Raw genomic sequence first — 130,330 nt, 5'->3', positions numbered from 1 at the left:
TAGAGGTAGAGGTAGAGGGAGAGGTAGGGGTAGAGGGCGTGGAGGAATGAATCCTGAAGAAAATCAAAAGCTTGTTGGTCCCAGTGCTTGTGGCCGGGGTTGCAATGGAATAAACTTGCCAGTGAGACAGGTCGTTGAAAACAGTGCGGAAAAACCGGTTGCTGTCAAGGAAGAAGGAAGCACTAGTTCACTACCTGAAAGGGTATTAATTTTCCTTCTTGGTTCATTACTTTGCTGTTTGTATAATGGAATGATAATTGTTAAGTGTCTCGTTTTTGTGGGTTAGCATGTCAAATTGTTCAATGTAATTACTTCAACTATACCGACTAGGCACTCTCTTTTGGGCTGTTTGACTTCATCAGTGTTATATATGGCCAAATTTGACCAATTATAGTCAAGGGCGAAGCCAGAATTGTTTTTTAGAGGGGGCTGAGATTAAGTTATATATTTTTGAGAGCTAAATGCAATTTCACAGTTGTATTGGTTTATATCTTTATGGTTTTCAAAAAGACTAAATTGAAATTCTAGCACTTTTTGGGAGCCAAACTATAAATTTACCATATATTATCTTAAGATTTTATAAACTTTTGGGGTCTAAAGAAGCAATTTCCCATTTTAGGGGTGGCCAAGCCCCTGCCAGCCTCCCCCCTTCCATTTGCCCCTGCTTATACTTAATTTTCATCTGCAAATTTAGCGCACTAAGCCTTTTCAAGTGATTTGTACTAAGGTTTCCATTTCCTTCTCCTTTTGCAGGTACAACTTGGTAACTCTCCTGTGTACAAGTTAGACAGAAAACTCGGTAAAGGGGGTTTCGGGCAGGTTTTTGTTGGAAGAAGAATATCTGGTGGGACGGGGTGCAGTGGACCAGATGCTTTCGAGGTTCCGTTTCACTTTAACACTTTAGTGAAACCTGAACAAAATTCAGCGCACATATTGACTATGGTGTTGTTAATGCCATTATCGTGCTTCGTTTTGCAGGTCGCGTTGAAGTTTGAGCATCAAAATGGTAAAGGATGTAGTTCGGGTCCTCCTTATGAGTGGCAAGTATATAGGTATGGCACTTTTCTTGCAAAAGTATTATGGAGGTACTTATACTAGGAGTCAGATTACATTTTGCCTTCTCTACTACAAAAATGGGCAAATTATTTCCTATATGTTATAGCAAATAATAAATTAGTCCTTGTTGTTAAAAATATAATCTATTTGTATTATTAAAAATTGGTGTGGCTGATGGAGTAATTGGACAGTGACATGTGGTGTGCCACGTGTACCTCATGCTGACGTATGGGGACCAATTTTTAACTGCAGAAATGAATGGAATTTCTAATATACATGGACTAATTTGCTTATTTTTTAGTATAGGGGCAAACTGCAATCCGATTCCTAGTATAGGGGGCTTTAGGGTACTATTGTCCAGATTTCTCTCTTACTGTTGTCCGAACTTAAAATTTTATGATCTAATTTGTTTCATTTCTGAAAATTACTGTCAGCACTCTTAATGGTTGTTATGGACTTCCCTTGGTTCATTACAAAGGTCAACTCGGAGGCTACTACATTCTTGTGGGTTCCTCAGTAAAGAATTTCAAATGCAGTGTTATATTTTACGAAAGAAAAAAAATTGAGTCCTTATTGATGTTTCTTTTGAATCTTGTGAATCTAGGTCATGGATATGCTAGGTCCGAGTTTATGGGATGTTTGGAACTCAAACAACCAGATGTAAGAAACTATATATTCTTCTTTTAACATTATTCTCATGTGCTTTGAAGTTTCGTATATGATCTTCTATTTTATCGTGTTGTGTTTGCTCTTGGTATAGGCTGACAGAAGAGATGGTTGCTTGTATAGCTGTGGAGGCAATATCGATTCTCGAGCAGCTTCATTTGAAAGGGTACTTTCAAAATTGTTGCATTCCATTCTTTTTTACCTCACTTCTTTTACTGCTTTTGTATATTGTTCGTATTTCTAATCTCTACTTCAGTTTTGTACATGGAGATGTTAAGCCCGAGAACTTTTTGCTTGGCCAGCCTGGGACCTCAAAGGAGAAGACCCTGTATCTGGTTGATCTTGGTCTGGGTATGGCTGCTTTCATATCCTTATATCTAGAGGTGCTTTACGATTTTAAGCATTTATTTTTGAACAACCTAATAATTCTTGAACATTTTCAGCTTCGAGATGGAAAGAGGCAGCTTCTGCACGTCATGTTGATTATGACCAAAAACCTGATGTGTTTAGGTAATGAACTGTAAGCGAATAAGACTGCTTCTTTTAGGTCACGAACACAAACATGTCTGCAAATTTTGATTATTTGCCAATTTGAATTTTATTATTGTTTTTTTCATTTTAGGGGAACTGTACGTTATGCAAGTGTACATGCACATTTGGGTAGGACTGGGAGTCGAAGGGATGACCTCGAGTCATTGGCTTATACACTCATATTTCTACTAAGAGGAAAGCTTCCCTGGCAAGGTTACATCGTAAGTTTATTCAACTGCTCCACCGTCTTTTTTTTTTTTCAGAAATTTGTAGCTTAATTGCTGTCTTTTGCCGTTACCGTGTTCATTTTTGTGTATACACTGGCTGCAGGGTGAGAACAAAGGATTTCTTGTTTGTAAGAAGAAGATGGGAACTTCTCCAGCGGCGCTGTGTTCCTTGTGTCCTCCACCGTTTCAACAGTTTCTTGAAATTGTAACCAATATGAAATTTGATGAAGAACCCAATTACTCAAAGCTTATTTCCCTTTTTCATAACAGCATAGATTTCAATTCATCAATACATCCTATCCAAATCGATGGAGCTATTAAGGTTCTTACCCGGCATTTTATCTTGTGTTGGCCAATTCCTTCCATTGTATATATATAGATTGATGAATCCTTAATACGTCAGGTGGGTCAAAAACGGGAAAGATCACTCACCGAGTTGGAAGATGGTGAGCAGCTTAAAAAGAAAGTTCGGCTTGGGTCTCCTGCTTCTCAATGGATCTCAATCTATAATTCCCGAACCTCAATGAAACAGAGGTAGAACTACCCTTCGAAACCAAATCTCTCATATTTGGTATAATCTGCCATTCTCTTTTGACCGTGTCTACGAGTGCATGTATCTTTTGGCGGCTTTATATGCTTTACCAATCATTTAAATAGGGGCAATGCCCTTACGGAAATGTAACTTTAGACCATCTCGATGAAATCCATTTAACGATAAGATACCAATGCTAGAATTTCCAATTGCCTAAACTGAACCCCTTGCATGAGCCAATTTTCTCGAATTTGATTCTTCTTTGTTATAATCCATGGTTCGTATCACAGGTATCACTTTAACGTTATTGATTCAAGACTCAACCAGCACGTGGAGAAAGGAAAAGAAGATGGGTTGTATGTTAGCTGTGTAGCGTCGTCATCGAATCTATGGGCCATTGTTATGGATGCAGGCACGGGGTTTACATCTCAGGTTTACGAGTTATCACCAATCTTTTTGCATAAGGTAAAGACATGACAGTTCGGTTTTCTGCTTTTTTAGTTTCGTAATTTTAATCAGTGAAGTTTATATTTCTTACGGTTTATGTAATCAGGAGTGGATAATGGAACAATGGGAGAAGAATTACTACATCACTTCCGTTGCCGGAGCGTGCAACGGCAGTGCACTGGTCATTATGTCGAAAGGTAATTGAAACCTTTTTAAGATACATGTTTGCCTTAATCTTTTTGAGTTATTATTTTCACCGTAGTAAATTGTCTGTAAGGGTGAGCTTTGTCGTTATTACTGTGTCGACTGTAAAAGTATCATAGAGACCCCTCTACTTGGAGCCGGCTTGCATTTTGTCCCCTTTACTAAAAAATGATCAAATTAGTCCCTATATTTTATATCAAAGAGCAAATTGGTCATTTTGTAAAAAATCCATCTATTTTTACGGTTAAAAACTAATCCCTGTATTTTAGCATGATTCTATCTTACACAATTTTTAACTTTACAAATAGATAGATTTTTAAATAGAAAGGATTAATATGCTCATTGATCTAACATATAGGAATTAATTTGCCTAATTTTTTAGTAGAAGGGGCACAATGCATGACTAGGGCCTTCATGGTACTTTTACCGTTAGATTGATCAACTCTCGATGGCTATATCTTATGATTATGTTGTAATAAAGCTCGATGCCGGTAATGCTGATATTTCTTTTCTCCTTACGGCTACTAAAGGTACCCCCTATACGCAGCAATCCTACAAAGTTACTGATGTATTTCCCTTCAAATGGATTAATAAGAAATGGAAAGAAGGCTTCTCCGTGACCTCGATGACCGCTGCGGGCAACAAATGGGGCATCGTTATGTCTCGAAATGCAGGCTATCGTCTTCAGGTTTGTCCAATTTCCAGTCTATAATACTATTTTACGTAATAACTGCATCAATCACTTGCGTCTTTTTTTACTTGTCAATTAGGTTGTTGAACTTGATTTCCTTTACCCGAGCGAGGGGATTCATCGAAGATGGGAAAAAGGGTTTCGGATTACATCGGCAGCGGCTACGGAGGATCAAGCTGCATTCATACTTAGTGCACCCAAGAGAAAATCACAAGATGTGATGCAAGAAACTTTGCGTACATCTGCTTTTCCTAGTACCCAAGTAAAGGTAAATATATATATTTTTTGCATGATTTTTATTGTGTGTAATTAATTTTGATCCGAGCCCGAGAATCCAATCCGGTTAACCCAAACTCTAACCCTGATTGATCATAAAAACTTACTAACCCGAACTTGAAAATAATCCAAACTAAAAACGATTTGAAATTGGATTGACCGAAGTGACCTGAACTCAACTCGATAAAATGTCAATAACCCGAACCTGAAAAATGATCCAAACCAGAAATGACTTGAATTTGGATTGACCAAACTGACCTTAACTCAAGGATCCAATCCGATTAACCCGAACTCAAACCTGATTGAAAATAAAAAGCCAGCAACCCGAACCCGAAAATGATCCAAATCAGAAATGATTCGAACTTGGATTGACCAAACGGACCCGAACCCGAGAATCCAATGTTAACTAGAACTCAAACTTGATTCATCATAAAAAGTTAATAACTCAGAACCTGAATGATCCAAACCGGAAACCGGAAATGATTTGAACTTGGATTGACTGAGTCCGAGATGTATTGGCTAATGATTTATTTCATTTATATATTTTGTAGGATAAATGGCTGAAAAATCTGTATATTTCATCCATTTGCTATGGAAGGACAGTTTCTTGAAGTTTATTATTTGGAAGAAGGTAACCTCCAGTTACAAGTAAAACTCGAAACATATTGGTATCTTAAATCGAGCTTGAACTTTAAAAATCGAACTTATCTGAGTTGTATTTTTGAGCTTCGAATTTCGATTCAATATCAAAGCTTTTTATAGTCTATATTTTTAGTGTTAAATGAAATTTAATGGCTAAGTTTGTCGCTTTTTTCATTTAATACGGTATTTGTATTATTTTTTATCAAATGTGATACTTGTATTTGATAAAAATTATACATTTTGATACTCAAAGATAACAATATCTAACATTTTAATGTTTACAATTGATTCTTATCAACTCAATTTTAAAACCGAAATCAATTTACATTTTTTGAGATGTATTTGATAAATTAAATACAAAATTAAATAAATTCACGGCTAACATTATTTATTTATTAATGAAAAAAATTAAATTAAATAATATTAATAATTGATTTTCATGAAATCAAACTCGGATTAAACATTATAAAATTAATTTTTTTTGTCCTAGCTTTCCGAGAAATAAATGAAAATTCTCCAGTTATTAAGAAAAAAGCATATCATTTGAATAACGTATCCCGTTCGTGTACGCTAATTGGGTAACAGACCAATCAATAAATCCTGAATCTGCGGCAAATTCTTTATCATAAACTATCTAAATTTCATCTCGTTTCCATCCTTGAGCATTAGTAGCAAAAACTTTATAATCTAAAAAATATATATATAGCCAACATTGGTTTCATTTTATCCTCATTGGCCTTAGTGCTCTTGCAGGAGATGTCGCCAACGAACTTTCTGTTGAGCAGAAAGAAAAGATTGCCGTTGAGTTTAAAGTGGTGTAGACACCGAGCAGGGATAAAAATTACTGACAATATCAAAGACTTCTTAGAGCCCGAGTTCAATGGAATTATGTTATGAAACTTCGACCCTACTCTGTATATTAACCAAACAATTTAAACCTTTAAATATATAACTAATTTTACAATTTGATGATGCAAACTCATCGAGGCCAAAGATGCAGGATAATTATAGATGAAAAAGAACAGAATAACTTATATTAAGATAATTTTAAAATATATAGTTTTTATATACTAGTAAAATAATGCAACATTATCAATTTTTAAAGAAGTATAAATATTATTCTACACGATATCATCTTTAATTTAATTTTATTTTAATTAAAATAATTAAAATTTTGGAGGGGAAATGTTGAAACTATATGCCCGAAAAAAAATATAACCAAAAGTAAATAAAATTTGAAAATATTTAAAAAATTAAAAAGAATTGATAAAAATCATAAGCACAAATTGAAAAAAAATAAAATCAACTATTAAAAATCTAAAAAAGAACACTAGTAAAAAATCAAAATTTGAAAAATTATTACTACCATTTTTAACAAATCCTAAAATTTGATTAAAAAATTAAAAAATAGAAATTAAAAAAAATTACATGCTTAAGAATTAAAAGAATTAAAAAAATTTGACTGCATAAATATATAACTTGGTTTAAAATAAAAAAAATGAAAAGACGATTATATTTTAAAAGGATTAAAATGATTCAAAAATTATAAAAGAAGAAAATATGTTTATTTATTAAAATTTTTAATTTATTAAGTCATGTAATTAAAGTTAAATTAAGTTTAGATATAAATGAATGTATAATAAAATTTTTACATTTTTAAAAGTTAATGATGTGGTATTTTATTATTAAAGCCTAAAAGTTATATATTTTAAGATTATCTTAATATAATTTATTTTTTAAGGGAAAAAAATCAATTAAACCATATATTGGAGCATACATGATTACATTGTAAAGACATGATATTTGCAGGGTTTATTCACTGCATTCTCTCTACAAAAAAAAAAGGTTAAAAACATTTTGATAAATAACTTATTAAATTATTATATTTTTGTTACACTTTATGATTTATCCATTTTACTGAAATTTTATAAAGTAATTTAATTTTAATTAACTCTTTTGATTCACTTAAAACTCGTATTATTTTTATTTGCAATGCAAATTAGGTTTAAAATGTCATGTAGTGCACAAGAAATGCAAACTCTTCAAATAATAATTTCAATATTACATTATAGAAGTCACAAAATAATATTCACTCAACTAAAAGGAAACCTTAATTCCTCTAAACACCATAAGATTACATGATATACAAACTATAATATCGAACTATATAACACAAATTATTAACGTGTCAAAATTTACACCTAATTTGATAAAAATACGACTAACACAAGATGCATGAACACGGAATATCAATTCAAACTATAACCGAAACTTTCCAATCATCAATTAAACAGGTAGCAACGGTACGATACTTAACCGAAAATGACCTTTGGGGTGCCTTTGTTCTTTTATGTTCAGCCAAATGGGTTGCCCCCACCGACAGAAGAGAAAGGCTGTGGGGTAGCCGGTGCTGAGAATCTACCGGCCACGTGTTGGTCAGTATTTATGAAACCGTAGGATGATTCACTGCCAATGCCTCCAGCTTGATGGCTGCAAATCAGAGAATGGTAAAAAGAGTAATGTTTGGGACGCCGGAGTTTAACTCGGTTGGTTCACACAAAATAAAAGAGAATTAATTCTATGAGAAATGATAAACGATTTACCTCGACGACAGCAAGTTACCGGGTAATTGAGCTCCCAAGTATGGCCCTGTAAAGTTTGTAGAGTTCAGAACATTAAAGGGAACGAAAAAAATATAAGTAAAAGTACCATTGCATTTTATCTCCTTTACTTAAAAAAATGGACAAATTAATCTCTGTATGTTAGATCAAACAGCAAATTGATCCCTTTTGTTAAAAATTTCATCAATTTTTGCTGTTAAAAATTGATTCTTGTATGTCATCATGAAAAACACATGACACGTCAGATGTCACTCTCTGATTATTCCATCAACCACATTAGTTTTAACACTACAAATGGTTGAAAGGAAAGGCCAATTTGCTCTTTAATCTAACGTGCAAGAACTAGTTTGCCCATTTTTTGAGTAGAGACAAAATGCAACCCGACTCCTAGTACAAGGGCTTCTATGGTACTTTTACCAAAAGGAGGAATGAAAATGGCTTACTTTGTGGCAATGCTGAAGCATAGGGCAGTGACTGCGATGGAATTCCCGACGCGTAAGGTAAAGATTGAGGTGGCATCCATGCTGATGATGGTGTACCGAGGCTTGAAGTGCGTAATAGGCCAGAAGGAGGTGGCAAATTTGGTAGGGCACCTTGTAAGGAAGCCATGGAAAGGGGCTGCACCACAAGCAATAAGTTCGAGGGAAAATTATTGGGATTTCGACAAGGGAGAGTAGGTTTGGAAGTGTAGTTATTTGATAAGTTGATCGCATATATTCTAAATAATCAACCAGAAAATCCAGTTTTGTAAACTATGATTTACAGATTCAAACACACAAAACAAGCATGGCAGCATTATAAACTGCCATACAACAGTCCTTAAACCTAAGCAGGATCAAATCAGTCTGGCACAAGCAGTAAAATAGTTCGAAAAGAAGTGAATAACGTACTGTTTGCGTTTGAGCCCGAGGTGCTTCACCACCGAGATCAAATGGGTTTACCGACCTTAATGACTGTGGAAAAGCAGACGGTGGCTGTAACACCAAAATGCATGGACAACTATAAGTGATTCATAAGTCAACTAGACATGCGGTTTAGTAAAGAAAGAATGATCTTGTGAATCTAGTTTTTCTAGGAACGTAATAGTACCGCTGCAGTATGATATTGCATGGTGAACCCCATGCCACGAGGAGGGGCCATTTGCCATCCTGGTGTAGGTGCAGGATAGGTAGGATAGGTTGCAGTAAATAGATCCTGCAAAGATGAAGAGGCTAATACAATTATCTCACGGCAGAAAGCTAAAAACCTACAATGTTCTCGGTCTAAAAAGAAATTACCGCAGGTAGTTCTTGTCTTCCACTTGCTTTTGTTTCTGTAGGTGGTTGCTGTGATGCAACGGCAGAAGTGACATCCTGGAAAGGTTTTGAGACAGCTTGAGGCCCCTGCATATGCGGGGAAGGAGCAAAATTCCATGGCTGCCAAAAAGATATGATGTCAAATTAGGTGAACAAAGAGTCGATTATTCATAAAATATTGCAAATATAAGAACACTAGAAGACACACACCTGACTTGGCGAGGCTCCGTTAAGTTGTTGGCTAGTCTGACCGCCAGCTGTGGAGAAAAAATGAGTCTGTTGGTGCTGCATATTAGGCCATTGCCCAGCATTATTAACACCAATCTGGGAACTGCCACTGCTGCCAGGCACTGTATGCGTTAGTCCAGAAGCAGCTACCAGAGGACCTGTAGGAGGCAATGTTGAGAAATTGCCAACTGGTGCAAATGCAGGAGCACCAGCACCAAAAGGCATTGTTTGGATCTGCCCCGTGAATGCAGCAGTGGAAGGTGCCACATTCATATTGGCCGCATGAGCAGGCAATTGACCACCAACACCACTAGGTACTCCTGATAAATGACCAGTTACAGATACTGGAACTGACAATTGAGAAAGAACAGAGTCCAGAGTGTTCACATTAGAAGAAGTCTCAGAAACATTTGTCTGGGGGGAAACATCGAAAGAGGCCCAGTTCTCGTTGGTAGAAGAAGTTGGCTGCACAATGGATTGAGTCGCGGTAGCTTGTTGCGTCTGAGTAACCATAGGAGCTACTGGAGGTTCAGGATCGGCATCAAAATCAATTAAGCTACCAGTTGTCTCCAACTTGGCTTCTACTGGATTACCGCTGGAATGTCCTAAGCTGCTAGAAGACACGGTTCTCTGCTAATAGAAATCCTTCAGTAAGTTCATTTCCTTTATGTAACTTCAAGGTATAAATAATCATACAACAAACATAGCAAAAGTGTTGAAGCAGCAGAGTACCATGGAATCATAATCAAGTCATTATAACTCAGAAAATTATCATCATTGGCAACATGGAATATCAATTACTATAGCTAGCATAGAGTCATGTCCAGCACAAGCTACCAAGTAGTTCTAATAAAAGGTTATCAACTACTATCGTATAGATGGGAATTATAAGGTCCAATTAAAAGTAGGATAAAAACTCTGAATAGATCACCAAAAGAAAGGAGAAAAAGCAAATTCAAAAGGAATGAGAACTGTGCCAAGTGGTAATTGTGGCAAAAGGTATCATGTTAACACTAAGGCTTTTGAAACAATTTCAGAAAGGCATAATGGTAAGACATAAATAAATCATTTTGATGTAAGTAAGAGGAAAAGCCTATCAGATCAAAAGAAAAAAAAGGATTCGTGAATTAGACCAGAACATTAGAATAGTGTTTCCTAGCACATAGCAGAAACTACCTGCGTCTGAGGGCCATCAACAGTTCTGTCGCTATTTGCTTTTGGAGGTTCACTTACACGAAGGGGTATTACATTCTCACCCAAAATTTCTCTAACAGGACGAACCACTGGAGGACTGGATGACTCTTTTGGCCGCTCAGGTGATCTCCCTTCTAACTTGGGATCTCCATCAGATACTCTATTATCATCAGGTTTCCTCCCATTACCAAATCTATCTTCTCGGCGCCAGTCATTGATAACCTCAGGGCGAGCAGGGCTTCTTTTGTAATCACCATATTGTCGACTTTCTTGATCATATCCAGGACTTCGCCTTTCATCATAACCATATCTAGAATTTCTGTCATCATTTCTTCCCCCTGGACTGGACTTGTCACCGTATCGACGATCATAGGTATCTTCATATGGTGGACTTCTAGACCCTCCCCGATATCCATCAGCCCTCCTATTCTCATAAACATCTTCCTTATCACCCTGCACAATGTACAATTCAGAACATTAAACAGCACTCTTCAGTTGCAGATTCGACAATATCAAGATATCTAAAACTCCCTCCTTAAGAAGCAGGGACATAACCTATAATGTCACCATATGCCATATCCTATCTCACAACTTTATAACTGATTGACATGCAATGCAAATTAGGTACAGGGAAGTTCATCTTTACCATCTTTCCTCGTGGAGGCTTGTCATAGTTTCTCTCTCCACTGTATCTTCTATCCTCGTAGACATGCTTAATGAAGTCCCGGAGCCTCTCAACATTACTGGCAACAAAAATTTTGACTCAAGACACAAAGAAACTAATAAAAGTACAAAATAAAGATTGGATATTCGAGTGATAACCTGCTGTCAGGACCAGAATTACGCTGAGGATCCCATTCTTTCATATAGATTTCTCTTGCGCGCTGAATGTAAGTGAAAGGAATGAGGGAAAAAATGAGAGCTGGAACATCATAGTGAGAGGAAAATTACAAGTATAAAAAGAAGGGAGAGGAATTTATCTCTACCTGATTTCCACCTTCTTGAAGAGCAGTAACTTCTTGAGAAGTAAATTTAGCCATCGATACTGATTTAACTCTGTGTGTGAATTCCCGACTGGAAAAAATTAAAACCAGGAGCCAGTTTTAGTAAATCGACTACCATTACAAAGGCAATGAAGTCTTGGATATAAGTTAATCAGCAGCCAAAAAGTAAATAAATCTTCATGTGCCAGAAAACTCTGAATACTTACTGTATTCCACCACAGGTGGTGCAAACAAATGTCCAGAAGTTTGTGCAAACATATTGAGGTCCCTGCTCAACTGACAAGTTAGCAAATAGCAAAACTGTAATAGAGAAAGTAAATGCACTCCATATTTACACATAAGGGATATCACACTCAATTTCATACAAGGAAAATGTTGCAAGAAAAACATATTTCAATTTCGAAAATTCGGAAGCAACATTATATGAAGGATATTCGAACAATATTTTATCAAACAATCAACACTCCCCCAAAAGTTCAAGAGTGGAGATTCAAGCAACCATCATAACATTAACCAGGCTTTCTAATTGTAAAAAAATTAAAATACAGTATTCAAAATATACAACCTAATGTAGTTTTATTTCATCAATCTAATGCAGGAGACAACAGTGTAATCATCAAATATCCAATGCAGTTCTCCGACTACAATCCTAGGATAAAACATAAACAAGAAAATCATACCAAACTATTGCAGTTAATACATCTTCGATTCTCCGGTTGTTTTAGAAGACCTCGAATTATCCGTTCATTTCTCTCGTCTTGCTTCACTCGACTCGCCATGACTTACTTCCTATATCAGGATAATAAAGGCCAAAATAGAAATTATTTTTTTAAATGAAAAAATAGTTAAAAATTTAGTAAGTCGACATGAAATTTCTCCAAATTATCATTTACACACACAAAAAAATTAATTAATTTCAGATTTCAAATCAAATTAACTCCAAATTTGCGTCTTCTACGTTATTATCATTACACTGATTAAGCAAAAGTATACAATCAAAAAGTTTCCAGCTAATCAAACAAATTAGAGAAAAATACAACACAATAGTAATTCAACTAACCAAAAGCCACGGATCTGAACAAGCAAAGCAACTTAAAACCACAAAACATCAGAAAAACATCAAATAAGGACGTGTTTGGAACCCTAGAAAAGTTTACACCAAGAAAAAGGAAAAAAACGGACTTACCTCGAATCAAAGAGAATAAAGCAAAAGCTTGTCTTAAACTTTAAACGAGGCTTTTAAATGAATCAATTCCGATCCAACGCCAAGAATATTTTGTAAAAACAATTAATAGAGAAATTATTTAAGAAAACACACGAAATTAAATATAAAGAATCATATGAAAAAATAGATATATATATATATATAAATTTGTAGATCTTTGAAATGGTGTGTTCGTAAGAAGCTACGGTACAGCTAAGAACTAAAGAAAAAAAGAAGAAGAAGAAGAAAATTAGGAGAAAAAAATGGCTGCTGTAATTTTTTATTGATTTAATGAGTATATTTAAGAGAGAATTTAGAAAGAGAGAAATTCGGGATTTAATTAATTAATGTTAATTAATTATTACTTTTTCGGAACAAAAGTGAGAAAAGAGGAAAGGCTTTGTCGCCGTGCAGTTGCCCTTTTTGACGGTATTATGGATTTTTTTTTGGGTTTTATTTTACGGGTAAACTACATTATGGTCCCTTAATTATTAGTAAATATACATTTTTGTCATCTAATTATGAAAAATTACAATTTAATCTTTCAGTTATTTGAAATTTATCATTGAAGTCACTACTCTGCTAATTTGTTAATGGCTGTCAATGTGAGATGTTAAGTCACTACTCACTATTATGCAAATATATTTTGGTAAACTACACTGTTATTTAATCGATTATTAGTGGCATAACTGCCAACGATGGCATAACTGCCAACAAGGGTACGATGTAACTTACCCAAATATATTTGAGGAATAGCAACTTAACTGCCATGTTGATGCCCGTTAGCAAATTACCAGATGAGCAATTTAAATAATTAAATGATCAATTTCAAATAATTAAGTGATCAAATTATAATATTTCATAATTAAGTGACTAAAGTGTATATTTCCTAATACTTGAGTGACTATGAGTGTAGTTTACCCTACTTTATATTTTTACCATTAAAATCTTTTTTTAGTATTTGTTTTAGGAAAAGAAGATATACAATAATTCTTTTATAAATTAAATTTTCCACTGTTAACACATTAAAAATTAGGAGTTAATTGCAAAGGACGCTCTCAAGCTATAATTGAAATTCAAAATTAGTTCTCAATTTTTAACATATTTTAATTGAAACCTCAAGTGTCATGGTCATAACAAAAAAAAAATAGCCCCTACAAATTTTAAAAACACTATGTTTGACATAATAGATTTAAGTTATTTATGCTACCAGATCCACGAGTTTTAAATGTAATTTAGCATTCAAGTTGATGGAAAATTTTGATTGATATGATACTGATTCTTTAAATAGTCATTTAGAATATTTTTTAAAGTTTGGAGATTAATTTAGAATTTGGATATAGTTTGGATACCTCTAATGAAATTAACCCAAAAACACGAGGTCAAAGTCTACTGCCAATCACTATATTTGAATAAAAATTAAAATCTAGTCATTATACGGCAAAAATAAAAAATTAAACATTCTTAGTTTTCAATTTTGAAATCCTAGTCCATTTGTTAACCTTTTTCTTACCTAAATTTATCATTAATATGATTATACAATTATAAAAACTTCACAACAACTTTCCAATACTTAAACTTTGATTCTGTAAAAAGTATTAATTACATAATATTTGAAATTGTAATTCAAATAATAACATGACACAAATTTTCACGCATATCTTAACAGAATCCAAATTAAAAAATTACCGCGTGAAAGTTTAGAAACCAAAAAAAAAAAAAACTATAAACAGGGGATAATTTTTTTTTTCTCTTCAGCTTTGCTCTTGTTTTTGGCTTTGTACTTTAAAAAGGGATTTCATTTAGTTGTGTTGGTTTCTTTGTTCTTAAGAAAGCCCTTTGGCAAAAAAAAGAGAAGAAAACCCAACTCCATACAGATTTATTTATAACTAGATTTAATTGTTTTTAAATATTTATTTATTCTGTTTATAAAAATTTAAATAGTAATAAAAGATAATTACTATTAATTAAACATAAAGTTTATGGTGATATGAATTAAACCCGGATTCCGAACCTACTAATGCCTGCCATCCCTGGAAAGTAACCGGTTAGTTCTCGAGCCCATGCTTCATTTGGTCACAAACCATGTCAAGAAAACTGCAGAAGAAATGAACAATGAATGCAGGGTATAACAGTTCAAAGGATGAATAATAATAATTCATGTTATATGAATCTTGTAACACGTTCATGTATTCATATGTCGTATCTAGAATTGCTCGTGCCTCTTTCTTATGGTTGTTTTTACTTGCAGGTATTTCAGATATGATCAAGCAGCTCGGAGATCGCTGGCTCGCCAATCTTTCGCCTTTTATTGCTTATATGTAAGTCTACAACAATCTATTTACAATATTATTATTACAGTAATGATTATATATATATGATGGATACATTGGTTATATATATATCAAATATAATCGAGCTACTCGAGTTCGATTTGAAAAAAACTCCAACTCAATTTGGTAATTATCGAACCAAGCTCATCCTCGAGCAGCTCGAGCTATCAATTGAGTTGAATTCAAGCTTTGTAATAACACTCGCCCCGAACAGCTCGCGAGCTTTATCGAGTATTTCATTTTTAATATATATTTTATATATCTTATTATCATATTACATTATTACCCTTGATACGTATTATTAACCCTAAACTTAATTATCAAGCCAACCTCGAGCTTGAGTACAAAATTTATAAAGAATTTAATTGAGCTCAAGTAACTTGAGTATATTTCAAGCTAAGTATCCAACTCCAAATTGCAAGTCAAGCTCAAGCTTGCCAATATTCGGGCTCGGTTCGGCTCAATTACACCTTATTCATATAAATATGTAATTGATGGAAGACATGTCTGTCATAAAATTACAGGGAAGTGAAGTATTAACAAGGAAATCGAGAATAACTCTGTGTTTAATCTAGTACGTTCATCTAATTATGACATTAAGTTCGAGTTTTCAGATCTTAAAACTTCTTTTGTAATTAATCTATATAACCAAAAAATTAAGAGGTAAACTAAACAAATTGAGCTTGAAACATCCAAATATTAATAAAGAAGAATATGGCTATCATTTTTATATACCTTTTTAAGTATATTTACGAGCAATCTCCTCTCTTCAAACTTTGAAGAAGATCCAAATATCCAAAACATTCGGGAGTTATGTACCTGCAATAAACATTAGAGACAAGAAAACATAAATGTGTAGGAACACAAAGCAAGGAGCACTGTTTTTTGCTCGAGTGTGCGTACAAATTGTAAATATAATAAAGAAGAAAGTTACCCGTGTCGGAACAGGAAATCGATTATGACGATGTTGCAATTGGTCTTGAAAAAATCTGTCCTTTTTATGATATTAGCAACATGTTTCACAGGGATCAACTTGAAGCTTTCTACCTCTCCATCTGCCATATATATATGTATGTATGTATTAAGTCATGAAAGTCCCATCAAAGGTGAGATAAGTTCATTCGAAGTATTACTAGTCTGATAAAAATCTCCGAAACAATTTAACATATTAACAAAATTTGAAACTTTTGTCTAGTGTATGTTTCAACAGATGGTAGAATTGTGCTTTGATGTACTTACCTTGATTATTTGGTACAAAACTTTCGGGGAGTTTTAAATCATAAGTAAATAGAACATCTCGCTTGAATCTGTGCCCATCGATATCTGAATATGAAACAGCACCAACCGATATAGCTCTGTATGAGGAACATAATCGGTTAAGAGCCTTTCAATATATGCCGATCAAAATAAACTGCATCAAGCCATAGATATCGACCTAACGAGGTTCGACTTCCAAGCCGATATAGGATATGTAAGATATATTAATATTTATAATAAAACGAAATACGGACCTACTGGATAGGGTTCTTGGTATTCCGGCTTCCTCTTCACATTCCTTGATAAGATTCTCCCCACAAGCAATTCCATGAGGCTATAACCAAAGACCAAAAAATTTCACCGTCAAATAAGTTACAAATTGTCGTAATTGTATTACATGATAAAAAGCGACATAAAGAAAAAAAGAACACTTTCACCACTTTTCTGAAACTATTAGAAACTCCATAGATTGAACCATCTTCTTGACTTTCATTATAAACATAAAGTCGGATACTCGGATTCGTCCTTTAATATGAAAATTTTTCCTTGTTATGCACATTTAGTTTGTTTCATCACAGATAACTCGCGGATGTTAACAGTTCTAGAACTACAACTTGGTAAAGAAGCAAGTTTTTACAAACCAGTCCTCCAGCAACTAGATGATCAAGCATTCCGGGAAAAGTAGACTTCATGAGACTCCTCTTTCCTAGCCATAGAAATTTTTGCTTGTCTTTTTCAACATATCCGTTCATGTGAACACCATAAGCCTATGGATTCAGAAAAGAAACATTTCAGCTTCTAATATTGTGAAAGTTTCAGTAATGGAAGATAGGTGATAGCATCCCGATATGCAAATCCTATAGGGAAAAACACACCTTTATTCCGAAATAAGGTACAGCGGCACGCTCAAGGGAGAAAAAAACCGGGGCACCATACGACGATGTCACAGGGAACAACTGTTTAACATCAATAATAAAACAATCATTCCATAAAATAAAATCCCTATAAGAAAATGTAAACTCCAAGGACCTTTGATCGATTTAATCGGAAAATAGGCATCTAGAGACCCTAAAGAGAAAAGGGCAATTGATTTCCAGCATTTTAAAAGCAAATACACAAAAAAGACGATAACATCGTAATAAATCAACTTCTAATTCCTTACATTCAATTTCAAGCAGTACCTCATTCCTTATACCTGGAATCAATTCATTTTCAGCTAAGCATTTGATCACTTCTCTTACAGCTCTAGTTCGATCATCGGCCGATTTTAATGATTGGTGCAACATTACTTTACCTCCATCACAATTATCTTTAGATAATATAAAAACATCCTCAAAACTCCTTAAATTTTCGGCAAAACTGCACATTAATTACAAAAAATATTATAATTAGCCTAGCTAACACATTCTTTTAATTCACATTAGTCTAATAATTAAGTCTTAGAAATAAAGAAAAGCATAAAAAGATTTCACCCTTTATGTATGTAGCCAACAATTTGGTCTTCGACAACAAAAGGAAGGAACTCAGATTGCAATTCCTGTATTTACAAACGAACAACCCAAATTGAAAATAAATAAATAAATAATTTCTGTTTGGTTGCCAAGAAAAAGTTTTATATAGAATTTGGAATTTAGAAGGTGAGGGAGATGCTCACAGCGCCGCGGTTGCAAGCTTTGGTTTTATCGAAGAGGCCTCTGAGATTGGACGAATCGTTGGGGTTAAACTCGGGTTGAGAGACGCGAACGACGTCGTCCCAAGAGAAAGTGGGAGTGGTAGAGGCGGCGCCGGCAGAAACTGCGGCCGAAGCTGAGACAGAACGGAGATTTGTGGGTTTCATTGGGCGAGAGAAAGGAGAGTGAAAGAGCGGAAATGAAGGCATTAAACTGGCGGGAAACGGCCGAGAGGACCGGGCGGCGCGGCAAGATGAGATTGAGAATCGGAATTTAGCAGTGCAGCAGCTGGCCATTGAAGTGCCGCCGGCGAAGCTTGCAATTGGGGGGCGGGGGGGGGCGCGATGGAAGATGGATGGATTGCCGGGGGAGGGAAACTGTGAAATGAACGTTGCGAACGACACCGTTAAAGAAACTCAAAACATTTTGGTTAAATTTTCTCGTTGGTCCATGGTCAATTGGTCATGTTATCCGACAAAACCCGAAGTTTTGCCCGAAATATGTGAGAAAAAAATTAGATCTAGGTCGAGATTGGGCTTCAACTGTTTAAGCCTATCCTGTTTTATTCATCTTTAATATATTTTTATTTTGTTTTGGGTTGGGTTGGGCTATATGTTAAAGCCCGAAGATCTGTTTGAAATTTAAGGTTTTTGACAAAAATATAAAGCTAAAGTTTAGGTTAAAAATTAAATTCATTTAACATACAATGCCTAACTTCTTTTATATATATATATATATATATATTTTTAGGTCAAGTTATTAGGCAAAGCCCAAATGTCTGCTCAAAATATAAAAGGGTTTGGACAATATTATAAAGTCTTAAACTTAAAAAAAAATAGATCTATTTAAAATATGGGTCAATACTAAATTTCAACGTTTAAAGCGTAGCTTGTTTTTATACTTTTTAATATATTTTTTTTATTTTATTTTTTTATATTATGCAATTTATTTCACACAAAATTAAATATGTAGTAGTACAATACTATGTAAACATAAAGCAAATTTATGTTAAATTTTCTAAATTACAAAATAATAAAAGGAAAGCTATTTAAAATTCTAAATTAAAAGCAATATATTATGTTAGTCATTTACAATTATGAGCGAGTTTGGGTAAAATCATAGGTCTGTATTTTAAATTAATTTGGGCTTGAACAAACATAAAGTATACTAATATCAAAACATGGGCCCGATCCGAACTTGAATAGGCTCAGGCCATGAACGCCTATACATAGACTAGTCAATTAGTTCAAAATTTTGGTCAAGTTGATCTTGGATCAGATCAATTTAGATTAATATTTGTCACGTCGAGTTGTCCAGTTCATAAACACCTTTAGTCTTTATATTACGTGTAAGTTGTAGATTTAGACATAATATTCTAATTTGATCATTTTTAATGTTTGTGTTTTTAGAAATTTAAAATTTCAATGTTGTCTTGAATTATAGTTGTTAAATTCATTAAGTTAAATTATATTATTTCTAAATTTATGTCGCAAACATATTATCATACGTGTAGCGTAACGCCAACTTACTATTTTTCACATAGTACACACCAAAAAAATCATGTCATTTTGATCAATTGATTTAATGACTACAATTTTGAGTTAATACTGAAATTTCAAATTTTGAAAAATTTAGAGACTATAAATAATGATCAAATCGAAAACATAAATTAACCTAATGAATTTAACAACTCTTATTCTGAGACAGGATTGTAATTTTATAAATTAAAAAGTACAATGACTAAACGCATAATATAAAAACTAATAAACATTTGTTGTTCCAATAGGGTCGGAAGCGTGTAAATTATTGTACTAAAAAATCACACAAAGTTCAATTCCCAGGGAAGAGAGGTGGATCACAATGATCTCTTAAATACCAAGTCTTTCCTTAGTCAGAATATCCCTTCTATAGTAATTTAATAGTACAATTAAATACTACTATTATACCCTCAAATATTGAAAGAAAAATAGGACAAAAAAGAACACAAGAGTTTTAACGAGGTTCGGTAAATTATACCTACGTCCTCGGGCACTAACACCAGATGATAACTTTACTATCTCCAAAATATTACAAACAAATAGAATTCCTTAAGAATTCTCAAATGGGAGAAGAGAGAAAACTAAGAGAGAAAGATTGGTTGGGATGGTTGAAATGAAAAATGAAAAGGCCTATTTATAGTTGAGGTTCAGGGACTAACTTGCAAATGGCCTAAAAAATTAGGGACCAAAATTGCAATTATCCCATTCAACTTTTCAACATTCGGTGCAACTTGCTCAACCTTTTTAACAAGTTGCTTCCTACCTTTGTTGACTTTTCAACAATCTCCACCTTGAAGATTTGATTAGGATAATCACATCTTCACATACTTCCTTCAACTCCCCAAATTCGATAAAGCTATCTTTTGTAGTGCCTCCAAATGCGCTCTCGAGCGCCATACACCTAAAGGTGCTCAAATTCTCAGGATGTTAATCAAGTTTAAACAATGATTAAACTTGATTGTTGTTACCACCTTGGTCATCATATCTGCGGGATTATCTGCTGTCGGAATCTTCTGAAGTAGAATTTTTCCTTTTTCAAAGACTTCCCGCACAAAGTGATATCTTACGTCGATATGCTTGGTTCTTGAATGATAGACTTGATTTTTCGCTAAATGAATAGCACTCTGACTGTCACAATATAGACTAATGTGACTTTGAACAACTCCCAAGTCTTTCAATAATCCATTAAGCTAAATAGCCTCCTTAACAGCTTCTGTAACTGCCATATATTCTGCCTCTGTAGTAGACACAGCTACTGTAGACTGTAAGGTAGACTTCCAACTCACTGGGGCTTTCGCAAGAGTAAACAGATACCCCGTAGTTGAACGACGTTTATCTAAATCACCAGCAAAGTCGGAATCAACATATCCAACTACAAACTGACCAAGTGTTTCATCCTGTTCAAAAATTAAACCAACATCTACGGTTTTTCGAAGATACCGTAGAATCTATTTCACAGCTTGCCAATGTCCTTTTCCAGGATCATGCATATACCTGCTCACAACTCCAACAGCTTGTGAAATGTCAGGCCTCGTACACACCATCGCATACATCAAACTCCCAACTGCATTAGCATATGGGACTTTCGCCATATATTCTCTTTCATCTTCAGTCTTCGGAGATAATTGAGCACTAAGTTTCAAATGAGAAGCAAGTGGGGTACTTACATGTTTTGTGTTTTCATTTACACCAAAACATTGTAATACCTTTTTCAGATATTGCTTCTGATTTAAACAGAGCTTGCCTCTCGGTCTATCTCTACTTATCTCCATGCCGAGAATCTTCTTGGCCTCACCTAGATCTTTCATCTCGAACTCTTGATTCAACTGAGCCTTCAGCTTATCTATCTCATTTTGGCTCTTCGAAGCGATTAACATATCATCAACATACAAGAGTAGATAAATGAAAGATCCGTCATGCAGCTTCTGCAAATATACACAATTTTCATATTTGCTTCTTGTGTACTTCTGCCTTCTCATAAAGCTATCAAATCGCTTGTACCACTGCCTCGGGGATTGCTTCAATCCATATAGCGATTTGTTCAGCTTACAAACCCAATTTCTACCACCAGCATCTGTGTATCCTTCGGGCTGAGTCATATAGATCTCCTCTTCTAACTCACCATGCAAGAAAGCCGTCTTAACATCAAGTTGAGCTAGCTCCAAATTCAACTGTGCTACCAAGGCCAACAAAATTCTAATGGAGGAATGCTTCACAACAGGGGAAAATACATCATTGTAGTCAATTCCCTCCTTCTGAGCGTAGCCTTTAGCTACCAATCTTGCCTTGTAGCGAATATCCTTCTTGCTAGGAGATCCATCTTTCTTTGCGAATACCCACTTGCATCCGATTGCCCTTTTACCTTTCGGTAATTGCGCCAACTCCCAAGTATTGTTCTTCAGGAGAGACTGCATTTCTTCATCCATGGCGCTTTTCCATTTATCACTTTCTAAGCTTTGCATTGCTTCTTGATAAGTGATAGGAATATCATCAACAACGGGAAGGGCGTAGGCCACCATATCAGTAAATCGAGCAGGTTTACGAATTTCTCTCTGTGGCCTTGCAACTGCAACTGGTTCTGGTGTACTTAGTGGTTCTTGGGTCAGAACCTCTTCAACCTCTAATTCCTCCATTGTGGCTGGAGAATTAGACTTATTAACTGGGCAAATCCCCATCTGCTCAAACTCCACCTGTTTTGGAGTACACTCCACCTGCTGTGGAGTATTGCTCGTCTGAATATCTTTATCTGCTACCTTTTTCAATGTGGCAGATTCATCAAAGGTAACATCTCTGCTACAGATCATTTTCTTTGTGCTTAAGCACCAAAGACGAAATCCCTTCACTCCAAAAGTGATTCCCATAAAGAGAGCTTTCTTTGCCCTCGGATCTAACTTTGACTCCTTCACATGGTAATATGCAGTGGATCCAAACACATGTAAGGAATCATAATCTGTAGCCGGTTTTCCAGACCATACCTCCATAGGAGTTTTTCTTTCTAATGCAGATGATGGCAAATGATTAACAAGATGGCCAGCGTATGTCACAGCCTCAGCCCAAAATTGCTTGCCCAACCCAGCATTGGACAACATACATCGAACTTTCTCCAGCAATGTTCGATTCATACGCTCTGCCACTCCATTCTGTTGTGGTGTATCCCTAACTGTGAAGTGTCGAACAATACCATACTCTTGGCACACATCGAAGAACGGATCACTTTTATATTCCCCTCCATTGTCCGTCCTAAGCCGCTTGATTTTCTTGCCAGTCTGGTTTTCGATCATAGTTTTCCATTTAAGAAAAACTCCAAGCACTTCATCTTTAGTTTTCATGGTATACACCCAAACTCTTCTGGAAAAGTCATCAACAAAAGTAACAAAGTAGTGTTTTCCTCCCAACGAAGGTGTTTTGGAAGGCCCCCACACATCTGAGTGAATATATTCCAAAATACCTTTTGTATTATGGATAGCAGTGCCGAATTTCACTCTCTTTTGCTTTCCCAGAACACAGTGCTCACAAAATTTTAATTTGCAAGCCTTTGCACCTTTCAACAATCCTTGCTTTGCCAGAATTTGCAAGGATTTTTCGCTGGCATGTCCCAACTTCATATGCCACAACTGCATTGAGTCCAAGTCTTTGTTACCGGAAGCTGCAGCGACTGCTCCAATAACTGTACTACCTTGGTAGTAATACAAGTTATTTTTCCTGATGCCCTTCAATATCACAAGTGCGCCAGATCTCACTTTCAAAATCCCATCTCTCATAGTAACAACTGAACCATTGGCTTCCAAGGCTCCCAATGAGATGAGATTTTTCTTCAAACTGGGCACGTACCGAACATCAGTCAGAACTCTGGTTGATCCATCTTGATTCTTTAATTGGATTGAACCTATCCCAACAGTTTTACAGGCATTGTCATTGCCCATATAAACAACTCCTCCATTTAGTTCTACTAAATCAGAGAACCACTCCCGATTAGGGGACATATGATAGGTACAACCCGAATCCAATATCCATTCATCTGAGTGGAACGACGATGATGATGCAACTAGTGATAGTTCAGAGTCACTGGTATCATGCTTTGCAACACAAGCATCTACAGCAGCTTTTCCCTTACTCTTCAGCTTTGGACAATTTTTCTTCCAGTGGCCTTTCTCATGACAAAAGGCACATTCATCTTTCCCGAGTTTGGACTTTGACTTTGATCTCCCCTTTTGAGTTTTCTTCCGAGTGTATGAACGACCTCGGACTACTAAAGCTTCTGTCTCTCTGATTGAGTTTTTCTGTTTGTCCTTCTTTCTCTGTTCATAACTGTATAAGGCCGCACAGACTTCGCTCAGAGATATATCACTCTTGCCATGAAGTAGAGTAGTTTCTAGGAACTCAAACTCCTCAGGAAGTGACCCCAACAACATCAAAGCCAAATCTTCATCTTTGAATGTCTCATCCATATTCAGCAAATCAGTGACTAGCTGATTAAATTTGGTGATGTGATCATTCATTGTAGTACTTGGGACGTATGTGAAGCGAAACAGTCTTTTCTTCAAGTGGAGCTTATTTTGACTGTTTTTCTTCAAAAATTTTTCTTCAAGTGCCACCCACAACTTATTTGCAGAAGTCTCCTTTGAAAAAGCATACCTCTGCTCTCGAGAAAGGCATGATCGAATTGTGCCACATGCCAACCGATTGATCGCCTTCCAATCTTTCTCCTGTACATCATCTGGTTTCTCTTCATCAATGGCAATGTCTAGACCCTGCTGAAAAAGGGCATCTAGAACCTCACTTTGCCACATACCAAAATGGCCCGTGCCATCAAAGATCTCCACGGCCAATCTTGCATTTGCAATTGTCGGTCTTGTCCACATGGACGATGTTGAAGCTCCTACACCGACCGTTTTCTCCATAATCTTTCAATATATACCTAAGGAAATCTTTTCTGATGTGGAAGATCAGTTTAAACTGCAACCACAGAGCATACTACGATTAACCTTCGGCTCTTGATACCACTTGTTGTTCCAATAGGGTCGGAAGCGTGTAAATTATTGTACTAAAAAATCACACAAAGTTCAATTCCCAGGGAAGAGAGGTGGATCACAATGATCTCTTAAATACCAAGTCTTTCCTTAGTCAGAATATCCCTTCTATAGTAATTTAATAGCACAATTAAATACTACTATTATACCCTCAAATATTGAAAGAAAAATAGGACAAAAAAGAACACAAGAGTTTTAACGAGGTTCGGTAAATTATACCTACGTCCTCGGGCACTAACACCAGATGATAACTTTACTATCTCCAAAATATTACAAACAAATAGAATTCCTTAAGAATTCTCAAATGGGAGAAGAGAGAAAACTAAGAGAGAAAGATTGGTTGGGATGGTTGAAATGAAAAATGAAAAGGCCTATTTATAGTTGAGGTTCAGGGACTAACTTGCAAATGGCCTAAAAAATTAGGGACCAAAATTGCAATTATCCCATTCAACTTTTCAACATTCGGTGCAACTTGCTCAACCTTTTTAACAAGTTGCTTCCTACCTTTGTTGACTTTTCAACAACATTTGACATTAAACGGAAAAACAATATATTTAACTTAATTCTGATACAAGATAAATTGGTTCATATAAAAAAATCATTATAATTTAATTTTTATTAATTTTAAAAATGAACAACTAAATAAAATTAATTACAATGCCAAAATTTTTCCTCAATTATACATACTAATTAAATCTATTTATTTATAATATATTTACTTTTTAAATATATTATTAATTAAAAACAATTAAATTATACTATTAACCCATGCACCGTAGTGAAAGAAAACTAAAATAAATATAAACAGATGTGATAAAGTCAAAACCTTGCCAAAGGATTGAAGTTAAACGTGTCGGACACCATTAATACCAGCACATTTTCATGTAGTTTAACTACTCTTTCAGATTTCAAATCAACTTTTTAATCATACTTTATAATAAAATAAAAACAATGCAAATTCCAATTTGGAATTGGAAAGCTTTGCACAATAGAATTGCAACAAGCAACTTCAAAACAACTTGCCTCAGTTTCCATTTCAGTTGGAAAATGAAATATTAATTTTATAAAGAGATTTAATTGATTAATACTATATTAATTTAAAATATGAAAATGTTATTGAAAATTCGGGATTAGTATTTAATACATTAGTGTTGGAATTTTTATTTCACATTCAGTATGTGTAAATTTTTTTATATTTTATTATACATTTATAGGTATTTGTCAACCCCTAATCTTACCCGTGAAATCTAAAAATTATATTGATAATGTACCAAATATTTTCCCTTAAATTTGATCCAGATTTATATCATATTTACTCCTCAAATATAAAGATTTAAGTTTCGTTTAAGTTACAAGTAGTTAGATGAACATGTCATGCAATGATGAAAGGTGACATTAAATTTTGAGACTTTTTTATTTTATTTTATTCAAAATTTTAAGGATTAATTTAGTGAGATTTTTCAATAATTTAAAGATATAGTTAAAAATTTTTGCAAAAAGATTAAGGAGAAGTTTTGAAAATTTTATAAAGTTTAGTTAAAATTGTTAAAACTTTTATAAGGCTTAATTAGAATTCTCAAAATGCATTTTATAAAGTATAGAATTACAGAAAGAACTATTTAGAGCCTGAATTTAATAATAATCTCGTATTGGGCTTGACTTTTTATTGTTTAAATTAGTCTCTGAATTTGATAATTGTTCTTATATTGGGTTTGAATTTATTTATTTTTCCAAATTAACTTTTGAACTTAGTAACGGTTCTTATATTGAGGATTGAATTTGACAATTATCCATACATTGAAATTTGAACTTTAAGTTTTTCAATGAAATATAATGGACTAAGTTAGACAAAAAAAAAGTTCAAGCTCTAATAAGGGAACAATAGTCTAGTCTAAGGACTAATTTAAATAGAAAAATTTAAATCCCAATTTAAAAATAATTGTCAAATTCAAGTTTCCAAAAGTAATTTAACCTATAATATAATATAACTGTACACATTGTAGAAAAAAACTATACGTAACATCACTCTAAAAGCAAACCACCTATGTAATATCATTAATCCCTGCCGATTTCAAGTAGTTGAACTACTCTTTCAAATTCCAAATCAAATTTTCATCATAATTTTATAATAAAATAAAAACAAATGCAAAATGCTTGACGATTTATCATACGTATTTTCAAAACAATTTGCGTCAATTTTCATTTTAAGTTAGAAACATGAAATTTTGTTCAATTATTCTCCAAAACGTAAGATTAAGGATAAAATATGATATAAATATCTCTACGAATTTATTCCATTTATTTTTTGTAATTCAAAATTTATATTTATTTATTAACACTCATAATATTTTAGTTAAATTCAAATTCATTATAATACTATTTTTTATAATTATATAATTATTAAGCGAGTAATTTTTTTTTATTTTAAAATGTTACACTAATAAATATAATAAAAAAATTAATAGCGTTAACAATTAAACCTAAATTGTAAAGTCTAAAAGTTAAAGAGATTAAATTCTAAAATTTAAAAAATACAGACACTTATAACTATTTTAACCATGGAATAAATAATGGGATAAATAAGGTTTAGAAGTCATTTTACTTTACCTCTTTTTTTTTTAGAATAGTTTAGCGTTTAGGTTCGAATATCATTATATGTAATTGATGCGTGGGTCTTTAATCCTATCATATGTATATGTCATGTATATATTTTGTCTAGATTCCTTAATGTTTTGTTCGGTTTTTCATTCATTGTGTTTTTGTATAATGTTGTTTGAATTGAACTGAACTGATTGGGCAAGTAATCAATTGAGGGATTGGTTTGTAAGGTGACTTTGAATTGATCTGATCGGGAATTGATATGAACCGGTTGAACTGATTAAAAAATTGATTAAACAAATGGTTCAATCGGCTAAAAACAAATTGAATTGACGGTTGAACTACTTATTTTTTTTTGAATTTTTAATAAATCGATTGGACCAATCAATTAATAGTTTAATTGGCTCGACTATCGATTCAGGTTAAAAAAAAAACTTTTGTATTGATTTGATTTTAGAGTGCCGTTTTTACCATAATTGATGATATTAACCTTATCTATTTTTTTAATAAAAAGGTAAAATACAATCTATCTCTATTAAGAGGGGCCTCTCTGTTAGTTTTACCATACTTGATGATATTAACCTTATCTATTTCAAAGACATGTGTACGGAATAAAACGGTGTCGCTGGGCGCCGATTCCCAGCCACGCAGTGAACTCGCTTTTTTATTTTATATAATTTAGTTATCGTTTAGAAAAGTCGAAGCGAAATTTCAGAAAAATTATTTTTTTAAAAAAAGAAGCAGAAGAAACAAAAGGTAGGGGAGCGAACAAAAAAGAGTAAGGAAAAGCAGTACTTTGATCGCCAGCCCTAGAAGGTACGAACACAAGGGTTTTACAGATCCTTAAAACGCAAATTTGCATTTTCTCGAGAAAATTTCTCATCATTTGATTCGGTTTTTTCTTCGTTAAGGTACGGTCGTAGTTTTTCGTTTCTCAGTTTTAGTTTGATCTGAGCTTTTTTGGTTGAAATGATGCTGATCTCTTTAGTTACCGAGAAAATAAATGAGAAGGATGTATTGTTATATTGTTTTTTTTTCTCGAAAGGTTTCGAGTGATTGTGGCGGCCATAGGAGATCTAATGTTTTCTCGCATTTTCTCGGCAATCAAAGGCAGCTTAAATTTATAATTTATATGAAAAAGTTCAGCTTATTGTTTATTTTATCGTATTTTTTTTCTCATGAAACACAGAAAGACCAAAGCTCCATTCTGTATTGTTTGCTATTTTCTCTTTCATTTTTTAAGTTTATTTTCCGGTTTTTCGTCTTGTAAACTTTTTAAGCGTATTACTGTTTTTGTTTTTAGCGATTCTACATCCATTTTGCAACATATGTTCTTCAACGCCGATTTAAGATTCTTTATGCGACGCTCTTTGTTTAAGTACTGTGATTTTTAGTACATAACAATTTGCTTTGAGCTACTGGTTAATCCTATCTTCCTTTTTGTAAATAGATCCCTATAAATCTAGAACTTTGAAATATAAACAAACACGTGTATATTATGTTCTTTAGATTATGGCTGCTTATTAAATAAAGTAGAAAGAAATTATTTACCTATTAGATTGGAACCTGCTTTTAAACATATAGAATATGTAATCTTCTATATAGTCAAAATCTGAAGATTTATGTGATTATATTTATTGTTAGTGCGTCTTTTGGATATGTTCTGATTCTTTAATACATGTGATACTGTTAGCTCATGCACCAGCTGCTTGTATAAAAAGCTTTAGATTTTGCAAAAGAAGGGATTTCAGCACGAAATTGAAGTTGTTTTTAAAAACCATGGTTGCTACTGCTGTGACATCGGCGTTTTTCCCAGTCACTTCTTCACCTGACTCCTCTGACTCGAAAAACAAGAAGCTCGGAAGCATCAAGTCGAAGCCATCGGTTTCTTCTGGAAGTTTGCAAGTCAAGGCAAATGCTCAAGCACCTCCGAAAATAAACGGCACTGTGGCGTCGACGACTCCCGTGGAAGGTTCCAAGAACGATGACGGTGCAAGTTCCCCTCCTCCTAGGACGTTTATCAACCAGTTACCTGATTGGAGCATGCTTCTTGCTGCTATCACAACCATTTTCTTGGCTGCTGAGAAGCAGTGGATGATGCTTGATTGGAAGCCGAGGCGGCCTGACATGGTCATTGATCCGTTTGGCATAGGGAAGATTGTTCAGGATGGTCTTGTTTTCAGTCAGAACTTCTCGATTAGATCATATGAGATAGGCGCTGATCAAACAGCATCCATAGAGACACTAATGAATCATTTACAGGTAGAGTTACAGTTATTTGGCTAGTATGTTTGAACAATGAACATTGGGAAACAGGATTTACATTTATTGGTTTCTTTTGTAGAGATATGGCATAAGCTTGAGTTTTAGTTAATACATCTCACTTTTTGGCAGGAAACAGCTATAAATCATTGTCGAAGTGCTGGACTGCTTGGAGAAGGTTTTGGTGCAACACCTGAGATGTGCAAGAAGAACCTAATATGGGTTGTCACACGGATGCAAGTTGTGGTTGATCGCTATCCTACTTGGTAAGACATGCTTTTTTGCTCATGATTATAGCAACAATTCATGATAAGCCACTTTTGCTCTACAGTATGGCTGTGGCATATCTTTTGATACTAACTAGTTCAGTTCTTGAATTCCAGCAATATTCTGTATTATACAAATGATCTGTATCACATCTGGCGGACTTGTGTTTGTTTCATTAAAACTTGGATTGATGTTATTGTTTAAGCTTTTAAAGGTTAAGATATGAAGTCGAAGACAATTAAGGCTAGCCCCCAGCAATGAATAACATAAGAAAGATAAACCTGATACGCTTCTTTGTTTAATGAGATTCCCTGTTTAATACTAAGAACGGGACCTTAACTTGTCATTTTTGTTAATGTTAATACTTCCCCTCTAATTGTGATTTAGGTACCTATGCACTATATTGTTTTAAGCACTTGGCAAGTTATTGGTGTTGAAAATAACATTCACTTAACTGATATTAGCTTGGCATTAGGGCTTGTTTCAAAAATAATAATAAAAACGAAGAAGTTGGCCTAAAATAGTTACTTTTAGCAAGGTATGTACTTGTTGGAGCACCGTTCTTTTTTGTATGTCACAAAATTAGTAGTTCTGGAGGTATTAAGAGTATATAGAAATATTATTATTATTTTCGTTAGGTGTATGTCTATATTGATGAACATTGAACTTATTTTTGTTGTCTTGCAGGGGTGATGTTGTTCAAGTCGACACTTGGGTCAGTGCATCGGGGAAGAATGGCATGCGAAGAGATTGGCTTGTCAGCAATAGTGAAACTGGTGAAATTTTAACACGAGCCACAAGGTCGGTCATTGTTTATGGAAGGATCATGACCATATGTTTTTTTTCGTGATGTAACCTGTTGAACTCTAAAATATTTCAAAATTTGTTTTGCTAGCATTTAATATGTTTTCAATCGATACACGAATCGATATTTTGGTTTCCCAGGCCACATCTAATGACTTTTTCCTGACCTTGTGTTTGCACTTTAATGAACAGTGTTTCATGAGTGACTAATCCCAGTCTCCTCTGTTTTTGTTTTGTTGATCTGCAGTGTATGGGTGATGATGAATAAACTGACTAGAAGGTTATCTAAAATCCCAGAAGAGGTTCGAGGGGAAATAGAACCTTTTTTTATGAATTCAGATCCTGTTCTGGCTGAGGATAGCCAGAAACTAGTGAAACTCGATGACAGCACAGCTGAACACGTGTGCAAAGGTTTAACTGTAAGTCCCCGCTTCCCCTGTTTCTCTTTCATATACTTACAGCGTCTGTCACTTGTAATTGCTGTTATGTTCATTCGTTGCAATTTGTAATAAAGTTTATATCTAATTTGCAGCCTAAATGGAGCGACTTGGATGTCAACCAGCATGTCAATAATGTGAAGTACATTGGCTGGATCCTTGAGGTAGACTCACTCCGGTTGTATTTCAAGGATTTTCTTTTGAACATTCTCACCATTACCTCTTCGTATCCGAAGATAACAATTAAATGGAAATCATAACTGATTTTTATTTCGTATACCTTAATTTTTACCTATGATGTCAAGCTAATATGAAATTGGAATTTTGGTAGAAGTCTGCTTCAGATCTTCACGAGTTAAGTCATTTATAGTCTGTTGGTTACATGCATTTTAACCGGATGGTAGTACTTGTTGCAGAGTGCTCCATTACCAATCTTGGAGAGTCACGAGCTTTCCGCCTTGACTCTGGAATATAGGAGGGAGTGCGGGAGGGACAGCGTGCTGCAGTCACTGACCACTGTGTCTGATTCCAATACGGAAAATGCAGTAAATGTTGGTGAATTTAATTGCCAACATTTGCTCCGACTCGACGATGGAGCTGAGATTGTGAGAGGCAGGACCCGATGGAGGCCTAAACATGCCAAAAGTTCCGCTAACATGGATCAAATTACCGCAAAAAGGGCATAGAAATCCAAGTAATCTCATTGCTGTGTGTAGTATCTATCGTGCTCTTTTCGGATTTATATACATATATTCCTTATGATTATTAGTCTTCCTTTGAGAAAAAAAAAGGGGGTTGTAATTAGGCTTGTTTAGGAGTCGGGTTTTCGTACATAGCCTTGTAAGGCTCAGCTCGTATGACCCGAGCCTCGGACACGGATTTTGTGAAGTTGGGCCCGTGCCCTAACCAGCATAGGCTCTTTCCATGGAAAGGTGGGTCTGCTTTTGAAAAATTGAATAGCCATGTGAGATGGCTCTCTCCCTACATTATGGGCTTTTAACCAGTTAGAGACCGGGTAGTTTAGGATAAAATTTATCTTTAATTTGGGAGGATTTGTATATTTTTTTTGCCTTTATTTTAACCTAAATTTGCTTATAATTATTTGGTTTTATATTTAGGTATTGAATCAATGAAGTTTTTAAATTTTAAAATGTTTTGATTGGCTTACATTGACAAAGCATTGTATCAACCAATTTTTTTAGATCAAATGTAAGCCCTTGTGTAACTATTGCATGCATGTTAGGAAAAAAAAAACAAAAATTCACTTAAATTTAGGTGAGGTGTTTATTTTTTTAAGGTATATATGCGTTTATAAATTGATTTATGTACGTAAATGTATTTCATGTGATCGGTTGCATTCGAAATCAAATAAAGGGGTTAAATTAATTTTTAAGTTCATCGTTTCGAATTGGTAAAAAAATAGAAAATTGAGATAAAACAGTGATTGAATTTGTTTTTATTATTTTTAACATTTTATTAATATTTTAATTGTTTATTTAATGATTGTTGGATTGATGATCGAACTAATTAAATTAAGAATTAATGGTTTGATAAGTTTGATCACCAATTTAATTTTTAAAATATTGCATTTAATATACCTAAGTAAGCTAATGAAAGAATTTGATTAATGCATAGTGATATTTTGAAATTGATCTCTTTGATTTTTATATTGTTCTTTTTGAAGAAAAAAAAAAGAAAAAAGAGAAGACTTAAGCTAGGCTAACAATATAAAAAACACCACTAGTTTTATCACTATCAAGAGCTTCATATAATTCCACAAGTTGGTTTCCTTAGGGATATGTTTTATTACCCAAAACTCTTTATATTGTAACAGTTTTTAAATTCGCCTAATCAATAAGGAGACTGAACTAGTTGAATAATCTCTTTTTATTGCTTGGACCACCTTGAGATTATCTGTATGGGTCAAAATTCTCTCTAACCCCTGTTCTTTTAATAGAGTTAGGCTATTCAAAACACCCCATAACTCGATATCAAAGACTGAGCATTCTCTAAATGAGTGATTAAATCCCATAATCCATTCCCCTAGGTGGCTTCTCACCACTCACCCAATGGACGCATAGCCTATAATCAAATTAATAGCACTGCCAGTATGCAGGTGAACTCAATTATTTGATAAATGATACATTTGAATGGAAATATTTCGTTGATTTAGATCCTCCTTAAGTGTGGACCAAAACTGCCTCGCCCAAGTAATAGTGACTTTAATAATCTCAGAAGCTTTTCACGTAAGGCCTTGAAAGACAGGAAAATTCCTATTCTTCCAAATGCACCACAAAACAATACCAAATAAACTTGCACAATTAACTTCCATAGAGACCAACAACTCACTAGACTGTAGATTGGATAGCAACCATTTGGCAAGATTAGAAGAAAAGAATATGCCGCTTTAGCTCAAAGGCACCACCTGTCCTCATACATCTTTTGCCGCAGAACTATCTCTAATTTAGAATTTAAATTATAGTTTAGAGGTATTTCATTAAATGATAATTATTTAATACGTTAACAATGAAAACTTTTAACTCCATAAGTAGGATGAAATTTTATCATGTATCTTAAGTTATATTTTAAAAATTAAAAATAACTAAATGTGACATGACAAAATTTCATCCATATATTAAATTACAAATTTTTATCACTTATGTACAAATTAATTACTTTAATTAAATTAATTTTAACTAAAAATTAAACATTAGTTAACTACAATTAAAAAAAATTAAGGATTAGTTAGAATTTTAGTTAATTTGGTCTGGCTCGACTAGGTCACTACTCACTAGGTAATATTATTAAACTAAATCATCATTTTTTTATAAATAAATTAATGCGTAATTTTTTAACCAAAAAAAAAGAGCTTAGAGCCAAGAACTTTAGGATAATCCATCTCTCGAGAAACATGAACGAGTTATATATATTGAAATTAATTATTTAATTGATTTGGAAAATAACTATTTAATAGTTTTTTTTTCTATAATAAAACACTATTTAATTCATAAATTGTTGTTACCATACATGCATGAAATTTCAACAAATGCATGCATGTTCACGTATGGGAAAACGTGTAAGGGATTTAATATCAAATTAAATATTTACATATTTTAATAATCTTTTACACACGATTTTATATTCTTCAATAATAATATATCATTGTACTAAAATCTATATTAATTCGATATTTTTATGATATTAATTAAAAATAATATTTTTTTTTCAATATATACTTAATTGGTTAATTTTTTAAATCAAATCAAATAATTTTAATTTATTCAATATTTTACCTAAATTTATGAAAATGTATAAAAGTGTTAAAAGCAAATTTTAATCAATTTTATTAGGGCTAGAAGTACATTGATACATTGCACATTTTACAACAAAACATATAGAAGTGGATATAATGTAAGACAAGCAAACTAGTATAATAAAGGGACTAGAAACTAAACCAATTTTAATCATTAAACCTCTAAATTTTTAAAATTTTTCAATCAAGTCCCTTAAAAGCTTAATACCTAAATATATATAGCAGACCAAATAATTTTCCTTCTATTATAAATAGTAAGTTAAAGAGACTTATTAACCCAATGAGATAACTCAGGTTCAGATCCTAAAAGAAATATTGTTAAAAAAAATAACCATAAACTTTCAAAAAAAATTACGTGATTCATAACACCAACATAAATAATACCTTAATTTAAAAAAATAATTATTTTAATTATTGATCAACAATCACATGCACATGAAATAAAGAAGGGTTTAATTAATCCACACCATCATGAAATTGGATTCACATGATTTGGCATCAATCCCTAATTATAATAGTAAGTTGAGTGCATGCATGCAATGCACTAATTCACTTTTGTCAATTAATATTATTTTGTTTGCAATTTATGTCTCAATTCAGTCTTCAATCAGGCATGCTTCAATATCATTATTTTATCCAAATCTTGAATCTAAAGTGTCACCATATTTAATTTTAATTAGAATTAAAATTTAAATTAGTCCCTAAACTCTAAAATATTTTATTTATTTAAATCTTTATAATAATAGTATCGTATAAATTAAGTTATTTTATTAATTTAATTGTCAAATTAGAACATGTTTAAAACACGTTGATTAGATTTAAATGCATCAGTACCTTTTACACGGACAATCAGGGATGGTTCTAAGGTTAAGTCCCTTTTAACTTTTTTTGAAATAACAAGTTAATACAATAAAAAAATTACATTTTTGACCCTTAAAAATGTATAATTCAATTTTGATCCCTCTAAAATAAGTTTCTAGCTTCATGGCTATGGACAACTTAACATGACGTGTTGTGTAAACAATCATTAAAATTTAAGAGTAACATTAAATTTTTTAACACATCATATCTAATTTATCCATGTGATAAGTACACGTGTTTAAAATTGAATATACATATCTTAAATGCAATCAACATCATAATTAACAATTAGGCTAACGAACTGACCTGGTTGATTTGATATTTGTACATTACAAAAACTCAATTAAAATGTTTTTTTGAAATTTAAGACCAAATTTGAATCCAAACTATAATTCAAGGACGTATGGTGAGATTGACCCTATTAATAAATTTCATGGTTTCAAAAAAAAAATTAATAATTTAATTTTTTTTTCAAAAATAGAAAAATAAATACTGTTGATTTAAAGCCCAAAACTTTATTCGGCGAAGCCGTGTGCGGCAACCGGTTTTGCGGTTTGACTCCAAAGGCAGCAAAAAAGAGAGGAAAAAGAACCGATGAACAAACAATCGACACGTGCCAGGCATTCCAACATATAGCACGTGCTTGTCGGAGATTTAATTTTTTGTTTCTTGTATTGACTTAATAATACTTGTACATTTAGGTCCCACGTGTTCTTTTGTTTGACCTTCTTACCCTTCATTTATGAGATAAAGCTCTATTTAGTCACTATATTTGACAACATTTCCAGCTTGGTCCTTGAACTTGGATTGCTTAAGATATAGTAATGTGAGACTCTGAGATTGTGATATGTCATTGTTACAGCCCATTTTGCCCGGGCCCAAACCCACCAGCCCAAACCCAAGACCCAAAATAGACCCTCAGCCCAATTACAAACAAACCCTAACCCAAACACTGTAAAAAAAAACCTAACCCCTAACCCTAGCCGCCGCACCTAGGCCACCTGCTCCCTGCCACCGCCGCGCCGCACGTCACGTCTCTGCCATTACCAACTCCACCCACTCACCTGCAAGCACGCAAAGAAAGAGACAACAGAGAGAGCAGCAAATATTTTTTCTTGGATAAAAACCAAACAAATGTAATATCATAAGGGGGGCCATTCAAAACCGAAACGAAACGGGGGGAGAATCGATTGTGTTTTAGGCGGGGATTTTTCTAACAAAATTGTATTGAACACGAAAAAGAAATCAAAAAGAAAATCAGTTTCAAAAGGTGATTTCCGACTTAAATTCTCTGTAGTTTTGAGTTTTCTGGAGTTTTATTTTCCTTTTGGACTTTCGTTTTAGCATTTAAAAGTAGAAAGGACAAGGAGAACGAAGTTTTACCTTGTAAATATGCCGTGAAACCTCTTCTGCTTCGCCGAGATCGAAGTATAAAGAGGATCTCAAGGTTAAAAGAGAAGAACCCCGAGGCTTAGGCATGTTGGTCGCCGTTCACGGTGGCAGATCGGCACTTAAGAGGGAAGCATAGGGTTCGGCTGAGGGAAATGAAATGGGGAGGTTAGGGTTCTATTTTTGGTTCAGCCGAATGAGGCAGGAGAAGGACTTGAGGGTTTTTTTTTCCTTTGATTTGTTCTTAAGTGGTTGAATGTATTTTAGGGTTTTAGGCTTGATTTTGTTCAGCTAATGAAACGGCACCGTTTTGATAGGGTCAGGACAGCCCCAAAACGACGTCGTTTTGGGCTCCTGACCCGAGACCCGACCCGTACCGCCTGGGATCCGCGTGTTTTTGGACCAGAGGGGTTATTTGCACCCTCAGTCCTTCCGCTTTTGAGGCCGTACAATTGGGTCCTATTCCCTTTTATTATTTGTTTTAATTTTGCCCTAAATGTCCATCTTTCTTACGATTTGGTCCATCGACCGTCTGCTCAGGCTTTGTTAGAACGACGTCGTTTGGACCACGTGGGAATATTTTCTGTTTTGACCCTCCATCCTTTCGCGCGAGTCACATTTTGGTCCTTTTCGTCCTTTGTCATTCCAAATTCGCCCAGTATTTTCTTTTTATTTCGATTTAGCCCTTTTTTTTAGCCACTTTATTATTTTTGTTTATTTTATTATTATTATTATTACTTATTTGTTTATGTTTATTTTATTTAGAGTTCCGGCACATATACATATACATGCATATATTTTGTGATATACATACATTGTTTTTATAACATATATACTTATATAGTTTATATATTTTTCAACTTATGTATATATATCTATACATTTATATATTTTCATTTTCCTAAATATATACATATTTATACATAATCTTTATAGTTTAAAATATACCCTTTTTTATAAATCCGTATATACACACATGTTACTATTAATTTATACACATACATATCCTTTTATTTTATAAATATATATATATTTTTATATGTACGTACATACATATTTTTGTATATCTTAATTTACATAAACACATATATACATTTTCAATATATTTTTTAAACATGTATCAAAATTAACGTATTTATTCGTATACATACGTATATTTTCATTATTTTTAAACTTTAATTTGTACATACATACTTTCTTTTATTTTTCAACACATATATGTACTTACTTTTATATGTATTTTATTATTTTCATATTCCATAGTTTTATACACCCATATATATGTACATATTTTTTATATACATATTCATCGCTTCTTTTATATATTAAAATATACTTTATACATTTTGCTAATTTATATATATACATATTTTAGTTTATGTCTATATATATCCTTTTATATTTAATTGTATTTGTTACTTATTTATTTCATTTTCGTTATTATTTTGAATGAATGTTTTAATTTATTTGATTATATATATTGTTATTTTATATGATTGTAGGTATGACTTTTATTTATTTTATATCGTTGCTATTGCTCGTATTATTTTTTATTTTTTATATGTATTATGATTTTACCACGTATAACAACAATGTAATTTGTTTTCACATTTTTTTACTACGATTTTCGTGTTTTATTTTACTCGTATGACAAAATTTGTTTTAAAAAATATTCCGTGTTTAGATTTAAAAGGATCGTACTCTAACTTAATGGGTTTCGATTTTCATAATAAATCTAAAAACACGAATCTTTTCAAACTCAAGTTTTTAAACGATCTCGGGAATTAAGAAAAGATCGTGCCCTAACTTACTGGGCCTGATTTATTTCTAAACTCGAGATAATAAAATATCTTTTAAATAAGTAAAATTCTGGCATTCATTCACGTATTGGGAATTTGAGACATTGTATTCTAACTTACTGGATATGATTCTCTTTCTCGAATAATGTGAAATATGCCCATTTTCCTGAAAATTTTCAACGTTTTAATACAAGGATCGTATTTTTTAATTCTTCTAAGTTTTCAATTTTCGACATTAAGACATTAAGTAATCAACTAAGGTACCAATTTTGGGCGTATCGAGGGTGCTAATCCTTCCTCGTGTGTAACCGACTCCCGAACCCGTTTATTTGAATTTCGCGGACCAAACTTGTTGTTTTAATAAAATCAAACCGTTTATTAAAAACGACCGCTTTTCGAGGTGATCCAATCACACCTTATAAAAAGGATTGGTGGCGACTCCTGTTTCATTTTTTTAAAACCCAAGTCGACCCCGTTTTATCCAAAAAAAATGGTGTCAACAGCTTGGCGACTCCACTGGGGAGACCTTAGAATAAGAGAGTCAAGCCACGAGTTGATTATTTTTTTGTCTTTTTGTCGAAAGTTAAAATTTTGGTTTAAATTTACGATCCTCTCATTGCATTTCATTTGTTTTGAGTTATAGTTTTCATCAGGTTTTGTATTTTAAATTTTTATATTTTTCTGCATTGCATTGCATGACCGTTGGTCACACCCTTTTAAGTGGGAGTGAGAAACTACGCCTTCGTGAGGTTTTCACCTCCGCATGGGATAGTGAATCGCTTCCGGGATACATCCGTACCTATGTCTTCGTGAGATTTTCATCTCCGCATGGCCATAGGGAAATGTATCCCCTGAATCGAACTTGGTCCGTATGAGCCTATAATGGGTGAGGATCGAGGAATCTGCTGGTTCAGGTACCCTACTTTAGAGCCAAACCTCATGTAATGAGCCATAGGAACCGACCTAAGTAGAGCTATTCCAAATTTTTAGTGCTTACCTAAATGAATGTTGTATTTATTGTCGCTTATTTTAAATCTTATTCTGTGTTTAATGCTAATTTACCTTGTTTGTGATTGCATGGCATCTTCATTCTAAAAGAGGTGTCGATTCGCGTTCAGTTTCTTGGTAGAAAGCTTATCATGGAAAAGGGGTTTGTTGATAAAGTAGAGGATAATGCGGCTGTGCGAATATGGGCTGAAACAACACAACGGGAGAAAGGCGATAGTCTTACCGAAGGGTACGTGTCAGAATTGTGGGATTTTACCCGTATTAGTGTAATCCAGAATGACCTTCGAGAAATGAAAGAAGTCTGGGATCAATGGGATGTTGAGGCCAAGCAGCTGTTCTATTGTAACTACGGTGACCTACCTTATCTGCTTAGTGTCAAAGTGGACAAGTATTTATTCCGAGCCCTTGCTCAGTTTTGGAATCCTGCCTACAGTTGTTTCACTTTTGGGAAGGTAGATTTGACGCCTACTGTGGAAGAGTATACGACCTTGCTTCGGTGCCCAAAGATTCAAGTCGACAAGGCTTATTCTAGAGCTGCATGTGTCCCTCCGTTGTTAAAGAAATTAATGAACATCACTGGGATGAGCGAGCAGTGGGTCGCTGCCCGGATCCAACAGAAGGGCGACAGTAAATGTGTTCCTTGGAAAAGTTTGCGAGATTTGGTGCTTGTACATCCGGACTTAAAGAAAAGGGTCGATGTCTTCGCTTTAGGTATCTATGGACTAGTGGTTTTCCCCAAAGCTTTAGGACACATAGACGAGGCCGTATCTGATTTGTTTGATCGGCTTAGTAAAGGGGTGACACCGGTTCCGGCAATACTCGCTGAAACTTTTAGATCCCTGAATGCGTGTCGAAAAGTAGGGGAGGGAAGGTTTATTGGATGCGCGCAGCTCTTATTGGCATGGTTCCATAGCCACTTCTGGAAGGTCGAAAAGGTCTCTTATCGGGTATTCTCCGATAGCTACTCCCCTCTAGGAGAATTGGTGGCCACGCCAAGACGGGATGATATTTCAGAAGAAAAATGGATAGAGATACTCCAGAATCTCCAGGATGAGGATATTGAATGGAGGGCTCCTTGGTTAATTCCTGATGAGATATTATACCGATGCGGAGATTTTGACTGGGTTCCGCTGCTCGGAATATGGGGAGCTATCAGATATGCTCCTCTACTCGTATCAAGACAGTATAGATCACGACAATTCATACCAGCAACGCAGGGGTTGGCTTATAGTGATTTTTCCTATAGGGAGGACAATTACAAAAAGAAGGTTCGAGAAATATCTAGTGCCTGGAACCAGACTCGTCGAATGAAGATCTTAGCCGTGGGTCCGGCAATTACCCCGAGTATGGTCAGTGGCGTGATCAAAGGATCAACGACAACATCCCGGCGTCAAATTCCGAAACTGCTCGATCTTTAGAGGAACACTTACAAGTTTTGCCTTCTGAGATAGAAATCATCAAACAAGAATTCGAAAAAAGGAGTTTAGAATTGGGGAAGAAGATAGAACAACTAGAGGAAGAAAAAATGCAGTTAGGACTGGATGTGGACATTCAAAGATTAGAGGCCAACAAGTTGAGAAAAGGAAAGAACAAAGCAGAAGAAGATTTGGACAGCCTGAAGACAGATTACAAGAAGTTGCGTAGGTCGGTAAGAGCTGCTGGCTTGGGTAAAACGCCAGAACAATGGCGACAAGAAATTCAGAAGGAAAAGACGAAAGCTAATCAATGGGAAAAGAAATTCCAGGATACTCAGGCTCGAGAAGTCGCCTTGGGAAAGAGTCTACTAGATTGCCAAGACGAGAAGACGGAGTTGAAGGTCCGGATAACTGAACTAGAAAGATCGCTTCACCAGTACTGTAATCGTAATGCTACGGTTGAATTAAGGGCGAGCTTAGACAAAATTGAAGAATTGAAAAGACAAATAGGAGGGCTAGAGAATGCATTGCACAATAGTGAAATCCGGATAGAGCTTCTGGAAGAAAGTAATGAGCAGTGGCAAAGACAATTCCGTCGGTCTCAAGAGCAGATTGGAGAAAGAGATTATATTATGGGAGAGGCGGTGACTCAAGTGCGCGAGGTAGCTGATCATCTGCAAACTCTAGCGGTTCAGGCTGATCTATTAAGTTTGAAGTATGAGTTAGAGTCCGACAGGGGCCGAGAGTTAGCTTGGCTTCTTAGAAAGGTTAAGGCTTTGAGTGTAAGGGCAAAGCCATATATGTAGTCTATTTTATGTAAAGAAACTCTTTATCTAGTAAAGTTTTCTAATGAAGTTGAATGAGAATCAGTGCCTCTTTTTCTTTGCATTCTTTTCATGCATTGCATCACATCATATGCATTAATGACCATTAAAAAAACCTAATCGAATAAAATTATTTCAGTTAACCTGGAAAACCAACAAAATTACGGTACCCGAGCTAAGACAAAAATTATGGACCAAAGGTTGGAGAAGCTAGAGCGACTTCAAAGAGAAATGCAGGACCAGTTGCAGGCGCAAATGAAAGAGCAAATAGAAAAGATTCAGCGTGACATGGTGCAAAAGATGGAGGAGTCCCAAAATGATCTGGTGGCTAAGATGACGCAATTATTGAAGGGAGTAGATAAGGGTAAAGGTCCTGTGATTGTTAGTGAAGAAGAAAACAATGGTGAACCACTTTATCCTCCAGGTTTCACGCCTCCTCATGCGCAAGTACAGACTGAGCTGCATCCGCGGAGACCCTCTGTGTCGGTTAGGCCCAGCAGTTCCAAGGCGATGCTTCAATCCCAATGAATTTTCAACCCGGAGCGGGCTTTAATCCCAGTGATAGCCCGAATAATATTGCTGTCCCAGATCTTGACGAGATGGTTGAAAAGGACAAGCCGAAGGAGGAATTTCCAAAACAATTTGAGGAGAAATGGAAATGGATAGAAGAGAAGTTTAGGGCAATAGAAAGCATTGAAAACTATGGAATAGATGCAAAGGATCTGAGCTTGGTTCCTGACTTGGTGCTCCCTTACAAATTTAAGATGCCGGAATTTGAAAAATACAACGGGACTAGTTGCCCAGGATCCCATATTACTATGTTTTGTAGAAGAATGACGGGGCATATTAATAATGATCAATTATTAATACATTGCTTTCAGGAAAGTCTTACGGGAGCAGCGTCAAAGTGGTACAATCAGCTGAGCCGAGCCAAAATTGCTACTTGGAGGGATTTAGCACAGGCTTTCCTGAGACAGTACAATCATGTCTCAGAAATGATGCCTGACAGGATAACTCTGCAAAATCTAGAGAAGAAATCGAACGAAAGCTTCAGACAATATGCGCAGAGGTGGCAGTTCAAGTGCAACCACCGCTTTTGGAAAAGGAGATGACGACGCTTTTTATTAACACTTTGAAAGCCCCGTTCATCACTCACATGTTGGGAAGTGCTTCAAAAAATTTCTCGGATATAATCATGAATGGTGAAATGATTGAGCATGCCATTAAAAGTGGAAAAATAGATGGAGGAGAAAATAATAGGAGGGCACCCCGAGGAAAAGAGAAAATGAAGTGAATAATGTGAATGCTTATGGTAGGTCAATTACTGTGAATCAACCAAAGAAAGTGGTTGCTAATCAACAGGGATCATCAAGACAAGAGTCAGGAGCTAGGCAAACTACTGAAAAGCCCCAATTCACGCCAATCCCGATGTCATACAAGGAGTTGTATCAAACTTTATTCGATGCACATGTTGTTGCTCCTCGTTACTTGAGTCCTCTACAACCCCCGTATCCAAAATGGTATGATACGAACGCGCAATGTGATTATCATGCGGGAATTTCTGGGCACTCGATAGAAAATTGTACTGCCTTCAAGAAGGTAGTAGAAGGACTCATCAATTTAGGTGTTGTCAAACTTGACGACTCACCTAACGCAAAGAATCCGTTACCTAATCACGCAGATAAGGGGGTGAATATGGTTAGCGAAGGTACGGGAGAAGAAGTCAAGACTGACATTGCTGAAGTAAAAACTCCATTGAAACGGGTCTGGAAAGAAATGGCGAAAAGAGGTTTGGTTATTTCAGATTCTGAGGAAGGGCATGAGAGGGGAAATTATTGTGAATTTCACCATAAAACAGGGCACGAAATCCAAGAATGTGAAGGATTTAAGGCTTTGGTTCAAAGCATGATGGATAACAAAGAGATGAGGTTTTACGAAGATGCGAAAGAAATGAGGAGCATATGCGCGACAGAGTTGGGAACAAAGGCTCCAAATCATCCTGTGGTCATTATCTCACGCCCTAAGGGTAATGAGGTTAGGGCCCAGGTAACACCGAAAATTGTAATCCAGAAACCATCAAATTTCTCTTATAGGGATAACAAAATGGTGCCGTGGAATTACGGGTGTAATGTGACCGTTTTGGGAAAAGAAGCAGAAAGAAATCAGGAAACAGTTTTTTACACGCACAAGGGAAAAAGATATGACGCTCAAGCAGAGTCGTCCAGGGAAGAGAATTGGAAGAAAGAACAGAGGAAAGGGAAAGCAGTAGAAGTTGAACCATTGGTAAATGAACCAATAAAAGAAGAGGAGGCAAAGGAGTTTCTGAAGTTTTTGAAACACAGTGAATACAGTGTTGTGGAGCAACTACACAAACAGCCAGCCCGCATTTCTGTATTAGCTTTACTCTTAAACTCGGAAGTACATCGGAATGCACTATTAAAGGTGCTAAACGAAACATATGTGGCTGACGATATTTCGGTAAACAAGCTGGATCGGCTGATCAACAATATTGGTGCTGACATTTTTATCTTCTTCAGTGATGATGAAATACCATCCGGAGGAAGAGGTTCTACTAAAGCCCTACATGTTACTGTCCGATGCAAAGGGTACACACTCCCGGGGGCCTTGGTTGATAATGGATCTGCACTAAATGTATTACCTTTGTCCACTCTTAGTCGATTACCAATAGACAGTTCGCACATGAAAGCATGCCAGAGCATAGTAAGGGCATTTGATGGAACAAAAAAGGAGGTTATGGGGAGAATTGAGGTACCATTAAGGATTGGCCCAGTCACTTATGAGGTGGATTTCTTGGTAATGGATATTAAACCCTCCTACAACTGTCTATTGGGGAGACCGTGGATACACTCAGCAGGGCAGTACCTTCATCATTACATCAGAAGGTGAAGTTGGTATCGGAGGATCGGTTGGTAACAATAGATGCAGAGGAGGATATTATCGCAATGATGACTAGCGATGCACCTTATGTGGACATCAACGATGAGGCACTAGAATGTTCTTTTCGATCGTTAGAATTTGTGAACGCGATGTTTATTGCGGAGGGAAATAGAATCCCAGTACCGAAAATATCCAGGACCACTGAGATGGGATTGCGATTGATGGTAGGAAGAGGAGCCTTACCCGGGAAAGGATTGGGAAAATATCTTCAGGGAAGGATTGAGGCACCAATGCCGAAGGAAAAGTTTGATAGATTTGGTTTAGGGTACAAGCCAGACATGAAGCAGAAGAAGAAAGAAATAGAGAAGAGACAAGAGAGAAGGAGAACGCGTTTGAATGGACATGAAGCTAAGTATGAGCCTTTAACCTTTCCCCACATATCTTCATCTTTTGTGTCGGGAGGATTTATTCATTCTGAATGTGGGGTGTCCGGTAGCGGCATGGGAGGAATGTTGGAAAACGTTTATATTAACGCCATAGAAGCAACGGAAAGGAGGGTTTTGTTGGAGATCTGCCCTTATGAGCCTGGAAGCGAGCTAAACAATTGGACTGCTGAAGAAATCCCTGTAGTCTTTAGGGCTTATTCAGACTAATGCTCAAAACATTCCTGTTGTTTGTTGGCCTAGAAACGATACGAAATTTTTTGTGAAATAGGCATTGGGCCTAAATATCATTATTTTAATGAAATACATGTCAACGTTCATCTTGATCAGTCTTTTTTTTTTTTTTTTTTTTTCTTTTTATATTTTTCATTTGGTTGATTGTCTTACAAATAATTCTTTCATTTGTAATTCTTTTGCACAAACATATTCATAAATTTATATTCTTGGTATATTCTTTGATATGCCTTCATAGGTCTTCAGATATCAATGACATGAGTGACGCTGCCTCAAACACGGAGCCTATTTTTGAGCAAGAGGTGTGTTCAGAAGAATCCCACGACTTTGAAAATGACGAAGATTATGATGCATCTCCGGACTTGTTAAGAATGATGGAACAAGAGGATAAGCATATCCTACCTCATAGGGAATTGTTAGAAATAGTGAGCCTAGAGGATGGAAAGGAGTTGAAAATTGGAACTGAAATCACCGCAAAGACAAGACAAGACCTCATTAATTTGCTCCGAGAGTTCAAGGATGTTTTCACGTGGTCGTACCAAGATATGCCTGGGCTAAGTACTAACATTGTGGTGCATCGTCTGCCCATAAAAGAGGATTGTAAACCCGTTCAACAGAAGCTCAGGAGAATGAGACCTGACATTGTGTTGAAAATAAGAGAAGAAGTCAAAAGACAATTCGATGCTGGATTCTTACAAGAGGTCAAGTATTCGGATTGGGTCGCCAACATCGTCCCTGTTCCCAAAAAAGATGGAAAGGTACGAATGTGTGTGGATTATAGGGATTTGAACAAGGCTAGTCCAAAGGACAACTTTCCACTGCCTCACATTGATACTTTGGTAGATAACACGGCGGGCTATTCATTGTTTTCTTTCATGGACGGTTTCTCTGGATACAATCAAATAAAGATGCATCCTGGAGACATGAGAAAAACCACATTCATTACCTTATGGGGAACATTCTGTTACAATGTAATGCCCTTCGGATTGAAGAATGCAGGAGCAACGTATCAAAGAGCTATGGTGACTTTGTTTCACGACATGATGCACAAGGAGATCGAAGTCTATGTTGACGATATGATCGCGAAGTCTAGAACGGAAGAAGAACATGTTCAGGTCTTGAAAAGGTTATTTTTGAGATTAAAGAAATTTCAGCTCAAGCTTAACCCGGCCAAATGCATGTTCGGAGCCAGATCAGGGAAGTTATTAGGCTTCATAGTTAGCAAAAAGGGGATCGAGGTTGACCCAGACAAAGTAAAGGCAATACGAGATTTACCTCCCCGCGCACTCAGAAGGAGGTTCGAGGTTTCCTAGGGAGGCTGAATTACATTGCTCGGTTCATCTCACAACTGACAGAGAAATGTGATCCAGTATTCCGGCTCTTAAAGAAACATAATCCGGGCGAATGGGATGAAGAGTGTCAGAGGGCTTTCGATAAGATAAAGCAGTACTTGGCTAATACTCCAGTCTTATCACCTCCTAGTCCAGATAGGCCATTGATATTGTATCTGACAGTGTTGGAGAATTCCATGGGGTGCGTATTGGGCCAACATGATGAGACGGGAAAGAAAGAAAGGGCAATATACTATCTCAGTAAGAAATTTACCGATTGCGAAATGAGGTACTCATCAATTGAGAAGTTGTGTTGTGCTCTAATCTGGGCAACCCGAAGACTGAGGCAGTATATGTTGTATCACACGACTTGGTTGATTTCAAAGTTAGATCCTTTAAAATATATGATGGAATCGACTGCTTTGAACGGGAGAATGGCTAGATGGCAGATCTTGCTCTCAGAATTTGATATAGTATATGTCAGTCAGAAGGCCATAAAGGGAAGTGCCATAGCCGATTTCCTAGCTAGTAGAGCCTTGGAGGACTATGAATCTTTGAATTTCGATTTTCCAAACGAGGACTTGATGTATGTGGCGAATACTGAAGAAAATCCTCAAATGGATCACGTATGGAAGTTAAATTTTGATGGAGCTTCAAATGCTACGGGTAATGGAGTTGGGGCAGTCTTGGTATCCCCAAGTGGAGATCATTATCCTGTTGCTAGCAAGTTGGACTTCGATTGTACAAATAACATGGCAGAATATGAAGCATGTATTATGGGCATTCGTGCAGCCATTGAACGGAACATCAAAGTACTGAGAGTATACGGGGATTCAGCGTTGGTGATATACCAACTCAAAGGGGAGTGGGAGACTAGAGATCCTAAGCTAATCGGCTATAGAAAACTAGTTCTTGAATTGGCTGAGGAGTTTGACGATATCACCTTCTATTACCTCCCACGGGAGGAAAACCAAATGGCTGATGCATTAGCTACTCTAGCTTCGATGATTCAGGTGAATAGACTTGAGGCAATGAGGCCTGTTCAGATGAGTATCTCTGAGACCCCGGCTAATTGTTGCAATATTGAGAAGGAGGGAAAAGATGATTGTCCTTGGTATCGGAGTATCTTACAATATGTGAAGAATCGGGAATACCCTGATCAAGTGATAGAGAATGACAAAAGAACTCTGAGAAAGATAGCCATTGAATATGTCTTAGATGGAGAAGTGTTATATAAAAGAAGGAAGGATCAAGTACTGTTAAGATGTGTAGATGCGGTAGAAGCCAAGAAAATTTTGGAAGAAGTCCATGAGGGTATCTGTGGGACGCACGCCAGTGGTTTCACGATGGCCAGACAGATCATGAGATTTGGGTACTACTGGCCCACCATGGAAGGAGATTGCATTGATCATGCCAGAAAGTGCCACAAATGCCAAATTTACGGAGACAAAATACACGCGCCTCCTTCACCTCTTCACGTCATGACCTCTCCTTGGCCGTTTTCCATGTGGGGTATGGATGTTATTGGGCCAATATCACCAAAGACTTCTAATGGGCATCGCTTCATCTTCGTAGTAATTGATTACTTTACCAAGTGGGTGGAGGCTGCTTCATATGCAAATGTCACAAAAGCAGTAGTCAGCAAATTCTTGAAGAAGGAGATCATTTGTCGATATGGAATGCCTGAAAGGATCATATCCGACAATGCGATGAACTTGATTAATAGCACAATAGCTGAAGTTTGTAGCAAATTTAAAATTAAGCATCATAACTCATCGCCGTATCGTCCCAAAATGAATGGTGCAGTGGAGGCGGCCAATAAAAACATTAAAAGGATTGTGGGGAAAATGACTGAAACCTACAAGGATTGGCATGAGAAATTATCATTTGCTCTCCTTGCCTATCGAACATCTGTTAGAACTTCTACTGGGGCAACGCCTTTTTCTCTGGTTTATGGAATGGAGGCAGTATTACCCATTGAAGTTGAAATCCCTTCTCTACGGGTGTTATCTGAGCTACAGTTGGATGAAGCCGATTGGATCCAATCTCGGTACGATCAGTTGAACCTAATAGAAGAAAAGAGGCTAAGAGCTATTCACCATGGGCAAATGTACCAGAAACGAATGATGCGAGCCTATAATAAAAAGGTTCGCCCCGAGAATTTCGTGAAGGGGACTTGGTACTAAAAAAGATTCTTCCTATACAAAAAGATTTTAGAGGAAAATGGATGCCGAATTGGGAAGGCCCTTATGTGGTAAAGAAAGCCTTTTCTGGTGGAGCTTTGATCCTATGTGAAATGGATGGCAAAAGTTTACCAAATCCGGTAAACGCAGACTCCGTCAAGAAATACTTCACATGAAAGAAAGGGGAACCAAAGTGAAAACCCGTAAAGGGCGCTTTACTTCCTAAAAAAAAAAAAAAAAAAAAAAACAAACTTTGGAGAGGCTAAGGTGAAAACCCGTAAAGGGCACTTTGAGACCAAAGAGGGCTTGAATCGAAAACCCGAAAAGGGCGACTCAAGTATTAGGCAGGATTGGAGCATCAGGACTTGAGCGGATCAAATTTTGATCAGGGGCATATGATGATCTTGCTTTACCGATAAGAAAGGATATGCAACGTCTTGGAACATTGACAGAGTATTGCAGATCTCCTGAACACATGTCAAACTTAGAAGGGTCTGCGGAAAGTTTGTACAGAGAAACTCAAGCTGCGATAACTGGGGCACCTAGTTCTTAGGTGTATTCTTGAAAATATATTATTTTATTTTCTTTCTTTCTTCCTTTCCTTTTGTGAAAACGCACATTCTCAATCCACTTCTTTGTTACCTTTCTTTCGCCATCTTTGATGTTTTATTCGAGTTATGATCAGAACTAGCTTTATTCTTATCCATTGTTATGGTCTTTTTTTGCAAACATATTGCATAGGAATAATGATTAACGAACTAATAAAACTTTCAGGAAAAAGGTTTTGCACATTACTCTGGAAAATTTCTAAATAATATAGGGACCTGAAACATGACTAATGTTTAGAACACGCCAATTTTAAAGGTTGGAACTCTAAGAAGGAAGAGTCTAAATTAAAGACTATCCTTTCAGATTTTGTCGTCTAAACATTGATTGAACAAAATGACAAGCTGTCGTGTTAATTACAAAGCTTAAATGAACAAGCAAGCAATGATCATCAGGCAACAGGAAAAGGTTACCTCGGAAAAGAGAGCCTTCACTTGCTCATAAGACTTTGGTACGACACCTTGAGAATGGTGTAGGAAACCAGAACGGTTCAGATCCTATATCCCCGAATTGTGATAAAGGAGGATAGAGGAAAAGCCACACATTTCCACCCTTAGATTGCTGTGAGAGAATGATGGTACAAATTTTGGCGTCCCAGTGGATATAACTTTGAGGTTTACAATAGGGACAGACTGGCTAAATGTTTCTTCAGAAAATCAGTCAAGCGAGAAGGTGTTGTAGCACATCAGTCACAAAACCTTGATAAACTTCGAATAGTGATAACCTAAGCGAGATTATTCTCGAAAAAAATGAAATTCTGCATTCATGCAAACACCATTCACATATGTCTAGTTAGGAGCATTTGTTTCATTTTGATCATGTCATCCTAATCATTAGGCATAATTAGGTTTATTATACAGGTCTTATCTCCCTGAGATTACAGTGGAATAGACCGAAGAATTGCAGATCTTATCTCCCTGAGGTTACAGCGGAGCAGATCGAAGATACAATCCTATCTCCCTGAAGTTACAGTGGAGCGGATTAAAATAAAGGATCTTATCTCTCTGAAGTTACAGTAGAGTAGATCGCATCAGGTCTTATCTCCCTGAGGTTACAGCGGAGTAGACCGAAGAATTGCAGATCTTATCTCCCTGAGGTTACAGCGGAGCAGATCGAAGATATAATCCTATCTCCCTGAAGTTACAGTGGAGCGGATTAAAATAAAGGATCTTATCTCTCTGAAGTTACAGTAGAGTAGATCGCATCAGGTCTTATCTCTCTGAGGTTACAGTGGAGTAGACCGAAGAATTGCAGATCTTATCCCCCTGAGGTTACAGTGGAGCGGATTAAAACAAAGGATCTTATCTCTCTGAAATTATAGTAGAGTAGATCGCATCAGGATTTATCTCCCTGTGGTTACAGTGGAGTACATTGAAGCCAGTAATTCTATCTCCCCGACATTGCGGAGTGGGTCGAAGCGCCAATACCTATACCTCTGAAGTTGCAGTAGAGCAGATCGCATCAAGTCTTATCTCCCTGACGTAGCAGTGGAGCAGACTAAAACCACAAATATCGTCCTCTTAAAGTTGTTGCGAAGAAGATTGAAGCTGCAAGCCAGAACACTCTGAGGTGCAGTGGAGTGGATTGAAGCAACAAGACATAGTGGACTGGAAGGAGGCTATTTGAAGAAAAAGAAGCACTAGAAGAAGTCAAGATTCGGCAAGACCGGGCAAAATTGGCCTTTCTTGGTCTTTGCTCTGTTCTCGTTACACGACAACGAGCAAAGAGGGGCAGCTGTTACAGCCCATTTTGCCCGGGCCCAAACCCACCAGCCCAAACCCAAGACCCAAAATAGACCCTCAGCCCAATTACAAACAAACCCTAACCCAAACACTGTAAAAAAAACCTAACCCCTAACCCTAGCCGCCGCACCTAGGCCACCTGCTCCCTGCCACCGCCGCGCCGCACGTCACGTCTCTGCCATTACCAACTCCACCCACTCACCTGCAAGCACGCAAAGAAAGAGACAACAGAGAGAGCAGCAAATATTTTTTCTTGGATAAAAACCAAACAAATGTAATATCATAAGGGGGGCCATTCAAAACCGAAACGAAACGGGGGGAGAATCGATTGTGTTTTAGGCGGGGATTTTTCTAACAAAATTGTATTGAACACGAAAAAGAAATCAAAAAAGAAAATCAGTTTCAAAAGGTGATTTCCGACTTAAATTCTCTGTAGTTTTGAGTTTTCTGGAGTTTTATTTTCCTTTTGGACTTTCGTTTTAGCATTTAAAAGTAGAAAGGACAAGGAGAACGAAGTTTTACCTTGTAAATATGCCGTGAAACCTCTTCTGCTTCGCCGAGATCGAAGTATAAAGAGGATCTCAAGGTTAAAAGAGAAGAACCCCGAGGCTTAGGCATGTTGGTCGCCGTTCACGGTGGCAGATCGGCACTTAAGAGGGAAGCATAGGGTTCGGCTGAGGGAAATGAAATGGGGAGGTTAGGGTTCTATTTTTGGTTCAGCCGAATGAGGCAGGAGAAGGACTTGAGGGTTTTTTTTTCCTTTGATTTGTTCTTAAGTGGTTGAATGTATTTTAGGGTTTTAGGCTTGATTTTGTTCAGCTAATGAAACGGCACCGTTTTGATAGGGTCAGGACAGCCCCAAAACGACGTCGTTTTGGGCTCCTGACCCGAGACCCGACCCGTACCGCCTGGGATCCGCGTGTTTTTGGACCAGAGGGGTTATTTGCACCCTCAGTCCTTCCGCTTTTTGAGGCCGTACAATTGGGTCCTATTCCCTTTTATTATTTGTTTTAATTTTGCCCTAAATGTCCATCTTTCTTACGATTTGGTCCATCGACCGTCTGCTCAGGCTTTGTTAGAACGACGTCGTTTGGACCACGTGGGAATATTTTCTGTTTTGACCCTCCATCCTTTCGCGCGAGTCACATTTTGGTCCTTTTCGTCCTTTGTCATTCCAAATTCGCCCAGTATTTTCTTTTTTATTTCGATTTAGCCCTTTTTTTTTAGCCACTTTATTATTTTTGTTTATTTTATTATTGTTATTATTACTTATTTGTTTATGTTTATTTTATTTAGAGTTCCGGCACATATACATATACATGCATATATTTTTGTGATATACATACATTGTTTTTATAACATATATACTTATATAGTTTATATATTTTTCAACTTATGTATATATATCTATACATTTATATATTTTCATTTTCCTAAATATATACATATTTATACATAATCTTTATAGTTTAAAATATACCCTTTTTTATAAATCCGTATATACACACATGTTACTATTAATTTATACACATACATATCCTTTTATTTTATAAATATATATATATTTTTATATGTACGTACATACATATTTTTGTATATCTTAATTTACATAAACACATATATACATTTTCAATATATTTTTTAAACATGTATCAAAATTAACGTATTTATTCGTATACATACGTATATTTTCATTATTTTTAAACTTTAATTTGTACATACATACTTTCTTTTATTTTCAACACATATATGTACTTACTTTTATATGTATTTTATTATTTTCATATTCCATAGTTTTATACACCCATATATATGTACATATTTTTTATATACATATTCATCGCTTCTTTTATATATTAAAATATACTTTATACATTTTGCTAATTTATATATATACATATTTTAGTTTATGTCTATATATATCCTTTTATATTTAATTGTATTTGTTACTTATTTATTTCATTTTCGTTATTATTTTGAATGAATGTTTTAATTTATTTGATTATATATATTGTTATTTTATATGATTGTAGGTATGACTTTTATTTATTTTATATCGTTGCTATTGCTCGTATTATTTTTTATTTTTTATATGTATTATGATTTTACCACGTATAACAACAATGTAATTTGTTTTCACATTTTTTTACTACGATTTTCGTGTTTTATTTTACTCGTATGACAAAATTTGTTTTAAAAAATATTCCGTGTTTAGATTTAAAAGGATCGTACTCTAACTTAATGGGTTTCGATTTTCATAATAAATCTAAAAACACGAATCTTTTCAAACTCAAGTTTTTAAACGATCTCGGGAATTAAGAAAAGATCGTGCCCTAACTTACTAGGCCTGATTTATTTCTAAACCCGAGATAATAAAATATCTTTTAAATAAGTAAAATTCTGGCATTCATTCACGTATTGGGAATTTGAGACATTGTATTCTAACTTACTGGATATGATTCTCTTTCTCGAATAATGTGAAATATGCCCATTTTCCTGAAAATTTTCAACGTTTTAATACAAGGATCGTATTTTTTAATTCTTCTAAGTTTTCAATTTTCGACATTAAGACATTAAGTAATCAACTAAGGTACCAATTTTGGGCGTATCGAGGGTGCTAATCCTTCCTCGTGTGTAACCGACTCCCGAACCCGTTTCTTTGAATTTCGCGGACCAAACTTGTTGTTTTAATAAAATCAAACCGTTTATTAAAAACGACCGCTTTTCGAGGTGATCCAATCACACCTTATAAAAAGGATTGGTGGCGACTCCTGTTTCATTTTTTTAAAACCCAAGTCGACCCCGTTTTATCCAAAAAAAATGGTGTCAACAGTCATCATCTAAAATATTTTAAAAAATTATATAATTTTTTAAAAAATAAATTATATGATATTTAAATTTTCTAGTGATGATATGGATAATGTTATTGAATTTTAATGGAATTCAAATTCAAAAATCAAACTAGGGAAAACTGCCAAGTTCCAAGTAGTGATGTAAATGAAACACTAGTGCTCGTAAGTTATTTCAGTTCAACTTAAAAAAAAATTGAATTTAATTTAATAATTATCGATTTAATTTTGAGCTCAAACAACTCGAACTATCGTTAGAGCTGAATTCAAGCATTGTAATACTCAACTCGAACAACTTGCGAGCTTGATCAAAATTTTCCTTTATAACGTATATTTATATTATTAAAATTACATTTTTCTCCCTACAAAAAGTTTAGAATGCAATTTTTAAGTGTATAACAATATGTGCTTAAAATATTACAAATATGTTACGTTTGCATGACACAAATTTATTAACCCAAATCACAAAAATTCAGAAGAAAAAATAAAGAAGGCTAACTATTAATTATGTAAAGATGAAATTAGTAGTCTCAAATTGGGGCAACAATTTCTATTGATAGGTAAGCACTTTTGACGAAAATTTCAACCCTTTTTCCTATTTCAAGCACCCTAATAATTATATAGAACATGATAATAAAATAGTTAAAATATAATATAATTTAATAAAAAATAATATAAATATTTTAACATTTCAAATTTTATATAATATATATGATATATATGATATTTAAATCACAATTTAATAAAAGGATCATTTCCACTAAAAGTCTTTAAACTATTATAAAAATTTTTAATTGATCCAAAACTTTATAACGTTTTAATTTCAACAATCATTGAAAATTTCTAGGCTTCTTTGTTTCACTTTTCGATATTTATAAGTTTCAAGTTGTTTGTTTAGAAGTTGATTCGATTTCTTTATCTGGACTAAAATACCCAAAGGCAAACTTTAATGATGGCCAAGGGGCTTTGGCCCCCTAAAATTTTTAGAAAATTTTATTTATCTCTTGAAATTTTAAAAAAAAATTTAATTAGGTCTCTCTCAATTTTTTAAAAATTTTAATTAATCACACAAATTCTTTTATAATTTTAATTAGAGCCCTTAATATTTTAAAAAAAAATAAATTCTCATTTAACTATTAAATTTTTTCAAAAATTTACTAGGTCCTAAAATTTAATACCAAGATCCGCTATTGAATATACCAATTAATTTTTGATCCATTCAATTTGACCAACTTATCCAATCCAATTTCAACAACATTATTTTAAAATTTGAAATGAAATTAAAATAGGGATGGAATCTTTTAATAAAAAGTCTAAAAATATAATAATTTGCACGGATTATACGGTCTAAAATTGATTGAATGAACCGACAAAGTGCTCGAAATTCCATGATGCTTATGTAACTACTTGAACCGATCCCGATCCAACGGTCCAACTTCCACGTGTCTTGTGCCCATTGGCTTCACAATCAATCTTATTCTATCTTTGTTTCCTCCTTTTTGTATATAAAAGCCGTAATCCCCTGAGCTTTTTCTTATTTTGCACAGAGTTTCAGTTTTTCTTTTTCCTTTTAATGCAAAAACGCCAGCTTTTTAAGAGAGAGATATGGTATTGAAAGAAGAACCGAAGTCACCGGAAAGTGACGTCACCAGCATGAGTTTCGAGGAGACGAAGCTGACTTTAGGATTGCCAGGGGAGGGACGATCGTCGGCGGGAGCTGTCGAGTGTTCTGCAAAACGTGGCTTCGTTGAGACTGTAGGGGATCTTAAAGTCGGGAGTTCTGGTGACTGCATGCCTGGTGGACGTGATGACACTACTACTGTTGTCGATTCCGGTGCCGGAATACCTCCTCCCGCCAAGTAAGTACAGCGAGACCTTTCTTTTCTTTAACTGTTTTTAAGCGAGACCTTTTTTTTCTTTAACTGTTTTTTAAAAAGGTTGCAATTTCAAAATAATAAATTAAATTAACTAAAATTCGAAACTTTTTTTCCCACCTTGAAAATTATATATATTTTTGCTATAATAAATGGTATTAATTTTTCACCTCTTGACTTGCTAGTATTATATAAAATTAGGTTTAGAAAAAAAACCTTAAAAAAATTATAGTTAATTATTTGTTTTATTAAACATATAATTGAAAAAATCACAAAAACTTCCAATTATTTTATTTTATTTTTAAAAAATATGTAGATATTTTTTATTTAAATTTCTTCTATTTTCAATTAAATTAGATTGAATTATGAGCATTAATCATGCATATATAAAATTACGTGGTATATTTCATAAGAAGGATCAAAAGGGTAACACATCCAACCCCATGTGATGGTGTGTTCACCGCTCTAAGTATGGCTTAGATTTGAGTGGCATTAAGTTTTATCCTATTCTTATAATTTACTAAAAAAAATAACACATCTCATTAGTTACAGTAAAAAAAAAGTTAATTATTAAAAAAATCATCAACTTAGCAATAAATTTATTAAAAGTTCTTCACTTTTAATAATAGATATTATTTTAAGGACAATTTTATTTATTTTTATATAAAATCTAGAAAAATATTTACACATTTCAAAATGTTGTGATTTTATATCATTTTAATCAAAGCCAAATTTTGTTATTATATCATTTTTTTTAAAATTTGTTACATTTTTCACCAACAAAATCTAATATATATACATATAACATAATATTTTTATTTAGAAAAAAAAACAGATTTATGATTTTATTTTGTGTAATTAACTGTACTTATGTGGGTATTGAAGGGAACAAGTAGTGGGTTGGCCACCAGTGAGATCAAGTAGAAAGAAGGCTATAAATGAGAGGTTTAGGTATGTGAAAGTAGCCATGGATGGAGCTCCATTTCTTCGCAAAGTAAACTTACAATGTTACTCTAGTTACAACCAGCTCTTGAAAGATTTCGACAACTTATTCGATTGTAAGTATTATGATAATTCATTTATGTACAGTTTTATGCATCATCAATAAATCAAATATTGAATCGTTGTTAAAAAACTTTAAAACTTATCAAGGGATTTCTATTTCTTTGGAAGAAGTTTTTCAAAATGTTGTCTATTTGGAGCTGTTGGATCTTTCAATATGTGCAATATTCTCATCGGAAATTACGAATTTAGAAAATCTTTTAAGAGGGACCGAAATTTGAATTATAAATTTTTGAAATGTCAAAAAATTATATATATTTATTATATATCAGTTTATGATTTTATCATTTCTGAAAAGGACTAAACATATTTTTATTTCATTTTTATGGGCGAAAGTATAAATTTAGCTTATTTAAATTTATAATGTAATAATTTATAGGGGGAGGCCTATGGTTGCCTACCAATCGGTGTTTTGTCTCCGAACTTTGACGAGAGCTTAAATGCTAGTGGTTGTCTAAAGAGGCGACAAGTTTAACAAAATGGAAGTGCTTTGTTGGAATGAACCATGTATGGCATGTGATTATCTACTAAGGAAATGTAAGCATTTGCACATAGTTTTGCTTGAGTCACGCATGGTTAATTCTAACGAGGCGCTTCGACTCAGATGAATCTATTGCATTTTCAAGCACTTGGTTTCTCGTTAGAGCTGGAGGACAAAATATTAATATGGGATGATAATGAACATTTTAAAGGACCTATTATTAATCTCTTGAAGGAATCGAAAATCTCTCAACAAAATTAAATTTACTTAACTTTATTTCTAATAATATGACATAATATAATTGATTGATGATACATAGAATTATATTCGGTGGCTATATAACAATGGTGATGATGGTTTAGGTACTAATAAAGAGGAAAGCAAGCTTATGGATGTGGTAAAAAGAATGGAGTATGTACCAACTTATGAAGATAAAGACAATGATTGGATGTTAGTTGGAGATGTTCCTTGGAAGTAAGTTTATTTATTTTTTAATTATATCTTAATAAAATTTGCTATATATTATTTATTTATTTCATATATATTTGATTTATTGTTTGTTGTACATTTAATATATTGTTTTCTTTTAGTGAAGGAAATCTCCTCCTTTATGAGAAGGTTTCGATAGTGATTGAACGTCGAAAGAGTAAAAAGGGAGCTTTTGCTCCCAAAATTTTTGAATAATTTTTATTAAATTTAACCCTTTAAAAATTTTGGAAATGTTTAAAAATTCTCATTAATTCTCTAATGAAAACCTGCAAAATTTTTTTTTTAAAAATTCTTATTAAGCCTTAATATTTATGAAAATTTTAATTAGGTATCCTCAAACTTAATAGCATATTCTATCACTGGGTTTTGAATTTGAACTTAAAAAGATAACCTTTTAGATTATAAAACCTTGATAAACTATTGAATGTTAAAAAATGATGATACCTTAAATGTAAACATGCAAGGACAGAAGTCCAAACCCGCGCATGTACACTGGCTTGAGAAAAGCATTTTAAAACCCGGTTATCACATTTTATAGATAAATTAATTATTTGTAATCTCTATTTTTGATTGAAATAGAATGTTCGTAGAATCATGTAGACGTATCCGTTTGATGAAATGCTCAGATCCTACGGTCTTCAAATTAGGTAATTATATATACATATACATGAATACTTATTTCATTGATTATAATACTCTTAGACTTAATCACTATCCAAATTTAATTTGATTTTATTTAATTGATGCAGCATCAAAGGGCTGTTCTTCTTCCTCTTCTCCAAAATGTTGAATTCCAAGCTGAGTTCATAGTGAGTGTGGTTTATATATATATGTATGTATGTATGTATGTATGTATGGTGGAACCCCTTGTAATTATGTTAGATTCCAAGAATAAATTTGTGCCTTTAATATAAATTATGAACATAGAACTTTAATCATGTTCCACAACCGAGTTTTTATTATTGGATATCATTATTTTGCATATTTTAAATGATTTGTTTATTTTGTATCGAAAAAAAAAGTGATTTGTTTATTTATTTATGTACTTTTTCAATCCAAAGAAAAACCAAAGTTAGATTTGATAGAAAAATAAATATGTCTGACAAAAATAATAAATTTTTTAAAGATAAGAAAATGAAAATTAAAAAAAGATATTAAAAAGTAAGAGACGAAGACTTCTTTTAGTAGTTAAAAAACTAGTGAGTCAAAAGATATAGATAAATTTTTAAATAAAATTATGTGTTATTTTTTAATTAAAAATTAATAGGTAAGGAGTTATTGGTGGTTAAAAAAATATATAGTTAGTTTTTAAAATACTTCTTTTAAATTTAAGTAAAAATGTTATAAGACTTAAATATCTTTTTGATTTTGCGATTAAGTCTTAGTTCGATTGACATGAATATTATTAATAATGTAGGAGGATGTAGGTTCGAGTGCATGTAATTAAATATTAATTAAATACATGTAATTATTTCTTGACTTTTTATTATTATAAAACTTTAAAAACCATTTAATTAAAAAATTATTTCATAATAAAATATATCAATTAACTTATGCAACTAAAGTGCCTTGATTTAACCGAAACGCATAATGAAAACAAATCCCAAATAGCACCAAACAAGCTTATTAGGTGAAAAATATTATGGATACGATACGAAGAGTTGGATTGCATTTGTTTTTTTACTTAAAAATAGATAAATTAGTCCCTGTATATTAGAGCAAACTGATCATTTTGTTAAAAATTCTATCCAATTCTACTGTTAAAAGCTAATATCTATATGTGAACATGAGATACACCTGGCATATCAACCAAGTCAATTCTTAACAGTACAAATGGATGAAACTTTTAACTGGAGGACCACTTTACTCTTTGATCTAACGTATGTGAACTAATTTATCTATTTTTTAAGTAGAGAGAGTAAAATGTAATTTAAGTTCTAGTACAACGATCTCCATAGTATTTTTATCGCTTATTATGCCCTTTGCAATTGTCAATGTTAACCCATCATTATCAATTGGACACTGATATTTACGAATAATTAATTATTTTCTTTAATTTAGTTAATATTTAATTTTGAACATTTTAATTATCCGCGATAAATTATGAGTTAACGTAGATACTAAACTTAGAATTCATCATATGAATTTATTTTACTTTTATAGATAGTAAAAACATTTTCAAATATCATATTTGAAAGTTTGAATTCATTATTTATTTTGATTCTCAAATTTTTTTTATTTGAATGCTCTTTTTAATTTAATTTTTTTTTCTCAGTCAATTGATTACAAGAAAAGGCGTTGGGATCGCCCAATCCACACCAGTTCAAACAATGAAACAAACAGCAGCCAAACAATGCCAAAAAAGAGCACAACAACAAAACCCAAACTAAGTGAATTAAGATATTTAGCGAACTTGGATATGCAACAAGTAATTTATTTAATTCAGATTCGAATAATAATAATCAAATTTATCACGGATGAAAAAATAAATTCGAATTCTATTAAATTTATAGATTCAGATTTAGATGTTACATATATTTTATCCATGACTATCCCTAACAAAATTGTATTGGTCTTGAATCAAAGTCATTAGAATTTCGTGTGATTTTCAAGTTTGTGTAATTCCATGTTTAAATTGTTTCCAATTCAAATTACTTTCTATTTTCCAAATCATTTAATTCAATAAATCAAATTAAAATTCCACATCAACAATTAATAGAACAAGCACACAAAATTCATAACAAACAACTATTCCAGTCCTTTTTATAATATACATGAACCATTTTACTCGTTTTTTAAATAGAGGGATTAAGCAAAACGGTTCATTTTCATATAGTATATGAATCACTTTTGCTTATTTTTCAAATAGAGGGACTGGAACCTCAAGTTATAGTTTATTAATAGTGTGTCCACCTTCCTAAAAAATACCTATGTTTCAATAAAATAAAATAAAATAAAGGACTAAAATATAATCTAAAATATAATATAAGGATTTCTATGATATTTTTATAAAAACCATTTATAGTTTGTGCAGTCCTTGGCGTATTCGGTCTTTGAAAAAATCGAAACCAACGAGAGTAATCTCAACTTCTTCTCTCCATCATGTAGTTGATCCTTTTCTCAATTCGCCAGCAGCTACTTTTACATGTATAAAAATAGGGTTAATATAACTTTTAGCCCCTAAATTTTACAATTAGGTCTATTTTGATCATTAAACTTGGATTCTATTAAAGCTTGATGACATCACATTTTGAAATTGTGCCACATCATCAAAAATTTTTAGGTGATGACGTGACACAATTTTTGAGTGTCACGTCACCAAACTGTTTTTTTTTTGTCAAGTTTAAGGACGAAAATAGACTTAGTTATTAAATTTAAGCACTAAAGTGACAAAAAAAATACAAATACTGAATTAGAACAAAATGCCAAAATTAAGGACTAAAAATTATATTAACCCATAAAAATAAATTTATATATATGGTTGTGGATTTGTGATGGTATCCATTCTCATAGTTTAATTCCAATAATGAAACTTTATGCTAACATTTATGTCTTCATTTTTCTTCTACTTTTATCCTTCTTGAGAAGCTCAGAAGCTGATTTTGTAGCATTCAATTCAAACCTATTAGCAGGTAATCTATAAATTGCAAAATTTATTGTTAGTATTTGATTGAATCAAGTTAAATTTCGAGTCATTTTATTTGATGGATTTTATTTTATCAATTAAGTTTAATGTGAATTTCTATTGAATCAGTTAAATAAAGAATAAATTCTAGTCCAGCCAAATAAATCTACGTAAAAACACTCTTTAGATCTCTGTCAATTTTAATTTTGAACAAATTGATTTTTTTTTTAAAAAAAGAGAGTAATTGAGTGTTTATACTTTTTAAAAGTGAGCAAATAAAGACAATTACAAATGGTGTTAGCTATTTTCGTTAACATATGTCATGTATCCAATTTTGATTGGTTGATTTTTAATACACACATACAATTATCCATTAGCATATCGTATTAAGTGATAACTCTACTGTTAGCTATGAGCAAGTGATTTACAAAAAAACATTGAGAGAAAGTTTAAAAATTTTCTTGTCCTTTTTTGTACTTTGCATGTCCATATATATACGGTCCATTTGGAGTTTGTAACTATCCCTCTCAATAATATCATTTTTAAGATTCGAACCTCCATTAATTCTTTAGGAGTGTAATGTGTCTCACCATTGCACTTAACCTTCCGATTGTTAACTTCATTAAAAATCTACGCCAAAAGTGAGTTGAATTCTGGTTAATCATTTGAACTATTCAAGTTACATATTCAAGGGAGAAGCTAAAAAATTATTCTAAGGAGTAAAAAGTGAATAAATTTTTTAAAAAGAGCAAACTGCAAATTTACTATTATATCTATTTATCTTAAAAATTAAAAATTAAAAAATAATATTTCATTCTTGAATAGTCAAGGCCCCTCTCTCTGTCCTTGTATATGTCTCAAACTCGAGTTAAACTATTTAATGGAATTGATTCAAAAATTCAAAAATTATTTATTTCAAATTATTTGGGATTTGGATGCAGTTAATGCTTGTGCCATTGTGAACTGCGGCCAAGGGACTTGCCGAGAAACAGGTGGTATATTGTTAAGCTTCGAATGCGACTGTTATCCGGGCTGGACCAAGTTTAGTCTTTTTCCACTTTGCATTATCCCCAATTGTAAGCCCCCCATAATCTTTAAATTGATCAATTTCTTTTTGGTTTTTATATATAATTAGTCCCTATACTAATTCATTTATTCAATTTGGTATTTGAGGATTTTTTTTTTCTTTTCACTTAATAATAATGTGGCATGAGTGCAGTGTTGTTTTTATCACGTGTCATCTTCTTATTGAACACGGACGGAGTAATGTGTTTAACTAAGTAGAATTTTAAGGTGTATTAGGATATCAGAGTAATTGTAGAAAAGTGATTACTAGGATAATAAATATATTCAAATTTTTAGATGTGTTTGATTCACAGAGTGGAATTAATTACCTCTTAAAAAATGAATAAAAACTTTTTAAAAAGTTAAATATTTATTTACGTAATTCACTTTGAAGAGTGTAATCAGATCAGTTCAATGAGATCCATTAATTCCAATAATTATGTGAGATCTATTAATTATACTAGTTACTCAAATATGCTACACATGTAATTATAAGCAATTACATCCAAAACTAGTTACCAAAGGGCTTTAAAAAAAACTGAAATATCAAGCCGAGCCAAAAATAACTAAACGTGAAATATATATACTACAGGGGGCAATTTTGTATATAAACCTTTATTTTTCACAGTCCTTCTTCTTTTTTCTTTTTACATGATTTTTTCCCTTTAAACATATGTAGGTACACTCAACTTTGGTTGCGGAGCGGAAAGTCCATCATCACCGCCACCTCCGCCTCCTCCACTACCGTCGTGGACCTTTAACTTATCGGACCGTAGGGTTCTTTTGGGAAACAATTTCTTTTAATTTTAAATTATTAGTTATTTCTATTAACTAATTTTTTTAAATTTATTTTCATGGTTATTATTTTGTGTTAGCTTGTACCTTTAGTTGGTGTGGTGACGGGAGCTGCAAAGCAAATGGGACTGGCTATGAATGTGATTGCAATGAAGGATATGCTAATCTACTTGCTAACCCAACCTTACCTTGCTTCAAAGAATGTAATTTCTTTACCAAACAATCGTACTAATTACTGTTTAGGATTTACAATTTAGAGGTTAAATTATTTAATTGATGGTTTTCAATTAAGTCAATTATAATGGTTAATTCAATACCGTAGAATCGACTAATTTAACCTATTTCTGCTATATATTACTTTTAAAAATTTTAAACCATATTTATACTGATTGAACTAATTGACGTTAAGTCAATTCGATTAAATTGATTAATCTATTAAAGTATGGGATTGGTTGGTTAAATTGATATTGCTTCATGTAGGTACTCTAGGAGGGGATTGCCACAATGTTTGGCTCGGTCCACGACCACCACCACCACCTTTGCCATCATCTTCCCATGGTAATACACCTCTAGAAAGTAGATTTGTTCATAGTTTGAGTCAAACCAGATTATATTTAAATTTCAAAAAAAAAAATCTTGCCTATATTTGACTCATAATAATTTTTAAAACTATTATATATATATTCCAAAATTAAAATTTAATAAAATATTTACTATTTAATTTAAATTCAAAGCCTGATTTGAAAATTATCTTTAATAAGTCCAACTCGAATTGAAGTAATTAGTGCACGATTCATGGATAGGTTTACTTAGAAACTTCGAGAAGTTTAATCCTGAATTTTTTTATTTTACCTTTAATTGTAGGATTGAGAGCACGGAAAGGGACTTCCAAGATTGAAGATAGTTTGAAAACACTAATAATTTTTGTTGCTCTAATTCATCAATGACTATAAAGGGGATCAAAATGTGAAGACTTCCAAATTGCTAGGCCCATAGTATATTAATCTATTATATAACTTATTTTTGTAGTTTCTTTGTTTATATTTGAATGGTCATAATTTTGACCTAACTTAATTTCTCAATCCCAAATGAGAATGTATTTATAGCAAAAATTAATGTGTTATTCATGTAATATATGTTTTAAACTATATAGATAATAATATCAACTTTATACTATATTTTTGGTCAAAAAGATAATCATGGTGATGATGATGATAAAATGGAATTTCGATGCTTCTTTTATTTATAAAAAAAAAGAATAAATAGATGTTTTTTTTTAAAAAAAATTTACGAGTTAATAAATTATTTTATTTTTTTTAACTCTACTTACGAGTTGAAAATTTTTATCGCAAATATACCAAATAATAATATTTATTCTCGAAGATTATAATAACATCCAAAATTAATGTAAAGTCTCAAATTTATTAAAATTTTAACAAATTTTGGGAAATAAAAATGAATGAGAAAAAGTATAATGATGAATATTTAGTATGTTTTATTTGATAATACAATAGTTTATTGAATTTTGAAAAAAATCTCAAAACTATATGTAAATTTTAGTTAAATGTGTAATATTATATATAAATTTTGATTTTGTATAATTATATTAATGATATTTTGATTGGATTCAATTTTTATAAACAACATAATTTGATATAATACCATTTTATAGTTACATATTATATACGTAAATAATTATACTTATCTAATATAAAAATAAATTGATGTATTTATTTTTTTAACTGTATACAATTGAATCAAAAATAAAATTTAATGTGCATAACTACACAAAACTAAATTTTATGTATCAAATTTTAACAATTCAGTCAATTTTTCCGTAAAAGGTAAGTAATTTAACTAAATTTTAAAGATTAAGTGCCAAAATGATAAAATAAATTAACATTAAGACTAAATTTTTCTTTATCCCTTAATTAAATAAATACAACCTATTAATTAAATAATAAACTATTCTCTGGCTCTATTCTCAAAATTTGTAATGCTCGTCCATGTAAATTTTGCTCCCTACATTTGTAAGGCTTGCATGCACTTTAACTTACCATATAGACAAAAATTTCAAGCAAGACAACAGTCCAATTATACTGTATATATAGGTGTATGTCAGATTCTTACAAAAACACACCAATTCTTTTTTTGTTTTTTCAAATGAATCCCACCATGAAAATGCAATCCCAAATCTTCAACAATGTCCTTCCATTACATTTCAAAAATGTCCCAACAGTGCCCGATTCTTACGTATGGTCGACGACGCCTTCAGAATCTCCGTGTCGCCACTTGATCGATGATAAACAGTGCCGCTTATCGTTGATATTTGTGATCCGAATGTGTTTAGTCTCGTGAGAGATGCTTGTGAGAAATGGGGAGTGTTTCAAGTTATCAACCATGGGATTCCTTTGAGTTTGTTCCAAAAAAACTGAGTTTGAAATTCGGCGGCTGTTCTCACTGCCGACGGAACGGAAGCAGGTTGTTGCCCGGTTTCCGGGTGGTTATACCGGATACGATTTGTTTCGAATCTCTCCGTAATTTACTAAGCTGATGTAGTCTGAATGTTTTGGTATGGTAAGGTCACCTGTGGAACATGCTAGCCAACTCTGGCCTCAAGATCATGCCAAATTCTGGTAATATGCCGGTTTTTATTTATTTATTTTGCTTTTGCTTATGCATGCTCCGCTTTTTCCATATCCATATTCATATCTATGTACATATACATATAAAAGAGAAATAGTGCATGTAACATTATACGCTCAGCCGTCTCGTTAGAAAAAGTTTTTCTATCCATATTCATATACATATACATATAAAAAAGAAATATTGCATTTAACATTATATTTTAACTTTGAAGATAATATTGTTGGAAGCAATGGTTAAACGTGAGGTTTAAGTTTTAGTGGGACTTAATAAATTTTTTTAAAATTAAAGTTTAATTAAAAATTTAATAATTTTTTTAAAAATTAAAGTTTAATTAAAAAATTTCAAAACTTTTAGGATTTAATGACATTTTTCAAAAAATTTGGAGGGTCTAATTAATTTTTTTAGAAAGTTTTGAGAAAATTACTGAGAATTTTTTAAAATTTTAAAGGATTTAATTAAAATTTTCAAAACTTTTGTAGGGTTTATTTATAAATTTTAAAAATTTTAGGGTTTGAGTAAAAATTCAAAATTTGAAGGGTTTAATAACAATTTTTCAAATTAAGCCTCAAAACAATTATAGTTTTCATAAACCATAAAGAAAAATATTTTGATTTTACCAAAAACGAAAAAACGACTATGAGCACGATTTTTAATATACTTACAAAAAAACTCGTATAGAATATATATATGATAGGCAACAGAAATCCATTTGTCTTTTATTCTTTCAATTTTCTGTTTCTAAAATTTGTTTCTTTCTTTTGTCTCTTTTCTTACATACATACACACATATTTATATATATATATATGTGTGTGTGTGTGTGTGTGTGTGTGCGTGTGTGTTTATATATATTATTTGTTGCTGAATATGGGTTTTGGTGCAGCGGGGGAATGGAACAATTTCAGGTGGAAATCACTACATTGTGCGAGAAACTAGTGGCAATAATCTTGGTTCATTGTGTTTAACTGACACGAAATGGTTCAAACTCAAAAACGAGTGTGATCAAGTTAAGTCTTTGCTCCAACTCAACTCATACCCGATGTGTCCGGACGCAGACCGAGCCATGGGGTTAGCTCCTCATACGGACTCGTCCCTTTTCATATTGTATCAGGGCAACATCAATGGGCTACAATTTTACGAAGATGATATGGAGTGGCTCGATTTGGAGCCTGTTGAGGGTGCCTTGATCGTCAATATTGGTGATTTGATGCAAATTGTGTCTAATGGGAAGTTCAAGTCCGTGTTGCACCGTGTGGTGGCGAAAAACACGCGCCACCTCATTTCGCCAGGGGATGCTGAGGTCTTGCCGTTGAAGAAGTTGGTTGAGTTTGATCGTCTGCCAATGTACCGGCCGACAGTGATATGGAAGGAGTAAGTTGAATGCAAGGCCACAAATTTTGATAATGTGCTGGAGCCTATTCGTATTTGAATTTGATATCAAGGAATAATTTCTATATATAAATAAATGAATATTTTCATTATAAGTGAGAATAAAATGAAGAGTGTTTTAATATATATTATTTAATTAGATTTTTTTAAAGCAGTGCTTCTGTTGAGGGTCGGAATCTCAACACATAATTACATATCTCAACACATATGTTACATGTCTAAACACAAGTGTTTAGATAAGAGTTTGGACAGAAAATTAAACAGAAACAAAAATAAAAAAACTAAAAGGAGATTTACACATAATCATTTGTTAAAACAGTTCAAAAATAATTCTCGACACTGAATTGAACTCACCCTTATATAGAATATATATGGAGGGTTCAACCCTAAAAAAAACGAATCTTAAAAAATATTATTAAATAATATATAAAAACATTAATTGTCCATTTTATTCTCACTTAAACTAGAAAGGTTTCATTAATTTTATATAGAGAAATTATTCCTTGCTATTTTTATATTAAATTCAAATCCGAATTGAATCGAGGGCCTTACTAAGATCTTTCGACTTGGTTTCAACATACTCCTCCCATTTCACCGGCCGGTACATTGGAAGATGATCAAACTCAACCAACTTCTTTAACGGTGAGACCTTGGCATCCCACGGTGGCAAGTAAAAGAACGCCGTTGAAATGCGGTGGCGCGTGTTATTCACCACCACACGGTGCAACACAGACTTGAACCTCCCATTAGACACGATGTGCATCAAATCACCAACATTGATGACCAAGGCACCCTCAACCGGCTGCACATCGACCCACCCCACATCGTCATCATAAACTTGCAGCCCACTGATACCACCCTGGTACAGCAACGTGAAGAGGGATGAATCCGTATGAGGGGCTAACCCCATGGCTCGGTCCGGGTCTGGACACACTGGGTATGAGTTGAGCTGAAGAAAACACTTGGCTTGGTCAGACTCGTTTTTAGGTTCGAACCATTTTGTGTCTTGTTCATTGGTTAAACCCAATGAGCGAAGCATTATTGCCACTAGTTTCTCGCACAATGTTTTCATTTCCACCTGAAATTGTTCCATCACCTCGCTGCACCAAACCCACATTCACCAAATAAATTATATATATACATACATAAACATACGTGTGTATGTATGTAAGAGAAGAGACAAAAGAAAGAACAAATTTTAGAAACATACAATTGAAAGAATAAAAGACAAATTGTTCAGAGACAAATGGATTTATGTATCTATCATATATATTCTATACGAGTTTTTTTTAAGTACATAAAAAATCGAATATATTAATATTGGACACTCATAATGGTTTTTTTTTTGTAAAATCAAAATATTTTTTTATATTGGTTCTATGATTTATAAAACTCATAGTAATTTTATAAAAAAAGTTAAAAATTTTGATTAAACTCTCAAATTTTTTTAAAAATCAATTAAATTCCACCAAAATATAACACTACATTTCATCGTTGCTTCTAATTTGACATGGTAGTTGTATGTATGTATGTATAAAACCATATATTACATAATATTACGAGCTAGTGGAATTGGATACCTGAAAAAAGAAAGTATAATGTTACATACACTATTTCTCCCTTATATACATACAAATATGTATATATATATGTACATGAACAATGTTTTTGCTAACGTGACAACAGAGCATGCAAAAGCAAAAAGAAACCCGCATGTACCAGAATTTAGCATGATCTCGAGGCCAAAGTTGGCTAGCATGTTCCACAGGGGACCCTATCATACCAAAACATTCAGACCACATCAGCTTAGGAAAGTTCCGAGAGATACGAACCAAACCATACCCTGTAAAACCTTCCGGCAACCGAGCAACAAGCTGCTTCTGTTCCGTTGGCAATGAAAACAGCCGCCGAGCTTCAAACTCGGTTTCTTGGAACAAACTCAAAGGAATCCCATGGTTGATGGCTTGAAACACTCCCCATTTCTCACAAGCATCTCTCACTAGACTAAACGCACTCGGATCACCAATATCGACAACGGGTGGCACTTGTTTTTCGTCGATCGAGTGGAGACACGGAGATTCTGAAGGCGTCGTCGACCATACGTGAGAATCGGGCAGTGTAGGGACATTGTTGAAATCTAATGGAAGGACATTGTTGAAGGTTTGAGTTTGCAATTTCATGGTGGGATTCATTTGAAAACAATGAAAATTTTGTTGTTTTGGTAAGAGAACCTGACATACATATATATACATATATAGACAGTATCATTTGACTGTTGTCTTGCATGAAAATTTTGTCTGTATGGTAAGTTAAAGTGCATGCAACCCCGACAAATGTAGGTAGAGCCAGAAAATGGTTAATTATTTAATAGGTAGTATTTATTTAATTACATGTATTTGCTTAATTAAGTAATTAATTAATTACCGATTGAGTCTTACCTCAATTGACATCGGTATTGTTGCCAATGCAGGAGTACGTGAATTTGAATGCGTCGAAACACATTATTCTCTCATTTAAGGGTTAGAGAGATGTTATAGGTAGTCTTAAGCCTTATATCAAAACAAATGAAGGTTAAGATAGTGTTTAGAAAATCATCTAATAATTGAATTTGAGTGTAATTGCTTGTAATTACGCAATAATGACATGTTTGAGTAATTATTATAAAAATAATATACTTATTACAGTTTTTTTATCATAATTATTTATAAAGTTATAAAATTATATTGTTTATAAAAAATGTTATGAAAGCTTTTTAATAAAGTTTTAATAAAGGTTATATATTTTAAATTTTATATTAATTTTACTTAATTTATGTATTATGAAAGGTGATATAATCTAGTATAAATCTTTTTCAAAATTAAATTTTTTATAATTAAAGATATAAATTATTTGGATTGTGATGTAACTCCAATATCAACCATAATTGTCACAAATCACTCACCAACTACCGCACAATATAAGCAATAAACTATCTAGAAAATACCTAAAAGAGTGTTGCAAAATAACCATAAGAAAATATAATAAAGCTATCGACAAAGACACTCCAAAATCTGCTCTTGATGTGCGGCACAAAACAACTTATTTATAGGCCTCTTCAAGTGGTCAATCAACACTACTATTTTGATAGATTTTGAACTTGTATTTAAAAGCTAAAGTTATTTTATTAATTATCATGAGTATTTATCAAATAAAAGTCTTCATAAACTAGTCTTGTAACTATTTCAAAACTCCCTTGAAAAAAACATTATATTTATCTATAAAAAATAACATTTTAATAATAAATCTTTCATACTTATTTAATCACCTCAAGCAATTCGGTTGGAGGTCTTAGTACCCTAGTCGACCCATGCTTTTAATTTTTTCAACTATACTACATTTAAGTGGATCGAACTCAGTACAAATGAAACCTATTCAAAGCCCAAGTCAATAACCCTAGTAGAGAAACAGTTTCATTATGTTAGGACATGGAACAAACAACAACTTTCCCAACAATTGTTTATAAGGAAATTGAGGAAGAGGAGAGCGAATAGATGGAGACTGACACCTTGGATTTATAAAGTCATAATGACTTATTTGGTCCTCTAATTTTACAAAAAAGACGACAAAGAAATCCTTTTAGTTCTCCATTTATTTTTCTCCTCTTTTTGCCCTTGGACTTGTATTTTGTTGTCAAATCACCTAAAAATGAATGAAAAAATTAACATTTTTAACTTTATTGATGTGACATTATCAAAAAATTAAGACTTAACTTTTTAAAATGAATGAAAAAGTTAACATCTTTAGGTCATTTTTTTATTTGTTGATTTGTCACGTCATCAAAAAATTGATCCGGTTAAGGTCAAAGTCAAGTACCAGGTTGATTAAAAGAAGGATAAATGTTTAAATTAGGGCTTAACCTTTTAGAGGTTTCTCACATAAAAGCCAAATATTTTAAAATAGTCATATAAGGGCATAACATTCACAGAAGTGCTTAAATAAGGGCTTTTTATTCACTTCAATCTAATTTGTAGAAAAAATTAGGTAAATGTTAACGTGTTTAGAATAAAACATACATAATACTTGAATCAGATATTGCTTGAAAAGAAAAGAAAGCACTTAGAACATTATTTGAAACTTGAAATATGGCATCTGAGAAGCCCTTATTTAAGCATTTTTGAAAATGTTAGGCACTTATGTGACCATTTTGAAAGATTTGGTACTTATGTGAACAACTCCTAAAAGGTTAGACCCTAATTTGTACATTTAGCCTTAGAAGAATAAAACTTCATGTACTAAATTATATATTTTGAAAATAAAAGGTACCAAATTAAAACAAACCTAAAATATAAGGGTTCATGCTATTATCCCATGGAATTTGTGCAAATTAAATTAACGTAATTGAACCAAAGAATCAATGCCGACATTAGTAACTTTTAAGCCAAACCCGACATTAAGAACCTTTGAGTTGAGCTGCAACAAACTCTATATAACAGATGAGAGCTTCATCATTAATGGAGTTAATATATTGTTTGGTGCTTGAGTTTGGTTTTAATGTCCAATTTGATCCCTAAGTTATTTTTTGTTCCAATTTGGTATTTAAATTTAGTTTCAATATTTAATTTGGTACCTATACTAAATGATTCAATAAATGTTTAACGTGTGTACTCTAGCAAAAAAAGCTAAAGTACATAATTGGAACAAACAATAAAGTTTAGGTACCAAATTGAACATTAAAGTCAAACTTAGGTACTTAATTGCAACAAAAAAACTCAAGTAGCAAACTAAACATTGAACCCAAACTCAAATATCTAATAGTATATTAATCCATCATTAATTGTTGCAACAACTCCTCCTTTTGGTTGGCTAATGCTTAACCCGGGACAAGCCGGAGCGGAAAATTTAATTTTGAACCATGATCCGGGGTGGGAACTTGACAACATTCTCACCTTAGTCTCTAAACTATTTGTTTGGTTCATATTAGTTTTGAAACTTGAAAGTTTTTCTCAATTTGATCCTTGAACTTAGATTGCTTTAAAGTATGTGTGGAACTATGAGATTGTGCCGCATCATCATCTAAAAATAATAATTTAAATTTTATATAATTTCTTTTGTATTTTTAGAATTTCTGTATTTTTTAAAATTTTGAAGTGATGATGTGATCCAATCTTAAAGTATTTATATCATCATTTCAACCACTAAATTGAGAAAAACAACCAAGTTCAATGACTAATGTAGATAAAAAAAGTTCAAGGATCAAATTTAAAAAAATACTAAATTTAGGGACTAAACATTAATTTATCCCTAAATATTAAAACAACGTAAAAATTACACTGCTCACTTTTTACTTTTCACTTCGCTTTGATACAAAACAAGTAAATAGTTTTTAAAATTAACCTTATCTTTATTAACAATTTATCTATTTACTTTAAAATTAAATGTGAAATGACGAATTTATTTTGTAATCGGCGACTAATTTAACCTAATAAATGTGATTTTGAAACTATTAAATATGATTTTGTTGTAAAATGAAATTATGAAAATTGAAATTTAAAAAGAAAAATATGCTTTTATCTTGACTATATTAATTTTTATAATTATATTTAAAAATAAAATAAAATCATTTAACGAATTTATTTTTATACAAATGAAGTTATTTGATTCGATTAATAATTTTAAAATTTATTTTTGTTTGTAAATATATTTATGCATGTAATTGAGGTATATTTCATATATAATATATGTTAAAATATTGATAAAAGTGATAGAACGTGACATTAAATTTCTCATCTAGTTAGATTTTTTTTAAAGAAAAATTGAAGGATTTAATTAAAATTTTAAAAGGTTTAAATAGAATTCTAATAAAAATATAAAGTAATTAAAAATTTTAAACAACTTAATGAATATTCTTAAAAATTTTGAAGCCAACCCTCTTAAAAACTTGAAATGAATCATTTACTTAATTATTAATATAATTAATTTTTTTATTAAATTTAAATTTATTATAACGTCATTTTTTATGTTATATTACAGCACAATTATTTTTTATTTTATAATGCTACAGTAGAAAATTCAAGGGCAAAAGGAGGGTTGGTAGGATGGTAACTCCCTTAAAATAAAAAATTATTATTTTAATTTCCAAATTTTATAAAATTATATATGGTAAAATTATAGTTTAATTTAAAAAATATTAGAATTTTAATTTAGCCTTTTTGAAAGCCATAAAAATATAGGTAAATACAATGCTGAAATTACGTTTTAATTCTCAAAAAAAAATATAAATTAATTTTGACCCTCCTAAAAGATTTTTAGCTTCGACCCTTAGTGAATTTAATAAAAATTTTCAACATTGTTCACAATTAGACATGAATTTTAAAATTTAAAAGATTAAATTATAAATATATAAAACACATAGGGACTTGAAGCACAATTTTAACTAAATAAAAAAACATAAAACGCTTCCCCCCAGTCCCTTCTCCTCCTTCAGTTTTAAGCTTCGACTCGGCTTTTATATATTTTCCCACTCAGTAAGTAATCTCGTGATACCTTAGAAAACCCACCCTTTTTCTCTTTCTCTCATTCTTTCATGAATTTTCCCAGGAAATTCGTTGTTTCTCGGAAGCCAAACAGAGGGAAATTGTAGACAGCAGACCCATTTTTCTACACTCTTTGTGTTCCATTTTTTCTCCAATTTTAATCACAAAAATGTCCGTCAATTTTAGCTGTTTTTTTCTACTTTCTGTTCTGGTTTTAAGTTCCCGAGTTAACTCAGAACCGGTTCAAGACAAGCAAGCTCTCCTTGCATTCCTTTGTAAGACCAAACACCCGAACCGGATTCAATGGAATTCATCGACCTCAGCTTGCGATTGGGTTGGCGTTGAATGTGATGCGAATCGGTCCTTCGTTTTCAGTCTCCGGCTACCAGGTGTGGGTCTCGTCGGTTCTATTCCGTCCAACACCATCGGCCGGTTAAACCAACTTCGTGTTTTGAGTCTCCGAGCTAATCGTTTGTCCGGTGAGATCCCTGAAGATTTCTCCGATTTGACTCTACTCCGTAACCTTTATTTACAAGATAATGCATTCACCGGCGAGTTCCCGATCAGTGTGACTCGTTTAGCTCGGTTAACTCGGCTCGATCTTTCGTCTAACAAGTTCACCGGTCCAATCCCTTTCGCCGTCAATAATATGAGTCATTTGACCGGTCTTTTCTTGCAGAACAACAAAATTTCCGGTTCACTACCGAGCATCAACGCCGACGGTTTAGATGATTTCAATGTATCTAATAACACCCTTAATGGTTCAATTCCCGGTTCGTTATCTAAATTCCCGAAATCATCATTCGCCGGAAACCCTGCCCTTTGTGGCCGTCCACTCCAGCCGTGTAAGCCATTTTTCCCATCGCCGGAACCATCGCCGATCCCTCCAGAAACTCCCGGTGAAAAATCCAAAAACCTTTCCGTCGGCGCCATTATTGGCATTGCAGTGGGGTCTACAATCATTGCATTATTATTATTACTATTCCTTATTCTTTGTCTCTTTAAACGCCGAAGCCAGCCACCGAAGCCGGTCACGGCGCCGACAGGCTCTGTTCCACCGGCGGAGGCGGGAACGTCGGGGGGGACAACCTCAAGGGAAAGGAATAAGCTAGTGTTCTTCGAAGGTGGGGTTTACAGCTTCGATTTAGATGATTTGTTGAGAGCGTCGGCGGAAGTGTTGGGAAAAGGCACCTTCGGAACGTCGTACAAGGCGGTGCTGGAAGAAGGTACGACGGTGGTGGTTAAACGGCTAAAAGACTTGGCGGCAAATGAAAGAGAATTCGAAATACATATGGAAACGTTGGGGAAAATGAAACACGAAAATTTAGTTCCTCTGAGAGCGTTTTATTATTCCGATGATGAAAAATTGCTCGTATTGGATTTCATGGAAGAAGGTAGTTTATCCGCCTTACTTCACGGTAAGATTTCTCCCTTTTTATTACTCACAATGCACCGATGTTTTTCAGTAATTGTTCGTGTTAAAAGTAAAGATGAAAAGAGAACAGGGGCTAAAACATAATTTTATTATTATACTATTTTATAATTTTATAATTTTTAAGAGATATTTTATTTTTATGTAAATGTACCTTGGAGACTCGTCCAAGGGCCGAGTAGCTCGTCCAGTCTAGCTCGACTAGGATTGGGCATGGACAAAGAGATTTTCACAACTTGAATTTGCTTAGTTCACCTAATTCAATTTAAATAATAAAAATATTTTAAAATTTTAAATTTAATTATAAAAGTATATAAAATATCAATTAAAAATATAATTTTTAATATTTTATTATTTTTTGAAGAGTAAAATAGGTTTTTTGAGCGGGTGGGTCGGCTCGAAAGGGGCTTGGGCATGAAAATTTTTTAAACTGACGGCCCATGAATACCTATAATTAGGAGTCAGATTATATTTTGCTCATTATATTAAAATTGAACAAATAAGTCCATTTATATTAGATCAAAGAGTAAATTGATGATTATTTCTGTTAAAAATTTTATCATTTTCTACTGGTTGATAGAATAATCAGATAACTGCACATGGTGTATTATATGTACCTTAAGTTGATATACAAAGACTAATTTTTAACAATAAAAATAGATAAAATTTTTAACAAAAGAATCTGTTTACTTTTTGAGGTGATAATAGTTTTACCCTTTCAAGTCTTTACACCACAATCTTCTATTAATAATTTTATTATTTAATGAAATTTAAGTCTTTTATTCTATTTGTTAAAATTTAATTTTAAATTGAGAATAGATGAATCATGTAAACTGATGAACATAATTGGATTAAATTATAAAATTCGTAAACTAAGAGGATCAAACATTGTTAAAAGAGTCTGATAAAAGGATCAAATATCATTTTTGTTTTATTTGCTTTAATGCCATCATAGATTTCATAACTCATTTATAGGTCTACCGACATTTTCTTATATATTGTTTCATGTGGTTGCAAATGAGTGAAATGTGTTTCACACTGACATGAAATGAGTAAGCAGCCTTTTCGACCAAAATAAAGAAATAAGCTTTTTTTTTTTTAATGTTTCTTTACTAGTTTTCTTTGCTTTCAATTCAAGGAAGCTGAACAGGATAAAAAGATCAGTAAAAGTAGACTCTGCTTTTATCTTTTTTTTATTCAAAATATGGGTAAATTACTCTCTTGGATTAATAAGTAAATTAATTTTTTTATTAAAAATTTTATGTATTTATACTGTTTAAAATTAATATGATTAATGAAATAACTAGATAGTGATAGGTGGTGTGTAACGTGATTTCAATTTGATATATAAAGATTAGTTTTTAACAGTAAAAATAGATAGAATTTTCAATAGAATAATAAGTTTATTCTTTTTTTTAAGAGAGAGGGCAAAATGTAATCTGATTTTTAATACAGGGGCCTCAATGATACTTTAACTGATAAAAGACTATTTTTTTTGAATAAAAGCAAGATTTGGGAATGAGATTCAAATTTTTAGGAGTAATTATATAAATTAATTGAGTTAATACAGTTTGTGTTTTAAAAAGTTTGTTTGCAATTCGAATAGGTATTTTATACATTTCTTAATTAGGTTGAAACTTGCAGGTAGTCGAGTCTCGTGCCGTACACCACCAAACTGGGATAGTCGTCGGAAAATAGCCTTAACGGCGGCTAGGGGTTTAGCCCATCTTCATGTTACAGGAAAGGTGGTCCACGGCAACATCAAGTCCTCCAACATTCTCCTTCGACCTGACCACGAAGCTTGCATGTCTGATTTTGGTCTCAACCCGATCTTCAGCAACACTGCCTCGTCTAGCCGTTTTTCAGGGTATCGAGCACCTGAAGTAGTCGAAACTCGCAACGTTACGTTCAAATCCGATGTGTATAGTTTTGGAGTGGTATTGCTCGAGTTATTAACAGGAAAATCGCCTAATCAAACGTCGATGGGAGAAGAAGGGATCGATCTTCCTCGTTGGGTTCAATCAGTTGTCCGTGAGGAATGGACCGCAGAGGTGTTCGACGTGGAGTTAATGAGATACCACAACATCGAGGAAGAAATGGTGCAATTATTGCAAATTGCAATGGCTTGCGTATCTATCGTACCTGATCAAAGACCTGCCATGCAAGAAGTTGTACACATGATTGAAGACGTTTATAGAGGTGAAACAGATGATGGATTACGACAATCTTCTGATGATCCTTCAAAAGGATCAGACGGTTATACTCCTCCTATTGAATTACGGACCCCAGCTATATCCGTCACACCTTAGGGTAAACAAACTTTGAAAGTCAGTGTAATTTAAAAAAAAAAAAAACTTCCCAACGCATTAAATCATGAAAGTAGTTAATTGTTTTTTTAAGGAGCAAGATTTAATTAAATTTTAATTATTTTTTAAGGAATTTTTTTATTTTATATGTTGTATTAATTTTTTTAAGTTGAAAAAAAAATACATATGTAAATCTATGATATTCTTTAGTAATATTTACATAATTAATTTCAACAACTATTGTAAAAACATTTATAGTCAAAATTTAAAAATCTATTTTTTTTATTTCCACAAACACGATTCACCTCCATTTTATTCATGATGTCCCTATGTCATAAGTTTCTGTACCCTTCATAAATTTGAAATTTAGTTCATGCACTATTTTTTCATGAATTTAATTTCTTTATTTTTTAGATTTCGAAATTCAAGTTTAGTTGTAACTAAAAAAAATTCACTTGGTTGACATGTAACTAAAAAAATGATGTTGTAATAAACCTGAAATTAACAAACTAATTTTAACAGTTGAATCTAAATTTTGAAATTTAAAAAATAAAGTGACTAAGTTTTTTTAAAAAAATATATAGTGACTGAATTTTCAATTTACAAAAAGAATAACGACTTAAAATATTTTTTAACCTAAAATTAAATTATGAAGGTGGTTGTAGGACAAGGTAAATCCTAAGAACCAAGTTAACATAAATACTAAATCTCATACAATACATATTTATGGAACATTATTAGCTTTTTCGCTAATAATTGAACATAATTAGCTTTAGTTTTCATGTGGGAACAAGTTTCTCTAACCTTTTGTGTACTTCACTTGTCCATGAAACAAAGGGCAGTATTGATGGTCACTAATAATCATTTCAAATATGTAATTTTTTATCAATTTTTTCAATCAAAGTGTTTAAACGATTTATAAAATGTAAGTTAAAAAATTACAGTTACCAAAAAATCGAATCATAATTTATAATTACTTTTAATTTATTATAATATAAAATAAATTTCTCATATTTAAAATAGTGAAAATAATTTAAAATTGATATGTATAAAATATTTTTCAAAAAATTTACCATATAAATTTATTTTTTTAATCTAGTTGAAAAATTAATTTTTTAGAAATATTTATGAAAATCTTTGAAATTTTGTCAAATAATATTTGATTAAGCTACTCAAGTTATTGATTAAGTTAGTTTACCAATTTTTATACTCAAGCTCAAGCTAGACTTGATAATTAAGCTTGGAGTTAATAATAGATATATTAAGAGCAATAATGTAATTTAATAATAAAAAAATATGAAAAGCTCAATAAAGTTCACGAGCCATTCAAGTCAAATATTACTAAGCTTAAATTTAGCTCAATCTACTCGAGTTCAACTTGATAATTACCAAATCTTTTTTAAATCTTTTTAAAATCGAACTTGAATAATTTGCGAGTATTAGTGTCTCATTTACTCCCATAGATTTGAATCCACTGCCTCGGTTTGTATTATCATACACATAAACAAGACATTCTCGCTATGAGAATCCACTGCCTCTTTTAAGCTCTTGGGTTCTTGTTAGAATGGTGTGACCCAAATTCTAAGAGATTGCTTGCAAGTCAAGTTAAACAAAAATATATTTTCTTTCTAGAAGATTTAGTATTTATTAGTATAATATATTTAGCATTTATTAGTATAGTTTATTTGACTTACTAATTTAGCCTATAAATAGGCTCCTTTACAATCTTAGAATTAAGAGACACCCATTAGATTAGAACTCATAACACATTCAGAGAATTTTGTGTTTACGTTTGAGGGTTCTTTGTTTTTCGGGTTTTCGGGGTTTAGTTTTTATCTCCATCTTTTGTACTCTTCATTCTTTTGTCATTATAGTAAAATTATCTTTGCCCGTGGTTTTTTATCCTCTTTTGAGGGGTTTTTCCACGTTAAATTTGTGTGTTCATCTTCTCAATTTCTTCTACTATTTTTACTTGTTCGTTGCTTAATCGGGACGATCCTAACAGTTCTTGATAAAATCAAGAGACAAAACCCTCACTGAAAATAATACCAAATCTGTTGAGGTATCGACCAGCTCCTAACTGACAACATTTTGCAGATTTCTCTAACGGAGTCAGCCTCGTCTCGACAATACATATAACCACATTAAGGGGTTTCTCAGCATAGAGAGATTATAGTAACCAGGCTTAATTCTAGGACTTAAAGGAATCTCATGGTGGCCAAATGCAGCCAAATACATTTCACTGATTTCAGAACATATTGCAAAGGAAGCAAGATCTTCTTTAGGATCTCATGAAAGGAACTGCAGATCAACCGAACAACCGACAAAGAGAATGACCGGATTCTAACTCCGACGAAATTTCCAAATATTCATCCATTTTGCACAAAGAATAACACTTGAATGCAAAACCATAACAGTAGGCATATAGGAAAAAATCATAAATTCAAGATTCTTATGTATGGTAAGCAGGCATTGTAAAGCTTGAAGAAACAAATAGATCATGGTTAAAAGAAATGAACCAGTGGTCGTTGGCCGGTAACTGAGTTGTTCGTGACTAAATGAACCATCAAATTCCCAAGACCTGTGACAAAACAGTTCAGCAATGGTTAACCTTTAGAGATGCACTGCAATATGCTGATCACAGCATCGGTGAATCTCGTAAAGACTCGACCTTTTTGCACTACCGTGCTGCCGTCGTGCTTATCTTGATTCGAGTTATAATAATACACATGGTAAGTCCACAGTTCAAGCAATAACATGATGTATTTTTAGGCAGAAAAATACATATACGAGACAAAAACCATTACAGGATAATTGCTGACACTAGTATATGAAGCAACATATGCTAAATGGGCTAACAATGTTCATCAATGGAATCATTAGCTAGATAAGAATACCGGACTCTGTCATATCGTGTTCTCGGACCGATGGTGTTGGTTTTGGTTCAGTGACCGACTGCTGATAAAGAACGCCACCTGCCAATGTGAAAAGTAGGCAAACGAAGCCAATTGGAGTGGCAAACATTGATCATAACAATTCAGCAATGGGTTAATCTTTAAAGATGCACTGCAAATTGCTGAACAAAGCATCGGTGAATCATGTAAAGACTCGACCTTTTAGTGCTATCAAGCTGCCATCATGCTTATCTCGGTTCGTGTTATAATAATAAGCATGGTAAGTCCACAGTTCAAGCAATGACATGATGTATTTTTAGGCAGCAAAATACATACATGAACCAAAAACCATATACAGGATAATTGCAGACACTAGTACATAAAGCAACAAAGTCTGAACATGTTTTATATGTTCATCAATGCAATCAATTGGCTAAATTAGAATACCACACTGTCCTATCGTCTTGCTTTCGTTGTAATCACCGAAGTGCGTGGACTGATGCTGCCGGTTTCAGCCCCGTGACCGACTACTGATAAAGAACCCCACCTGCCGACGTGAAAAGTAGGAAAACCAAGCCAATTGGAGTTGCATACATTGATCATAACAGTTCAGCATCGGTGAATCTCGTAGAGACTCGACCTTTTTGTGCTATCGCACTGTAATCGTGCTTATCTCGATTCGAGTTATAATAACGCACATGGTAAGTCCACAGTTCAAGCAATGACATGATGTATTTTTAGGCAGTAAAATATTTATATAAGCCAAAAACCATATACATGAAATTGAAGACACTAATACATGAAGCAACAAAGGCTAGACATGTTCAATATGCTAAATAGCTAACAAAGTTCATCAATGGAATCAATAGCTAAATCGGAATACCGGATTCGGTCTTATCGTCGTGCCAGGACCGATGCTACTGGTTTCGGACTGGTAACGGATTGCTGATAAAGAACCCCACCTGCCAATGTGAAAAGGAGACAAACCAAGCCAATTGGAGTAGCATGTTTATCCCAAATCAATATATTGATCAAAACAGTAAGGAACTTATTAACCACACCGGTGACAGTAAATGCAGTAGCAGAGATTGCTTTCCTAGCTGCAAATCCAAAGAAACTAATAAGCAAACCAAATAAACAAGACAAACACACAGCAACAAACGCCACCAGTTCGAACCGATCCCGGCCGCCACTCACGGAGGCGAAAAGCTCACCGCATTCCCCTCTCAAAACCCAAAAATGGGGTGCTATCATCAACGACAATAAGTTATTGTAAAACACAAACCCCCAAGTATTCAACCCAAGGTTCATCACCATATGTTTAACGTAAACCATCTCGACAGTTATCGTCATCGAATAAACAAACGCCCATAAATACGCAACCAAAGTGAACCCCTTATCCGTCACGACGTACCCGACGGCGCCGCCTAAAATGATGAACAAAGACATGAATGTCAGTTTTTCCGGGTACGGTTGCTTTCTAAAGGCCTTATCGGCGACGGCGACCAAAAGGGGTGTTAAAGATCGGAACACAATGGATGTCTCGACATTGGCGTGGCGTAAAAGGTTGGTGTTAGCGAAGATAGCGAGGTAAAAAACAATGGCGGCAGGGAAGAATTTTTTGGCTATGGGGAATTTGAATGGATCATGGTGTAAAAGGTTGAATTTGGCTAAAACCCAAACACCCAATGATGAAGTTAAGTATTGTAATGCTGTTAATAAAGCTGGGTAATTGAATTTGGCAATGGCGAATTTGTTGATTACTGCGAGTAAGCTTGAGCAAAGTGCATAACCAGTTATTAAAGTGGTGGTGCCATAGTGTTGTTTATTGGGATTAAATCTAATAATTTCTGGCATTTTTTTGGTTTTTTTCTTTGATGATTTTGGAACATAATACATAAAAAAAAAAGAAGAGAGAGAGATAAGAATTAAACAAGAAAAAATCCTTTTTTTTCGAAGAAAACAAAACCCAAAAAAAGTTAAAAATCTATATATTTATTTTTTTATGTAAATTATTTTACTCTATATTTAAGTTACCTGAATGGTTGATGTATCGATTTGGACAAAGAATTGAATCGATTGGATTGAATTGTTTAGAATTGATTGAATTAGACTAAAATATCGATTTATATAGTTAATTGACGTAACTAATAGAATAACTCGACAATAATATACAGTACGGTACATGTGCCTCATGCAATTAACTAACGTGATTAATAGAATAATCCTACAATGACACATGTGCCTCATGCAATCATGCTGACATACACAGATAAGTTTTTCACGGTAGAAATAGATTATCAGGCTTTTTTTATCTAACATACGAAGACTAATTTACTCAATCTTTAGTAAGGGAGCAAATTGCACTCTAACCCCTTATAGAGGGACTCTATGATATTTTTATCTTTTTTTATATATTTACGTGATTAACATAAAAATATAACGACCATGCAAGCCATGCACGTTTGTTAACCCCGACCTGAGCTAGCAGCACGGACTAGACTACCGCCGATCACCGTCCAAATTCAAATTCTCCGTTCAATATCCCGACCGCCGCTTGCGTCAGTTTTCGACGACTTACCCCCCACATTTGAAGTCCCTTTCTATCTCTCTTTCTCCTCCTACAACGATATTTTTATAAAATGAAACTCCAAATTGTTCAACTACTGGAGCAAAGCATAGTATTGATCGGAGTTAGTTTCTCCACCATATTTTCCGGTGATCGAAAGGTTGATCGGAGAGTTTAAATAACATACCAGCAGCAAGCAAAGTTCATCGACGACCCAAATACCAAAAAGCTTGATTCAAAATTAGTATTTCATTTATTTAAACACTTTTTCTTTGTTGACAATTCAAATTCGAATATTCTAATTGTTCAAAAATGGCTGACCAAAAAGAATAACCAGAGCGTGGCCGGCATTATTATTATTATTATTTTCAAATTGGAAACGACATCGTTTTCAATGCTCTAGACGGCGCCCGCCTCTTTTTCGAAAAACGGGTCAATTTCCTCACTACTTTCGAGGTTCGTCGTCATTATCCATTTTCCCCTATTTTAGTAAAAAGCAGTTTTAGGGGTTTATATATATACAACACTCGATCGATTCATTTAAAAATTTTTAGTACTATCCATTGATCTCTCTTTTTTTCTCATATATTTAATCTTATTTTTGGAAATTTCCTCTCTGGTATTCTCGATCTCCGTGGCCGTGTTCTTGAATAGGGAGATTCAAGTGATCGTCTTAGGTTACCTTTCGGGGATTAAAGTGAGTTTTTTTTTAATCTTGGTTTTTTTGGATTAATCTCGAATTAATTGTTGTTTATGATTATGGTATGCATTCCCTACTGTTCAAATCTGATAAAAACTATGTAGAATTTATTAATTTGATGTGAAATTATGATTTGGGTTTGCAAAATTCTTGTTAAATTTCTTGAAGTGAAAGGGATTTTTTGAGGACAAAGATGAAGAAAAAGGATTAAATTTCATAATTTTCCTTTGGCTATGCATGTAATTTATCAATTTGAAGTTAGGTTTCATCTCAATATCGATATAGAATGTAGAATGTTTTCCATGGTATAATAATTAATTTAGTCCTCAAACATCTTATTAATTTAGCCTTGATTAATAAATTTAGCTCAGAAATGTGTAAATGTTGAGGTTAAATTTGTTGAAATTTTGTTTTTGGCTACTCTTTTTTAAAATTGACAAAGATTAAATTGTTTGATTCTTTTGAAACGGACCAATTTGCTCTTTACTGATATTGAGAGGGATTGGAGAGGTAATTTTACCCTTTTTAAGCTTTAAAATTTTTATCAATAGATTTGTGCTATTATTGTTGCTTTGAATGACTCTGCATGTTGCGGCTTGATATAATAGAATTGATTCAACTTATTGCAGGGGAAAAGATGGCTGAGACGAAACCGGAAAATCAACAACCGTTGCTCCGATCATCGACACGAAACCTACCCGATTTCAAGAAATCGGTTAAGCTAAAATATGTGAAGCTCGGTTACCATTATGTAGTTACTCATGGAATGTACCTATTCCTTTCTCCACTTGTCGTCGTAATCGCCGTGCAACTTTCGACGTTTTCCATCCAAGACCTTCATGATCTTTGGGAACATCTGCAGTACAATCTCATTTCAGTAATCATTTGTTCGATGCTTCTCGTTTTCTTATTGACCCTTTACTTTCTAACGCGCCCTCGCCCTGTTTACCTTGTTAATTTCTCTTGCTATAAACCGGATAAGGCTCGGATATGCACGAAAAAGATGTTTGTAGATCAGTCTCAAATGTCTGGTACATTTACGGAGGAGAATCTTTTGTTTCAACGTAAGATCCTCGAAAGGTCGGGGTTAGGGGAATCAACGTATCTTCCGGAGGCTGTCCTTAATATACCGCTAATCCTTCGATGAAGGAAGCTAGAAAAGAAGCAGAAGCTGTTATGTATGGTGCTATTGATGAGCTTTTGGCTAAAACTTTGGTAAACCCAAAAGATATCGGGATTTTGGTTGTGAATTGCAGCTTGTTTAATCCGACACCATCGTTGTCCGCCATGGTTATTAACCATTACAAGCTTCGAGGTAATATCCAAAGCTATAATTTAGGAGGAATGGGGTGTAGTGCTGGTTTGATTTCGATAGATCTTGCTAAAAATCTTCTTCAAGTTCATCCAAACACGTATGCATTGGTTATCAGTATGGAGAACATTACCTTGAACTGGTACTTTGGGAATGATCGTTCGAAGCTTGTTTCGAATTGCTTATTTAGGATGGGTGGGGCTGCGATATTACTCTCAAACAAAAGCTCCGATAGAAGAAGATCGAAATATCAATTGGTTCATACTGTTCGAACCCACAAGGGTGCAGATGATAAGTGCTTCGGGTGCGTTACACAGGAAGAAGACTTGACGGGACAGATCGGTGTTACGTTGTCAAAGGATCTCATGGGGGTTGCTGGTGATGCCTTAAAGACTAACATCACCACATTGGGGCCTCTAGTTCTTCCAATGTCCGAGCAGTTACTTTTCTTAGCTACATTGGTTGGAAAGAAGCTTTTCAAAATGAAGATCAAGCCATACATTCCAGATTTCAAGCTAGCTTTCGAGCATTTCTGCATTCACGCCGGTGGAAGAGCCGTTTTAGATGAACTGGAGAAGAATTTGCAGCTGTCTGAATGGCACATGGAACCATCGAGAATGACTCTTTACCGGTTTGGGAACACCTCTAGTAGTTCTCTATGGTACGAATTGGCTTACTCAGAAGCCAAAGGTCGGATTAAGAAAGGGGACCGAACATGGCAAATTGCATTTGGTTCCGGGTTTAAGTGTAACAGTGCAGTGTGGAAAGCTTTGAGGACGATAAATCCAGCAAAGGAGAAAAACCCATGGATGGATGAGATCCATAACTTCCCAGTCAATGTTCCAAGGGTCTCGACCATCTAAATCCCTGAATGATTCGCAACGATCACAGTGAAACTCTCATGTAATTCTAGATAACTTTGGAGATTCATACTTACATTTGCATGCCGGGATGGGTGGTCATTTCCACGTCAGGTGCGGTCGAAATACGCTTCGAATACAGATATTGTATATTTTTTATTCTATTGCTTAGAGATTATGCTATTCACATACAATGCAGAGATATACCATTTATGCACCAGATTCAAAACTATACGGAAAAAAAAAAGAAAGATCAATGTCCGATTCTATCTACATTAAGGAAAACTACACTTATGATAATATGGCTTGAAATTGGTCACCCTTGTTGCTCGGTCCGGGTTTCTTTCTCCTCTATTTTGCTCTCTCCTGCAATGCGTAATCCGTCCATTTTTCAAACTGATCCATTTGCTGCAAATGGTTCGGTGTCATTATGGGTCAAAGAGCCTGTGCCATATTCTAATGGTTCCATCCTCGGATCCTGAGGCATACGATTCCCCTTTCGGTGAGAATCGCACACAGTGTACCGGACCATGATGACCCTTGTTACAAGCTGCAGACCAGATGTAAAACCAGTGATTACAAGGAAGTACAGTCCAGTACACATTTATGTACGAGAACATACCTATCTCATCCCCGGATTGGAAATCAAAAACCCGAACCCACATATCTTCTCCTCCAGCAATGAATTTATTTCCATATATCGGTTCCAATGAAGCTGATTCAACAGTGCATGGCATGTTGTACCTCCTTACCAACCCAAAGCTGAAACAGAATATAATGATCAATGAAAGTAAATAGCCTAACACAAAAATCAGGCCAAAATCAGGCTTGAAAGTCTGAACTTACTGGTTTGCATCCCAGATATTAACTGTAGATCCATCCGCAGTCGTGATATATCGACCATCTTGACTCACTTCAGCACTGGTCACGGATGACTTGGTCTCTAGTGTTTTAACTATGTCACCACTCCTTACATCCCATAATCTGCCGAGAAATTCAGTAAACACAAGAGACGGACATAGATGCCAAAGAAAACAGAGACACGCATTAAGACAGTTATATACCCCGTAAGAAAATGCTATATAAATGAAGTACACAATGAATCAACAAGCCGGGAAACACCCAGACTGCTTCCTTTTCAACCATTCACACACATGAGAGGAATCAATGACAAAAACTGAAGTGAAATATGTGTTAATCGATACCTGACACCTCCCATATCAGTGCAAGAACTTAATATTGTCTGATCACTATGCATCCATGAAACAGTTCTGACTGAACCGGGTGATTTATCTACTTCTCTTGGAAGTGCATCGGGATGATTCAGATCATATACACGGAGGACTTTCTCGACTCCTCCGGTTAATAGAAGGTGAGTATCCTGTTACCAGATCCGAAAACATGGGTTATGATCGCCTTCTTGATGTCTCTTACTAGCTTTAAAATATCCCAAATTCCACATGGCTCCTAGGACTTACGTTAAACAAATAAAATACCATATATGCACACTCTCCTAATTTCCCTCGAGCAAAAGGAATGGAAGCACAGACTTTACCTCAGAAAATGCACAAGCTCGAACTATATGTTTGTGCTCGAACGAGTGCAATACGTCACCTGTTAGTGCATCCCATACTTTCCTGTATGAAAAGGCATACCTTTTCATCAAGAAACAGCAGATGAAACGATAGATAGCCAGGGTTTACGTATGGACAACATGTTCCTTCACAACATGCGGAAATAAACAAACAACTTTCCTAGTATGACGACATAATGCAAAAGAAAGGGATCGAAAAAGGAATCACGTACGCACTAAAGTCGGCAGAACCAGAAGCAGCACGTAAAGCGTTTGTATCCAAGCAAACACTCCAAACAGCACCCTTGTGTCCTTCAAACGTTCCTATACAATCTCCGGTTTCGCCGTTCCTCAGCATGGGATATGAATCTGAACCAGACCAAGTAAAGCCCCATTTTTAAAAGAATGAGACCAACATCAAAGTATACCTCCATAAAAAAAGGTGTATATAAGGTCTTAAGATTTATAACAAAACTAGGTTAAATTCTGGTAAAAGTCCCTATACTTTGCAAATGTTGTGGATTTAGTCCTTGTACTTTTCGAATTGATCAATTTTAATCTTGACTCAAACAGTAGTAGTAATTAAATTCGATCAATTAAAGTCAATTACTAGTCTTGTAATATGCGATTTAATCCATATTCTCCAACTGCATCATCCTAAATCCCTATACTTTTCAAATTTGGAAATTTCAATTTAAACACAAATAACATTTGTTTGTCCATTAAAGTAATATGGAGAAATAATAAATATGAAAAATTATTGCCGCATTAGATTTTGGAAATTGCGGAAATTAAACTAAAATTGATATAAGGATTAAATCCACAACTTTCATAAAGTACAAGGACCAATGGCAGAATTTAACTACAAAATTATTACCACCATTCACATACATAATAAAGGCTTATATATAATGGAACCAAATCAATCAAAAAAAGGACCAAACCTTACTGATTAATAAATAAATAAACAAGAAACCATATTTACACAAGAAGGAAAAATGATAGTTATTTATTACCTTTGCTGGCACTAACGAGAAAAAAACCATCTGGGGTAACAGGACTGTAAAAAAGATCAACAACGGGACGTGAATGGCCATGGCATAGAATTGGAACAGCTACCCTTTTCTTTTCCATTTTTTTTCTTTTTACTTAAAAAAAAAAGATCCCTTTTCTTTGATGATCTTTAAAAATAATTAAAATTCTACACAAAACCCAAACAGTAATAAAAGACAACTTAGGTTCTATTTCCTTTTTTTTCTTTCTTTTTTCTGGGTTTTCTTTGTGGGATTTGAATGTATAAAGAAAATGAAATGGCGGTAGTTTAAAACAGGTGGGAAAACGCTTTGATTTTAGTGGGAAAATAGGGATTTCTTTTTAATGGCGCGAATTCACACCTCCTAACCCTGGGCTCTGAGAAAGATTGATTATGGAGATGAAGTGGGAAAAATATGAAGAATTGAAGAAGAAACTATTTTCCTTTAATGGAGCTTTTTTTTTTTTTTTTTTGGAGTAAGGTGCTGTGGACATAGCTATGAAAATTCAAAGGGCTAGGCGCAAGAAGAAACCTGTAATCGATTCTCATTTATATACACTGAGCCGGGCCAAGACCCGGTTTTAAGAATTGGGTAAACTATAGAAAATGGGACTAAACTATTAGTAAGTTTATGTTTTTGACAGTTAACTTCAAAAAATTATAAATTAGTCATTAAACTATTCAAATGTTTTCATGCATGTCACTTTGCTGTTAAAATTGTTGTTGTACCAGCCTTTTTTATTTACACTATTTATACCAATCAAAAGCTATCATTCTCCTTCTCTTTTATAGTACAAGTTTTCTTTCATAAAATAGTTTTGAGCGTTAGGAATCTGTTAACTAAAATTCAAACAGTTTTTTTTTAAATCTTTGACATTGATGTCAAATCGACTTAAATCTAAAGTATTTTTTTACTCGTCGATGGGTACTGATCCATCGTACTCATCATTGAATTGTCGCTTGGAACTCGCTCACAAAAAAAAAAGACTTAATAACTCAGTGACCTAAATAACAACTTTCAAATAATTTAGTGACTTAGAGTTGAATGATTAAAATATAAACTTACTAATAATTTAGTATAATTTACCATAAATTCCTTATTAAGTTTACCAAAATTTTAATTATCAAAATATATTAATATTGATATAAAATTATTTTTAAACAAATGAACCAAGACATATTAAAAATATTAAACATAAGTCTGGCCCGAATTGGATCATGAACACTTCTGTCCAAAAAGTGTTTTCTTTTTTTTTTTTCATTTAATCAAAATACAACGGTTTCAAATTATCTCATATTATTACTCAACAGTAAGATTAATAACAGTTCAGTTCGTATCAATTTGGAAAACAAATTTGATTACTTTAGGTAAAACCCACCTATTTGAATCGGTTTTTAAATTTTTTTAAAAAATATTTAATGTTTTAAAATTATTTCACTAATTGAATATATAAAACATTTATTTTTATATTATAATAAATAAATATGCTAATTTAATTATAAATCAAAAATCAAACCAAACCAAATTTGAATCCATTCTCATGTTGGATTCCAAATAACATTAATTTTCAAAGTACATAGTTAACTTGAATAAGTATAAAATTTTGAAGATAAAATCCTATCCAAAACTCATGTTGGAGTCCAAATAACATTGATTTTTAGCTATTGGTGACCATCGTTGGTAACAAAAACAAGATGATCACCATCTCTAATAACATCAATATCATCAATTTCAACTCCTTCTTTGGTCACCACTTTAGCACCAAAAATCCCAAATTTTTTAGCACCAATTTCAATGAACTCCTTAAAGGTCCCTGGTAGAACAATAAGCTTTCCATGGACATGTCCGATCTCGGGGCAACTAATTACCACTCGAGCAGAAGTAACAATGGAATCAGTGACACCTTTGTTTCGATTAACCGAAAGCAGTAAACCTTTCTCCCCGTTGCGTGCGGCCGACATTATTCCAAATAGTGAGTTGTGGAAGTTATTAGTCCGACGTCTTGGACGGGATTGGCTACATGATCCATCGGAAGTATCAATAGGTGCAGGACGGATGACCGGCTCACTCGTAAACCTCCCGAGAAATTGTTTCTCCGGGACAAACATGGAAGATTGATCAGTTTTCGTTTCCAGCTCTTTGCTGGATTCAAATATGGCTTTTATTTCTTCATGCCCTTGTTGCTCAGCTAGCTCACTCGGTGTCCAATGATGAACGTCAGGCTTGTTGATGTCAGCGCCTTGTTCCACAAGGAACTTGACGATTTCGATGTTGCCTTCACAAACTGCAGCGTGAAGAGCAGTGTGACCGTTGTGACTCGGGCATGTGACGTCACCGCCGTAATAGATGATTTGTTTCAGCAAGGTTAAGTTGTTTTGTTCGGCGGCGGTGCAAGCGTAGTGACCGACATCTCCCGCATTGATGTTTGCCCCATTTTCTTTCAGCAGTTTGGCTACTTTATTATGGCCACCTAACAATGCTTCCCATAGTGGTACAATTCCTTCTGAATCTGTACAAATATGCTATCTCAAGTCAAAGATGAGTGTCGGATATTTGGAACATCATATACTCCCTCCCGACATACATAAACACATATATACAAACATACATGCATGCATGCATGCTTTTGGAGGGTTATTGGAGGATCATATCCCAGGAACCATACAAAGTCCATAAAAAACAAATGACATGCATACATGCATACATACATACATTGACAAAAGATGGAACACAATAACAGAAGGCAATAACATTAACAAGGGATCCATACAAAATCCAAATGACATACATAAACACATATATACATCCATGCATGCATGCATTTGGAGGGTTCTTGGAGAATCATATCCCGGGAACCATACAAAATCCATAAAAACCAAATGACATGCATGCATGCATTGACAAAAGATAAACACATTAACACAAGGGAATGACATTAACAAGGGAATCATACAAAATCCAAATGGCATACATAAACACATATATACATGCATGCTTTTGGAGGGTTCTTGGAGGATCATATCCCCAAACCCCGTATCCAAGTGTTAGACATGCATACTTCATAAAAAATGAAGAGTACGGAGAATACCTTTATAGTTAGGATCTGCACCATAATACAGTAAGAGAAGAATGCAATTCTCACTTCCTTTTGATGCAGCTATATGCTAATTTCATACAAAACAAACACAAAAAATGTTATAGAATAGCCACCACTGGCCTAAGAACTTAGGGTCCTAAATCGAATCAAAGAGTAAATAATTTTCACAAACCAGAGCTGTTCTTCCGTTGTTATCCGACTCATTAGGATCGAGCCCTCTTTTCAATAGCCGATGCAACAACGAGTCGTCTCTTCTTAGTGTGGCAAAGCAAAGATTGAGAGGTAAGTCCATTCTTCCTCGAGCTAGCATGTTCTCTGTCTCTTTTAAAATGCCTTGCATAATCGGATTGTCCGTGTCTTTCAAGTGCTGCACCAAGAAAGAACATTTCAAAATTCGGGTGATTTCGATGGATTATATCATTCATGATGTTATATCATTATGTATACCTGGAGGAGATTGTTCATGATTATTGTCCCATCTCCAACATTAGCTTGAATGATATTAAGGAATGTTGTTCGGTTTAGCCGTAGTAGTTGGCACAAGCGTTTTGTACGTACAGTAAAGAGCTGCGGCCTGTAGCAAAGTACACCTATCTCACCAAATATGTCACCTTCTTTTGCCTCTCCAACAACCTGAAAACGGGATGGTGTTCAATTCCCTTCTGCATTCGTGATTATTGACTGATAAGGCTAGTGCTTGATTGATATAACTTACCTGTTCAACTCCGTTTTTCAGAACCAATAGATCCTACAAAGTAAATACGAAACGTTAGGGACCATTTCGAGAGAAATTTAAAACAGAATCAGTTATCACGCAACAACCAAGATTTTGAACAAGAAATAATGGGTTTTTTACCACAGCACCGGTGACAAGGATGTAAAAGTCCGTAGGCGCTTCGTTCTGCAGGATAACGTCTTCTTTCGGAGGAAAATATTCAGCTTTCATCTCAGAGACCTTGAGACATTGATTAACAAAGATGTGTAAGGATTACAAATAACTAAAGAACAGAGTTTAGGACAAAAGTTTAGCATGTTCCTTGTGCGATTACCACCTGAAAAAGCAAGTCGGTAGAAACACCGCGAAACAAGAAGACGTTGTCCACGAGAGAGTAGAAAAGATAATGTGATATGCTCGACCGAATGGCTTTAGGAAGGGAATCGAGAGTCTCTTGCTGCTGCAGCCCTTCTGAATCAGTCCTGAACTTCAGACATAAATGTGCGAGCATCTGATCTTGTAGGCGGACAGGCAATTGGTTTCGAACAGAAAAACTCGAAGCAGCTTGAATGGTATCCCTCTAAACCAAGGAAAGATTAGCAAAGAAACTCAAAGCTAGTTGATTAGCGTAATAAGCAAGAAATTCACTCACAAATAGTCTAGTTCGGCTGGTTCGATGGACAACCAAGTTCGTCATGTTTCCGATCAAATATGCTATCAACCCAAGATTCAAGAGCATGTATAAAACGTCAAATGCCATCTCCCCTGTATTCACAGGATGAATATCACCATAGCCAACAGTAGTCAGTGTAGTGATAGACCAGTAAATTGATGTCACGTATCTACTCAACAAACTCTGTTCAGTGAAATTGTCTCCGAGTACTGCTCCAATCCATGTTCTTCCCAGATCATGATATTGTGCAGCAATAAGATAAATGAAGCATCGGCGCAATGAACGATAAATAGCGTAACCTACAAAAAAAACATCCCGAGTTTCATCAATGCTGTATTACTAACAAGGAATTGTAACATAGTCCCGTTTGTTTCTCGTTGTACTCACGCAACGAGTTTCGCGCACCTAACCCAAAAGTAGTTGTAGTTCTTGTCTTTCTCCAATCTGTTGAAAGCAAACAGCAAGTGACGATGCCGAATAAGAGGAGGCAAAATATACATGTTTCAACAATTATCCAACACTCATGTACCTCGAAAACATGGCACTAACTCTGCGGAGACGCCAAAGGCGAAGCATGTTGAATAAGCCATATGAACATAATGGCTTAGGGGAGATCTTCCGAGCAAGTTCGGATGGTATTGAGGATATAATGTCAAAAAGCAACCAGGACCTACCATACTTCCAAGCAATCTTCTTAGGATCATCAATAAATAAATAGGTAGCTTTATCAAGGTATGCAACAAAGAAGGTAAGAATGATATCCAAGGCAAAGAATCAATTAACAACGTTAATGATATCCAAGGCAAAGAATCAATTAACAACGTTATCAGTAACCGAAAGTATCGGCCGCGGTTTATGAAGGAACCCGAACTCAAACGGCGACACCCAAGCAGTGTAAACAACTAGAATAACTAGAAAAGTCTGCCATATCCTACAAGAACCAATTTAAATTGTATAAATTTCAGTCACCATTTATTCCTTTTTATGCACTATCAAGTCCCATAGGAACCAACCCCTAAGATTCTTAGGTCTTCTTTAACCTTTAGAATTGCTTTAGTACTAATTGAGACATTTCATCAAACACCTTGTAACAAGAATCAAAAGGACACCATTGAAACACTCACTTTTTTTTAATACTATAAAAACCAAACATTCAAACAACATGCAATGAACAAAATAATACACTTTAAACAACAAAAAGTAATTGTTTTAATATTTTGGTGTAGAAACAATAAAGCTCTATTCACTACATAATCAACCTTAAGATCTTAAACTTTTAGAAGCATTAATGGGGTGTAAAAGAACAAATTAACACAAGACTATGAAAGTAAAACCAATAATATTCAACAATCTAGCTCAAGTAGTACCATAATTCACTTGAGAACCTTTAATAATAAAGGTTTTGAGATCAAACCTTAACATCTAGGTCAAGTAGTACCATATTCCACTCCGAGATCTTTTATATACTAGAGGCCTTGAGTTCAAACCTTATCACATATACTAGTTTATGTTAATATCAAACTTATTGATGTACCTCTAGATCATATAAACTTCTAGAGCTATCGACAGAGCCAAATCACATCAACAATTATCAATCATATAATCATAATCTTTACTAATAACATCAAAATATTAATTAGAATAGAGATTTTGGGAAAGAATGCATTTAAGAGTAATAAATAAAAGTAAAAGTTACCAAATTTGTAACAAAGATGTTAACTTTTGTAATCAAGTATGCCATTAATGCAAAATCTCTCCAACAAAATTCGAAACCAATGCTTTCATTTATCTTTTTTTTCTTGGAATAAGCAATGTTTTCACGAGATTCAATGTCGTGATTTTCCCAATAGGAATTTATTATACACATTCATGACCACCATGATCACCCAGTAGTAAAATACTTTAAAGTCAGCATTAAAACAAAAGTAAAAAAAACAAAAAACAAAAAAACAGAGCTGAAAAACAATCAAACGAAGTATTCCACCATTAAAACAACAACAAACAAACAAAACAAAATCCTGTTTCTGTTTTTGTTTTGTTTTGTTTCAATACCGGTAACGACGATCATAAGGAGAAACAATGAATCTTCTAAGCTTAACCCTACGATTACTTCGTGCACCAAGTGAAGGGAGTATCCCGGTGGATGAACTGTAATGGCTACTTTCCTTTGGTTCTACCTCTTCTTCTTGTTGTCCACACACTGATGATACTCGAAACATGCCTTTGTTTCTCAGATTATCCATATGAGCAAAAACAAAAGAGCTTGAAACCCTTTTATATATTTGTGGGCGTTGTGTTGTCTTCTCTTACTTGAAAACCATGTTGTGTCAGTGTTAGCTGGTTCTCGTTTTGGTGTTTCACTTCATCTTACTCTCCTACTAGACGTCTACTTCTAGTAGTAATACTAATAAGAAGATCCAATCAACTTTTTTTATATTATTTATTACACTTTTATTAATTTTTTTAGGAAGTTTTTAACAATTTTTTATAAAAATATAATTCTTCTCAAGGATTATTATATAATAATTTTTAAAACAATTTTTCATATAAAATATTTATATTTATATAATAAAAATTTAAAATTGATCATAATTAAACAAAAATAAATTTATTTTAATTAGATTAGCCGTGATCGGAAATTTATAAATTTATAAATTTATATTATTAGGGTTTTTTTATATTTTCAAGCCAAATTCATGTATGTTATTAATATTATATATAGTTATCTAAGTTTGGCACCACCTGAAATATTAGTTTCAAGTTGGGTCCAAATCAGTTCATATTAATAAATGGCTCATCCGTGCTCATTTAAGTCTATCTATATTAGTCGATTGAGGTTTAATTCGATTAGCATTGATATTGTTGTTAGTGTAGGAGGACATGAGTTCGAGCGCACTCAAACATGTTTATCCTCCTATTTAAAGGTTCAGGTGAGATTATGGATAATTCTAAGTATTTTATATGTATAAAAAAAAAGTCTGGCCATATTATTTATAAGGTAAACTATATTGATAGCCATTCAACTATAAATAAATTTCTTTTTTTGTTACTCTTAACTAATCAAATTTTTCTTTTTTGTTCATTAGTCATTAAATTACCAACAGAAGATAAATTGACAACTTTTAAAAATGACATAATAGTATAACTTTAACACTTGATATTTATACATTGTGTCGATTTAATATTGATTCTAAAAAAAATTAACCCTCAACATTTACACATTGTGTAATCTGGTCTTTTTGTAGTTTTACTTTTCGTTATGACATTGAGGGTTAATTTTAAAAGAATGAGAAAAAAATGAAAATTATTTTGGATTTATGGGTATTTTTCATTTTGGTATATGTTCGAGTTGATAAAGTTGTTTTTTTAGCTTTTTAAGTAAAAATGTCACAAAGAAAAACAAAAGTGCAAAAAATATCAAAGTACACGATGTGTAAATGTTAAGGGTTAATTTTTTTTAGAATCTAGACTAAACTAACATCATGTATAAATATTGAGAGTTAAAATTACTATTTTGTTAATTATGAAAGTTGTCATGTCGTATTTTCATTAGCCATTTAACAGCTAGTGACAAAAAAAAATCAAATTGTTGAATGATCATCTTGTAATTTTTTATAATTAGGTAACTGAAAAAAAAATCTATTAATAATTAAATGATTATCAATGTAATTTATCCTCATTTATATTAATATTTATAACTTTTTAGAATAAATAAAAATTTAATTTGGGGTAATCAAAATTATTCTTTTTAAAATCATCACATGCATCGAATCTATAGACTTATATGAACCTCAAACAAATTTGGTACGAGCCAAACCCACCATTCCATGTTTAGCCTTCTAAAAATATATCTTCACCTACGTGACTAATGGTAACCCTATATTTTTGTTATGCGCCAGTTTTGTGGAGAGTTATTCTTATTAGGGGCAAAGATAGATAGAAAATTGTTTTTAAAAGGATAAAAAATAAATTATAATTTTTGAAGAGTCAAAAATACAATTTTATTATTATACTAATATGTAATTTCATAAATTTTAAGGGGTTAAATGATAAATCTACCATTTTGAGAGGGAGCCAAAGTCATTGTCTACCCCTTTGCTTGCACCTCTAATTCGAGTCCAGGGTAGATTATATTTGAGGTGTGCTATGATGTTTCGTAGTCAGTTGCAAATGAGGTGGTAGTTTCAGCGAAGGTTATGGTTTTGAGAGTTTAAGTGTTCAAGTTCAAGTTCAAATCTCATTATGTACGTATTTGCACATGCATGAGTTCTCACTTCAAATTTTAGTATGGATTCAAGTCACATCACGTGTGAGCCCTATCCAAATTTATCTCTCTCTCTCTATATATATATGAATGTATTGATTGTTAATTAATTGTAGTTATATAGATATATTACTTGTAATTGCAAATTGTGATTGTACCTTGAAAAAAGGAGTGATAGTTCAAGAAAGATTAAAATATGCCATGGGTCTTTGTATTCTCCACAAATTTGGAATTTAGTCTTTATATTTTTTATTTTTGAGAATTTAGTCTCTCCGCTTTTCAGATTTCAAAATTTATGTCGAACTGTTAATATAATATTTTTTTGTTAAATTTATTGGTGTGACATTTTGAAATAAAATATACTCAGTAGCAATGTAACTATGATGTAGTAATGAATTTAAATTTAACAAAATGATTTTAATAGTGTTAACAGTTAAACCTAAATTTTGAAATTTAAAAAGTAAAGGGACTAAATTCTTAGAAATAAAAGTACAACAACTAAATTCTAAATTTATGAAAAGTAGAGAGACTTATGATATATTTTAACCTTCAATAAATTAAAAAAAAAAAGACAAAATCTTAACTTAGTTAACATTATTGTTATTTCGAAAACTTAAAGGATGTGTATTCAAACATATTAAATCGAGTAATAGCTTTCATTTTAAAGGACTAAAAAATTATGAATAATTTAAAATTTGTATCGATGAATTAAAAAGAGTAAGATTTTATTTTGATTTTTTTTTTACCTTTCTTTTCAATCAAAATGAACCATAGGCTTTTAATGGCTTAGATTCTGCCCTTTTCTTACCATTGAATTAGAAGGTCTCAAAAAAACAATACAGAAAGATGCAAAAGTTGAAGAAATAAGCCATTGAATGTGAAAGAAGGGATCAAATCACATGGATCACATGTAAAGTAAATAAATATTATAATTTTCTTTAAATAATTATTATTATTTGCTTTAATTTAGAATTTCATTCATTGTTAATGAAAACTTAATAAAGTAAAATAAAATTATCATTCACTATATATAAAAAATGAGTTTATTTTAGGCTAAATAGGTAATATATGCCGATTTTTTTTAATAGGTTAAATAGGCCCTTTTTTTCAAGATTCAGGGAAATAAGTCGATTTTGGAGAGTGTGTGTGAAAGTGCGTTAGCAAGAAAGCTTGTCCAACTGAACGAGGTTTTCCTGACATGTCTGTAGTAAGCTCGTCCAGTCTCTCTCCAAAATCGATCTATTTTCTTAAATCTTTGAAAAAATAATCTATTTAAATAATTAAAAAATTGACATATATTTCCTATTTAACCTTTATGTTAACTATTTAACAACAATATATTTAATTAAATCAAAAGGGTCACCAAACAAATGTTAACACATTCCTTATTTCTTAAGGAAAAAAATGAATTATTATGTCCATAATTTTTTTTAGGTAAATGTCCATGGTCTTAACATTACTGATTAACCATGATGGGTGTTTTATGGTAAATATTCCATTATATGATTAAAAATTAGTGGCTAAATAGAGATAGCAATTTCTGTTCGATGTCCACATGCTAGAATGGAACACACTTATAATCAATTGTTTATCTCTTCGTAAAGCACTCGCGATAAGGAGATCAGTCATTGATGTTGTTAGAGCTTGTGTTACTCGAATCTTGTCACTTGTTAAAGAAATAAATACAATGACAAAACTAGGGGATCTATGTAGGGCTTAAGGCCGAGGGGCGAAGGCCCCGCGATACAAACCAAACTGCTATAATATAATCATAAAAAACCAATAAATTAAATTTAAAAATCAAAGAAAAACATACACCAATTGTTATAATTTTTAAACTGAAAATTTAACTGAAAAAACATACATCATTAAACCATGCACATATTAAATACGAATGAAATATTATTATCATAAGCAAGTCTAATAACTACAATTTCAAAAGGAGGGGAAGCGGTCCATAAGCTCTACTTTAATTTCTCCATTCATTATATCATAACCTATAATCAAATATTTCTTCAAAAATAATACTTTTATATAATAAAAGTCGTCCCAGTGAAATCAATGTTTATATTGTAACCTAAATTTATAATCAGCTCTTTCAAAATCAATGTTTTAACTAAAAAGTGAAGCACAAAAATCATCTCATTTATATCAATAGTATGATCATAACATATAATCTGCTTCTTCAAAATCGATGCTTTCTCGATATATGCCTATCAAAACCATCAATGAATATAACCGTCTCAAGTTTCTTGTATAATTTCATATCATATAAATTAGATATCATAAATTTTTTTTAATAAAATTTTAAGAATTTACTTAATTGAATTGATTTTACCACACCTACTCAAATATTGCAAATGTAATTTGGGAATCTTACCTTCTTCTCCAAGTGCTTTATCATAGCACTACACCAAAACAGGCTTTTAGCGGCGCTTTTTTAGGCCTTTAACGGCGCTTTTTAGCGCCGCTGAAAGTATTTGCGGCGCTTTGAGAAGCGCCGCCAAAAACGCCGCTAATGACAGCATCGCTAACTTTAGCGGCGCTTTTCCCATAAACGCCGCTAAAGACCAGGACCTTTAACGGCGCTTTTCCCACAAACGCCGCTATAGATCAGAACCTTTAGCAACACTTTTCCCACAAACGCCGCATAGATCAGGACCTTTAGCGGCACTTTTACACAAACACCGCTATAGATCAAGACCTTTAGCGGCGCTTTTTTTATAAACACCGCTATAGATCATGACTTTTAGCGACGTTTTTTTCGCAAACGCCGCTAAAAGTGCCATTCCGCTAAACATTTTTATTAAATAAATTTTTGTAATAACAAATGGAAAGGTCAAATTTTATTTTGAATGTATTACTTTTCATTAACAATAAAAGTAAAAGAAATTATAGTAATAAATTTCAACATTCACCTATAATAAATAAATAAATTAACATAAACAATTAAATTTCCTAACAAAAAATAAATAAATAAATTTCATTATATGGGAAAAGAACATATATTCCTTTCAGTATTATATAACAAAAATTAGTACTACTACAAATACGGTTATTATACATACGCTTCCGTTTTCTTGCAGCGTTGAATTGATTGAACTCTACGAGTATCTACTACTGACAGCTGACAAAATTTTGGCTACATATTTAATTTTTCAATGTTCTCCTTATTTCCAATCTAATGGTAAAAACAACAGCACCTTAATTTCCGTAGTGGTGAAACAACAAAAGAAAACTTTACTTATCACTCCATGTTTGACCAAAGAAAAATACCACCATGGCTTCTTGCAAATCCTCAGTAGCATCTGCCCTCTTTGAGTAACTACATAACAAATTTAGTATAAAAATTATGAAAAATCAACATTCTACTCATCAAGCTCCGGTCATATTGAAGGAAACGATCAAAAAAACAATTTGAATAATTTGCAATAAAGTACCGCTTAGCAAGCTCTTGTTTTTTTCAAATCTAGAGGCTGCCCATCAAAAACATAGCTGAAAGAAAATACCACAAGCATTAGCAAATAAAAGGCCTTTGGGATGTGGTACCGTATAGACAGCATAAGGCAGAAAATATCTGTGTTAGGATTCTAATTTCCTCTGACACACATAAGCAGTCAACTATGCTTTAGTTTTTTCACAAATTCAAAACCAGAAAGATTTTCTGCCTTCCTCTGGCCATAGCCGTTGCCTCTTTTGCTCATCTACAATGGTCAATATTTTCTAACATATAACATCTTAAATAAAATAAGAACAGAGCAAAGAATTTTCTTTTCACAAAAAAGATAACTAGTTGTTAGCTTGGCTACACTAGATGAAGTTCAAATCACTAAAAATAAAACCACTCCTAATAGCTCACAATATCAATCTTATCATCATAAACTAATTGTTAGCTTGTCATCATCAACTAATCTTCCTTTTTTTTTTTACTAAAAAGAATCATTTGTAATTTTTGTATTTCATAAGAATTGCTCTAACCAGTCAAAGAAATCCCTACATATCAACTCATTAACATGATTCTAATTATTTTTGTGCTGGGGAGGGGCATTTTCTGATTTATATAATAGAGTTTTTAGACTTTATAAATAGGGTTAAAATAACGAATATGAAGTAAATTGTGAAACTTTAAAAACCGAGGGGTCATAAAGCAAACTATATGGGGGATTTTAAATTCACTTAACAACATTAAGAAAAATAAGTCTGGTTTAAAGTAATGGAAAAAAATCATAAACTAATTTGATTTGGTAATGTCCTTGTCCTACTTCGAGTGCCCACTGCCCATAACTATGAGCTATTTAAGAATTTTCATGTTCATGTTGAGCTACAGTTATATAAGCTTTTAAACATTTCTCCATATCATTCCCTTTCGCAGTTAAGATTACAAGCACAAACTCTTAAGGCACGCATTAAATTAAAAAGCATATACTTATTTTCAAGTATCTAGATGTTAGGATAGAAAGTCACCAACCAAGCAACCACAATGAACAACTTATTTCATCATTACATCAAGTTTCATCCATGATAAACTTCTTCGCCAAAAATAAAAACATGAAAAAAACTTCTTACAGATCCAGTAGAAAAAGGGAAATGAGAACATTAAAAATCCTTGACTGAGATTTTATAAGAATTTAGATTATGAAAAATATATATTAAAAGTAAGCATAACCATGATATACTTTGAAGAAAACTTTTTCATCATAAATAGTCATGAAAGTATAATGCTTAAGAACTTTATGATGCAAAACTTTTTACAACCCCCAAGCAAAACAAGCACTAGATGCCCCAATTTCCTACTATTGCAAATTATTACTAGAATGTCTAATACTTCAAGAAGATGATTAGTTGAATTGATATATAACTGTAAACTAAACTAAAAGATTAGGGAGTTACCATGAGAAACATGATCTTTGGTTTGGCTAGATAGTAGTGATGATACCAAGACAGCAAATCTTCTTTCCTAACACACGGTAAGAGTTAAAAGATATACTAGTTATATGTTTTCAAGCATACATAATTAAACATCCATTAAATAGAAAGGAATCAGTAAATAAGAATCTAAAACAAATGTCTTTAGGATGCAAAGAATCTTCAACAACATTGCTTCAAGAATCAAGAATGACGAAATCATAGTTTTGGAAGCCAGACCCCAGTAGTGGAGCTTAAAGCAAGGGTCGAGGCTAATAAGGCAAAATCAATCTCCATCCACCCATCATATTCACTGTCAATAATCAAATATATAGTAGACTAGCTGGTGCTGCAAAGTGGGAATATTGAGCTCAAAATATATAGGATGCCAATGCAAGCAGGCCAACCAGATAACTATAGGATCAAAAATGAAATTCAATGATTCAATTTTAAGTAAAAGGATTAAGGCAAATTTCAATGATTCAATAAATTAAATTGAACTCCATTTGTATAAACTACATCAGCTGCTATTTCAGATTTATTAACGATAACTTTCCTAAATCCAATACTTGAAACTTGATGTTGTTGTATTGTATGGTTCATCAAAAATAATATTACCAAGCTGCAAATTCAGTAACATATAGAAACCTATAAGGCATCATGACTTACCCGTATATATGTAACTGTCTGCAGCAAGTTGCCTTCATTGATGCTGCTAAAGGCTTCCAAGAGCTGCTTAACAATTGGGGCTGCTTCTGTAAGTTTCACTACAATTTCCTGAGAGTAAAGATTTTTTAGTCATACATTTATTCAAAGCTGAAACCTGAAAGCAAAAGGCTCTAACCCTGTTTTCCAGTCGAGCTTTTTGATCGGTGATTCTCTTGTTCGTCTTTTGGTTGCCGGTTGGAAAATGGTTTGGTTGACCTCTTTTCTTCAGTTGCTTAGAAGATTCTTCAGACATGCTTTGGATGGAATGCAGTCGAAGTAGATGCTGCAAAAGTGAGGATATATAAATCACCTTCAAGTTTGTTTGGGAATTTTATGTCATCATAACTAGGGAAGAAGCAGAAATCCTCCTTAAATAATCAAGAAGAGGGTTTAGCCTTTAGCTGAATAAGGAACACACAAGGATACACCAAGAAGCTTTAGGACTACACTTTATCCTTTAGCTTGAGCTGCTAGGAATCACAAAATGTAAATATCTATACATAGAGAACACTGCTACACATAACATCTAAAACGACTATACTGTAGCAATATATTTATTTATTTATTCTTGCGCGAGAGAAGGAAAAGATTAAAAAAGCTTAAAGCTTGAGGACCTTTGACGGGAACCGCGGGACTGAAAATAATTTTTCCTGTTTACTGCCTGCCTACCTACAACCACCGTGAAGCGCGAGAGTTAATCCCAATAAATCAACCCAACATAAATGGTTCCATAATACTGAAAATTTTGTAGCTGAATTACATGCCAAAAATACTCGCCTTCACAAGCCATGAGGGCAACTTAACTGCTTGTGCTTTCCCGACTCTTCTTCTTCCTTGATGCAAAGCTGCTCGGTCCGATTTCTATTTGGGGGATTTCAGCTAAGAAAAACAAACTCTTATTTGGGGATTTAGGACGACCGACAGAGATGAGAAGAAGAGGGAGTAATGAGCGGGTAACCAAAAATCATTTTTTGGGAGTGAGCGGGATTTTACCTTTTATTTCCTTCCACATTTGCGGCGTTTTAAGAAAAAAACGCCACTAAGAAATTTATCAAAACGACACTGTATTGAAAAATTACAATACATGTTTGCGGCGTTTTTTATCAAAACGCCGACAATGTCTACCTTTTCTGGCGTTTTTCTTGAAAACGCCACTAAAAAATTTAAATTCTTCTATTGAAAAGTTGGGAAATTTTAATACATAATAATGGCATTTTTTGTTGAAAACACCGCTAAAGCTCACATATTTTTTATATTCAATTATTGTATCTTTTATATAAATTTTACATAAAGAATTATTAAAATTTTAAGTAATATTTACAATAATTAGATAATATTATAAATTTTAGTTTTTTATTTCATTTTTATTTTTGTATTTTTTTCTTATAATTTGGTCCTATCCAAATTAAATAATTACCTATATATCCATATCAAATATATCAAATGGTTTAAATTAAATATTTTTAAATATAAAAACATTAATTAATTGTATAAAATTGTATCATTTAACAAATCTCAAATAAACCTTAAACCCTAAATTAACCATTCAATATATATAAAGTCTATCTATTATATATCTCTTAAATAATATAAACTATACTCATAATTTCTATATATTAAATTTATTATTATCTCTTTTACAATTATATAATAACATATTTAATATAAATTAAAAAAACTAATTAATCTAAACTTTAAACCTTAATTCGACCCTTGAAACCCTAAATCGCTAACTCTTAACCCCTAACTCTTAATCCCTAAACCTTAAATCCTAACACTTAAACTATAATCCCTAAATCCATATATAATCCCCAAACCTTAAAATAGTAACTCCTAAACTTGCCTTAAATCTTAAATTAACCATATGCCGTAAACCATATCAACCCTAAACTATAATAATAATTAATTAATTATTTTAAAATTAATACTATCTTATCTTTTTCAATTATATATGAAATTATTTAATATATAAATTAAAAAAATATTTAAAAATAAATTAAAAAATAATTAATCTAAACCCAAAACCCTAACTTGACCCATGAACTCATAAACCCTAAATCCCTAACTCTTAACCCCTAAACCCCTAACCACTAACCCCTAAACCTTAAATCTCAACCCTTAAACCATAATCCCTAATCCATAATCCTTAAATCCATACTCAATAAACCTTAAAACAGTAACTCCTAAACCGGCCTTAAATCTTAAATTAATCATATACCTAAAAAACTTTAAAATTATTTTAAATAATGGTATTTTAATTGTTCCATGTGTTCTATTTTCAAATTATTTCTACGTGTTATTATTTTTCTGAATATTTTAAATATTCAATTAGAAATAAATTGAATTTTATTTAATTAATATAAATAAACCAAGTAAGATAAAATGTTTTTAGCGGCGCTTTATCAAAAACGCGGCTAAAGCCCCTACCATTAACGGCGCTTTTCCAAAAACGCCGCTAAAGACCCAGGCATTAGCGGCGCTTTTTGAAAAACGCCGCTAAAGCCACGAAATGTTAGAAAACGACACCGTTGGGCTAAGGTTTTTTGCGGCGTTTTTTTGAAAAACGCCGCTAATGCTCATTTTTAGCGGCATTTTTTTAAAAACGCCACTAATGCTCAATCTTTAGTGGCGATTTCTAGAAAGCGCCGCTAATGCTTGATTTTTACCGGCGTTTTTTGTCCAAACGCCGCTAAAAGTGCCGCTAAAAGCCTGTTTTGGTGTAGTGTAGTGGAGATGAACTTCAAAATATCAAAGGCGTCTTTAGAACTTTCAGTAACGTCAATGCTTGCTGAAGCTTGAGATGGTACACGATTCGAATCACAATCTTCATGGTATTCTACGTATAGTTTCTTGACAGTAACCGTGGCCGACAAGGGGATCTTATCTGAGTGAAGAACGCAATTTTCGACGTCGAAAATCCTGAACTGTGGGCATCTAAAGAAAAACTTGCTCAACGTGTTATCACCCACTAGCGGAACCGATTCAAGCTGGGCAGTCTCGAGACATGGAAAGAAAACACGGACGTCGGTCGGGATTTTGTCGACTAGGACCCCTTTAAAGAAGTTTTGAGTTTTGAGCTTTCTGGCACGTAAAGATAGCACGAGGTAAATTAATGGAATTGTTGAGAGGTATATCAATATGAAACTCTTCGAGGTTAGACGAAGTGGCAGTGGTAGAGAGATGGATCCACTCAGAAATCACGGATTTGTTGTACGTAGCTGTTTCTAACGAAAGAAAAATCCTACGGACACTTGTCAAGTTTTCGTGGTTGTTCAAGACATGGTTCATGATACCGTCGAAGGGATAGCTGGAATTATAATGATTTTCCGGCAGGTCAAGAATGGGAACCGACCTCCATAGGTATCGAAATCTCGTGGATAAACAACTTATCCTTATCGAATAATGAGAGGGAAGGAAAGAAAGAATGTGGCAAAGAAGCTCATTGGGCAAATCTTGGACTGCCATTGTTGATGATGTTAGCTAGGTAGGGTTTAGAGAAGTATGCGTGGGTAAAAGTTTTGTTTTATAACGATAATGATAATTTTATAAAATTAGTTTGGTTTCCTTACATGTAAAAGATTGTATGGAAAATATTTTTTGTATTTTTTTGTGTTTGAACAGTTTGATCAATGGAAAATGACTTATAGGTCAACGTAAAAGATAAGTCATTTTTCGAAAAAAGCTCTTCCATATATAATTTTACTTTTACATAAAGATTAACTTAAATTAAGTTTAATATTATTATATTGATAATAATTTTTATTTTATTTTTAAAAATATTAAAATATTAATATAATATATTATTTTTTTAATATTATTAAACATACATATTTAATTATTTATATTTAATCATATAATAAATAATTAATATAATTTATTATTTTAATAAATTATTTAATATTTCAATTTTATTTTAATAATAAATTTTAAAAATAATAATTTTAAATAATATTAAACATATTATTGAAAATATCAATATTAATATTTTAATAATAAATATTTATTACAATTATAAATATAGTAATAATAAATGTTTTGTAGTATAAATGTTAAAATATGTAATAAGTCTATGTACTATTCACAAATTTGCAATTTAGTCTCTGTACTTTTATTTTCAAGAATTTAGTCCCTCTACTTTCCAGATTTGAAAATCAAGTTCAATTATTGACATTGTTAAATTTTTTTGTCAATTTTGTTAATGTCACATTTTGAAATAAAAAAAATACTCACTTGGTAGTCATGTAACTAAAAAATGACATTGCAATGAACCTGCATTTAACAAAATATTTTAAATATATGTAAAAACAATGTAAAATATAAAATTATAGATATAAAATAAACTTAATTAAACAATAAAAAGATTAAAAAAGAATCTCAAATGTATGTTTATTTAATTGAAAACGACTTTTATGAAATATTTTTAAGGAACCTACCAAATAAAAGAAAATATTTTACACAGATTCATCTAAACACCAAAAAATATTAGCTTTAACAGAAAAGTAAGTCATTTTCCGAAAGTCATTTTTAGTGACACAAACGGAGCCTTAACCTAAGTATAAGAATGTGATTTGGATCGGATTGAGTCTCAAGTAATATTTTATTGCCCGATGTTCAGTCCATTTAGAAAATAGGTCTTATTTTTTGTCCAAGCTTATTTTTTGAGCGTATATTTTTATCTAAATCCTTCCACTTTTTAGACGAAGCTTCAGATCTGGACGAATATCCTCAACCCACGATCAGGTCTAATTCTAATCAAAACTATAAATATAGTTATAAATTAAAAAAATAATATTTACTTACATATTTTTCAACAAATCCTTATTATAAAAACGTTTGCTTTTTTTAATGATTCAGATATGGTAGGCCATATTTATATCCAATCCAATTTTAAAATTGGATAATTCACATCCATCCTAGTCATAGCTACCATCAGCCATTTGGGAATGACCGGAGCAACCGGTAAAAAGTATTAAAACAAAGCAAATCGAATTTAGTCACTTCAAATAAAAGTTAAAATATGCTACTAGTGTTTGTGCTTTTATAGATTTGAGATTTAGTCCCTATATTTTAAAAGTTAAAATTTTAACCTTCCCACTTTTTCAACTTAAATATCCTAGTCTAATCATTATTGTCACAGGTAGTGTCAATTAAAATTTATTAATTTAACATGTTTATTTAATTATTTTTTATAAATCATATGCGACATCATATAAGATTATCTTAATTAACATCATGGTTGTTGGAATAAGATCGAACATCGATTGATATATTGATCTAGACAAAGAGTTAAACCGTATTTTGAGTGAATCACTCGGAACCGATTGAAATGGATTAAAAAACGATTGAATTGATGGTATAGTTGGTTTTTTCTATTTTTAAATAATTTTATGTATTTTTAATAATTTATTTAATTAAAATCGAATTGACTGATTGAATCAGCTAAATCAAGAACCAGTGGCTGATCAATTCAACTATTAGTCTAATTTTAAAAACCTTGATCAACATGCGAAATTGATAAATTTTGAGGAAAAATACTAACATTTTTTAATGATTGGACTGAGTTTTTTAGTTAAAAAGAAGTATGACTTAATTTTTAAGTATAGGGATTAAATCTCAAATTTTATCAACATACAGGGACTAACAGCAGATTTTAACCGCAATATATTCACATAGTCACCTACACGTGTCCGATCCTATCCGTTTACCCCTCCATCTTCCCGCCTGAGGAAAATGGCTGTTTATTATCGTACTATTTCACCATCTCTGCTTATAAAATTTTCCCCAATTGCGAAAACCCTAATTTTCTCTCTACATACATTAATTCAGTTTTTTAATGGCTTCTCGTCTTCTCAGTTTTGGCCCCACCGGAATCCACGCTTCCGCCGTTTCTGATCATGACCGCCGGAAAAGTACTTCGTCGTCTTCCTATGCTAACTGGTGGGCTCCACTTTTTCGAGTTTCATCTGAGCCGGATTACATAGGATCCGATAAGAAATCGGAGGTCACGGAGAGAAGAGAGGGCGGATCGGAAGCGGATCCGCGGCTAAATATGGCGAGATCGAAGTTTTACCCCGGTTGCTTTACGGAGAAGAAGGCGAAGCAGCTCCGATTGATGATTACCAACTCGTCGTCGTTTCATGACGTTATGTACCACTCGGCGATAGCTTCTCGACTCGCCTCTGACTTCAAAGGTCGATCCGATCTATGAGTGTCAGGCAAGTAACTGAAGTCAGACCTATTAAAACCAAGTTTCCGTTAATTTTTTTTTCTTCGTCTTGAATTTTTGAAGGGGCTGAAAGAAACTGTTAATTGATGGAAAAAAATTCCAATGACCATGTTTATTCAACATTTGAAATAATATAGAATCGTTTTTCAAAAGATTTATGGTAAGATTGTTGTCATTTATAGGGAAATATATTGTAAATAGCATGTAATGATCTGCTTTGAATCTGATTTGGTTGGATCTATGAAAATCTCTAATTCTGTCTGGTTTCGATAGGATATTTCAATTTGGATTTATTCATTAATTGAAGTATTTCAGTTAAATTTAATTAAATATATATAAATTTTAATATTTGTAAACAGTTAAGGATTGGATATCTTTAAATATATATGATTAAAGAATGGATTTATATTTTGATATTCTTGAATCTAACTGAATAAATTGATGATATTTAATTTTTTTTTCAAAAAAAAAGCTCTATTGAATTATGGGTGTAGTGGCAAAGTATTGATATAAGTTTTCAATTGATATCTATATTAAATTTGATTCAATCTCGATAATAGAGCAACTTACTAAATACTTTCACTTGTATTTTAAAAAGCATTATTTAGTTCATTATTGTAGGTTAAGTCAATTCATGTTTCAAAATGCTTTTGATTTAGGTAAGTTTCAAGTTCTAATTGTTTTGGGTTGAAGTAATTCAAAGTTTAAAGTTTGGATTCATGAATAGAAACATTATTTTTTTTTCAATTTTGGTTAATTTATTAGACTCGTTCATTTCAAATTACTTGTTCAAATCATTTTTGGTTTTGATTGTTTCGGGTTTGAATTGAAAATATTAAAATTATTGACTTTTTTTATGATCAAATCAAATTAAGTTTAAATTATTGACTGGAATATTCACTTTCAAATTTGATACTATTTGTTTTATGTAAAAAAAATTTCCTTTTTTAATAAATATTAATATATACAATATTTTAAATCAATATAACTATCAAATCAGTTCGAAAATTTACATGTATGAAAAGTATAATTATAATAATAAATTTAATATTCAAATCATTTAAAATGGTAATCATACAAAAATATACAAAAAAAAATTAATTTTTCAGGGCTTATCAATTTTTTTACTTTGTAAAAATTAAAATTAGAAAGAAGAAAAAACGTTCATATTATTTTAATTTCATATAGTGGGTTGTTACGGAGTTAGTCCAAATTTAGTATATGGTATGTGTATAAATAGAGTGTGGGGTAGCCTTTGAAAATCACACTTAAAATACATTTGGAAATTGAATGAAATTATTTTCTTTTCCCTTTAATTTCATGGGTCAGGAGTATTCTGCTTATTCATTTCCATTTCCTTGTTTTCTTTACAAATTTGTTTAATTATTTTCCAAGTCCTTTACCTTTCCATCTTCCATCATCTCCATTTAAAATCATTTTCATATACCAACCAAGCATGATTAATTTCATGCTCAATTAAGTCCCTTTTAGCTTTAGCCTTGTTATCGCTCTGACAATAAAAAAAATCGTGATATATGAACTCGCACTAAAGAACCTTTCAATACGATATTCGCTCTCTCTCTAGAATATGGGATTTTTAGTGCTGTATTTAAAGATTTTTTAGTGTAGGTTCATATCTCACGATTTTTTTTTCTTGTCAGAGCGATAACCAGAGTAAAGCTAAAAGTTACTTAGTTAAGCATGAAATTAATCATGCTTGGTTGGTATATAGAAATGATTTTAAATGAAGATGCGGAAGGAAAAGATTTGGAAAATAATTGAACAAATTTGTAAATAAACAAGGAAATGGAAATGAATAAGCAGAATGCTACCGACGCATGAAATTGAAAGGAAGAAGAAAATAATTTCATTTAATTTCCAATGTATTCAAGTGTGATTTTCAAAGGCTATCACACACTTTATTTATACACATACCATATACTAAATTTGGACTAACTCCCTAACAACCCACTACATGAAATTAAAATAATATTAGATTTTTTTCTAATTTTGGCTTTTACAAAGTTAAAAATCCGATAAGCCCTTAAATGTCTCCAAGTTCCCGATTCGACTCATCTTTTATTGCTTGTGCTACAATTTGGTCATTTTCTGCTCTCTTTTTTTTTTACTTAAAGCATCCCAATTGCATTCCTGACAAAATTGAAACATAAAATCACCAATTTAGCAAGGATTAATAATTTAAACATATAAAACATGCAAAATTAACATGCTATCACTTATTGAAGTGAATCTTCAAATTCGGTTTAACATATCATAGCTACACGATGTAAGTGAATCTCTTCTTTTATTGAATTGAATCTTTAAATTCGGGTCAACATATCATATCTACATTTCATTTCAGACAATAATGCAATTACAATTGTGCCACGTGGGCTATATCGACGTGTAATATCTTTTTCCCTCAAACTTTTAATTTAAATCATTAACTTTATCACCATGTCAAATAGTGAGAACCTTGATGCCTCTAAGTAAGATCTTGAATTTAACTTTTAGGAATGAAGAAAACAACAATGAATTGTTTTGCCCTTGTTTAAGAAATTGACTCAAATCAAATCTAAATTTAATTAAGACTCAATGCATTGTTAGATCTTAGAACTTAATGAGCCTAAAATGAAAAAATAAAGGGTAAATTGTACCATTAGTCACTAAACTATGAAAAAGTTTTCGTTTTGACTATTTAACTAAAAAAGTTATAAATTAATCATTTAACTATTCAATTTTTTTCATTTAAGTCATTGGATTGTTAAAATCAATGTTATATGGCTTTCTCAGTTCGCACTACCTGCATCAATCAAAAACTCTCTTTCCCCTTCTCTTCTATAGTTCAATCTTTTTTCATGAAACAACTTTGGACGTCACAAAATTGCAAACCAAAACTCAAATAACTTTTTTTTTCTAATCTTTGACACTGACTATCAGATTGGCTTGGATCCAAGGTATGTTTTTCTACTCGTTGATGGGTACAGATCTGTCGTACCGATCGTCAAATCGTTGCTTGAAACTTATTAGCGGAACTTTTTTTTAAAAAAAACTTAACAATCGGGCGACTTAAATAAAATTTTTTGAATAGTTCAATGATTTAAATGAAAACATTCAAATAATTTAGTGACTAAATTGTAAATTATTTTAGTTACATGACCAAAAAAGAAACATATGCATGGTTTAATGCCTAATGGTGTAATTTACCAAAACTAAAATAATGCTAAAATGATGCAAATGTATGAAGTTAGGGGCAACATCAACAATAACCTTATAAATACTTCTTGCACATGTCCAACTCTCTTTAGAGTAATGGGCTAATGGCACTTCAACAATTTGAATAGTTGAGTCCAATAGACTCAAAGCATCATTGCAAAGGAACTAAATTTCCTATAAAATGTATTTAAGTCTAAAAACATTTGAAATATTGAAATGTATCGAGAGTATTTATTCAAATATTTGGTATCTTTGGTTTTTTTGGATTTTTCTGTTTGCTTTTTGCTTCCTCATTTGAGAGTTTGTTTCCGCTTTATTTCGGTGTTTTAGAGATTTTTTTTTGTGAATTCTTTTTTTCTCGATAGATAAATTGACTTAAGCAAATTTGAAGCGAATGAATCTTTTAAAATCGCACGGTTTGCCAGACTAAAATTTTAAACCCGTAACAATGACATAGAAAAGTCAACCTTATGTAACTCTCTTAATCTATTCTAAATGATCTTTTTCTTCATATACTCCCTCCATTCTCTAACCACTTCCGCCTTTCTCTCTCTCGACTCCCCTTCTTCTTCCTCACGGTTCTCCACTTTTAAGGTGAACCAGTGTCTCTAACCTGCTTGTCGCATTATTATATAAATAGTATCATTGAGCGCAAATGATCCAATACTAAAAAGAAGTTGCATACAGAAAATCATAAGAAATTATTGTAAAGAATTAATTTGAACTCGTGAGTGCTAGATACGAATCTGTGTCCGACATAATCACAAAAAGACTTTCCAATTTTCTTTTTTATGTATTTAAGGAGTTCTAAAAAAGTGTATACATATACCCATGCATGCACACATTCCACACAAGCAAGAATAACATGAAATCTAATTCTTGAACCCAATAATTAGTTAACAGAATAAAAAGAGGATAGAATATTGAGTAAGCGTAGAACATACAAAATTCAAACCATAGAAAATGGAACAAGAAAAAAGAATATGCAATATCATTATATAATAATTCAACCATGAATGAACACAAAAAAATCCTTTAATAAATAAAATAAAACCCTAGAGAATCAACAATTTAAAGGCTAAGAATACACTAGACATGAAGTCAATAACCAATATATATATATAGGGATTAAAATTTGGGAGAAATTTCATTTTAATCCCTTATTTTGTTTCTGATTAATAGTTACTCTGATCTAAATTAAGTCGAAGTTAAAAAGTTACTTTAGAGATCAGAAATGAACAATAAAATACTTAGACTCAAAGTACAAATTCACCATCGTATTAACTTGTGATTTTATAAATTTCGAAAGGAGCTATATAATCAATTTACTATTTTTGGGGTGCTAAGGTCACCATCTGCCAATCTTTCTCCTTGGGTATAGATATGAAGGATTTAAATAAAATAAATAACTTTTTAATTGTTTTTCAAAATGAAAAAAGCCCCAAAAGAAAAAGTTTAGGCACTCGATCTTTATACTATTTGCAAATTTGAAATTTAGTCCATTTATTTCAATCTATAATAATTTAATTCCTCTACTTTTTGCTTATATAGCTCCATGTGATTATAAATTGACCATGTGAATAATTTTTTTAAATTTAAAAATGACGCATAATTCAATTTAACAAAAGGTTTTTTTAGCAGTATTATCAATTGGATTCTCAGTTATTACATCACAAGAATAGAGAAATTACATTCCTAAAATTAAAAATAAAAGGACTAAATTTTAAATGTATAAGAAATAAAAGGACTAGGACTTGAAATTATACCAGAAGCATTAACATTCGCTTTGAAACTAAGCTTGAGCTGGCAAAGATTGGTACGTTTTCAAAGATTACAAATTTCAAAAAGAAAAAAAGATTGTCTAAAAACATCTCTTAATTTCTTTTGTTCACATGATAGTAAATGGGCCCATGTAATAAGAATCAACGGTAAAGATGCTATAAAAGAGAGGTAAAAGTAATCAAATCTAACGGTAGTGAGAGTCGCGTTGATTTAAAGCCAATATGGCCTAAGCGCTAAGACCCCTGAAAAAACCCTCTTATATAAACCCTAGCTATTGCCGCCGTCTCTTCCCCAAATTCTCTCCGTTCCATTACTCTCGATTCCACTTAACGCAAATAGTTCGAGTTTCGTAATCAATGGTGACTCCTCTCCCTTTCTCTTGATATTATAATTTTTTTTGTTAAATTTTTGCTATTTTTTTGTGTATTTTGCTGTTTTGGTTTGATTTGGAATCTGGAATGGTAATTTATGATTTTAATTTCGATTTTTTTTCTTTTTTTTGCCTTATTTGTGGTGCAGGCTTTGCCGAACCAACAGACTGTTGATTATCCGAGCTTCAAGCTCGTTATCGTCGGCGATGGAGGCACTGGTAATTTTTTTTTTCTTTCATTGCTCTTAGATTGTTGTTTTATAAGTGTCTTTTTGTACGGAAAAGAAAAAAGAGAAATATTTGCTATTTATTTTAGTTATTGAGTTCATTTATACGAATGGTTAAAACCTTGTAAGCAATGATACGAATACGAAATGATCATACGAAGCACGATAAGATTTGTTTTTATATAGTAATATACAGTGAAGATTTAGAATTTTTATTTTTGATTAAAATATTAACATGTAATTAACTTTTGAAATTTTTATAATCATTTTTTGGCTTGAAATCTTTAATCTTGAAAACACCTTAATATGATGTTAATGCTCTCAAATTTTGAATTATACAAAAGTTTAGATTACACTTTGTGATTCATTGGAATGAAAGGCTTTTAAGTTCATCCGAACACTATATTATGCATTGTTTTGAATTTTGCAGGAAAGACCACATTTGTGAAGAGGCATCTGACTGGAGAGTTTGAAAAGAAATACGAGCGTAAGTGACTTCGTTGTTTTTGATAAAAAATCTTGTTTTGATTGGCTTGTTATGAAATTCTTATTGGGATTGCTTTATTGATTTGATTGTGCAGCAACGATCGGTGTGGAGGTTCACCCTTTGGACTTCTTCACTAACTGTGGGAAAATTCGATTCTACTGCTGGGATACTGCCGGTCAGGAAAAGTTTGGTGGTCTTCGAGATGGTTACTAGTAAGTGATTTTATGCATCATGAATGAGTTTTAACTTGTTGCTGTTTGTTTGCCATGCATCTCGGGCTCATATCTATAGCATGGTGTTTGCTTTATTATTTTGTATGATCCTAAAATGAATGTTAACATGGCAAAGTAATTCGTTTTAGTTATGGTTCGAAGATTCTGTTTTTCCTTTTCTGCACCCATCTGCTTATATAAATTTAAATGTTTTACGTGTTGCTATTATTGCTTTACTAAGTGTTCTATCCTCCACGCACATCGTGTTGCAGCATCCATGGGCAATGTGCTATAATTATGTTTGACGTTACTGCCCGTTTGACATACAAGAATGTTCCTACCTGGCATCGTGATCTTTGCAGGTGTGTTGAAGTTGTCTTATTGTTTATGGTTTCGTTTTTGGCTTTCGTGGATGAACTTCATGTTAACTATGTTGTGTCAAATGCAGGGTGTGCGAGAATATTCCTATTGTTCTATGTGGTAACAAGGTTGATGTTAAGAACAGGCAGGTTAAGGCAAAGCAGGTTACATTCCACAGGAAGAAGAATCTGCAATACTACGAAATCTCAGCCAAGAGCAACTACAATTTTGAGAAGCCGTTCTTGTACCTTGCCCGGAAGCTTGCAGGGTAACCTAACTTACCTTCTCGTGCTTGTAATAATATTTATATGCCAAAGTTTTTGATTGTTGCCTAATAATTATATCTGTTTGGATGATTTTAGTGATCCTAATCTTCACTTTGTGGAGTCGCCTGCTCTTGCTCCTCCTGAAGTACACATCGACTTGGCTGCACAGCAACAGTAAGTATCGCTTGCCAAAAACTTGTTTTTACATTTTTCATTTTGTATTGCTGTTATCAGCTTGGTTATCTGAGTCAGGTACAAAAACTTGACCTGATCAACCTCAATTTGAACCTCATCTGACTTTATTAGTTATAAAACTGCAACTATCTGAGTCTACCAACCTGAACTGAAATTTGAATGACATGCTCGATTTACTTAAAACCTGAACCCACAAATAGTTTAAAATCTGAATTCAATCTCGATTTATCTGATTCGAACCCAATCAAACCTGCTTAGTTGACAGGTCTTTGGATGTGTACGTCCGGAAGATATGTGAAAATAAAATCATTACCCTCCCTCTTTCACATCATCGTACTCGTGTCTAGTTTTATGTATCGGACATAAACTTGATGTTCAACACTGATATATATACATCGGTAGTAAATCGAACATTATGATATATCGATTGCTCGCCTTTTTTTTTCATTGGAAAATCGAACCCTTTGATATATTGGTATTAAACGGAAGGCTGTGTTTTTGATTAATCCGTTTTGATAATGACAGACATGAAGCTGAGCTTGCAGCAGCAGCTAGCCAACCTCTTCCAGATGATGATGATGATGCATTTGAGTAGAGAAGAGAATAATAATATTAGCTTTTTCACTGCCACTGCCTGAAGTTTGGGGTCTAAAAAAACAATTTCAATCTCCTTTTTTCATTAAAATTTTCGAAAAAATCATATGGGTGCAGGCAGAGTCTGGTGTTTGTCAGCTATATTTGAGAGTACAGTTTTTACCATTTAGACCAGTTTCTTTTGTCTTTGTTTTTTTTCTTTTGGGTTATTGGATTTGTGTTCCCTTCAGCATGGATTTTGCTTTTTTAGTAAAATCCCTTTCCTTTAAAAGAACCAACAAAAAGAATTCCATATAAAGAATATCCCCTTTCTTTAATATGCTACATGTTTTTATTAATCGTTTGGGTCTGTTATAATACACAATCATTATCGAATTTAACAATATTTTGTATGATCGTATTTTGTTTTTAAAATTTTAATTTATTAATTATTGGAATTTAATTAATATATTTAATGAAATTTTCATTATTGAAGTCTTATTAATAGCTTTTTTTTAATAATATTCAAATGTTTTATTCAAAAACATCTTCAATTGAAATTTATAGTTTTTTTATTTATTTCGTTAAGATAAAAGTATTATTTTAGAGAACTAATTTAGCATATAATTTCATTGAAGAAAATAAGAATACAGTGAAAGATTGACTATGAAAGCAAGTTTAAATTTAAATTATTAAAATTTAAAATTATTTAAATTAAATCAATCCAATTTTATTAAAATTCAAACCAAATCGATATATTGGAGTTGGGACCAAAATTTTTTCTTATATACAATATAATTATTAAAATTCTTTAAATTAAATAAAAGTAATTTCAATAAAATAACGACTGTAAATTAAGTTAAAACTCAATTCAGATAAAAATAAACTAAAAAAAAAACGAAATAAAAGCTCTTAACTTTGATAAAAATAACCCCCCTAGTTTTAGTCCCCCGACTGTCAAAAGAATTTGGCTCTTTAATCTCTATCGGTGTCGGTTCGGAGCACATCAAGACGACCTAACAAGGTCAATAAAAATGCTGTCTGACTGAATTAAAACAAGCACTATTCAATATGCCCACCCAGCCTCCACATGGTTCCAACCAAAAGGTGAGGGGGCAAATGAGAGCTGGTCTTACCCATTGCCAACATGCTTACACAAGGTGGGGTTCTTTAGGGTGTCCAAAACGACGCTGTCCCCAATTTTCAGACATTTTGGTTAAATTTGGGGGCGATTACTGTCGGTGCTACGATAATAATTTTTTTTAAATTTTTGTAAAAAAAAAAGAGCTTGAAATCAGTTAACAATATTGACTAACCCTTTCGTGACAAATATTTTTCGAAATGGTAAACAGTTAGTTATGAAATATCCTTTATTTCTATGAACGGGTAGTAAACCCCGACCACACCATACCTCAGTTGGCACTGTTACCATTGTAATAATTAAGAATATGTGGGCTTAAGCACGCTTAAATGTGTTTTTATTTTAATTTAAGGATTGAGAAAGGATTATAGTTAAAAATATGTATTGCATCAAAAAATAATTTTTATAAAATTTAAAATGGAGTATTACTATTTGAATTCAAATATAGGTTAATTAAAATTTTCGCTGGATATTCAAGTCTTACAAAAATTTTCTAAAATTCATAAACTAAAAAAATTATGGATTTGGATATCCTATTTCGTTATCTGCAAAAAGAAAAAAAAATTGATTTCAAGGATGAAATCAATGTCTTTTTGAGGGGATAAAGATAAATTTATAAATTTTAGGGATTGAAAAGATTTGTTAAAAAATTAAATTAAATAATTAATTATTATGAGAGGCCCTTAAAAAGTTAATTATTATGAGGAGTAAAACTTACAAAAATAAAATGGATTTTAATAATAAATATCTAAAAGTTAACACTTACTTTTATTTTTATTTTTTTTAAATAATCTCAGTATATGTTTTGATTATATTTGTTTTTTTTACACAATATTTAAAACTACACATAACCACTCTTCAGTATATAAATAGAAGATAATACGTTTCAGCACATTCGAATCCGTATTCTCTTGCGTCGACAAGAATGAATATCCGTATTTATCTAAACTTATGTTATTCATTACCGTCCTGATAGGTGCTCGAAGTTTTGGCATTAGGCTATTTAATGTGGAATGATCCTCCAATCTCAAACTTGTCAACATGCCATTAAAATTTTCTACTAAGATTAAGAAATAGACTTGACATGGAGCACATATGCCTGCATGTGGATGATTGCCTATGTTTTTAAATTTATGTTTTCAAATTTGGGAATTTATTAATATAAAAAAAGGATATCCGTAACAATTTGATTTCAGTTGGTATAAAAAAATACAATTTTTAATAATAAATTCTACAAATTTAATTAGTGAAATTATAAATAGAAGGATTTATGTGTCTAGTGCGAAAATATGCTATTAGATGGTCGAGTAATTAAATAAAAAAATTATTAATTATAGTATAGGTACTAAATTATAAAAATAAATTGGTATTGAATTTTAATTTACAAAATGTAAAGGGACTTATATAACAATTTAATCAAGGATCAAATGACTATTTGGCCTTTATTGGTTCATGAATTAGTGGGAAAAGATGATCTTATCCATTCATTGTACTTAGTTGGCTAACATTAAATTATGACTAATATTTTAAAGGTTAATTAAGTTTAATTAGCTTAATTATACCACTAATTATTTGTATTTGTGTATGTATATATATATTCTAGTGGATGGAAAAAGAAGATATATTCCATCATCTTTTCCAAGTGTGCTGTACCAAGCTATAAGAAAAATATGAAGAAATTAGGTTTTTCTTTCATCATATTTTAGCTAACGATGAAGTGGAATCGTTGAGGGTCAAAGGTAAAGGCGAACAACGGATAGTGAAATTGATCTCGGATGTGACTAGATGTAGATTTTGAGTAGTCAAGTATCCAATTCAATGGCTCAGCATGATATTCATTTATTATCTTTTTTGTAAGTGTATATGAGTTCGAGTTATGTCACATATACTTAGGACATTTTTGACATGGAATTGAGTGTCCATTTTGATATATTTGGTAACTTGTCCTAAATGGTTTATAAAATTGAACCTCACCATTTAATTAGTAACTAGTTATGTTAGTTAATGTGAGTTTGAAAGTGGTAATAGGTTGCTCGAATATGGATACATGAATTTCTATAATTTCGTGGTGTTTGATTGTATGTATTTGTGTAAAATTAAGAACTGGAGATTGAGGTAGAGCTAAGATATATTTAATATATAAATTGGTATGTTTTGAATGTTTGAAATTGAGCATTTTAGGTCATTTTATCTTTAAGTCTCAAGACAAGAAGATCATCTCTCGAGACTTCAATAAGGAAATAGTACTATTTGATTTGTTGAAAAAAGCCTAGATCTCGAAACTACTCTTTTAAGTCTCGGGACAATGAAACATCTAACCTAAATAAAGGATACTTTGTTTCAAATCTTGAGACATCTAAACATCAAAGAAAAATAGGAAAAATAGAGGAGGCTTGTCTTGAGACTTTAGTCTTGAGATTGTCTTGAGACATAAAATAGAAATTTGAGAATTGAATTTGGGTTTGAGTCCTAATTTTGAAATTGCCTTCATAAATTGATGGAATGAAATCAATGAGTATTTAAATGCATGTATATGAATTCAATAGTTGATTGTATTGAATGTATTTGTATCATAATAGTTTGAGTTGCTTTGACAACGTTGTCACATATTTAGATCCGATGATCGGGTCGAATATGGGATGTTACAATATCTACCATGTTCAGTATTATTTCTCAATGATACGAGTCCAAATCCTAGGAAATGGCTCAAGCTCAAAAACACAAATAAGCACAATAAGAAGAGTAAATCAATTCACAACACAACCCCAAAATGTTGCTTTAGCCCAAATATAATCGAACCAGGTTCAAGAGATGTTTGCACACGTGTCACCTAAAATAACAGAAGAAACTTTTACGAGCTAAGTAATGAGGAGTGGTAGTTAGATCTTAGCACAACTCTAACTAGTCAAACCATACAACACAATACAATACAATACAATACAATACAATACAATACAATACAATACAATACAATACAATACAGGGTTAACTACACCCAAGGTCACTAAATTATTAGTATGTTTACGTTTTGGTCGTTCGACTTCAAAAAGTTACAAAATGGTTGTTGAACTATTCGGAAGTTTTCATTGAAGTCACTAAGCCGTTAAAATCATTGTTGTATGGCCTTTCCTATTCGCACCGCCTGCACCAATTCGAAAGCTCTCCTCTCCTTCTCTTTTACAGTTCAGTTTTTTTTCATAAAACAACTTTGAACCAAAATCCAACTAACTTTCTTCTCTGATCTTTGTAAGTGATTGTCAAATCAGTTTGGATCTAAAGTTTGTTCTTCTACTTGGAGATAGCTATTGACTCATCATACCAATCATTAAAATGTTGCTTGGAGCTCGCTAGACGGACATTTTTAAAAAAATTAACAGTATAATAAATTAAATAAAAACTTTTGAATAGCTCAAAAACTATTTTGTAATTTTTTAGAGTTGAATGACTAGAACATAAATTTAATAAAAATTAGGGACCTTGGGTATAGTTTGCCTTATAATAGAATATGATATAACATAAATTTAATAAAAATTAGGGACCTCGGGTATAGTTTGCCTTATAATAGAATATGATATAGGGGTTGGGAGGAGGAAAAGCTTAGCACTTAATAATAGATAGTGACCGTTCGTGGCAATCCCTCATCAATGTTGAAAGATATCAAATTCAATTAACGTACATAAGAGGGAACATCAAATGTATATACCTAGGTGTTAGATGATAGGATGGGTGTTATGCTCCATAAATGTTAGGTATTTTCGGTTTGATTTATTAGGTTTCATGATTAAGAATAATAAAAATTTTTATCAGTATCGTGAAATTATAAGGGCCCATGAATAAAAAAAGTAAAATTTTATTAAGTAATGATATTATATATAATAGAGTTGTTTAATCGGATAACAGATATAAATATTGAAATTTGAATTGCAATATTATTAGACGTGAGTTTTAAATCTAATCATAGATTTTTTTTATACAAAAGTGATTATAATTTTTTATAATGTAAAAGAGATTTATGATTTTTTTTTTTGAACAATATCATTATAAGTTCTGATAATATGTGTGTTGACACCATTTTTTGATAAAAACGGGGTCGACTTGGGTTTCGAAGAAAATGAAACAGGAGTCGCCACCAATCTTTTTTATAAGGTGTGATTGGATCACCTCGAAAAGCGGTTGTTTTTAATAAACGGTTTGATTTTATTAAAACAACAAGTTTGGTCCGCGAAATTCAGAAAACGGGTTCGGGAGTCGGTTACGCACGAGGAAGGATTAGCACCCTCGGTACGCCCAAAATTGGTACCTTAGTTGATTACTTAATGTCTTAATGTCGAAAATTGAAAACTTAGAAGAATTTAAAAAAATACGATCCTTGTATTTAAACGTTGGAAATTTTCAGGAAAATGGGCATATTTCACATTATTCGAGAAAGAGAATCATATCCAGTAAGTTAGAATACAATGTCTCAAATTCCCAATACGTGAATGAATGCCAGAATTTTACTTATTTAAAAGATATTTTATTATCTCGGGTTTAGGAAAGGGATCATGCCCAGTAAGTTAGGACACGATCTTTTCTTAATTCCCGAGATCGTTTCAAAACTTGAGTTTGAAAAGATTAGTGTGTTTAGATTTATTGTGGAAATCGAAACCCAGTAAGTTAGGGTACGATCCTCTCGAATCTAAACAAAAAAAATCATTTTTTTAAACAAATTTTATTATCGAGTGAAATAAAAACATGAAGTCGTAGTAAAAAATGTGAAAGCAAATTACATTGCTATACATGACAAAATCATAATGAATACAAAAGTGTAAAAATGATACGAGCGATAGCAACAATATAAAATAAAAGTCAAACCTACAATCATATAAAATAACAATATATATAAACAAATAAATTAAACATTCGTTCAAAATAATAATGAAAATGAAATAAATAAATAATGAATACAATCAAAATTTAAAGGGATATATATATATTTATATGTATAGACAAAAAAATAAAATATGTGTGTATTCATAAATTACAATATATATATATGTAAAGTATACTTTAAAATATAAAAATATGCATATAGATAAAAATATGTACACATATATATAGGTGTATAAAATTATGGAATATGAAAATAATGAAATGCATATATAAAGTAGGCGCATGAAAATATGTATGTACAAATTAAAGTTTAAAAATAATGAAAATATACCTACGTATACAAATAAGTACGTTAATTTATATATATATGTTTAAAATATATTGAAAACATGTATGTATATGTCTATGCAAATTAAGATATACAAAAACATATAAATACATACATATAAATATATATACTTATAAAAATAAAAGTATGTATATGTATATAGATATATATAAAAGAAATATGAGTATACGTATATATATTAAACAAATTATATGTAAAATATGTACATATACATATACAAGCACTTATATGATAATAATAAGATATATATATTTAAAAATACATAAGTATATATGAATAGAGATATAAAAGTAACAACAATAATACCAATACTAATAATAGTAAAGATGATAATAATAATAATAATAATAATAATAATAATAATAAAGTTAACAAAAATTGACTAGATAATAAAATATGCTAAAAAGGGGCCTTAAATCGAAATGAAATAAAACATATAGGGCCAATTCGAAATAAAGGAAAACGAAAGGGATCCAATTGCGACGCGCATAAAAAGGGAAGGACCGAAACAGAAAATAAACCCAAAATCCCAAAACGCAGCACCTCAATGGACTAAAATAAAACAAAAGTAAAATGTTAGGGCTAAATCAAAATAAAATAAAACAACAAAATAGGACCAAATTGAAACACGCCGCGAATCAGAGGGACTGCGCGCATAAATTGCCCAAAAAACTAAAACACGCGGATCCTTCGGGTCGGGTCGGGTCGACGCGCGGATCCCCCTTTGCTAAAACGGCGCCGTTTTGTGTTTAGTATAAATAATAAGAAAAACCAAAAAAATCAAATCAGTTTCATCTTTAAAAAAAAACAGAGAGAGAGAGCTCTCTCCTCTCTCATCTTCCTCCCCAGAATCCGGCCGCCGGTCCGGCCCGGCCTCCGGCGTAGCACCGCCGCGTGCGGTGGCCGACGCCTCAAAATTAGATCTTTTTTATCCTAGTTCAAAGCTGAGTGCCTCTTAGGCACGGATCTGGGGCCAAATCTCGTGAAACAAAGGCCCAAAGACCCGAAAAAGGGCGAAACCGCTCGCCTTCCTCCACGTCCGGCGCGGTGCAGGTAAAAAGGTAAAAAGCCTTCTCCTTTATTATTTTTCTTTATGTTTTCAAGTTAAAAATAAATAAATAAACTTGAAAGAAATAAAAACAGTAAGCAAAAGAAAAGATAAAACTGAGCAAAAATGTTCAACCTTTTTCTTTCTGTTCTTTTATAAAAATCGAGGCCGAACCCCCCTTTACATTGAAAATGAATGGCTCTTTATAGCCGATTATACAAAGTCCTATTGTTGTTTTGTTACTGTTTGCTGCGTTTCTGTTTCTGTTGCTGCTTCCGTCATGTTTGCAGGTGTTCAAGGAGGTGATGGGAGCAGGTGGAGGAGAGATGGCTATGGGACGGCTGTGAACAGAGGGCAGGTGAGGCGGCCAGGAGCAGGTGCGGCACAACAGGGGGCTAGGTTTTCTGCCCTAGTCTGACTGGGTTTGGGGCCGGTTGGGCTTATTAGGCCGTTTGGGCTCTGCCAATTGGGCTGATTGGGTTAGGCTAGTGGGTTGTCTTGTAATGGGTTTGGGAAGGGTTCAGATTGGGCTTGTACAGCTGCCCCTCTTTGCTCGTTGTCGTGTAACGATAACAGAGCAAAGACTAAGAAAGCCCAATTTCGCCCGGTCTCGTCGAGTCTCGACTTCTTGGTACTTTTCTTCTTCAGGTAGCTTCATTTCAATCCACTTTGTCTTGTTGCGTCGATCCTCTCCTCTGCAATTTCAAGAAGAGATATGACTTGTGGCTTCAATCCATTCTGTTGTAACTTCAGGGGGTAAGGTCCATCATTTGACCCGCTCCACTGCAACTTCAGGGAGATCGGACTCATATCTTCAACTTACCCCACTACAACTTCAGGGGGATAAGTTTCGTGACTCCAACCTGCTTTACTGCAACTTCAGAGAGACAAGGTTTGTGACTTCGCTTCCATCTATTCCACTACAACTTTAGGGGAATAAGATTAGACATGATAAGAATCACTATCTTCTGTCCGCTCCGCTACAACTTTAGGGAGACACGCCTTATTGTTTTCAGTCTGTTCCACTGCATCTTCAGGGAAATAAGACTTGATGCGATCTACTCTGCTGTAACCTCAGAGAGATAAGATCCTTTAATCCACTCCACTGTAACTTCGGGGAGATAGGATAGTGTCTTCGATCTGCTCCGCTGTAATCTCAGGGAGATAAGATCTGAAATTCTTTGGTCTGTTCCACTGTAATCTCAGGGAGATAAGACCTGGCTTTAGTTTGCCCCACTGTGACTTCAGGGGGACAAGATCTGTAATTTCCAACCTATTCCACTACAGGTCAGGGATATAGGACTTGTGGTTTGAATCCGCTTCCTTACACTTGAAGATAAGATTTGCTGTCTTTGATCTGCTCCGCTACGGCTTAGGGAGACAAAATCTGTATCCTTTAACCAGCTCCAATGCAACCGATGGAGGCAAGGCTTTGTTTTTGATCTGCTTCGCTGTTAATGTAAGAAGGCAAGATCTGCTTTTTTAACCCGCTCCACTACAATCGATGGATGCAAGGCTTTGTTTTCGATCTGCTTCGCTGTTAATGTAAGAAGGCAAGATCTGCTTCTTTAACCAGCTCCACTACAACCGAGAGAGGCAAGGTTTGTGTCTTCGACCTGCTTCACTGTCAATGCAGGAAGGCAAGATCTTTTGTCTTCAACCAGCTCTATCACAACCGAAAGAGGCAAGGTTTGTGTCTTCGATCTGCTTCGCTGTCAATGTAAGAAGGCAAGATCTGCTTCTTTAACCAGCTCCACTACAACCGAGAGAGGCAAGGTTTGTGTCTTCGACCTGCTTCACTGTCAATGCAGGAAGGCAAGATCTTTTGTCTTCAACCAGCTCTATCACAACCGAAAGAGGCAAGGTTTGTGTCTTCGATCTGCTTCGCTGTCAATGTAGGAAGGCAAGATCTTTTGTCTTTAACCAGCTCCATCACAACCGAAAGAGGCAAGATTTGTGTCTTCGATCTGTCCCTTGGGGAACATGACCTGTATGTTCTATTTTATGAACCTAATTGTGCCTAGTGATTAGGATGACATAATCAGAATGAATCAAATGCTCATAACTAGATATGACATTTGAATGAATGCAAAATGTCATGAAGATGATTCCTTAATGCTTAGGTTAACATCACGTAAAAACTTATCAAGGTTTTATCACTGACGTACTACAACGCCTTTTTGCTCGTCTGGTATATCCAAAGAAACATTTAATCTGGTTGCCCCCCACTGTAAACCTTAAAGTTTAATCTATTAGGGCACAAAATTTGTACCATCATTCTCCCACTACAATCCAAGGGTAGAAATATTATTTTTCCTCAATCCTCTTTTATCACAATTCAAGGATATAGGATCTTAATCTTTCTGGTCCCCCTTACACCATTTCCAGGGTGTCGTTTCAAAGACTCATGCACAAATGAAGGCTCTCTTCTCCGAGGTAACCTCTTCCTATTGCCTAGTGATCATTGCTTGCTTGTTTATTTAAGCTTTTTCATTGACACGACATCTTGTCATTTTGTTCAATCAATGCATTTGTCAACAAAATCCAAAGAGAAAGTCCAAACTTAGACTCTTCCTTCTCAAATTTCCAACCTTCCAATTTGGCATGTTCTAAACAATAGTCCTGTTTCAGGTTCCTGTATTTATTTAGAAACTTTTCAGAGTAATATGCAAAACTTCCTTTGTGAAAGTTTTATTAGTCTATTAATCATTATTCCAATGCTTGCAAAAAGGTCATAACAATGGATAAGAATAAAGTTGGTTCTGAGCATAGCTCGAAAGAACAAATTATCGAAAATAGTGAAGAAGGACAACAAAAGAATTAATTGGTAATGTATATCTTGGAAAGAAAGAAAAAGTATTCCAAGAACAACAAATAATATGAGAATTGGGTGCCCCAGATATCACAGCTTGAACTTCTCTATACAAACTTTCTGAAGACCCTTTTGAGTTGGACATGTGTTTAGGAGATCTACAATGCTCTGTCGATGCCCCCAAGATGTCGCCTATCCTTTCCTGTTGATTCAGGCATGGCAAGATCAACACATGCCTCAATATGAACAAAACTTGAGTAGCTTATATCACCTCATGCCCCATTTTGATCAGTATTTGAGCCGCCCCTTTCGGGTTTTCAGCTCAGATCCCCTTTGGCCTAAGGCGCCCTTTGCGGGTTTTCCCCTTAGCCTCTCCATTTTTACTCTTTTCATTTTCCATTTTCATTCTTCATCTTTTTCTTTTTTTTTGAACTTCATTGTCTTACAATACTGTGACAAACTATGATGTCTGATTTTGAACCGATTACAGCCCTCAACTATCATGTTGTCATTCCAGTTCAATACATTTTCCCATACCATCGTCTCTGGAATTCTATATTGGCATATGATGACATTGACGCATGCTGTAGCCTTTATCCATTTGATGAAGTAATTAATGATCTCAATAGTGAAGCAATGCCCATTAGAAGTCTTCGATAATGGTGATGTCCATGCCCCATTGTGCTCAAAATTTGAGTCGTCCTTTTTCGGTTTTCAACTCAAAACCACTTTTGGTCACAAAGCGCCCTTTTTGGTTTTTCGCCTTGGCCTCTTCTTTTCTTTTCTTTGCTTTTCATATTTTTATTTTGACTTTGATTGATTTCTCTTTTTCTTTTTATTTTTTATTTTGATTTTGATTTTGTTTTTTTTTCTTTTCCTTTTCCCTTGTTTTTTGAATCGGATCTAAACTCTTGGGATTAGGCAAGTCCTTGTTATCCCCTTCAAAGGGTCTTTTCTGATATCGAATTTCCTTTATAGAGCCTTTTAGGGCAAAACTACAACTGGAAACTTTTAATCTTCTTCTTCCATCGGGATAAAATCCAGCAACATCTTGAAGGAATAGAAACTCGACTTCAAACGGGCAAAGCTATGCTGAATTGACGAGAACGGTATTGCCCCGGTAAAGAATTGCATCGTTCGCACTGTAAATTTCTGACATCGTGCTGTTGTGCAGGTTTTATTATAAGAATCGAGGCATACCCTGGTATGATCATACAAAGACATCTTTGAATTTTTCGTCTCTGTAGGCAGGTCAGTTCTAGTCTTCATCAAGCTCACAATTTCTAGTGATTCACTGAGAGGTTGGATCTGTTTATCCTTTTGTTCTACCATCCTCAATAAGTTTGGAGATAAGCTACGATCTATGTCATCTTCAAAGTCGTGAGATCCCTCTAAACACATGTCTCGCTCAAAAGGAGATTCTAAGTCTGTAGCAGTGTCATTCATGTCGTTGATATCCAGGGACCTATTGTAGGTACAAAATAATATATAAAGAATGTATGAATTTAAGAATAATTATCTGCACAGTATGATTATGAATGAATGAAAGAATGATTTGGATGGAAGAATAAAAGTATAATCAATGAAAAAATATTAGTTCAAAAGATCGCAAAGATGCATTCCATTAAAATAATGACGTTCAGACATAAGCCTTTTTCACAAAAGACTTCTTGTTGCTCTAGGCTGAAAGCAACAAGTGTGTTTTGAATATTACTCTGAGTAAGCTCTAAAGACTACAAAGGTTTCTTTAGAACACTCCCAGGTTTATAAGGGCGAACACCTAATAAGATCCCTTTTCAATTATGCCTTCATATATGGTATTGATGTGAAAACTTCCCAACACTTTCTCATATATTGCGTTCACCCCATTGTTAATCATGATTGGGTGGCGAATTTTCTGCATTAGATGAATCACCAAACTTGACGACACCCATGTTGATGAGCTTTTCAACCAGTTTCTTGAAGGCTATGCAGTTCTCTATGGAATGCCCCGTATTTCCCGCATGATATTCGCAATGAGCATTCGCATCGTGCCATTTGGGGTACGGTGGCTGTGGAGGTTTCGTGTAGAGAGGGGCGACAATACGTGCGTTGAATAAGCTTTGATACAGCTCCTTATATGCCATCGGAATTGGCGTGAATTGAAGGTTCTCAGTGCCTTGCTTCACATACGATTCTTGTCTAGATGAAACTTGCTGACTAGTAATCACCTTTCTTGGCTGTGTAATCAATTTGTTGTAGGTGTTCACATTGCTCACCTCATTTTCCTTCTTCTTTAAGTCTGACCTCCTATTATTTTCTCCAGCATCAATCTTTCCACTTCTCACGGCACTTTCAATCATTTCACCGCTCATGACTATGTCTGAAAAACTCTTCGAAGCACTTCCTAACATGTGGGTGATGAACGGGGCCTTCAATGTGTTGATGAAGAGCATCGTCATTTCTTTCTCTAGGAGTGGCGGCTGAACTAGGATAGCGACCTCCCTCCACCTTTGTGCGTATTGCCTAAAACTTTCATTAGGCTTTTTCTCCATATTTTGAAGGGTAATTCTGTCAAGGACCATATCAGCTACATGACTGTATTGTTTCATAAAGGCTTGTGCTAAATCCCTCCAAGAACTAATCTGGATACGCGTCAATTGATTGTACCACTTAGACGCTGCCCCTGTGAGGCTATCTTGAAAGCAGTGTATGAGCAGTTGGTCGTTGTTGACGTATCCGGCCATACGCCTACAGAACATAGTAATATGAGCTTCTGGGCAGCTGGTCCCATTATATTTCTCGAATTCTGGCATCTTAAATTTGTAAGGAAGCACCAAATCCGGAACTAAACTCAGATCTTTCGCATCTATTCCACGATAGCCGTCGATACTTTCTATCGCCCTAAACTTCTCTTCAACCCATTTCCATTTCTCCTCAAACTGCTTTGGTAACTCCTCCTTCATCTTGTCTTTCTCTGCTACTTCATCGAAGTCCGGGACAACCAGATTATCGTCAGGACTAGAACCAGATCTGCCCTGAAGGTTCTTCGGTATTGAAGCGTCACCTTGAAAGTGCTGAGGCCTAATCGAAACAGAAGATCTTCGTGGATGTGGTTCAATCTGAATTTGCGCTTGCGGAGGCGTGTATCCTGGAGAAAAAAGTGGCTCATCATTGTTTCCTTCTTCATCGCAAACCACAGGATTTTTCCCTTTATCCACTCCCTTGGTTATTAATTGCGTCAATTTAGTCATTAGTTCATCCTGAGACTCCTTCATCTTTTGTGCCATGTCTTTCTGGATATTTTCCATATGTTCTTTCATTT

General features: G+C 33.3%; 12 protein-coding genes, 1 long non-coding RNA gene and 2 pseudogenes across 22 annotated transcripts in view; 7 read left to right on the top strand and 8 right to left on the bottom strand.

Moving 5' to 3' along the window:
• The window catches only part of LOC107932881 (casein kinase 1-like protein HD16), a 6,534-nt gene extending 1,138 nt beyond the window's left edge, over positions 1–5,396 (top strand). For both annotated transcript variants that reach the window (XM_016865002.2, XM_041075288.1), the window contains exons 3-18: positions 1–202; positions 754–879; positions 979–1,052; positions 1,491–1,560; positions 1,661–1,716; positions 1,817–1,888; positions 1,979–2,073; positions 2,166–2,232; positions 2,345–2,474; positions 2,584–2,802; positions 2,884–3,014; positions 3,303–3,477; positions 3,566–3,656; positions 4,194–4,351; positions 4,434–4,622; positions 5,182–5,396. The exon at positions 1–202 is cut by the window's left edge and continues 4 nt beyond it. In XM_016865002.2, the coding sequence (XP_016720491.1) occupies positions 1–202; positions 754–879; positions 979–1,052; positions 1,491–1,560; positions 1,661–1,716; positions 1,817–1,888; positions 1,979–2,073; positions 2,166–2,232; positions 2,345–2,474; positions 2,584–2,802; positions 2,884–3,014; positions 3,303–3,477; positions 3,566–3,656; positions 4,194–4,351; positions 4,434–4,622; positions 5,182–5,241 (1,915 nt within the window). In that variant the 3' untranslated portion in view covers positions 5,242–5,396. The remainder of the gene's footprint in view (positions 203–753; positions 880–978; positions 1,053–1,490; positions 1,561–1,660; positions 1,717–1,816; positions 1,889–1,978; positions 2,074–2,165; positions 2,233–2,344; positions 2,475–2,583; positions 2,803–2,883; positions 3,015–3,302; positions 3,478–3,565; positions 3,657–4,193; positions 4,352–4,433; positions 4,623–5,181) is intronic.
• Positions 5,397–7,313: 1,917 nt separating this feature from the next.
• On the bottom strand, positions 7,314–13,169 carry LOC107932866 (probable ADP-ribosylation factor GTPase-activating protein AGD14). Of its 2 annotated transcripts, none has more exons than XM_016864981.2 (14): positions 12,801–13,169; positions 12,295–12,403; positions 11,821–11,882; positions 11,597–11,684; positions 11,433–11,494; positions 11,257–11,353; positions 10,593–11,063; positions 9,399–10,046; positions 9,171–9,308; positions 8,983–9,087; positions 8,784–8,867; positions 8,337–8,511; positions 7,876–7,921; positions 7,314–7,762 (listed from the first exon to the last, which is right to left on the bottom strand). In XM_016864981.2, exons 2-14 carry the CDS (start codon positions 12,391–12,393, stop codon positions 7,627–7,629), a joined length of 2,211 nt encoding a protein of 736 aa, XP_016720470.1. In that variant the 5' UTR covers positions 12,394–12,403; positions 12,801–13,169; the 3' UTR covers positions 7,314–7,626. The 2 variants fall into 2 exon arrangements, with proteins under 2 accessions (XP_016720470.1, XP_040931221.1); XM_041075287.1 differs by having other exon boundaries at positions 12,675–12,808.
• Positions 13,170–14,388: 1,219 nt separating this feature from the next.
• On the bottom strand, positions 14,389–18,564 carry LOC107932812 (nudix hydrolase 20, chloroplastic). Its single transcript, XM_016864912.2, has 10 exons — positions 18,063–18,564; positions 17,881–17,945; positions 17,590–17,767; positions 17,284–17,364; positions 17,050–17,175; positions 16,663–16,742; positions 16,391–16,506; positions 16,086–16,206; positions 15,887–15,970; positions 14,389–14,915 (listed from the first exon to the last, which is right to left on the bottom strand). The coding sequence occupies exons 1-9, from the start codon at positions 18,372–18,374 to the stop codon at positions 15,901–15,903; spliced, it is 1,149 nt and encodes a 382-aa protein (XP_016720401.2). The 5' UTR covers positions 18,375–18,564; the 3' UTR covers positions 14,389–14,915; positions 15,887–15,900.
• Positions 18,565–27,949: 9,385 nt separating this feature from the next.
• On the top strand, positions 27,950–32,165 carry LOC107932873 (palmitoyl-acyl carrier protein thioesterase, chloroplastic-like). Of its 3 annotated transcripts, none has more exons than XM_041075286.1 (7): positions 27,950–28,155; positions 28,290–29,506; positions 29,639–29,772; positions 30,461–30,574; positions 30,825–30,996; positions 31,110–31,178; positions 31,431–32,112. In XM_041075286.1, the coding sequence occupies exons 2-7, from the start codon at positions 29,024–29,026 to the stop codon at positions 31,698–31,700; spliced, it is 1,242 nt and encodes a 413-aa protein (XP_040931220.1). In that variant the 5' UTR covers positions 27,950–28,155; positions 28,290–29,023; the 3' UTR covers positions 31,701–32,112. The 3 variants fall into 3 exon arrangements, with proteins under 3 accessions (XP_040931220.1, NP_001392236.1, NP_001392237.1); NM_001405307.1 differs by having other exon boundaries at positions 27,959–28,060; positions 28,938–29,506; positions 31,431–32,165; NM_001405308.1 differs by having other exon boundaries at positions 28,025–28,155; positions 28,938–29,506; positions 31,431–32,165.
• A 23,247-nt stretch (positions 32,166–55,412) lies between these two features.
• Positions 55,413–58,797, top strand: LOC107909235 (auxin-responsive protein IAA1). Its single transcript, XM_016836705.2, has 5 exons — positions 55,413–55,768; positions 56,669–56,841; positions 57,689–57,800; positions 58,395–58,462; positions 58,565–58,797. Exons 1-5 carry the CDS (start codon positions 55,515–55,517, stop codon positions 58,603–58,605), a joined length of 648 nt encoding a protein of 215 aa, XP_016692194.1. The 5' UTR covers positions 55,413–55,514; the 3' UTR covers positions 58,606–58,797.
• Positions 58,798–66,785: 7,988 nt separating this feature from the next.
• On the bottom strand, positions 66,786–69,530 carry LOC121204767 (gibberellin 3-beta-dioxygenase 1). Its single transcript, XM_041075285.1, has 2 exons — positions 69,056–69,530; positions 66,786–68,436 (listed from the first exon to the last, which is right to left on the bottom strand). The coding sequence occupies exons 1-2, from the start codon at positions 69,526–69,528 to the stop codon at positions 67,860–67,862; spliced, it is 1,050 nt and encodes a 349-aa protein (XP_040931219.1). The 5' UTR covers positions 69,529–69,530; the 3' UTR covers positions 66,786–67,859.
• A 4,264-nt stretch (positions 69,531–73,794) lies between these two features.
• Positions 73,795–77,820, top strand: LOC121204766 (probable inactive receptor kinase At2g26730). The gene is made up of 2 exons (XM_041075284.1): positions 73,795–75,266; positions 76,925–77,820. The coding sequence occupies exons 1-2, from the start codon at positions 74,018–74,020 to the stop codon at positions 77,587–77,589; spliced, it is 1,914 nt and encodes a 637-aa protein (XP_040931218.1). The 5' UTR covers positions 73,795–74,017; the 3' UTR covers positions 77,590–77,820.
• Positions 77,821–80,743: 2,923 nt separating this feature from the next.
• LOC107907773 (GDP-fucose transporter 1) lies at positions 80,744–82,338 on the bottom strand. The gene is made up of 2 exons (XM_041075283.1): positions 81,542–82,338; positions 80,744–81,442 (listed from the first exon to the last, which is right to left on the bottom strand). The coding sequence occupies exons 1-2, from the start codon at positions 82,335–82,337 to the stop codon at positions 81,375–81,377; spliced, it is 864 nt and encodes a 287-aa protein (XP_040931217.1). The 5' UTR covers position 82,338; the 3' UTR covers positions 80,744–81,374.
• A 1,196-nt stretch (positions 82,339–83,534) lies between these two features.
• LOC107909229 (3-ketoacyl-CoA synthase 11-like) lies at positions 83,535–86,240 on the top strand (annotated as a pseudogene).
• Positions 86,059–89,049, bottom strand: LOC121204765 (serine-threonine kinase receptor-associated protein-like; annotated as a pseudogene).
• Positions 89,050–90,040: 991 nt separating this feature from the next.
• Positions 90,041–95,387, bottom strand: LOC107909228 (potassium channel AKT1). 6 transcript variants are annotated; one of them, XM_041075279.1, is made up of 11 exons: positions 95,066–95,387; positions 93,543–93,691; positions 93,401–93,457; positions 92,993–93,312; positions 92,678–92,920; positions 92,482–92,580; positions 92,341–92,373; positions 92,073–92,258; positions 91,798–91,992; positions 91,617–91,692; positions 90,041–91,037 (listed from the first exon to the last, which is right to left on the bottom strand). In XM_041075279.1, exons 1-11 carry the CDS (start codon positions 95,254–95,256, stop codon positions 90,190–90,192), a joined length of 2,397 nt encoding a protein of 798 aa, XP_040931213.1. In that variant the 5' UTR covers positions 95,257–95,387; the 3' UTR covers positions 90,041–90,189. The 6 variants fall into 6 exon arrangements, with proteins under 6 accessions (XP_040931213.1, XP_040931212.1, XP_040931214.1 ...); XM_041075278.1 differs by having other exon boundaries at positions 92,675–92,920; positions 95,066–95,376; XM_041075280.1 differs by having other exon boundaries at positions 92,675–92,920; positions 93,419–93,457; positions 95,066–95,376.
• Positions 95,388–100,266: 4,879 nt separating this feature from the next.
• LOC107894849 (uncharacterized) lies at positions 100,267–100,876 on the bottom strand. The gene is made up of 2 exons (XR_001683288.1): positions 100,718–100,876; positions 100,267–100,602 (listed from the first exon to the last, which is right to left on the bottom strand). It is a non-coding gene; the product is annotated as an uncharacterized lncRNA (long non-coding RNA).
• Positions 100,877–102,147: 1,271 nt separating this feature from the next.
• LOC107894510 (uncharacterized) lies at positions 102,148–103,564 on the bottom strand. The gene is made up of 4 exons (XM_016819776.1): positions 103,505–103,564; positions 103,027–103,173; positions 102,852–102,959; positions 102,148–102,234 (listed from the first exon to the last, which is right to left on the bottom strand). The coding sequence occupies exons 2-4, from the start codon at positions 103,141–103,143 to the stop codon at positions 102,148–102,150; spliced, it is 312 nt and encodes a 103-aa protein (XP_016675265.1). The 5' UTR covers positions 103,144–103,173; positions 103,505–103,564.
• Positions 103,565–108,641: 5,077 nt separating this feature from the next.
• Positions 108,642–109,399, top strand: LOC107909226 (uncharacterized). Its single transcript, XM_016836695.2, has one exon. It carries the CDS (start codon positions 108,724–108,726, stop codon positions 109,096–109,098), a length of 375 nt encoding a protein of 124 aa, XP_016692184.1. The 5' UTR covers positions 108,642–108,723; the 3' UTR covers positions 109,099–109,399.
• A 4,751-nt stretch (positions 109,400–114,150) lies between these two features.
• Positions 114,151–117,142, top strand: LOC121204764 (GTP-binding nuclear protein Ran-3). Its single transcript, XM_041075277.1, has 8 exons — positions 114,151–114,473; positions 114,634–114,703; positions 115,142–115,198; positions 115,293–115,410; positions 115,683–115,772; positions 115,859–116,038; positions 116,133–116,210; positions 116,757–117,142. The coding sequence occupies exons 1-8, from the start codon at positions 114,471–114,473 to the stop codon at positions 116,824–116,826; spliced, it is 666 nt and encodes a 221-aa protein (XP_040931211.1). The 5' UTR covers positions 114,151–114,470; the 3' UTR covers positions 116,827–117,142.
• The last annotated feature ends 13,188 nt before the right edge of the window (positions 117,143–130,330 follow it).

The sequence above is a fragment of the Gossypium hirsutum genome, chromosome A08, assembly GCF_007990345.1.
Source record: "Gossypium hirsutum isolate 1008001.06 chromosome A08, Gossypium_hirsutum_v2.1, whole genome shotgun sequence".
NCBI lineage: Eukaryota > Viridiplantae > Streptophyta > Magnoliopsida > Malvales > Malvaceae > Gossypium > Gossypium hirsutum.
Note: the sequence above shows the minus strand (reverse complement) of the source record. Positions and strands in the feature narration are given on the sequence as shown.

What these genes read in the sequence shown, in the direction of transcription:
- LOC107909228 (XM_041075278.1), bottom strand. Translation starts at nt 95,256, where the DNA reads ATGGATAATCTGAGAAACAAAGGCATGTTTCGAGTATCATCAGTGTGT. An exon ending in GTTAGTGCCATGTTTTCGAG is followed by an intron (nt 93,458 to 93,542) that starts GTACATGAGTGT and finishes TGCTTTCAACAG; the next exon opens with ATTGGAGAAAGACAAGAACT. An exon ending in ACAACGGAAGAACAGCTCTG is followed by an intron (nt 91,693 to 91,797) that starts GTTTGTGAAAAT and finishes GTATGAAATTAG; the next exon opens with CATATAGCTGCATCAAAAGG.
- LOC107894510 (XM_016819776.1), bottom strand. Translation starts at nt 103,143, where the DNA reads ATGTCTGAAGAATCTTCTAAGCAACTGAAGAAAAGAGGTCAACCAAAC. An exon ending in AAGCTCGACTGGAAAACAGG is followed by an intron (nt 102,960 to 103,026) that starts GTTAGAGCCTTT and finishes CTTTACTCTCAG; the next exon opens with GAAATTGTAGTGAAACTTAC. An exon ending in AGACAGTTACATATATACGG is followed by an intron (nt 102,235 to 102,851) that starts GTAAGTCATGAT and finishes ACCGTGTGTTAG; the next exon opens with GAAAGAAGATTTGCTGTCTT.
- LOC107909235 (XM_016836705.2), top strand. Translation starts at nt 55,515, where the DNA reads ATGGTATTGAAAGAAGAACCGAAGTCACCGGAAAGTGACGTCACCAGC. An exon ending in TTTCGACAACTTATTCGATT is followed by an intron (nt 56,842 to 57,688) that starts GTAAGTATTATG and finishes ATGATGGTTTAG; the next exon opens with GTACTAATAAAGAGGAAAGC. An exon ending in GTTGGAGATGTTCCTTGGAA is followed by an intron (nt 57,801 to 58,394) that starts GTAAGTTTATTT and finishes TGATTGAAATAG; the next exon opens with AATGTTCGTAGAATCATGTA.
- LOC107932812 (XM_016864912.2), bottom strand. Translation starts at nt 18,374, where the DNA reads ATGGCCAGCTGCTGCACTGCTAAATTCCGATTCTCAATCTCATCTTGC. An exon ending in ATCTAGTTGCTGGAGGACTG is followed by an intron (nt 16,743 to 17,049) that starts GTTTGTAAAAAC and finishes CTTTGGTTATAG; the next exon opens with CCTCATGGAATTGCTTGTGG. An exon ending in CCAAGAACCCTATCCAGTAG is followed by an intron (nt 16,507 to 16,662) that starts GTCCGTATTTCG and finishes TTCCTCATACAG; the next exon opens with AGCTATATCGGTTGGTGCTG.
- LOC121204767 (XM_041075285.1), bottom strand. Translation starts at nt 69,528, where the DNA reads ATGAATCCCACCATGAAATTGCAAACTCAAACCTTCAACAATGTCCTT. An exon ending in CGAGATCATGCTAAATTCTG is followed by an intron (nt 68,437 to 69,055) that starts GTACATGCGGGT and finishes GGTTTGGTGCAG; the next exon opens with CGAGGTGATGGAACAATTTC.
- LOC107907773 (XM_041075283.1), bottom strand. Translation starts at nt 82,337, where the DNA reads ATGCCAGAAATTATTAGATTTAATCCCAATAAACAACACTATGGCACC. An exon ending in TACTGCATTTACTGTCACCG is followed by an intron (nt 81,443 to 81,541) that starts GTGTGGTTAATA and finishes TCACATTGGCAG; the next exon opens with GTGGGGTTCTTTATCAGCAA.
- LOC121204764 (XM_041075277.1), top strand. An exon ending in GTTTGAAAAGAAATACGAGC is followed by an intron (nt 115,199 to 115,292) that starts GTAAGTGACTTC and finishes TTGATTGTGCAG; the next exon opens with CAACGATCGGTGTGGAGGTT. An exon ending in GGTCTTCGAGATGGTTACTA is followed by an intron (nt 115,411 to 115,682) that starts GTAAGTGATTTT and finishes ATCGTGTTGCAG; the next exon opens with CATCCATGGGCAATGTGCTA.
- LOC107932873 (NM_001405307.1), top strand. Translation starts at nt 29,024, where the DNA reads ATGGTTGCTACTGCTGTGACATCGGCGTTTTTCCCAGTCACTTCTTCA. An exon ending in CACTAATGAATCATTTACAG is followed by an intron (nt 29,507 to 29,638) that starts GTAGAGTTACAG and finishes ACTTTTTGGCAG; the next exon opens with GAAACAGCTATAAATCATTG. An exon ending in ACATTGGCTGGATCCTTGAG is followed by an intron (nt 31,179 to 31,430) that starts GTAGACTCACTC and finishes TACTTGTTGCAG; the next exon opens with AGTGCTCCATTACCAATCTT.
- LOC107909226 (XM_016836695.2), top strand. Translation starts at nt 108,724, where the DNA reads ATGGCTTCTCGTCTTCTCAGTTTTGGCCCCACCGGAATCCACGCTTCC.
- LOC121204766 (XM_041075284.1), top strand. Translation starts at nt 74,018, where the DNA reads ATGTCCGTCAATTTTAGCTGTTTTTTTCTACTTTCTGTTCTGGTTTTA. An exon ending in TTTATCCGCCTTACTTCACG is followed by an intron (nt 75,267 to 76,924) that starts GTAAGATTTCTC and finishes TGAAACTTGCAG; the next exon opens with GTAGTCGAGTCTCGTGCCGT.
- LOC107932866 (XM_016864981.2), bottom strand. Translation starts at nt 12,393, where the DNA reads ATGGCGAGTCGAGTGAAGCAAGACGAGAGAAATGAACGGATAATTCGA. An exon ending in CTCGGGCTCAAACGCAAACA is followed by an intron (nt 8,512 to 8,783) that starts GTACGTTATTCA and finishes CTTGTGGTGCAG; the next exon opens with CCCCTTTCCATGGCTTCCTT. An exon ending in TGCTTCAGCATTGCCACAAA is followed by an intron (nt 7,922 to 8,336) that starts GTAAGCCATTTT and finishes CAAACTTTACAG; the next exon opens with GGCCATACTTGGGAGCTCAA.